Source organism: Macaca mulatta, chromosome 4, assembly GCF_049350105.2.
Source record: "Macaca mulatta isolate MMU2019108-1 chromosome 4, T2T-MMU8v2.0, whole genome shotgun sequence".
Taxonomy (NCBI): Eukaryota; Metazoa; Chordata; class Mammalia; order Primates; family Cercopithecidae; genus Macaca; species Macaca mulatta.
The window spans coordinates 62,224,062-62,368,240 of NC_133409.1; positions in this window are offsets into that span (position 1 = coordinate 62,224,062).

Below are 144,179 nucleotides of genomic sequence, written 5' to 3' on the forward strand. Positions count from 1 at the left end.
GCTATGGTGAAAAGGAAATATCCTCTGATGAAATCTGGAAAGAAGCTTTCTGAGAAACTGCTTAGTGTCCTGTTAATTCATCTCACAGAGTTACATCTGTATTTCGTGGATCTCTTTGCTAGCCTTATTTCTGTGGAATCTGAGAACAGATATTTCGGATCCCTTTGAAGACTATAGGGCCGAAGGAAATATCCTCCGATAACAAAGAGAAAGAAGCTTTCTGAGAAACTTCTTTGTGTTCTGTGAAATCAACTCACAGAGTTTCAGCTTTCCCCTCAGGAAGCCTTTCGCTAAGACAGTTCTCGTGGAATTGGCAAAGTGATATTTGGAAGCCCATAGAGGGCTATGGTGAAAAAGGAAATATCCTCAGATGAAATCTGGAAAGAAGCTTTCTGAGAAACTGCTTAGTGTTCTGTTAATTCATCTCACAGAGTTACATCTGTATTTCGTGGATCTCTTTGCTAGCCTTATTTCTGTGGAATCTGAGAACAGATATTTCGGATCCCTTTGAAGACTATGGGGCCAAAGGAAATATCCTCCGATAACAAAGAGAAAGAAGCTTTCTGAGAAACTTCTGGTGTTATGTGAAATCATCTCACAGAGTTACAGCATTCCTCTCAAGAAGCCTTTCGCTAAGACAGTTGTTGTGGAATTGCCAAAGTGATATTTGGAAGCCCATAGAGGGCTATGTTGAAAAAGGAAATATCCTCTGATGAAATCTGGAAAGAAGTTCTCTGAGAAACTGCTTAGTGTTCGGTTAATTCATCTCACAGAGTTACATCTGTATTTCTTGGATCTCTTTGCTAGCCTTATTTCTGTGGAAACTGAGAACAGATATTTCAGATCCCTTTGAAAACAATAGGGCCAAAGGAAATATCCTCCGATAACAAAGAGAAAGAAGCTTTCTGAGAAACTTCTTTGTGTTCTGTGAAATCATCTCACAGAGTTTCAGCTTTCCCCTCAGGAAGCCTTTCGATAAGACAGTTCTTGTGGAATTGGCAAAGTGATATTTAGAAGCCCATAGAGGGCTATGGTGAAAAAGGAAATATCCTCAGATGAAATCTGGAAAGAAGCTTTCTGAGAAACTGCTTAGTGTTCTGTTAATTCATGTCACAGAGTTACATCTGTATTTCGTGGATCTCTTTGCTAGCCTTATTTCTGTGGAATCTGAGAACCGATATTTCGGATTCCTTTGAAGACTACAGGGCCAAAGGAAATATCCTCCGATAACAAAGAGAAAGAAGCTTTCTGAGAAACTTCTTTGTGTTCTGTGAAATCATCTCACAGAGTTACAGCTTTCCCCTCAGGAAGCCTTTCGCTAAGACAGTTCTTGTGGAATTGGCAAAGTGATATTTGGAATCCCATAGAGGGCTATGGTGAAAAAGGAAATATCCTCAGAAGAAATCTGGAAAGAAGCTTTTCAGAAACTGCTCTGTGATGTGTGACTTCCACTCACAGAGTTACATCTGTATTTCGTGGATCTCTTTGCCAGCCTTATTTCTGTGGAAACTGAGAACAGATATTTCGGATCCCTTTGAAGACTATAGGGCCAAAGGAAATATCCTCCGATAACAAAGACAAAGAACCTTTCTGAGAAACTTCTTTGTGTTCTGTGAAATCATCTCACAGAGTTACAGCTTTTGCCTCAAGAACCCCTTCGCTAAGACAGTTCTTGTCGAATTAGCAAAGTGATATTTGGAAGCCCTTAGAGGGCTATGGTGAAAAAGGAAATATCCTCAGATGCAATCTGGAAAGAAGCTTTCTGAGAAACTTCTTAGTGTTCTGTTAATTCATCTCACAGAGTTACATCTGTATTTTGTGGATCTCTTTGCTAGCCTTATTTCTGTGGAATCTGTGAACAGATATTTCGGATCCCTTTGGAGACTATAGGGCCAAAAGAAATATCCTCCGATAACAAAGAGAAAGAAGCTTTCTGAGAAACTTCTTTGTGTTCTGTGAAATCATCTCACAGAGTTACAGCTTTCCCTTCAAGAAGCCTTTCGCTAAGGCAGTTCTTGTGGAATTGGCAAAGTGATATTTGGAAGCCCATAGAGGGCTAGGTTGAAAAAGGAAATATCCTCAGATGAAATCTGGAAAGAAGCTTTTTGAGAAACTGCCTAGTGTTCTGTTAATTCATCTCACGGAGTTACATCTGTATTTCGTGGATCTCTTTGCTAGCCTTATTTCTGTGGAATCTGAGAACAGATATTTCGGTTCCCTTTGGAGACTATAGGGCCAAAGGAAATATCCTCCGATAACAAAGAGAAAGAAGCTTTCTGAGAAACTTCCTTGTGTTCTGTGAAATCATCTCACAGAGTTACAGATTTGCCCTCAAGAAGCCTTTCGCTAAGACAGTTCTTGTGGAATTGGCAAAGTGATATTCGGAAGCCCTTAGAGGGCTATGGTGAAAAAGGAAATATCCTCAGATGAAATCTGGAAAGAAGCTTTCTGAGAAACTGCCTAGTGTTCTGTTAATTCATCTCACAGAGTTACATCTGTATTTCCTGGATCTCTTTGCTAGCCGTATTTCTGTGGAGTCTGAGAACAGATATTTCGGATCCCTTTGGAGACTAGAGGGCCAAAGGAAATATCCTCCGATAACAAAGAGAAAGAAGCTTTCTGAGAAACCTCCTTGGGTCTGTGAAATCATCTCACAGAGTTACAGCTTTCCCCTCAAGAAGCCTTTCGCTAAGACAGTTCTTGTGGAATTGGCAAGTGATATTTGGAAGGCCTTAGAGGGCTATGGTGAAAAAGGAAATATCCTCAGATGAAATATGGAAAGAAGCTTTCTGAGAAACTGCTTAGTGTTCTGTTAATTCATCTCACAGAGTTACATCTGTATTTCGTGGATCTCTTTGCTAGCCTTATTTCTGTGGAATCTGAGAACAGATATTTCGGATCCCTTTGGAGACTAGAGGGCAAAAGGAAATATCCTCCGATAACAAAGAGAAAGAAGCTTTCTGAGAAACTTCCTTGTGTTCTGTGAAATCATCTCACAGAGTTACAGATTTGCCCTCAAGAAGCCTTTCGCTAAGGCAGATCTTGTGGAATTGGCAAAATGATATTAGGAAGCCCTTAGAGGGCTATGGTGAAAAAGGAAATATCCTCAGATGAAATCTGGAAAGAAGCTTTCTGAGAAACTGCTTAGTGTTCTGTTAATTCATCTCACAGAGTTACATCTGTATTTCCTGGATCTCTTTGCTAGCCGTATTTCTGTGGAATCTGAGAACAGATATTTCGGATCCCTTTGGAGACTATAGGTCCAAAGGAAATATCCTCCGATAACAAAGAGAAAGAAGCTTTCTGAGAAACTTCTTTGTGTTCCGTGAAATCATCTCACAGAGTTACAGCTTTCCCCTCAAGAAGACTTTCGCTAAGACAGTTCTTGTGGAATTGGCAAAGTGATATTTTGAAGCCCGTAAAGGGCAATGGTGAAAAAGGAAATATCCTCAGATGAAATCTGGAAAGAAGCTTTCTGAGAAACTGCTTAGTGTTCTGTTAATTCATCTCACAGAGTTACATCTGTATTTCGTGGATCTCTTTGCTAGCCGTATTTCTGTGGAATCTGAGAACAGATATTTCGGATCCCTTTGGAGACTATAGAGCCAAAGGAAATATCCTCCGATAACAAAGAGAAAGAAGCTTTCTGAGAAACTTCTTTGTTTTCTGTGAAATCATCTCACAGAGTAACAGATTTCCCCTAAAGAAGCCTTTCGCTGAGACAGTACTTGTAAAATTGGCAAAGTAATATTGGGAAGCCCATAGAGGGCTATGGTGAAAAAGAAAATATCCTCAGATGAAATCTGGAAAGAAGCTTTCTGAGAAACTGCTTAGTGTTCTGTTAATTCATCGCACAGAGTTACATCTGTATTTCGTGGATCTCTTTGCTAGCCTTATTTCTGTGGAATCTGACAATAGATATTTCGGATCCCTTTGGAGACTAGAGGGCCAAAGGAAATATCCTCCGATAACAAAGAGAAAGAAGCTTTCTGAGAAACCTCCTTGTGTTCTGTGAAATCATCTCACAGAGTTACAGCTTTCCCCTCAAGAAGCCTTTCGCTAAGACAGTTCTTGTGGAATTGGCAAAGTGATATTCGGAAGCCCTTAGAGGGCTATGGTGAAAAAGGAAATATCCTCAGATGAAATCTGGAAAGAAGCTTTCTGAGAAACTGCTTAGTGTTCTGTTAATTCATCTCACAGAGTTACAGCTGTATTTCGTGGATCTCTTTGCTAGCCTTATTTCTGTGGAATCTGAGAACAGATATTTTGGATCCCTTTGAAGACAATAGGGCCAAAGGAAATATCCTCCGATAACAAAGAGAAAGAAGCTTTCTGAGAAACTTCTTTGTGTTCTGTGAAATCATCTCACAGAGTTACAGCTTTCCCCTCAGGAAGCCTTTCGATAAGAGAGTTCTTTTGGAAATGGCAAAGTGATATTTAGAAGCCCATAGAGAGCTATGGTGAAAAAGCAAGTATCCTCAGTTGAAATCTGGAAAGAAGCTTTCTGAGAAACTCCTTAGTGTTCTGTTAGTTCATCTCACAGAGTTACATCTGTATTTCGTGGATCTCTTTGCTAGCCTTATTTCTGTGGAATCTGAGAACATTTATTTCGGATCCCTTTAAAGACCAAAGGCCCAAGGAAATATCCTCCGATAACAAAGAGAAAGAAGCTTTCTGAGAAACTTCTTTGTGTTCTGTGAAATCATCTCACAGAGTTACAGCTTTCCCCTCAGGAAGCCTTTCGCTACGACAGTTCTTGTGGAATTGGTAAAGTGATATTTGGAAGCCCATAGAGGGCTATGTGAAAAAGGAAATATCCTCAGTTGAACTCTGGAAAGAAGATTTCTGAGAAACTGCTCTGTGATGTGTGACTTCCACTCACAGAGTTACATCTGTATTTCGTGGATCTCTTTGCTAGCCTTATTTCTGTGGAATCTGAGAGCAGATATTTCGGATCCCTTTGAAGACTATAGGGCCAAAGGAAATATCCTCCGATAACAAAGACAAAGAAGCTTTCTGAGAAACTTCTTTGTGTTTTGTGAAATCATCTCACAGAGTTACAGCTTTCCCCTCAAGGAGCCTTTCGCTAAGACAGTTCTTGTGGAATTGGCAAAGTGATATTTGGAAGCCCATAGAGGGCTATGGTGAAAAAGGAAATATCCTCAGATGAAATCTGGAAAGAAGCTTTCTGAGAAACTGCTTAGTGTTCTGTTAATTCATCTCACAGAGTTACATCTGTATTTCGTGGATCTCTTTGCTAGCCTTATTTCTGTGGAATCTGAGAACAGATATTTCGGATCCCTTTGAAGACTATAGGGCCAAAGGAAATATCCTCCGATAACAAAGAGAAAGAAGCTTTCTGAGAAACTTCTTTGTGTTCTGTGAAATCATCTCACAGAGTTACAGCTTTACCGTCAAGAAGCCTTTCGCTAAGACACTTCTTTTGGAATTGGCAAAGTGATATTTGGAAGCCCATAGAGGGCTATGATGAAAAAGGAAATATCCACAGATGAAATCTGGAAAGAAGCTTTCTGAGAAACTGCTTAGTGTTCTGTTAATTCATCTCACAGAGTTACATCTGTATTTCGTGGATCTCTTTGCTAGCCTTATTTCTGGGGAATCTGAGAACAGATATTTCGGATCCCTTTGAAGACTATAGGGCCAAAGGAAATATCCTCCGATAAAAAAGAGAAAGAAGCTTTCAGAGAAACTTCTGGTGTTATGTGAAATCACCTCACAGAGTTACAGCTTTCCCCTCAAGAAGCCTTTCGCTAAGACAGTTCTTGTGGAATTGGCAAAGTGATATTTGGAAGCCCTTACAGGGCTATGGTTAAAAATGAAATATCCTTAGATGAAATCTGGAAAGAAGCTTTCTGAGAAACTGCTCTGTGATGTGTGACTTCCACTCACAGAGTTACATCTGTATTTCGTGGATCTCTTTGCTAGCCTTATTTCTGTGCAATCTGAGAACAGATATTTCGGATCCCTTTGAAGACTATGGGGCCATAGGAAATATCCTCCATTAACAAAGAGAAAGAAGCTTTCTGAGAAACTTCTTTGTGTTCTGTGAAATCATCTCACAGAGTTACAGCTTTCCCCTCAAGAAGCCTTTCGCTAAGACAGTTCTTGTGCAATTGGCAAAGTGATATTTGGAAGCCCATAGAGGGCTATGGTGAAAAAGGAAATATCCTCAGAAGAAATCTGGAAAGAAGCTTTCTCAGAAACTGCTCTGTGATGGGTGACTTCCACTCACAGAGTTACATCTGTATTTCGTGGATCTCATTGCCAGCCTTATTTCTGTGGAATCTGAGAACAGATATTTCGGATCCCTTTGAAGACTATAGGGCCAAAGGAAATATCCTCCGATAACAAAGACAAAGAACCTTTCTGAGAAACTTCTTTGTGTTCTGTGAAATCATCTCACAGCGTTACAGCTGTCCCCTCAAGTACCCTTTCGCTAAGACAGTTCTTGTGGAATTGGCAAAGTGATATTTGGAAGCCAATAAAGGGCTATGGTGAAAAAGGAAATATCCTCAGATGAAATCTGGAAGGAAGCTTTCTGAGAAACTGCTTAGTGTTCTGGTAATTCATCTCACAGAGTTACATCTGTATTTCGTGGATCTCTTTGCTAGCCTTATTTCTGTGGAATCTGAGAACAGATATTTCGGATCCCTTTGAAGACTATAGGGCCAAAGGAAATATCCTCCGATAACAAAGAGAAAGAAGCTTTCTGAGAAACTTCTTTGTGTTCTGTGAAATCCTCTCAATGAGTTACAGCTTTCCCCTCAAGAAGCCTTTCGCTAAGACAGTTCTTGTGGAATTGGCAAAGTGATATTTGGAAGCCCTTAGAGGGCTATGGTGAAAAGGAAATATCCTCTGATGAAATCTGGAAAGAAGCTTTCTGAGAAACTGCTTAGTGTCCTGTTAATTCATCTCACAGAGTTACATCTGTATTTCGTGGATCTCTTTGCTAGCCTTATTTCTGTGGAATCTGAGAACAGATATTTCGGATCCCTTTGAAGACTATGGGGCCAAAGGAAATATCCTCCGATAACAAAGAGAAAGAAGCTTTCTGAGAAACTTCTGGTGTTATGTGAAATCATCTCACAGAGTTACAGCATTCCTCTCAAGAAGCCTTTCGCTAAGACAGTTGTTGTGGAATTGCCAAAGTGATATTTGGAAGCCCATAGAGGGCTATGGTGAAAAAGGAAATATCCTCTGATGAAATCTGGAAAGAAGTTCTCTGAGAAACTGCTTAGTGTTCGGTTAATTCATCTCACAGAGTTACATCTGTATTTCTTGGATCTCTTTGCTAGCCTTATTTCTGTGGAAACTGAGAACAGATATTTCAGATCCCTTTGAAAACAATAGGGCCAAAGGAAATATCCTCCGATAACAAAGAGAAAGAAGCTTTCTGAGAAACTTCTTTGTGTTCTGTGAAATCATCTCACAGAGTTTCAGCTTTCCCCTCAGGAAGCCTTTCGATAAGACAGTTCTTGTGGAATTGGCAAAGTGATATTTAGAAGCCCATAGAGGGCTATGGTGAAAAAGGAAATATCCTCAGATGAAATCTGGAAAGAAGCTTTCTGAGAAACTGCTTAGTGTTCTGTTAATTCATGTCACAGAGTTACATCTGTATTTCGTGGATCTCTTTGCTAGCCTTATTTCTGTGGAATCTGAGAACCGATATTTCGGATTCCTTTGAAGACTACAGGGCCAAAGGAAATATCCTCCGATAACAAAGAGAAAGAAGCTTTCTGAGAAACTTCTTTGTGTTCTGTGAAATCATCTCACAGAGTTACAGCTTTCCCCTCAGGAAGCCTTTCGCTAAGACAGTTCTTGTGGAATTGGCAAAGTGATATTTGGAATCCCTTAGAGGGCTATGGTGTAAAAGGAAATATCCTCAGAAGAAATCTGGAAAGAAGCTTTTCAGAAACTGCTCTGTGATGTGTGACTTCCACTCACAGAGTTACATCTGTATTTCGTGGATCTCTTTGCCAGCCTTATTTCTGTGGAAACTGAGAACAGATATTTCGGATCCCTTTGAAGACTATAGGGCCAAAGGAAATATCCTCCGATAACAAAGACAAAGAACCTTTCTGAGAAACTTCTTTGTGTTCTGTGAAATCATGTCACAGAGTTACAGCTTTTGCCTCAAGAACCCCTTCGCTAAGACAGTTCTTGTCGAATTAGCAAAGTGATATTTGGAAGCCCATAGAGGGCTATGGTGAAAAAGGAAATATCCTCAGATGCAATCTGGAAAGAAGCTTTCTGAGAAACTTCTTAGTGTTCTGTTAATTCATCTCACAGAGTTACATCTGAATTTTGTGGATCTCTTTGCTAGCCGTATTTCTGTGGAATCTGTGAACAGATATTTCGGATCCCTTTGGAGACTATAGGGCCAAAAGAAATATCCTCCGATAACAAAGAGAAAGAAGCTTTCTGAGAAACTTCTTTGTGTTCTGTGAAATCATCTCACAGAGTTACAGCTTTCCCTTCAAGAAGCCTTTCGCTAAGGCAGTTCTTGTGGAATTGGCAAAGTGATATTTGGAAGCCCATAGAGGGCTAGGTTGAAAAAGGAAATATCCTCAGATGAAATCTGGAAAGAAGCTTTTTGAGAAACTGCCTAGTGTTCTGTTAATTCATCTCACAGAGTTACATCTGTATTTCGTGGATCTCTTTGCTAGCCTTATTTCTGTGGAATCTGAGAACAGATATTTCGGTTCCCTTTGGAGACTATAGGGCCAAAGGAAATATCCTCCGATAACAAAGAGAAAGAAGCTTTCTGAGAAACTTCCTTGTGTTCTGTGAAATCATCTCACAGAGTTACAGATTTGCCCTCAAGAAGCCTTTCGCTAAGACAGTTCTTGTGGAATTGGCAAAGTGATATTTGGAAGCCCTTAGAGGGCTATGGTGAAAAAGGAAATATCCTCACATGAAATCTGGAAAGAAGCTTTCTGAGAAACTGCCTAGTGTTCTGTTAATTCATCTCACAGAGTTACATCTGTATTTCCTGGATCTCTTTGCTAGCCGTATTTCTGTGGAGTCTGAGAACAGATATTTCGGATCCCTTTGGAGACTAGAGGGCCAAAGGAAATATCCTCCGATAACAAAGAGAAAGAAGCTTTCTGAGAAACCTCCTTGGGTCTGTGAAATCATCTCACAGAGTTACAGCTTTCCCCTCAAGAAGCCTTTCGCTAAGACAGTTCTTGTGGAATTGGCAAGTGATATTTGGAAGGCCTTAGAGGGCTATGGTGAAAAAGGAAATATCCTCAGATGAAATATGGAAAGAAGCTTTCTGAGAAACTGCTTAGTGTTCTGTTAATTCACCTCACAGAGTTACATCTGTATTTCGTGGATCTCTTTGCTAGCCTTATTTCTGTGGAATCTGAGAACAGATATTTCGGATCCCTTTGGAGACTAGAGGGCAAAAGGAAATATCCTCCGATAACAGAGAGAAAGAAGCTTTCTGAGAAACTTCCTTGTGTTCTGTGAAATCATCTCACAGAGTTACAGATTTGCCCTCAAGAAGCCTTTCGCTAAGGCAGATCTTGTGGAATTGGCAAAATGATATTAGGAAGCCCTTAGAGGGCTATGGTGAAAAAGGAAATATCCTCAGATGAAATCTGGAAAGAAGCTTTCTGAGAAACTGCTTAGTGTTCTGTTAATTCATCTCACAGAGTTACATCTGTATTTCCTGGATCTCTTTGCTAGCCGTATTTCTGTGGAATCTGAGAACAGATATTTCGGATCCCTTTGGAGACTATAGGTCCAAAGGAAATATCCTCCGATAACAAAGAGAAAGAAGCTTTCTGAGAAACTTCTTTGTGTTCCGTGAAATCATCTCACAGAGTTACAGCTTTCCCCTCAAGAAGACTTTCGCTAAGACAGTTCTTGTGGAATTGGCAAAGTGATATTTTGAAGCCCGTAAAGGGCAATGGTGAAAAAGGAAATATCCTCAGATGAAATCTGGAAAGAAGCTTTCTGAGAAACTGCTTAGTGTTCTGTTAATTCATCTCACAGAGTTACATCTGTATTTCGTGGATCTCTTTGCTAGCCGTATTTCTGTGGAATCTGAGAACAGATATTTCGGATCCCTTTGGAGACTATAGAGCCAAAGGAAATATCCTCCGATAACAAAGAGAAAGAAGCTTTCTGAGAATCTTCTTTGTTTTCTGTGAAATCATCTCACAGAGTAACAGATTTCCCCTAAAGAAGCCTTTCGCTGAGACAGTACTTGTAAAATTGGCAAAGTAATATTGGGAAGCCCATAGAGGGCTATGGTGAAAAAGAAAATATCCTCAGATGAAATCTGGAAAGAAGCTTTCTGAGAAACTGCTTAGTGTTCTGTTAATTCATCGCACAGAGTTACATCTGTATTTCGTGGATCTCTTTGCTAGCCTTATTTCTGTGGAATCTGAGAATAGATATTTCGGATCCCTTTGGAGACTAGAGGGCCAAAGGAAATATCCTCCGATAACAAAGAGAAAGAAGCTTTCTGAGAAACCTCCTTGTGTTCTGTGAAATCATCTCACAGAGTTACAGCTTTCCCCTCAAGAAGACTTTCGCTAAGACACTTCTTGTGGAATTGGCAAAGTGATATTTTGAAGCCCGTAAAGGGCAATGGTGAAAAAGGAAATATCCTCAGATGAAATCTGGAAAGAAGCTTTCTGAGAAACTGCTTCGTGTTCTGTTAATTCATCTCACAGAGTTACATCTGTATTTCGTGGATCTTTTTGCTAGCCTTATTTCTGTGGAAACTGAGAACCGATATTTCGGATCCCTTTGGAGACTATAGGGCCAAAGGAAATATCCTCCGATGACAAAGAGAAAGAAGCTTTCTGAAAAACTTCTTTGTGTTCTGTGAAATCATCTCACAGAGTTAAAGCTATCCCCTCAAGAAGCCTTTCGCTAAGAGAGTTCTTGTGGAATTGCAAAGTGATATTTGGAAGCCCTTAGAGGGTTATGGTGAAAAAGGAAATATCCTCAGATGAAATCTGGAAAGAAGCTTTCTGAGAAACTGCCTAGTGTTCTGTTAATTCATCTCACAGAGTTACATCTGTATTTCGTGGATCTCTTTGCTAGCCTTATTTCTGTGGAATCTGAGAACAGATATTTCGGATCCCTTTGGAGACTATAGGGCCAAAGGAAATATCCTCCGATAACAAAGAGAAAGAAGCTTTCTGAGAAACTTCTTTGTGTTCTGTGAAATCATCTCACAGAGTTACAGCTTTCCCCTCAAGAAGCCTTTCGCTAAGACAGTTCTTGTGGAGTTGGCAAACTGTACTTGGAAGCCCATAGAGGGCTTTGGTGAAAAAGGAAATATCCTCAGATGAAATCTGGAAAGAAGCTTTCTGAGAAACTGCTTAGTGTTCTGTTAATTCATCTCACAGAGTTACATCTGTATTTCGTGGATCTTTTTGCTAGCCTTATTTCTGGGGAAACTGAGAACCGATATTTCGGATCCCTTTTTAGACTATAGGGCCAAAGGAAATATCCTCCGATGACAAAGAGAAAGAAGCTTTCTGAAAAACTTCTTTGTGTTCTGTGAAATCATCTCACAGAGTTAAAGATATCCCCTCAAGAAGCCTTTCGCTAAGAGAGTTCTTGTGGAATTGCAAAGTGATATTTGGAAGCCCTTAGAGGGTTATGGTGAAAAAGGAAATATCCTCAGATGAAATCTGGAAAGAAGCTTTCTGAGAAACTGCTTAGTGTTCTGTTAATTCATCTCACAGATTTACATCTGTATTTCGTGGATCTGTTTGCTAGCCGTATTTCTGTGGAATCTGAGAACAGATATTTCGGATCCTTTGGAGACTATAGGGCCAAAGGAAATATCCTCCGATAACAAAGAAAATGAAGCTTTCTGAGAAATTTCTATGTGTTCTGTGAAATCATTTCACAGAGTTACAGCTTTCCCCCCAAGAAGCCTTTCGCTAAGACAGTTCTTGTGGAATTGGCAAAGTGATATTTGGAAGCCCATAGAGGGCTATGGTGAAAAAGGAAATATCCTCAGATGAAATCTGGAAAGAAGCTTTCTGAGAAACAGCTTAGTGTTCTGTTAATTCATCTCACAGAGTTACATCTGTATTTCGTGGATCTCTTTGCTAGCCTTATTTCTGTGGAATCTGAGAACAGATATTTCGAATCCTTTTCTAGACTATAGGGCCAAAGGAAATATCCTCCGATAACAAAGAGAAAGAAGCTTTCTGAGAAACTTCTTTGTGTTCTGTGAAATCATCCTACAGAGTTACAGCTTTCCCTTCAAGAAGCCTTTCGCTAAGACAGTTCTTGTGGAATTGGCAAAGTGATATTTGGAAGCCCATAGAGGGCTATGGTGATAAAGGAAATACCCTCAGATGAAATCTGGAAAGAAGCTTTCTGAGAAACTGCTTAGTGTTCTGTTAATTCATCTCACAGAGTTACATCTGTATTTCGTGGATCTCTTTGCTAGCCTTATTTCTGTGGAATCTGAGAACACATATTTCGGTTCCCTTTGGAGACTATAGGGCCAAAGGAAATATCCTCCGATAACAAAGAGAAAGAAGCTTTCTGAGAACCTTCTTTGTGTTCTGTGAAATCATCTCACAGAGTTACAGCTTTCCCCTCAAGAAGCCTTTCGCTAAGAGAGTTCTTGTTGAATTGCCAAAGTGATATTTTGAAGCCCATAGAGGGCTATGGTGAAAAAGGAAATATCCTCAGATGAAATCCGGAAAGAAGCTTTCTGAGAAACTGCTTGGTGTTCTGTTAATTCATCTCACAGAGTTACAACTGTATTTCCTGGATATCTTTGCTAGCCTTATTTCTGTGGAATCTGAGAAGAGATATTTCGGTTCCCTTTGGAGACTATTGGGCCAAAGGAAATATACTCCGATAACAAAGAGAAAGAATCTTTCTGAGAAATTTCTATGTGTTCTGTGAAATCATCTCACAGAGTTACAGCTTTCCCCTCAAGAAGCCTTTGGCTAAGACCGTTCTTGTGATATTGGCAAAGTGATATTTGGAAGCCCATAGAGGGCTATGGTGAAAAAGAAAATATCCTAAGGTGAAATCTGGAAAGAAGCTTTCTGAGAAACTGCTTAGTGTTCTGTTAAGTCATCTCACAGAGTTACATCTGTATTTCGTGGATCTCTTTGTTAGCCTTATTTCTGTGGAATCTGAGAACAGATATTTCGGATCCTTTGGAGACTATAGGGCCAAAGGAAATATCTTCCGATAACAAAGAGAATGAAGCTTTCTGAGAAATTTCTATGTGTTCTGTGAAATCATTTCACAGAGTTACAGCTTTCCCCTCAAGAAGCCTTTCGCTACGACAGTTCTTGTGGAATTGGCAAAGTGATATTTGGAAGCCCTTAGAGGGCTATGGTGAAAAAGGAAATATCCTCAGATGAAATCTGGAAAGAAGCTTTCTGAGAAACTGCTTAGTGTTCTGTTAATTCATCTCACAGAGTTACATCTGTATTTCGTGGATCTCTTTGCTAGCCTTATTTCTGTGGAATCTGAGAACAGATATTTCGGTTCCCTTTGGAGACTATAGGGCCAAAGGAAATATCCTCCGATAACAAAGAGAAAGAAGCTTTCTGAGAAACTTCTTTGTGTTCTGTGAAATCATCTCACAGAGTTACAGCTTTCCCCTCAAGAAGCCTTTCGCTAAGACAGTTCTTGTGGAGTTGGCAAACTGTACTTGGAAGCCCATAGAGGGCTTTGGTGAAAATGGAAATATCCTCAGATGAAATCTGGAAAGAAGCTTTCTGAGAAACTGCTTAGTGTTCTGTTAATTCATTTCACAGAGTTACATCTGTATTTCGTGGATCTTTTTGCTAGCCTTATTTCTGTGGAAACTGAGAAACGATATTTCGGATCCCTTTGGAGACTATAGGGCCAAAGGAAATATCCTCCGATGACAAAGAGAAAGAAGCTTTCTGAAAAACTTCTTAGTGTTCTGTGAAATCATCTCACAGAGTTAAAGCTATCCCCTCAAGAAGCCTTTCGCTAAGAGAGTTCTTGTGGAATTGCAAAGTGATATTTGGAAGCCCTTAGAGGGTTATGGTGAAAAAGGAAATATCCTCAGATGAAATCTGGAAAGAAGCTTTCTGAGAAACTGCTTAGTGTTCTGTTAATTCATCTCACAGAGGTACATCTGTATTTCGTGGATCTGTTTGCTACCGTATTTCTGTGGAATCTGAGAACAGATATTTCGGATCCCGTTGGAGACTATAGGGCCAAAGGAAATATCCTCCGATAACAAAGAGAATGAAGCTTTCTGAGAAACTTCTATGTGTTCTGTGAAATCATCTCACAGAGTTACAGCTTTCCCCTCAAGAAGCCTTTCGCTAAGACAGTTCTTGTGGAATTGTCAAAGTGATATTTGGAAGCCCATAGAGAGCTATGGTGAAAAAGAAAATATCCTCAGATGAAATCTGGAAAGAAGCTTTCTGAGAAACTGCTTAGTGTTCTGTTAATTCATCTCACAGAGTTACATCTGTATTTCGTGGATCTCTTTGCTAGCCGTATTTCTGTGGAATCTGAGAACAGATATTTCGGATCCCTTTGGAGACTATAGGGCCAAAGGAAATATCCTCCGATAACAAAGAGAAAGAAGCTTTCTGAGAAACTTCTTTGTTTTCTGTGAAATCATCTCACAGAGTAACAGATTTCCCCTAAAGAAGCCTTTCGCCTAGACAGTACTTGTGGAATTGGCAAAGTAATATTGGGAAGCCCATAGAGGGCTAAGGTGAAAAAGAAAATATCCTCAGATGAAATCTGGAAAGAAGCTTTCTGAGAAACTGCTTAGTGTTCTGTTAAGTCATCTCACAGAGTTACATCTGTATTTCGTGGATCTCTTTGCTAGCCTTATTTCTGTGGAATCTGAGAATAGATATTTCGGATCCCTTTGGAGACTAGAGGGCCAAAGGAAATATCCTCCGATAACAAAGAGAAAGAAGCTTTCTGAGAAACCTCCTTGTGTTCTGTGAAATCATCTCACAGAGTTACAGCTTTCCCCTCAAGAAGCCTTTCGCTAAGACAGTTCTTGTGGAATTGGAAAAGTGATATTTGGAAGCCCTTAGAGGGCTACGGTGAAAAAGGAAATATCCTCAGATGAAATATGGAAAGAAGCTTTCTGAGAAACTGCTTAGTGTTCTGTTAATTCATCTCACTGAGTTACATCTGTATTTCGTGGATCTCTTTGCTAGCCTTATTTCTGTGAAATCTGAGAACAGATATTTTTTGGTTCCATTTGGAGACTATAGGGCCAAAGGAAATATCCTCCGATAACAAAGAGAAAGAAGCTTTCTGAGAAACTTCTTTGTGTTCTGTTAAATCATCTCACAGAGTTACAGCTTTCCCCTCAAGAAGACTTTCGCTAACACAGTTCTTGTGGAATTGGCAAAGTGATATTTTGAAGCCCGTAAAGGGCAATGGTGAAAAAGGAAATATACTCAGATGAAATCTGGAAAGAAGCTTTCTGAGAAACTGCTTAGTGTTCTGTTAATTCATCTCACAGAGTTACATCTGTATTTCGTGGATCTCCTTCCTAGCCTTATTTCTGTGGAATCTGAGAACAGATATTTCGGATCCCTTTGGAGACTATAGGGCCAAAGGAAATATCCTCCGATAAGAAAGAGAAAGAAGCTTTCTGAGAAACTTCCTTGTGTTCTGTGAAATCATCTCACAGAGTTACAGCTTTCCCCTCAAGAAGCCTTTCGCTAAGACAGTTCTTGTGGAATTGGCAAAGTGATATTTGGAAGCCCTTAGAGGTCTACGGTGAAAAAGGAAATATCCTCAGATGAAATCTGGAAAGAAGCTTTCTGAGAAACTGCTTAGTGTTCTCTTAATTCATCTCGCAGAGTTACATCTGTATTTCGTGGATCTGTTTGCTAGCCGTATTTCTGTGGAATCTGAGAACAGATATTTCGGATCCCTTTGGAGACTATAGGGCCAAAGGAAATATCCTCCGATAACAAAGAGAAAGAAGCTTTCTGAGAAACTTCTTTGTTTTCTGTGAAATCATCTCACAGAGTAACAGATTGCCCCTCAAGAAGCCTTTCGCTGAGACAGTACTTGTGGAATTGGCAAAGTAATATTTGGAAGCCCATAGAGGGCTATGGTGAAAAAGGAAATATCCTCAGATGAAATCTGGAAAGAAGCTTTCTGAGAAACTGCTTAGTGTTCTGTTAATTCATCTCACAGAGTTACATGTGTATTTCGTGGATCTCTTTGCTAGCCTTATTTCTGTGGAATCTGAGAACAGATATTTCAGATCCCTTTGGAGACTAGAGGGCCAAAGGAAATATCCTCCGATAACAAAGAGAAAGAAGCTTTCTGAGAAACCTCCTTGTGTTCTGTGAAATCATCTCACAGAGTTACAGCTTTCCCCTCAAGAAGCCTTTCGCTAAGACAGTTCTTGTGGAATTGGTAAAGTGATATTTGGAAGCCCTTAGAGGGCTATGGTGAAAAAGGAAATATCCTCAGATGAAATCCTGAAAGAAGCTTTCTGAGAAACTGCTTAGTGTTCTGTTAATTCATCTCACAGAGTTGCATCTGTATTTCGTGGATCTCTTTGCTAGCCTTATTTCTCTGGAATCTGAGAACAGATATTTCGGATCCCTTTGGAGACTATAGGGCCAAAGGAAATATCCTCCGATAACAAAGAGAAAGAAGCTTTCTGAGAAACTTCTTTGTGTTCTGTGAAATCATCTCACAGAGTTACAGCTTTCCCCTCAAGAAGCCTTTCGCTAAGACAGTTCTTGTGGAGTTGGCAAACTGTACTTGGAAGACCATAGAGGGCTTTGGTGAAAATGGAAATATCCTCAGATGAAATCTGGAAAGAAGCTTTCTGAGAAACTGCTTAGTGTTCTGTTAATTCATTTCACAGAGTTACATCTGTATTTCGTGGATCTTTTTGCTAGCCTTATTTCTGTGGAAACTGAGAACCGATATTTCGGATCCCTTTGGAGACTATAGGGCCAAAGGAAATATCCTCCGATGACAAAGAGAAAGAAGCTTTCTGAAAAACTTCTTAGTGTTCTGTGAAATCATCTCACAGAGTTAAAGCTATCCCCTCAAGAAGCCTTTCGCTAAGAGAGTTCTTGTGGAATTGCAAAGTGATATTTGGAAGCCCTTAGAGGGTTATGGTGAAAAAGGAAATATCCTCAGATGAAATCTGGAAAGAAGCTTTCTGAGAAACTGCTTAGTGTTCTGTTAATTCATCTCACAGAGGTACATCTGTATTTCGTGGATCTGTTTGCTAGCCGTATTTCTGTGGAATCTGAGAACAGATATTTCGGATCCCGTTGTAGACTATAGGGCCAAAGGAAATATCCTCCGATAACAAAGAGAATGAAGCTTTCTGAGAAATTTCTATGTGTTCTGTGAAATCATCTCACAGAGTTACAGCTTTCCCCTCAAGAAGCCTTTCGCTAAGACAGTTCTTGTGGAATTGGCAAAGTGATATTTGGAAGCCCATAGAGAGCTATGGTGAAAAAGAAAATATCCTCAGATGAAATCTGGAAAGAAGCTTTCTGAGAAACTGCTTAGTGTTCTGTTAATTCATCTCACAGAGTTACATCTGTATTTCGTGGATCTCTTTGCTAGCCGTATTTCTGTGGAATCTGAGAACAGATATTTCGGATCCCTTTGGAGACTATAGGGACAAAGGAAATATCCTCCGATAACAAAGAGAAAGAAGCTTTCTGAGAAACTTCTTTGTTTTCTGTGAAATCATCTCACAGAGTAACAGATTTCCCCTAAAGAAGCCTTTCGCCTAGACAGTACTTGTGGAATTGGCAAAGTAATATTGGGAAGCCCATAGAGGGCTATGGTGAAAAAGAAAATATCCTCAGATGAAATCTGGAAAGAAGCTTTCTGAGAAACTGCTTAGTGTTCTGTTAATTCATCGCACAGAGTTACATCTGTATTTCGTGGATCTCTTTGCTAGCCTTATTTCTGTGGAATCTGAGAATAGATATTTCGGATCCCTTTGGAGACTAGAGGGCCAAAGGAAATATCCTCCGATAACAAAGAGAAAGAAGCTTTCTGAGAAACCTCCTTGTGTTCTGTGAAATCATCTCACAGAGTTACAGCTTTCCCCTCAAGAAGCCTTTCGCTAAGACAGTTCTTGTGGAATTGGAAAAGTGATATTTGGAAGCCCTTAGAGGGCTACGGTGAAAAAGGAAACATCCTCAGATGAAATATGGAAAGAAGCTTTCTGAGAAACTGCTTAGTGTTCTGTTAATTCATCTCACTGAGTTACATCTGTATTTCGTGGATCTCTTTGCTAGCCTTATTTCTGTGAAATCTGAGAACAGATATTTTTTGGTTCCATTTGGAGACTATAGGGCCAAAGGAAATATCCTCCGATAACAAAGAGAAAGAAGCTTTCTGAGAAACTTCTTTGTGTTCTGTTAAATCATCTCACAGAGTTACAGCTTTCCCCTCAAGAAGACTTTCGCTAACACAGTTCTTGTGGAATTGGCAAAGTGATATTTTGAAGCCCGTAAAGGGCAATGGTGAAAAAGGAAATATACTCAGATGAAATCTGGAAAGAAGCTTTCTGAGAAACTGCTTAGTGTTGTGTTAATTCATCTCACAGAGTTACATCTGTATTTCGTGGATCTCCTTCCTAGCCTTATTTCTGTGGAATCTGAGAACAGATATTTCGGATCCCTTTGGAGACTATAGGGCCAAAGGAAATATCCTCCGATAAGAAAGAGAAAGAAGCTTTCTGAGAAACTTCCTTGTGTTCTGTGAAATCATCTCACAGAGTTACAGCTTTCCCCTCAAGAAGCCTTTCTCTAAGACAGTTCTTGTGGAATTGGCAAAGTGATATTTGGAAGCCCTTAGAGGTCTATGGTGAAAAAGGAAATATCCTCAGATGAAATCTGGAAAGAAGCTTTCTGAGAAACTGCTTAGTGTTCTCTTAATTCATCTCACAGAGTTACATCTGTATTTCGTGGATCTGTTTGCTAGCCGTATTTCTGTGGAATCTGAGAACAGATGCCTGGATCCGTTTGAAGACTATAGGGCCAAAGGAAATATCCTCCGATAACAAAGAGAAATAAGCTTTCTGAGAAACTTCTTTGTGTTCTGTGAAATCATCTCACAGAGTTACAGCTTTCCCCTAAAGAAGCCTTTCGCTAAGACAGTTCTTGTGGAGTTGGCAAACTGTACTTGGAAGCCCATAGAGGGCTTTGGTGAAAAAGGAAATATCCTCAGATGAAATCTGGAAAGAAGCTCTCTGAGAAACTGCTTAGTGTTCTGTTAATTCATCTCACAGAGTTACATCTGTATTTCGTGGATCTTTAGGCTAGCCTTATTTCTGTGGAAACTGAGAACCGATATTTCAGATCCCTTTGGAGACTATAGGGCCAAAGGAAATATCCTCCGGTGACAAAGAGAAAGAAGCTTTCTGAAAAACTTCTTTGTGTTCTGTGAAATCATCTCACAGAGTTAAAGCTATCCCCTCAAGAAGCCTTTCGCTAAGAGAGTTCTTGTGGAATTGCAAAGTGATATTTGGAAGCCCTTAGAGGGTTATGGTGAAAAAGGAAATATCCTCAGATGAAATCTGGAAAGAAGCTTTCTGAGAAACTGCTTAGTGTTCTGTTAATTCATCTCACAGTTTTACATCCGTATTTCGTGGATCTGTTTGCTAGCCGTATTTCTGTGGAATCTGAGAACAGATATTTCGGATCCCTTTGGAGACTATAGGGCCAAAGGAAATATCCTCCGATAACAAAGAGAATGAAGCTTTCTGAGAAATTTCTATGTGTTCTGTGAAATCATTTCACAGAGTTACAGCCTTCCCCTCAAGAAGCCTTTCGCTAAGACAGTTCTTGTGGAATTGGCAAAGTGATATTTGGAAGCAAATAGAGGGCTATGGCGAAAAAGAAAATATCCTCAGATGAAATCTGGAAAGAAGCTTTCTGAGAAACTGCTTAGTGTTCTGTTAATTCATCTCACAGAGTTACATCTGTATTTCGTGGATCTCTTTGCTAGCCTTATTTCTGTGGAATCTGAGAACAGATACCCCGGATCCGTTTGGAGACTATAGGGCCAAAGGAAATATCCTCCGATAACAAAGAGAAAGAAGCTTTCTGAGAAACTTCTTTGGGTTCTGTGAAATCATCTCACAGAGTTACAGCTTTCCCCTCAAGAAGCCTTTCGCTAAGACAGTTCTTGTGGAATTGGCAAAGTGATATTTGGAAGCCCGTAGAGGGCTATGGTGAAAAAGGAAATATCCTCAGATGAAATCTGGAAAGAAGCTTTCTGAGAAACTGCTTAGTGTTCTGTTAAGTCATCTCAGAGAGTTACATCTGTATTTCGTGGATCTCTTTGCTAGCCTTATTTCTGTGGAATCTCAGAACAGATGACTCGGATCCGTTTGGAGACTATAGGGCCAAAGGAAATATCCTCCGATGACAAAGAGAAAGAAGCTTTCTGAGAAACTTCTTTGTGTTCTGTGAAATCATCTCACAGAGTTACAGCTTTCCCCTCAAGAAGCCTTTCGCTAAGACAGTTCTAGTGGAATTGGCAAACTGTACTTGGAAGCCCATAGAGGCCTTTGGTGAAAATGGAAATATCCTCAGATGAAATCTGGAAAGAAGCTTTCTGAGAAACTGCTTAGTGTTCTATTATTTCATCTCACAGAGTTACAACTGTATTTCGTGGATCTTTTTGCTAGCCTTATTTCTGTGGAAACTGAGAACCGATATTTCGGATCCCTTTGGAGACTATAGGGCCAAAGGAAATATCCTCCGATGACAAAGAGAAAGAAGCTTTCTGAAAAAATTCTTTGTGTTCTGTGAAATCATCTCACAGAGTTAAAGCTATCCCCTCAAGAAGCCTTTCGCTACCAGAGTTCTTGTGGAATTGACAAAGTGATATTTGGAAGCCCTTAGAGGGTTATGGTGAAAAAGGAAATATCCACAGATGAAATCTGGAAAGAAGCTTTCTGAGAAACTGCTTAGTGTTCTGTTAATTCATCTCACAGAGTTACATCTGTATTTCGTGGATCTCTTTGCTAGCCTTATTTCTGTGGAATCTGAGAACAGATATTTCGGATCCCCTTGGAGACTATAGGGCCAAAGGAAATATCCTCCGATAACAAAGAGAAAGAAGCTTTCTGAGAAACTTCTTGGTGTTCTGTGAAATCATCTCACACAGTTACAGCTTTCCCTTCAAGAAGCCTTTCGCTGAGACAGTTCTTGTGGAATTGGCAAAGTGATATTTGGAAGCCCCGAGAGGGCTATGGTGAAAAAGGAAATATCGTCAGATGAAATCTGGAAAGAAGCTTTCTGAGAAACTGCTTAGTGTTCTGTTAATTCATCTCACAGAGTTACATCTGTATTTCGTGGATCTCTTTGCTAGCCTTATTTCTGTGGAATCTGAGAACAGATATTTCGGTTCCCTTTGGAGACTATAGGGCCAAAGGAAATATCCTCCGATAACAAAGAGAAAGAAGCTTTGTGAGAAATTTCTTTGTGTTCTGTGAAATCATCTCACAGAGTTAAAGCTTTCCCCTCAAGAAGCCTTTCGCTAAGACAGTTCTTGTGGAATTGGCAAAGTGATATTTGGAAGCCCTTAGAGGGCTATGGTGAAAAAGGAAATATCCTCAGATGAAATCTGGAAAGAAGCTTTCTGAGAAACTGCTTAGTGTTCTGTTAATTCATCTCACAGAGTTACATCTGTATTTCGTGGATCTTTTTGCTAGCCTTATTTCTGTGGAAACAGAGAACCGATATTTCAGATCCCTTTGGAGACTAAAGGGCCAAAGGAAATATCCTCCGATGACAAAGAGAAAGAAGCCTTCTGAAAAACTTCTTTGTGTTCTGTGAAATCTTCTCACAGAGTTACAGCTATCCCCTCAAGAAGCCTTTCTCTAAAGGAGTTCTTGTGGAATTGGCAAAGTGATATTTGGAAGCCCTTAGAGGGTTATGGTGAAAAAGGAAATATCCTCAGATGAAATCTGGAAAGAAGCTTTCTGAGAAACTTCTTAGTGTTCTGTTAATTCACCTCACAGAGTTACATCTGTATTTCGTTGATCTCTTTGCTAGCCTTATTTCTGTGGAATCTGAGAACAGATATTTCCGATCCCTTTTGAGACTAGGGGGCCAAAGGAAATATCCTCCGATAACAAAGAGAAAGAGGCTTTCTGAGAAACTTCCTAGTGTTCTGTGAAATCATCTCACAGAGTTACAGCTTTCCGCTCAAGAAGCCTTTCGCTAACACAGTTCTTGTGGAATTGGCAAAGTGATATTTGGAAGCCCTTAGAGGGCTATGGTGAAAAAGGAAATATCCTCAGATGAAATCTGGAAAGAAGCTTTCTGAGAAACTGCTTAGTGTTCTGTTAATTCATCTCACAGAGTTACATCTGTATTTCGTGGATCTGTTTGCTAGCCGTATTTCTGTGGAATCTGAGAACAGATATTTCGGATCCCTTTGGAGACTATAGGGCCAAAGGAAATATCCTCCGATAACAAAGAGAAAGAAGCTTTCTGAGAAACTTCTTTGTTTTCTGTGAAATCATCTCACAGAGTAACAGATTTCCCCTAAAGAAGCCTTTCCCTGAGACAGTACTTGTGGAATTGGCAAAGTAATATTTGGAAGCCCTTAGAGGGCTATGGTGAAAAAGGAAATATCCTCAGATGAAATCTGGAAAGAAGCTTTCTGAGAAACTGCTTAGTGTTCTGTTAATTCATCTCACAGAGTTACATCTGTATTTCGTGTATCTCTTTGCTAGCCTTATTTCTGTGGAATCTGAGAACAGATATTTCGGATCCCTTTGGAGACTAGAGGGCCAAAGGAAATATCCTCCGATAACAAAGAGAAAGAAGCTTTCTGAGAAACTTCCTTGTGTTCTGTGAAATCATCTCACAGAGTTACAGCTTTCCCCTCAAGAAGACTTTCGCTAAGACAGTTCTTGTGGAATTGGCAAAGTGATATTTGGAAGCCCTTAGAGGGCTATGGTGAAAAAGGAAATATCCTCAGATGAAATCTGGAAAGAAGCTTTCTGAGAAACTGCTTAGTGTTCTGTTAATTCATCTCACAGAGTTACAACTGTATTTCGTGTATCTGTTTGCTCGCCGTATTTCTGTGGAATCTGAGAACAGATATTTCGGATCCCTTATGAGACTATAGGGCCAAAGGAAATATCCTCCGATAACAAAGAGAAAGAAGCTTTCTGAGAAACTTCTTTGTGTTCTGTGAAATCATCTCACAGAGTTACAGATTTCCCCTAAAGAAGCCTTTCGCTGAGACAGTACTTGTGGAATTTGCAAAGAAATATTTGGAAGCCCATAGAGGGCTATGGTGAAAAGGGAAATATCCTCAGATGAAAGCTGGAAAGAAGCTTTCTGAGACACTGCTTAGTGTTCTGTTAATTCATCTCACAGAGTTACATCTGTATTTCGTGGATCTCTTTGCTATCCTTATTTCTGTGGAATCTGAGAACAGATATTTCGGATCCTTTTGGAGACTATAGGGCCAAAGGAAATATCCTCCGATAACAAAGAGAAAGAAGCTTTCTGAGAAACTTCTTTGTGTTATATGAAATCATCTCACAGAGTTACAGCTTTCCCGTCAAGAAGCCTTTCGCTAAGACAGTTCTTGTGGAATTGGCAAAGTGATATTTGGAAGCCCATGGAGGGCTATGGAGAAAAAGGAAATACCCTCAGAGGAAATCTGGAAAGAAGCTTTCTGAGAAACTGCTTAGTGTTCTGTTAATTCATCTCACAGAGTTACATCTGTATTTCGTGGATCTCTTTGCTAGCCTTATTTCAGTGGAATCTGAGAACAGATATTTCGGTTCCCTTTGGAGACTATAGGGCCAAAGGAAATATCCTAAAAATAACAAAGAGAAAGAAGCTTTCTGAGAAATTTCTTTGTGTTCTGTGAAATCACGTCACAGAGTTACAGCTTTCCCCTCAAGAAGCCTTTCGCTAAGACAGTTCTTCTGGAATTCAAAGTGATATTTGGATGCCCATAGAGGGCTATGGTGGAAAAGGAAATATCCTCAGATGAAATCTGGAAAGAAGCTTTTTGAGAAACTGCTTAGTGTTCTGTTAATTCATCTCACAGAGTTACATCTGTATTTCGTGGATCTCTTTGCTAGCCTTATTTCTGTGGAATCTGAGAACAAATATTTCGGTTCCCTTTGGAGACTATAGGGCCAAAGGAAGTATCCTCCGATAACAAAGAGAAAGAAGGTTTCTGAGAACCTTCTTTGTGTTCTGTGAAATCATCTCACAGAGTTACAGCTTTCCCCTCAAGAAGCCTTTCGCTAAGAGAGTTCTTGTTGAATTGGCAAAGTGATATTTGGAAGCCCATAGAGGGCTATGGTGAAAAAGAAAATATCCTCAGATGAAATCTGGAAAGAAGCTTTCTGAGAAACTGCTTAGTGTTCTGTTAATTCATCTCACAGAGTTACAACTGTATTTCCTGGATCTCTTTGCTAGCCTTATTTCTGTGGAATGTGAGAACAGATATTTCGGTTCCCTTTGGAGACTATAGGGCCAAAGGAAATATACTCCGATAACAAAGAGAAAGAAGCTTTCTGAGAAATTTCTATGTGTTCTGTGAAATCATCTCACAGAGTTACAGCTTTACCCTCAAGAAGCCTTTGGCTAAGACAGTTCTTGTGGAATTGGCAAAGTGATATTTGGAAGCCCATAGAGGGCTATGGTGAAAAAGAAAATATCCTCAGATGAAATCTGGAAAGAAGCTTTCTGAGAAACTGCTTAGTGTTCTGTTAAGTCATCTCACAGAGTTACATCTGTATTTCGTGGATCTCTTTGCTAGCCTTATTTCTGTGGAATCTGAGAACACATGCCTGGATCCGTTTGAAGACTATAGGGCCAAAGGAAATATCCTCCGATAACAAAGAGAAAGAAGCTTTCTGAGAAACTTCTTTGTGTTCTGTGAAATCATCTCACAGAGTTACAGCTTTCCCCTCAAGAAGCCTTTCGCTAAGACAGTTCTTGTGGAGTTGGCAAACTGTACTTGGAAGCCCATAGCGGGCTTTGGTGAAAAAGGAAATATCCTCAGATGAAATCTGGAAAGAAGCTTTCTGAGAAACTGCTTAGTGTTCTGTTAATTCATCTCACAGAGTTACATCTGTATTTCGTGGATCTTTAGGCTAGCCTTATTTCTGTGGAAACTGAGAACCGATATTTCGGATCCCTTTGGAGACTATAGGGCCAAAGGAAATATCCTCCGATGCCAAAGAGAAAGAAGCTTTCTGAAAAACTTCTTTGTGTTCTGTGAAATCATCTCACAGAGTTAAAGCTATCCCCTCAAGAAGCCTTTCGCTAAGAGAGTTCTTGTGGAATTGCAAAGTGATATTTGGAAGCCCTTAGAGGGTTATGGTCAAAAAGGAAATATCCTCAGATGAAATCTGGAAAGAAGCTTTCTGAGAAACTGCTTAGTGTTCTGTTAATTCATCTCACAGAGTTACATCTGTATTTCGTGGATCTGTTTGCTAGCCTTATTTCTGTGGAATCTGAGAACAGATATTTCGGATCCCTTTGGAGACTATAGGGACAAAGGAAATATCCTCCGATAACAAAGAGAATGAAGCTTTCTGAGAAATTTCTATGTGTTCTGTGAAATCATCTCACAGAGTTACAGCTTTCCCCTCAAGAAGCCTTTCGCTAAGACAGTTCTTGTGGAATTGGCAAAGTGATATTTGGAAGCCCATAGAGGGCTATGGTGAAAAAGAAAATATCCGCAGATGAAATCTGGGAAGAAGCTTTCTGAGAAACTGCTTAGTGTTCTGTTAAGTCATCTCACAGAGTTACATCTGTATTTCGTGGATCTCTTTGCTGTCCTTATTTCTGTGGAATCTGAGAACAGATACCCCGGAACCGTTTGGAGACTATAGGGCCAAAGGAAATATCCTCCGATAACAAAGAGAAAGAAGCTTTCTGAGAAACTTCTTTGTGTTCTGGGAAATCATCTCACAGAGTTACAGCTTTCCCCTCAAGAAGCCTTTCGCTAAGACAGTTCTTGTGGAATTGGGAAACTGATACTTGGAAGCCCATAGAGGGCTTTGGTGAAAAAGGAAATATCCTCAGATGAAATCTGGAAAGAAACTTTCTGAGAAACTGCTTAGTGTTCTGTTAATTCATCTCACAGAGTTACATCTGTATTTCGTGGATCTCTTTGCTAGCCTTATTTCTGTGGAATCTGAGAACAGATATTTCGGATCCCTTTGCAGACTATAGGGCCAAAGGAAATATCCTCCGATAACAAAGAGAAAGAAGTTTTCTGAGAAACTTCTAAGTGTTCTGTGAAATCATCTCACAGAGTTACAGCTTTCCCTACAAGAAGCCTTTCGCTAAGACAGTTCTTGTGGAATTGGCAAACTGATACTTGGAAGCCCATAGAGGGCTTTGGTGAAAAAGGAAATATCCTCAGATGAAATCTGGAAAGAAGCTTTGTGAGAAACTGCTTAGTGTTCTGTTAATTCATCTCACAGAGTTACATCTGTATTTCGTGGATCTCTTTGCTAGCCTTATTTCTGTAGAAACTGAGAACAGATATTTCGGATCCCTTTGGAGACTGTAGGGCAAAGGAAATATCCTACGATGACAAAGAGAAAGAAGCTTTCTGAGAAACTTCTTTGTGTTCTGTGAAATGATCTCACAGAGTTACAGCTTTCCCCTCAAGAAGACTTTCGCTATGAGAGTTCTTGTGGAATTGGCAAAGTGATATTTGGAAGCCCATAGAGGGCTATGGAGAAAAAGGAAATATCCTCAGATGAAATCTGGAAAGAAGCTTTCTGAGAAACTGCTTAGTGTTCTGTTAATTCACCTCACAGAGTTACATCTGTATTTCGTGGATCTCTTTGCTAGCCTTATTTCTGTGGAATCTGAGAACAGATACCCCGGATCCGTTTGGAGACTATAGGGCCAAAGGAAATATCCTCCGATAACAAAGAGAAAGAAGCTTTCTGAGAAACTTCTTTGGGTTCTGTGAAATCATCTCACAGAGTTACAGCTTTCCCCTCAAGAAGCCTTTCGCTAAGACAGTTCTTGTGGAATTGGCAAACTGATACTTGGAAGCCCATAGAGGGCTTTGGTGAAAAAGGAAATATCCTCAGATGAAATCTGGAAAGAAGCTTTCTGAGAAACTGCTTAGTGTTCTGTTAATTCATCTCACAGAGTTACATCTGTATTTCGTGGATCTTTTTGCTAGCCTTATTTGTGTGGAAACTGAGAACAGATATTTCGGATCCCTTTGGAGACTATAGGGCCAAAGGAAATATCCTCCAGTGACAAAGAGAAAGAAGCTTTCTGAAAAACTTCTTTGAGTTCTGTGAAATCATCTCACAGAGTTACAGCTTTCCCCGCAAGAAGCCTTTCGCTAAGACAGTTCTTGTGGAATTGGCAAAGTAATATTTGGAAGCCCTTAGAGGGCTATGGTGAAAAAGGAAATATCCTCAGATGAAATCTGGAAAGAAGCTTTCTGAGAAACTGCTTAGTGTTCTGTTAATTCATCTCACAGAGTTACATCTGTATTTCGTGTATCTCTTTGCTAGCCTTATTTCTGTGGAATCTGAGAACAGATATTTCGGATCCCTTTGGAGACTAGAGGGCCAAAGGAAATATCCTCCGATAACAAAGAGAAAGAAGCTTTCTGAGAAACTTCCTTGTGTTCTGTGAAATCATCTCACAGAGTTACAGCTTTCCCCTCAAGAAGACTTTCGCTAAGACAGTTCTTGTGGAATTGGCAAAGTGATATTTGGAAGCCCTTAGAGGGCTATGGTGAAAAAGGAAATATCCTCAGATGAAATCTGGAAAGAAGCTTTCTGAGAAACTGCTTAGTGTTCTGTTAATTCATCTCACAGAGTTACAACTGTATTTCGTGTATCTGTTTGCTCGCCGTATTTCTGTGGAATCTGAGAACAGATATTTCGGATCCCTTATGAGACTATAGGGCCAAAGGAAATATCCTCCGATAACAAAGAGAAAGAAGCTTTCTGAGAAACTTCTTTGTGTTCTGTGAAATCATCTCACAGAGTTACAGATTTCCCCTAAAGAAGCCTTTCGCTGAGACAGTACTTGTGGAATTTGCAAAGAAATATTTGGAAGCCCATAGAGGGCTATGGTGAAAAGGGAAATATCCTCAGATGAAAGCTGGAAAGAAGCTTTCTGAGACACTGCTTAGTGTTCTGTTAATTCATCTCACAGAGTTACATCTGTATTTCGTGGATCTCTTTGCTATCCTTATTTCTGTGGAATCTGAGAACAGATATTTCGGATCCTTTTGGAGACTATAGGGCCAAAGGAAATATCCTCCGATAACAAAGAGAAAGAAGCTTTCTGAGAAACTTCTTTGTGTTATATGAAATCATCTCACAGAGTTACAGCTTTCCCGTCAAGAAGCCTTTCGCTAAGACAGTTCTTGTGGAATTGGCAAAGTGATATTTGGAAGCCCATGGAGGGCTATGGAGAAAAAGGAAATACCCTCAGAGGAAATCTGGAAAGAAGCTTTCTGAGAAACTGCTTAGTGTTCTGTTAATTCATCTCACAGAGTTACATCTGTATTTCGTGGATCTCTTTGCTAGCCTTATTTCAGTGGAATCTGAGAACAGATATTTCGGTTCCCTTTGGAGACTATAGGGCCAAAGGAAATATCCTAAAAATAACAAAGAGAAAGAAGCTTTCTGAGAAATTTCTTTGTGTTCTGTGAAATCACGTCACAGAGTTACAGCTTTCCCCTCAAGAAGCCTTTCGCTAAGACAGTTCTTCTGGAATTCAAAGTGATATTTGGATGCCCATAGAGGGCTATGGTGGAAAAGGAAATATCCTCAGATGAAATCTGGAAAGAAGCTTTTTGAGAAACTGCTTAGTGTTCTGTTAATTCATCTCACAGAGTTACATCTGTATTTCGTGGATCTCTTTGCTAGCCTTATTTCTGTGGAATCTGAGAACAAATATTTCGGTTCCCTTTGGAGACTATAGGGCCAAAGGAAGTATCCTCCGATAACAAAGAGAAAGAAGGTTTCTGAGAACCTTCTTTGTGTTCTGTGAAATCATCTCACAGAGTTACAGCTTTCCCCTCAAGAAGCCTTTCGCTAAGAGAGTTCTTGTTGAATTGGCAAAGTGATATTTGGAAGCCCATAGAGGGCTATGGTGAAAAAGAAAATATCCTCAGATGAAATCTGGAAAGAAGCTTTCTGAGAAACTGCTTAGTGTTCTGTTAATTCATCTCACAGAGTTACAACTGTATTTCCTGGATCTCTTTGCTAGCCTTATTTCTGTGGAATGTGAGAACAGATATTTCGGTTCCCTTTGGAGACTATAGGGCCAAAGGAAATATACTCCGATAACAAAGAGAAAGAAGCTTTCTGAGAAATTTCTATGTGTTCTGTGAAATCATCTCACAGAGTTACAGCTTTACCCTCAAGAAGCCTTTGGCTAAGACAGTTCTTGTGGAATTGGCAAAGTGATATTTGGAAGCCCATAGAGGGCTATGGTGAAAAAGAAAATATCCTCAGATGAAATCTGGAAAGAAGCTTTCTGAGAAACTGCTTAGTGTTCTGTTAAGTCATCTCACAGAGTTACATCTGTATTTCGTGGATCTCTTTGCTAGCCTTATTTCTGTGGAATCTGAGAACACATGCCTGGATCCGTTTGAAGACTATAGGGCCAAAGGAAATATCCTCCGATAACAAAGAGAAAGAAGCTTTCTGAGAAACTTCTTTGTGTTCTGTGAAATCATCTCACAGAGTTACAGCTTTCCCCTCAAGAAGCCTTTCGCTAAGACAGTTCTTGTGGAGTTGGCAAACTGTACTTGGAAGCCCATAGCGGGCTTTGGTGAAAAAGGAAATATCCTCAGATGAAATCTGGAAAGAAGCTTTCTGAGAAACTGCTTAGTGTTCTGTTAATTCATCTCACAGAGTTACATCTGTATTTCGTGGATCTTTAGGCTAGCCTTATTTCTGTGGAAACTGAGAACCGATATTTCGGATCCCTTTGGAGACTATAGGGCCAAAGGAAATATCCTCCGATGCCAAAGAGAAAGAAGCTTTCTGAAAAACTTCTTTGTGTTCTGTGAAATCATCTCACAGAGTTAAAGCTATCCCCTCAAGAAGCCTTTCGCTAAGAGAGTTCTTGTGGAATTGCAAAGTGATATTTGGAAGCCCTTAGAGGGTTATGGTCAAAAAGGAAATATCCTCAGATGAAATCTGGAAAGAAGCTTTCTGAGAAACTGCTTAGTGTTCTGTTAATTCATCTCACAGAGTTACATCTGTATTTCGTGGATCTGTTTGCTAGCCTTATTTCTGTGGAATCTGAGAACAGATATTTCGGATCCCTTTGGAGACTATAGGGACAAAGGAAATATCCTCCGATAACAAAGAGAATGAAGCTTTCTGAGAAATTTCTATGTGTTCTGTGAAATCATCTCACAGAGTTACAGCTTTCCCCTCAAGAAGCCTTTCGCTAAGACAGTTCTTGTGGAATTGGCAAAGTGATATTTGGAAGCCCATAGAGGGCTATGGTGAAAAAGAAAATATCCGCAGATGAAATCTGGGAAGAAGCTTTCTGAGAAACTGCTTAGTGTTCTGTTAAGTCATCTCACAGAGTTACATCTGTATTTCGTGGATCTCTTTGCTGTCCTTATTTCTGTGGAATCTGAGAACAGATACCCCGGAACCGTTTGGAGACTATAGGGCCAAAGGAAATATCCTCCGATAACAAAGAGAAAGAAGCTTTCTGAGAAACTTCTTTGTGTTCTGGGAAATCATCTCACAGAGTTACAGCTTTCCCCTCAAGAAGCCTTTCGCTAAGACAGTTCTTGTGGAATTGGGAAACTGATACTTGGAAGCCCATAGAGGGCTTTGGTGAAAAAGGAAATATCCTCAGATGAAATCTGGAAAGAAACTTTCTGAGAAACTGCTTAGTGTTCTGTTAATTCATCTCACAGAGTTACATCTGTATTTCGTGGATCTCTTTGCTAGCCTTATTTCTGTGGAATCTGAGAACAGATATTTCGGATCCCTTTGCAGACTATAGGGCCAAAGGAAATATCCTCCGATAACAAAGAGAAAGAAGTTTTCTGAGAAACTTCTAAGTGTTCTGTGAAATCATCTCACAGAGTTACAGCTTTCCCTACAAGAAGCCTTTCGCTAAGACAGTTCTTGTGGAATTGGCAAACTGATACTTGGAAGCCCATAGAGGGCTTTGGTGAAAAAGGAAATATCCTCAGATGAAATCTGGAAAGAAGCTTTGTGAGAAACTGCTTAGTGTTCTGTTAATTCATCTCACAGAGTTACATCTGTATTTCGTGGATCTCTTTGCTAGCCTTATTTCTGTAGAAACTGAGAACAGATATTTCGGATCCCTTTGGAGACTGTAGGGCAAAGGAAATATCCTACGATGACAAAGAGAAAGAAGCTTTCTGAGAAACTTCTTTGTGTTCTGTGAAATGATCTCACAGAGTTACAGCTTTCCCCTCAAGAAGACTTTCGCTATGAGAGTTCTTGTGGAATTGGCAAAGTGATATTTGGAAGCCCATAGAGGGCTATGGAGAAAAAGGAAATATCCTCAGATGAAATCTGGAAAGAAGCTTTCTGAGAAACTGCTTAGTGTTCTGTTAATTCACCTCACAGAGTTACATCTGTATTTCGTGGATCTCTTTGCTAGCCTTATTTCTGTGGAATCTGAGAACAGATACCCCGGATCCGTTTGGAGACTATAGGGCCAAAGGAAATATCCTCCGATAACAAAGAGAAAGAAGCTTTCTGAGAAACTTCTTTGGGTTCTGTGAAATCATCTCACAGAGTTACAGCTTTCCCCTCAAGAAGCCTTTCGCTAAGACAGTTCTTGTGGAATTGGCAAACTGATACTTGGAAGCCCATAGAGGGCTTTGGTGAAAAAGGAAATATCCTCAGATGAAATCTGGAAAGAAGCTTTCTGAGAAACTGCTTAGTGTTCTGTTAATTCATCTCACAGAGTTACATCTGTATTTCGTGGATCTTTTTGCTAGCCTTATTTGTGTGGAAACTGAGAACAGATATTTCGGATCCCTTTGGAGACTATAGGGCCAAAGGAAATATCCTCCAGTGACAAAGAGAAAGAAGCTTTCTGAAAAACTTCTTTGAGTTCTGTGAAATCATCTCACAGAGTTACAGCTTTCCCCGCAAGAAGCCTTTCGCTAAGACAGTTCTTGTGGAATTGGCAAAGTGATATTTGGAAGTCCTTAGAGGGCTATGGTGAAAAAGGAAATATCCTCAGATGAAATCTGGAAAGAAGCTTTCTGAGAAACTGCTTAGTGTTCTGTTAATTCATCTCACAGAGTTACCACTGTATTTCCTGGATCTCTTTGCTAGCCTTATTTCTGTGGAATCTGAGGACAGATATTTCCGTTCCCTTTGGAGACTATAGGGCCGAAGGAAATATCCTCCGATAACAAAGAGAAAGAAGCTTTCTGAGAAATTTCTATGTGTTCTGTGAAATCATCTCACAGAGTTACAGCTTTCCCCTCAAGAAGCCTTTGGCTAAGACAGTTCTTGTGGAATTGGCAAAGTGATATTTGGAAGCCCATAGAGGGCTATGGTGAAAAAGAAAATATCCTCAGATGAAATCTGGAAAGAAGCTTTCTGAGAAACTGCTTAGTGTTCTGTTAAGTCATCTCAGAGAGTTACATCTGTATTTCGTGGATCTCTTTGCTAGCCTTATTTCTGTGGAATCTCAGAAAAGATGACTCGGATCTGTTTGGAGACTATAGGGCCAAAGGAAATATCCTCCGATGACAAAGAGAAAGAAGCTTTCTGAGAAACTTCTTTGTGTTCTGTGAAATCATCTCACAGAGTTACAGCTTTCCCCTCAAGAAGCCTTTCGCTAAGACAGTTCTTGTGGAATTGGCAAACTGTACTTGGAAGCCCATAGAGGCCTTCGGTGAAAATGGAAATATCCTCAGATGAAATCTGAAAAGAAGCTTTCTGAGAAACTGCTTAGTGTTCTATTATTTCATCTCACAGAGTTACAACTGTATTTCGTGGATCTTTTTGCTAGCCTTATTTCTGTGGAAACTGAGAACCGATATTTCGGATCCCTTTCTAGACTATAGGGCCAAAGGAAATATCCTCCGATGACAAAGAGAAAGAAGCTTTCTGAAAAAATTCTTTGTGTTCTGTGAAATCATCTCACAGAGTTAAAGCTATCCCCTCAAGAAGCCTTTCGCTACCAGAGTTCTTGTGGAATTGGCAAAGTGATATTTGGAAGCCCTTAGAGGGTTATGGTGAAAAAGGAAATATCCACAGATGAAATCTGGAAAGAAGCTTTCTGAGAAACTGCTTAGTGTTCTGTTAATTCATCTCACAGAGTTACATCTGTATTTCGTGGATCTGTTTGCTAGCCTTATTTCTGTGGAATCTGAGAACAGATATTTCGGATCCCCTTGGAGACTATAGGGCCAAAGGAAATATCCTCCGATAACAAAGAGAAAGAAGCTTTCTGAGAAACTTCTTGGTGTTCTGTGAAATCATCTCACACAGTTACAGCTATCCCTTCAAGAAGCCTTTCGCTGAGACAGTTCTTGTGGAATTGGCAAAGTGATATTTGGAAGCCCCGAAGGGGTATGGTGAAAAAGGAAATATCGTCAGATGAAATCTGGAAAGAAGCTTTCTGAGAAACTGCTTAGTGTTCTGTTAATTCATCTCACAGAGTTACATCTGTATTTCGTGGATCTCTTTGCTAGCCTTATTTCTGTGGAATCTGAGAACAGATATTTCGGTTCCCTTTGGAGACTATAGGGCCAAAGGAAATATCCTCCGATAACAAAGAGAAAGAAGCTTTCTGAGAAATTTCTTTGTGTTCTGTGAAATCATCTCACAGAGTTAAAGCTTTCCCCTCAAGAAGCCTTTCTCTAAGACAGTTCTTGTGGAATTGGCAAAGTGATATTTGGAAGCCCTTAGAGGGCTATGGTGAAAAAGGAAATATCCTCAGATGAAATCTGGAAAGAAGCTTTCTGAGAAACTGCTTAGTGTTCTGTTAATTCATCTCACAGACTTACATCTGTATTTCGTGGATCTTTTTGCTAGCCTTATTTCTGTGGAAACAGAGAACCGATATTTCGGATCCCTTTGGAGACTAATGGGCCAAAGGAAATATCCTCCGATGACAAAGAGAAAGAAGCCTTCTGAAAAAATTCTTTGTGTTCTGTGAAATCTTCTCACAGAGTTACAGCTATCCCCTCAAGAAGCCTTTCGCTAAAGGAGTTCTTGTGGAATTGGCAAAGTTATATTTGGAAGCCCTTAGAGGGTTATGGTGAAAAAGGAAATATCCTCAGATGAAATCTGGAAAGAAGCTTTCTGAGAAACTTCTTAGTGTTCTGTTAATTCACCTCACAGAGTTACATCTGTATTTCGTTGATCTCTTTGCTAGCCTTATTTCTGTGGAATCTGAGAACAGATATTTCCGATCCCTTTGGAGACTAGAGGGCCAAAGGAAATATCCTCCGATAACAAAGAGAAAGAGGCTTTCTGAGAAACTTCCTTGTGTTCTGTGAAATCATCTCACAGAGTTACAGCTTTCCGCTCAAGAAGCCTTTCGCTAACACAGTTCTTGTGGAATTGGCAAAGTGATATTTGGAAGCCCTTAGAGGGCTATGGTGAAAAAGGAAATATCCTCAGATGAAATCTGGAAAGAAGCTTTCTGAGAAACTGCTTAGTGTTCTGTTAATTCATCTCACAGAGTTACATCTGTATTTCGTGGATCTGTTTGCTAGCCGTATTTCTGTGGAATCTGAGAACAGATATTTCGGATCCCTTTGGAGACTCTAGGGCCAAAGGAAATATCCTCCGATAACAAAGAGAAAGAAGCTTTCTGAGAAACTTCTTTGTTTTCTGTGAAATCATCTCACAGAGTAACAGATTTCCCCTAAAGAAGCCTTTCGCTGAGACAGTACTTGTGGACTTGGCAAAGTAATATTTGGAAGCCCTTAGAGGGCTATGGTGAAAAAGGAAATATCCTCAGATGAAATCTGGAAAGAAGCTTTCTGAGAAACTGCTTAGTGTTCTGTTAATTCATCTCACAGAGTTACATCTGTATTTCGTGTATCTCTTTGCTAGCCTTATTTCTGTGGAATCTGAGAACAGATATTTCGGATCCCTTTGGAGACTAGAGGGCCAAAGGAAATATCCTCCGATAACAAAGAGAAAGAAGCTTTCTGAGAAACTTCCTTGTGTTCTGTGAAATCATCTCACAGAGTTACAGCTTTCCCCTCAAGAAGATTTTCGCTAAGACAGTTCTTGTGGAATTGGCAAAGTGATATTTGGAAGCCCTTAGAGGGCTATGGTGAAAAAGGAAATATCCTCAGATGAAATCTGGAAAGAAGCTTTCTGAGAAACTGCTTAGTGTTCTGTTAATTCATCTCACAGAGTTACAACTGTATTTCGTGTATCTGTTTGCTCGCCGTATTTCTGTGGAATCTGAGAACAGATATTTCGGATCCCTTATGAGACTATAGGGCCAAAGGAAATATCCTCCGATAACAAAGAGAAAGAAGCTTTCTGAGAAACTTCTTTGTGTTCTGTGAAATCATCTCACAGAGTTACAGATTTCCCCTAAAGAAGCCTTTCGCTGAGACAGTACTTGTGGAATTTGCAAAGAAATATTTGGAAGCCCATAGAGGGCTATGGTGAAAAGGGAAATATCCTCAGATGAAAGCTGGAAAGAAGCTTTCTGAGACACTGCTTAGTGTTCTGTTAATTCATCTCACAGAGTTACATCTGTATTTCGTGGATCTCTTTGCTAGCCTTATTTCTGTGGAATCTGAGAACAGATATTTCGGATCCTTTTGGAGACTATAGGGCCAAAGTAAATATCCTCCGATAACAAAGAGAAAGAAGCTTTCTGAGAAACTTCTTTGTGTTATATGAAATCATCTCACAGAGTTACAGCTTTCCCGTCAAGAAGCCTTTCGCTAAGACAGTTCTTGTGGAATTGGCAAAGTGATATTTGGAAGCCCATAGAGGGCTATGGAGAAAAAGGAAATACCCTCAGAGGAAATCTGGAAAGAAGCTTTCTGAGAAACTGCTTAGTGTTCTGTTAATTCATCTCACAGAGTTACATCTGTATTTCGTGGATCTCTTTGCTAGCCTTATTTCTGTGGAATCTGACAACAGATATTTCGGATCCCTTTGGAGACTGTAGGGAGAAAGGAAATATCCTCCGATAACAAAGAGAAAGAAGCTTTCTGAGAAAGCTCTTTCTGTTCTGTGAAATCATCTCACAGAGTTACAGCTTTCCCCTCAAGAAGCCTTTCGCTAAGACAGTTCTTGTGGAATTGGCAAAGTGATATTTGGAAGCCCAGAGAGGGCTATGTTGAAAAAGGAAATATCCTCAGATGAAATCTGGAAAGAAGCTTTCTGAGAAACTGCTTAGTGTTCTGTTAATTCATCTCACAGAGTTGAATCTGTATATCGTGGATCTCTTTGCTAGCCTTATTTGCCTGGAATCTGAGAACAGATATTTCTGATCCCTTTGGAGACTATAGGGCCAAAGGAAATATCCTCCGATAACAAAGAGAAAGAAGCTTTCTGAGAAACCTCTTTGTGTTCTGTGAAATCATCTCACAGAGTTACAGCTTTCCCTTCAAGAAGCCTTTCGCTAAGACAGTTTTTGTGGAATTGGCAAACTGATACTTGGAAGCCCATAGAGGGCTGTGGTGAAAAAGGAAATATCCTCAGATGAAATCTGGATAGAAGCTTTCTGAGAAACTGCTTAGTGTTTTGTTAATTCATCTCACAGAGTTACATCTGTATTTCGTGGATCTCTTTGCTAGCCTTATTTCTGTGGAATCTGAGAACAAATATTTCGGTTCCCTTTGGAGACTATAGGGCCAAAGGAAGTATCCTCCGATAACAAAGAGAAAGAAGGTTTCTGAGAACCTTCTTTGTGTTCTGTGAAATCATCTCACAGAGTTACAGCTTTCCCCTCAAGAAGCCTTTCGCTAAGAGAGTTCTTGTTGAATTGGCAAAGTGATATTTGGAAGCCCATAGAGGGCTATGGTGAAAAAGAAAATATCCTCAGATGAAATCTGGAAAGAAGCTTTCTGAGAAACTGCTTAGTGTTCTGTTAATTCATCTCACAGAGTTACAACTGTATTTCCTGGATCTCTTTGCTAGCCTTATTTCTGTGGAATGTGAGAACAGATATTTCGGTTCCCTTTGGAGACTATAGGGCCAAAGGAAATATACTCCGATAACAAAGAGAAAGAAGCTTTCTGAGAAATTTCTATGTGTTCTGTGAAATCGTCTCACAGAGTTACAGCTTTCCCCTCAAGAAGCCTTCGGCTAAGACAGTTCTTGTGGAATTGGCAAAGTGATATTTGGAAGCCCATAGAGGGCTATGGTGAAAAAGAAAATATCCTCAGATGAAATCTGGAAAGAAGCTTTCTGAGAAACTGCTTAGTGTTCTGTTAAGTCATCTCACAGAGTTACATCTGTATTTCGTGGATCTCTTTGCTAGCCTTATTTCTGTGGAATCTGAGAACACATGCCTGGATCCGTTTGAAGACTATAGGGCCAAAGGAAATATCCTCCGATAACAAAGAGAAAGAAGCTTTCTGAGAAACCTCTTTGTGTTCTGTGAAATCATCTCACAGAGTTACAGCTTTCCCTTCAAGAAGCCTTTCGCTAAGACAGTTTTTGTGGAATTGGCAAACTGATACTTGGAAGCCCATAGAGGGCTGTGATGAAAAAGGAAATATCCTCAGATGAAATCTGGATAGAAGCTTTCTGAGAAACTGCTTAGTGTTTTGTTAATTCATCTCACAGAGTTACATCTGTATTTCGTGGATCTCTTTGCTAGCCTTATTTCTGTGGAATCTGAGAACAAATATTTCGGTTCCCTTTGGAGACTATAGGGCCAAAGGAAGTATCCTGCGATAACAAAGAGAAAGAAGGTTTCTGAGAACCTTCTTTGTGTTCTGTGAAATCATCTCACAGAGTTACAGCTTTCCCCTCAAGAAGCCTTTCGCTAAGAGAGTTCTTGTTGAATTGGCAAAGTGATATTTGGAAGCCCATAGAGGGCTATGGTGAAAAAGAAAATATCCTCAGATGAAATCTGGAAAGAAGCTTTCTGAGAAACTGCTTAGTGTTCTGTTAATTCATCTCACAGAGTTACAACTGTATTTCCTGGATCTCTTTGCTAGCCTTATTTCTGTGGAATGTGAGAACAGATATTTCGGTTCCCTTTGGAGACTATAGGGCCAAAGGAAATATACTCCGATAACAAAGAGAAAGAAGCTTTCTGAGAAATTTCTATGTGTTCTGTGAAATCATCTCACAGAGTTACAGCTTTCCCCTCAAGAAGCCTTTGGCTAAGACAGTTCTTGTGGAATTGGGAAACTGATACTTGGAAGCCCATAGAGGGCTTTGGTGAAAAAGGAAATATCCTCAGATGAAATCTGGAAAGAAACTTTCTGAGAAACTGCTTAGTGTTCTGTTAATTCATCTCACAGAGTTACATCTGTATTTCGTGGATCTCTTTGGTAGCCTTATTTCTGTGGAATCTGAGAACAGATATTTCGGATCCCTTTGGAGACTATAGGGCCAAAGGAAATATCCTCCGATAACAAAGAGAAAGAAGTTTTCTGAGAAACTTCTAAGTGTTCTGTGAAATCATCTCACAGAGTTACAGCTTTCCCTACAAGAAGCCTTTCGCTAAGACAGTTCTTGTGGAATTGGCAAACTGATACTTGGAAGCCCATAGAGGGCTTTGGTGAAAAAGGAAATATCCTCAGATGAAATCTGGAAAGAAGCTTTGTGAGAAACTGCTTAGTGTTCTGTTAATTCATCTCACAGAGTTACATCTGTATTTCGTGGATCTCTTTGCTAGCCTTATTTCTGTAGAAACTGAGAACAGATATTTCGGATCCCTTTGGAGACTGTAGGGCAAAGGAAATATCCTACGATGACAAAGAGAAAGAAGCTTTCTGAGAAACTTCTTTGTGTTCTGTGAAATGATCTCACAGAGTTACAGCTTTCCCCTCAAGAAGACTTTCGCTATGAGACTTCTTGTGGAATTGGCAAAGTGATATTTGGAAGCCCATAGAGGGCTATGGAGAAAAAGGAAATATCCTCAGATGAAATCTGGAAAGAAGCTTTCTGAGAAACTGCTTAGTGTTCTGTTAATTCACCTCACAGAGTTACATCTGTATTTCGTGGATATCTTTGCTAGCCTTATTTCTGTGGAATCTGAGAACAGATATTTCGGATCCCTTTGGAGACTATAGGGCCAAAGGAAATATCCTCCGATAACAAAGAGAAAGAAGCTTTCTGAGAAACTTCTTTGTGTTCTGTGAAATCATCTCACAGAGTTACAGCTATCCCCTCAAGAAGCCTTTCGCTGAGACAGTTCTTGTGGAATTGGCAAAGTGATATTTGGAAGCCCTTAGAGGGCTATGGTGAAAAAGGAAATATCCTCAGATGAAATCTGGAAAGAAGCTTTCTGAGAAACTGCTTAGTGTTCTGTTAATTCATCTCACAGAGTTACATCTGTATTTCGTGGATCTCTTTGCTAGTCTTATTTCTGTGGAATCTGAGAACAGATATTTCGGATCCCTTTGGAGACTATAGGGCCAAAGGAAATATCCTCCGATAACAAAGAGAAAGAAGCTTTCTGAGAAACTTCCTTGTGTTCTGTGAAATCATCTCACAGAGTTACAGCTTTCCCCTCAAGAAGCCTTTCGCTAAGACAGTTCTTGTGGAATTGGCAAAGTGATATTTGAAAGCCTTTAGAGGGCTATGGTGAAAAAGGAAATATCCTCAGATGAAATCTGGAAAGAAGCCTTCTGAGAAACTGCTTAGTGTTCTGTTAATTCATCTCACAGAGTTACATCTGTATTTCGTGGATCTGTTTGCTAGCCGTATTTCTGTGGAATCTGAGAACAGATATTTCGGATCCCTTTGGAGACTATAGGGCCAAAGATAATATCCTCCGATTACAAACAGAAAGAAGCTTTCTGAGAAACTTCTTTGGGTTCTGTGAAATCATCTCACAGAGTTAAAGCTTTCCCCTCAAGAAGTCTTTCGCTAAGACAGTTCTTGTGGAATTGGCAAAGTGATATTTGGAAGCCCAGAGAGGGCTATGGTGAAAAAGGAAATATCCTCAGATGAAATCTGGAAAGAAGCTTTCTGAGAAACTGCTTAGTGTTCTGTTAATTCATCTCAAAGAGTTACATCTGTATTTCGTGGGTCTCTTTGCTAGCCTTATTTCTGTGGAATCTGAGAACAGATATTTCGGTTCAATTTGGAGACTATTGGGCCAAAGGAAATATCCTCCGATAACAAAGAGAAAGAAGTTTTCTGAGAAACTTCTTTGTGTTCTGTGAAATCATCTCACAGAGTTACAGCTTTCCCCTCAGGAAGACTTTCGCTAAGACAGTTCTTGTGGAATTGGCAAAGTGATATTTTGAAGCCCGTAAAGGGCAGTGGTGAAAAAGGAAATATCCTCAGATGAAATCTGGAAAGAAGCTTTCTGAGAAACTGCTTAGTGTTCTGTTAATACATCTCATAGAGTTACATCTGTATTTCGTGGATCTCTTTGCTACCTTTATTTCTGTGGATTCTGACAACAGGTATTTCGGATCCCTTTGGAGACTATAGGGCCAAAGGAAATATCCTCCGATAACAAAGAGAAAGAAGCTTTCTGAGAAACTTCTTTGTGTTCTGTGAAATCATCTCACAGAGTTACAGCTTTCCCCTGAAGAAGCCTTTCGCTAAGACAGTTCTTCTAGAATTGGCAAAGTGATATTTGGAAGCCCGTAGAGGGCTATGGTGAAAAAGGAAATATCCTCAGATGAAATCTGGAAAGAAGCTTTCTGAGAAACTGCTTTGTGTTCTGTTAATTCATCTCACAGAGTTACATCTGTATTTCGTGGATCTCTTTGGTAGCCTTATTTCTGTGGAATCTGAGAACAGATATTTCGGATCCCTTTGGAGACTATAGGGCCAAACGAAATATCCTCCGATAACAAAGAGAATGAAGCTTTCTGAGAAATTTCTATATGTTCTGTGAAATCATCTCACAGAGTTACAGCTTTCCCCTCAAGAAGCCTTTCGCTAAGACAGTTCTTGTGGAATTGGCAAAGTGATATTTGGAAGCCCATAGAGGGCTATGGTGAAAAAGAAAATATCCTCAGATGAAATCTGGAAAGAAGCTTTCTGCGAAACTGCTTAATGTTCTGTTAATTCATCTCACAGAGTTACATCTGTATTTCGTGGATGTCTTTGCTAGCCTTATTTCTGTGGAATCTGAGAACAGATACCCCGGATCCGTTTGGAGACTATAGGGCCAAAGGAAATATCCTCCGATAACAAAGAGAAAGAAGCTTTCTGAGAAACTTCTTTGTGTTCTGGGAAATCATCTCACAGAGTTACAGCTTTCCCCTCAAGAAGCCTTTCGCTAACACAGTTCTTGTGGAATTGGTAAACTGATACTTGGAAGCCCATAGAGGACTTTGGTGAAAAAGGAAATATCCTCAGATGAAATCTGGAAAGAAACTTTCTGAGAAACTGCTTAGTGTTCTGTTAATTCATCTCACAGAGTTACATCTGTATTTCGTGGATCTCTTTGCTAGCCTTATTTCTGTGGAATCTGAGAACAGATATTTCGGATCCCTTTGGAGACTATAGGGCCAAAGGAAATATCCTCCGATAACAAAGAGAAAGAAGTTTTCTGAGGAACTTCTAAGTGTTCTGTGAAATCATCTCACAGAGTTACAGCTTTCCCTACAAGAAGCCTTTCGCTAAGACAGTTCTTGTGGAATTGGCAAACTGATACTTGGAAGCCCATAGAGGGCTTTGGTGAAAAAGGAAATATCCTCAGATGAAATCTGGAAAGAAGCTTTGTGAGAAACTGCTTAGTGTTCTGTTAATTCATCTCACAGAGTTACATCTGTATTTCGTGGATCTCTTTGCTAGCCTTATTTCTGTAGAAACTGAGAACAGATATTTCGGATCCCTTTGGAGACTGTAGGGCAAAGGAAATATCCTACGATGACAAAAAGAAAGAAGCTTTCTGAGAAACTTCTTTGTGTTCTGTGAAATGATCTCACAGAGTTACAGCTTTCCCCTCAAGAAGACTTTCGCTATGAGAGTTCTTGTGGAATTGGCAAAGTGATATTTGGAAGCCCATAGAGGGCTATGGAGAAAAAGGAAATATCCTCAGATGAAATCTGGAAAGAAGCTTTCTGAGAAACTGCTTAGTGTTCTGTTAATTCACCTCACAGAGTTACATCTGTATTTCGAGGATATCTTTGCTAGCCTTATTTCTGTGGAATCTGAGAACAGATATTTCGGATCCCTTTGGAGACTACAGGGCCAAAGGAAATATCCTCCGATAACAAAGAGAAAGAAGCTTTCTGAGAAACTTCTTTGTGTTCTGTGAAATCATCTCACAGAGTTACAGCTATCCCCTCAAGAAGCCTTTCGCTGAGACAGTTCTTGTGCAATTGGCAAAGTGATATTTGGAAGCCCTTAGAGGGCTATGGTGAAAAAGGAAATATCCTCAGATGAAATCTGGAAAGAAGCTTTCTGAGAAACTGCTTAGTGTTCTGTTAATTCATCTCACAGAGTTACATCTGTATTTCGTGGATCTCTTTGCTAGCCTTATTTCTGTGGAATCTGAGAACAGATATTTCGGATCCCTTTGGAGACTATAGGGCCAAAGGAAATATCCTCCGATAACAAAGAGAAAGAAGCTTTCTGAGAAACTTCTTTGGGTTCTGTGAAATCATCTCACAGAGTTACAGCTTTCCCCTCAAGAAGCCGTTCGCTAAGACAGTTCTTGTGGAATTTGCAAAGTGATATTTTGAAGCCCGTAAAGGGCAATGGTGAAAAAGGAAATATCCTCGGATGAAATCTGGAAAGAAGCTTTCTGAGAAACTGCTTAGTGTTCTGTTAATTCATCTCACAGAGGTACATCTGTATTTCGTGGATCTGTTTGCTAGCCGTATTTCTGTGGAATCTGAGAACAGATATTTCGGATCCCTTTGGAGACTATAGGGCCAAAGGAAATATCCTCCGATAACAAACAGAAAGAAGCTTTCTGAGAAACTTCTTTGGGTTCTGTGAAATCATCTCACAGAGTTAAAGCTTTCCCCTCAAGAAGTCTTTCGCTAAGACAGTTCTTGTGGAATTGGCAAAGTGATATTTGGAAGCCCATAGAGGGCTATGGTGAAAAAGGAAATATCCTCAGATGAAATCTGGAAAGAAGCTTTCTGAGAAACTGCTTAGTGTTCTGTTAATTCATCTCAAAGAGTTACATCTGTATTTCGTGGATCTCTTTGCTAGCCTTATTTCTGTGGAACCTGAGAACAGATATTTCGGTTCAATTTGGAGACTATTGGGCCAAAGGAAATATCCTCCGATAACAAAGAGAAAGAAGCTTTCTGAGAAACTTCTTTGTGTTCTGTGAAATCATCTCACAGAGTTACAGCTTTCCCCTCAGGAAGACTTTCGCTAAGACAGATCTTGTGGAATTGGCAAAGTGATATTTTGAAGCCCGTAAAGGGCAGTGGTGAAAAAGGAAATATCCTCAGATGAAATCTGGAAAGAAGCTTTCTGAGAAACTGCTTAGTGTTCTGTTAATACATCTCATAGAGTTACATCTGTATTTCGTGGATCTCTTTGCTACCTTTATTTCTGTGGAATCTGACAACAGGTATTTCGGATCCCTTTGGAGACTATAGGGCCAAAGGAAATATCCCCCGATAACAAAGAGAAAGAAGCTTTCTGAGAAACTTCTTTGTGTTCTGTGAAATCATCTCACAGAGTTACAGCTTTCCCCTCAAGAAGCCTTTCGCTAAGCCAGTTCTTCTAGAATTGGCAAAGTGATATTTGGAAGCCCGTAGAGGGCTATGGTGAAAAAGGAAATATCCTCAGATGAAATCTGGAAAGAAGCTTTCTGAGAAACTGCTTTGTGTTCTGTTAATTCATCTCACAGAGTTACATCTGTATTTCGTGGATCTCTTTGGTAGCCTTATTTCTGTGGAATCTGAGAACAGATATTTCGGATCCCTTTGGAGACTATAGGGCCAAACGAAATATCCTCCGATAACAAAGAGAAAGAAGCTTTCTGGGAAAATTCTTTGTGTTCTGTGAAATCATCTCACAGAGTTACAGCTTTCCCCTCAAGAAGCCTTTCGCTAAGACAGTTCTTCTGGAATTGCAAATTGATATTTGGAAGCCCATAGAGGGCTGTGGTGAAAAAGGAAATATCCTCAGTAGAAATCTGGAAAGAAGCTTTCTGAGAAACTGCTTAGTGTTCTGTTAATTCATCTCACAGAGTTATATCTGTATTTCGTGGATTTTTTTGCTAGCCTTATTTCTGTGGAATCTGAGAACAGATATTTCGGATCACTTTGGAGACTATAGGGCCAAAGGAAATATCCTCCGATAACAAAGAGAAAGAAGCTTTCTGAGAAACTTCCTTGAGTTCTGTGAAATCATCTCACAGAGTTACAGATCTCCCCTCAAGAAGCCTTTCGCTAAGATAGTTAATGTGGAATTGGCAAAGTGATATTTGGAAGCCCATGGCGGGCTACGGTGAAAAAGGAAATATCCTCTGATGAAATCTGGAAAGAAGCTTTCTTAGAAACTGCTTTGTGTTCTGTTAATTCATCTCACCGATTTACATCTGTATTTCGTGGATCTCTTTGCTAGCCTTCTTTCTGTGGAATCTGAGAACAGATATTTCGGATCCCTTTGGAGACTATAGGGCCAAAGTGAATATCCTCCGATAACAAAGAGAAAGAAGCTTTCTGAGAAATTTCTTTGTGTTCTGTGAAATCATCTCACAGAGTTAAAGCTTTCCCCTCGAGAAGCCTTTCGCTAAGTCAGTTCTGGTGGATTTGGCAAAGTGAAACTTGGAAGCCCATAGAGGGCTATGGTGAAAAAGGAAATATCCTCAGATGAAATCTGGAAAGAAGCTTTCTGAGAAACTGCTTAGTGTTCTGTTAATTCATCTCACAGAGTTACATCTGTATTTCGTGGATTTCTTTGCTAAATTTATTTCTGTGGAATCTGAGAACAGATATTTCGGATGCCTTTGGAGACTGTAGGGCCAAGGAAATATCCTCTGATAACAAAGAGAAAGAAGCTTTCTGAGAAACTTCTTTGTGTTCTGTGAAATCATCTCACAGAGTTGCAGATTTCCCCTCAAGAAGCCTTTCGCTAAGATAGTTCCTGTCGAATTGGCAAGGTGATATTTGGAAGCCCATATAGGTCTATGGTGAAAAAGGAAATATCCTTAGATGAAATCTGGAAAGAAGCTTTCTGAGAAAATGCTTAGTGTTCTGTTCATTCATCTCTCAGAGTTACATCTATATTTCGTGGATCTCTTTGGTAGCCCATTTTTGTGGAATCTGAGAACAGATATTTCGGATCCCTTTGGAAAATATAGGGCCAAACGAAATATCCTCCGATATGAAAGAGAAAGAAGCTTTCTGAGAAACTTCTTTGTGTTCTCTGAAATCATCTCACAGAGTAACAGATTTCCCCTAAAGAAGACTTTCGCTGAGACAGTACTTGTGGAATTGGCAAAGTAATATTGAAAGCCCATAGAGGGCTATGGTGAAAAAGGAAATATCCTCAGATGAAATCTGGAAAGAAGCTTTCTGAGAAACTGCTTAGTGTTCTGTTAATTCATCTCACAGAGTTACATCTGTATTTCGTTGATCTCTTTTCTAGCCTTATTTCTGTGTTCTGAGAACAGATATTTCGGATCCATTTGGAGACTATAGGGCCAAACGAAATATCCTCCGATAACAAAGAGAAAGAAGCTTTCTGAGAAACTTCTTTGTGTTCTGTGAAATCATCTCACAGAGTTACAGCTTTCCCCTCAAGAAGCCTTTCGCTAAGACAGTTCTTGTGGAATTGGCAAACTGATACTTGGTAGCACATAGAGAGCTTTGGTGATAAAGGACATATCCTCCGATGAAATCTGGAAAAAATCTTTCTGAGAAACTGCTTAGTGTTCTGTTAATTCATCTCACAGAGTTACATCTGTATTTCGTGGATCCCTTTGCTAGCCTTATTTCTGTGGAATCTGAGAACAGATATTTAGGATCCATTTGGAGACTATAGGGCCAAAGTAAATATCCTCCGATAACAAAGAGAAAGAAGCTTTCTGAGAAACTCCTTTGTGTTCTGTCAAATCATCTCACAGAGTTACAGCTTTTCCCTCAAGAAGCCTTTCGCTAAGACAGTTCTTGTGGAATTGGCAAAGTGATATTTGGAAGCCCATAGAGGGCTATGGTGAAAAAGGAAATATCCTCAGATGAAATCTGGAAAGAAGCTTTCTGAAAAACTGCTTAGTGTTCTGTTAATTCATCTCACAGAGTTACATCTGTATTTCGTGGATCTCTTTGCTCGCCTTATTTCTCTGTAATCTGAGAACAGATATTTCGGATCCCTTTGGAGACTATAGGGCCAAAGGAAATGTCCTCCGATAACAAAGAGAAAGAAGCTTTCTGAGAAACTTCTTTGTGTTCTGTGAAATCATCTCACAGAGTTACAGCTTACCCCTCAAGAAGTCTTTCGCTAAGACAGTACTTGTGGAATTGGCAAAGTGATATTTGGAAGCCCAAAGAGGGCTAGGGTGAAAAAGGAAATATCCTCAGAAGAAATCCGGAAAGAAGCTTTCTGAGAAACTGCTTAGTGTTCTGTTAATTCATCTCACAGAGTTACATCTGTATTTCGTGGATCTCTTTGCTAGCCTTATTTCTGTGGAATCTGAGAACAGATATTTAGGATCCATTTGGAGACTTTAGGGCCAAAGTAAATATCCTCCGATAACAAAGAGAAAGAAGCTTTCTGAGAAACTCCTTTGTGTTCTGTGAAATCATCTCACAGAGTTACAGCTTACCACTCAAGAAGTCTTTCACTAAGACAGTTCTTGTGGAATTGGTAAAGTGATATATGGAAGCCCATAGAGGGCTATGGTGAAAAAGGAAATATCCTCAGATGAAATCTGGAAAGAAGCTTTCTGAGAAACTGCTTAGTGTTCTGTTAATTCATCTCACAGAGTTACATCTGTATTTCGTGGATCTCTTTGCTAGCCTTATTTCTCTGGAATCTGAGAACAGATATTTCGGATCCCTTAGGAGACTATAGGGCCAAAGGAAATATCCTCCGATAACCAAGAGAAAGAAGCTTTCTGAGAAACTTCTTTGTGTTCTGTGAAATCATCTTACAGAGTTACTACTTTCCCGTCAAGAAGCCTTTCGCTAAGACAGTTCTTGTGGAATTGGCAAAGTGATATTTGGAAGCCCATAGAGGGCTATGGTGAAAAGGGAAATATCCCCAGATGAGAATGGAAAGCAGCTTTCTGAGAAACTGCTTAGTGTTCTGATAATTCATCTCACAGAGTTACAACTGTTTTTCGAGGAAACTCTTTGCTAGCCTTATTTCTGTGGAATCTGAGAACAGATATTTCGGATCCCTTTGAAGACTATAGGGCCAAAGGAAATATCCTCAGATAACAAAGAGAAAGAAGCTTTGCAAAACTTCTTTGTGTTCTGTGAAATCATCTCACAGAGTTACAGCTTTCCCCTCAAGAAGCCTTTCGCTAAGACAGTTCTTGTGGAATTGGCAAAGTGATATTTTGAAGCCCATAGAGGTCTATGGTGAAAAAGGAAATATCCTCAGATGAAATCTGGAAAGAAGCTTTCTGAGAAACTGCTTAGTGTTCTGTTAATTCATCTCACAGAGTTACATCTGTATTTCCAGGATCTCCTTGCTAGCCTTATTTCTGTGGAATCTGAGAACAGATATTTAGGATCCCTTGAAGACTGTAGAGCCAAAGGAAATATCCTCCGATAACAAAGAGAAAGAAGCTTTCTGAGAAACTTCTTTGTGTTCTGTGAAATCATCTCACAGAGTTACAGCTTTCCCCTCAAGAAGCCTTTCGCTAAGACAGTTCTTGTGGAATTGGCAAAGTGATATTTGGAAGCCCATAGATGGCTATGGTGAAAAAGGAAATATCCTCAGATGAAATCTGGAAAGAAGCTTTCTGAGAAACTGCTCTGTGATGTGTGACTTCCCCTCACAGAGTTACATCTTTATTTCGTGGATCTCTTTGCTAGCCTTATTTCTGTGGAATCTGAGAACAGATATTTCGGATCCCTTTGAAGACTACAGGGCCAAAGGAAATATCCTTTGATAACAAAGAGAAAGAAGCTTTCTGAGAAACTTCTTTGTGTTCTGTGAAGTCATCTCACAGAGTTACAGCTTTCCCCTCAAGAAGACTTTCGCTAAGACAATTCTTGTGGAATTGGCAAAGTGATATTTGGAAGCCCATAGAGGGCTATGGTGAAAAAGGAAATATCCTCAGATGAAATCTGGAAAGAAGCTTTGTGAGAAACTGCTTAGTGTTCTGTTAATTCATCTCACAGAGTTACGTCTGTATTTCGTGGATCTCTTTGCTAGCCTTATTTCTGTGGAATCCGAGAACAGATATTTCGGATGCCCTTGGAGACTATAGGGCCAAAGTAATTATCCACCGATAACAAAGAGAAAGAAGCTTTCTGAGAAACTTCTTTGTGTTTTGTGTAATCATCTCACAGAGTTACAGCTTTTCCCTCAAGAAGCCTTTCGCAAAGACAGTTCTTGTGGAATTGGCAAAGTGATATTTGGAAGCCCATGGAGGGCTATGGTGAAAAAGGAAATATCGTCAGATGAAATCTGGAAAGAAGCTTTCTGAGAAACTGCTTAGTGTTCTGTTAATTCATCTCACAGAGTTACATCTGTATTTCGTGGATCTCTTTGCTTGCCTTATTTCTGTGGAATCCGAGAACAGATATTTCGAATCCCCTTGGAGACTATAGGGCCAAAGTAATTATCCACCGATAACAAAGAGAAAGAAGCTTTCTGAGAAACTTCTTTGTGTTTTGTGTAATCATCTCACAGAGTTACAGCTTTTCCCTCAAGAAGCCTTACGCAAAGACAGTTCTTGTGGAATGGCAAAGTGATATTTGGAAGCCCATGGAGGGCTATGGTGAAAAAGGAAATATCGTCAGATGAAATCTGGAAAGAAGTTTTCTGAGAAACTGCTCTGTGATGTGTGACTTCCACTCACAGAGTTACATCTGTATTTCGTGGATCTCTTTGCTAGCCTTATTTCTGTGGAATCTGAGAACAGATATTTCCAATCCCTTTGAAGACTATAGGGCCAAAGGAAATATCCTCCGATAACAAAGAGAAAGAAGCTTTCTGAGAAACTTCTTTGTGTTCTGTGAAATCATCTCACAGAGTTACTGCATTCCCGTCAAGAAGCCTTTCGCTAAGACAGTTCTTGTGGAATTGGCAAAGTGATATTTGGAAGCCCATAGAGGGCTATGGTTAAAAGGGAAATATCCTCAGATGAAAATGGAAAGAAGCTTTCTGAGAAACTGCTTAGTGTTCTGTTAATTCATCTCACAGAGTTACATCTGTATTTCGAGGATCTCTTTGCTAGCCTTATTTCTGTGAAATCTGAGAACAGATATTTCGGATCCCTTTGAAGACTATAGGGCCAAAGGTATATCCTCAGATAACAAAGAGAAAGAAGCTTTGCAAAACTTCTTTGTGTTCTGTGAAATCATCTCACAGAGTTACAGCTTTCCCCTCAAGAAGCCTTTCACTAAGACAGTTCTTGTGGAATTGGCAAAGTGATATTTGGAAGCCCATAGAGGTCTATGGTGAAAAAGGAAATATCCTCAGATGAAATCTGCAAAGAAGCTTTCTGAGAAACTGCTTAGTGTTCTGTTAATTCATTTCACAGAGTTACATCTGTATTTCCAGGATCTCTTTGCTAGCCTTATTTCTGTGGAATCTGAGAACAGGTATTTAGGATCCCTTTGAAGACTGTAGAGCCAAAGGAAATATCCTCCGATAACAAAGAGAAAGAAGCTTTCTGAGAAACTTCTTTGTGTTCTGTGAAATCATCTCACAGAGTTACAGCTTTCCCGTCAAGAAGCCTTTCGCTAAGACAGTTCTTGTGGAATTGGCAAAGTGATATTTGGAAGCCCATAGAGGCCTATGGTGAAAAAGGAAATATCCTCAGATGAAATCTGGAAAGAAGCTTTCTGAGAAACTGCTTAGTGTTCTGTTAATGCATCTCACAGAGTTACATCAGTATTTCGAGGATTTCTTTGCTAGCCTTATTACTGTGGAATCTGAGAACACATATTTCGGATCCCTTTCAAGACTATAGGGCCAAAGGAAGTATCCTCCGATAACAAAGAGAAAGAAGCATTCTGAGAAACTTTTTTTCGTTCTGTGAAATCATCTCACAGAGTTACAGCTTTCCCCTCAAGAAGCCTTTCGCTAAGAGAGTTCTTGTGGAATTGGCAAAGTGATATTTGGAAGCCCATAGAGGGCTATGGTGAAAAAGGAAATATCCTCAGATGAAATCTGGAAAGAAGCTTTCTGAGAAACTGCTCTGTGATGTGTGACTTCCAATCACAGAGTTACATCTGTATTTCGTGGATCTCTTTGCTAGCCTTATTTCTGTGGAATCTGAGAACAGATATTTCGGATCCCTTTGAAGACTATAGGGCCAAAGGAAATATCCTCCGATAACAAAGAGAAAGAAGCATTCTGAGAAACTTTTTTGTGTTCTGTGAAATCATCTCACAGAGTTACAGCTTTCCCCTCAAGAAGCCTTTCGCTAAGACAGTTCTTGTGGAATTGGCAAAGTGATATTTGGAAGCCCATAGAGGGCTATGGTGAAAAAGGAAATATCCTCAGATGAAATCTGGAAAGAAGCTTTCTGAGAAACTGCTTAGTTTTCTGTTAATTCATCTCACAGAGTTATATCTGTATTTCGTGGATCTCTTTGCTAGCCTTATTTCTGTGGAATCTGAGAACAGATATTTTGGATCCCTTTGAAGACTATAGGGCCAAAGGAAATATCCTCCGATAACAAAGAGAAAGAAGCTTTCTGAGAAACTTCTTTGTGTTCTGTGAAATAATCTCACAGATTTACAGCTTTCCCCTCAAGAAGCCTTTCGCTAAGACAGTTCTGGAGGAATTGGCAAAGTGATATTTGGAAGCCCATAGAGGGCTATGGTGAAAAAGTAAATATCCTCAGATGAAACCTGGAAAGAAGCTTTCTGAGAAACTGCTTAGTGTTCTGTTAATTCCACTCACAGAGTTACATCTGTATTTCGTGGATCTCTTTGCTAGCCTTATTTCTGTGGAATCTGAGAACAGGTATTTCAGATCCTTTTGAAGACTCTGGGGCCAAAGGAAATATCCTCCGATAACAAAGAGGAAGAAGCTTTCTTAGAAACTTCTTTGTGTTCTGTGAAATCATCTCACAGAGTTACAGCTTTCCCCCCAAGAAGCCTTTCGCTAAGACAGTTCTTGTGGAATTGGCAAAGTGATATTTGGAAGCCCATAGAGCTATGCTGAAAAAGGAAATATCCTCAGATGAAATCTGGAAAGAAGCTTTCTGAGAAACTGCTTATTGTTCTGTAAATTCACCTCACAGAGTTACATCTGCATTTCGTGGATCTCTTTGCTAGCGTTGTTTCTGTGGAATCTGAGAACAGATATTTCGGATCCCTTTGAAGACTACAGGGCCAAAGGAAATATCCTCCGATAACAAAGAGAAAGAAGTTTTCTGAGAAACTTCTTTGTGTTCTGTGAAATCGTCTCACAGAGTTACAGCTTTCCACTCAAGAACACTTTCGCTAAGAGAGTTCTTGTGGAATTGGCAAAGTGATATTTGGAAGCCCATAGAGGGCTATGGTGAAAAAGGAAATATCCTCAGATGAAATCTGGAAAGAAGCTCTCTGAGAAACTGCTTAGTGTTCTGTTAATTCATCTCACAGAGTTATTTCTGTATTTCGTGGATCTCCTTGCTAGCCTTATTTCTGTGGAATCTGAGAACAGATATTTCGGATTCCTTTGAAGACTATACGGCCAAAGGAAATATCCTCCGATAACAAAGAGAAAGAAGCTTTCTGAGAAAGTTCTTTGTGTTCTGTGAAATCATCTCACAGACTTACAGCTTTCCGCTCAAGAACACTTTCGCTAAGACAGTTCTGGTGGAATTGGCAAAGTGATATTTGGAAGTCCATAGACTGCTATGGTCTAAAAGGAAATATCCTCAGATGAAATCAGGAAACAAGCTTTCTGAGAAACTGCTCTGTGATGTGTGACTTCAACTTACAGAGTTACATCTGTATTTCGTGGATCTCTTTGCAAGCCTTATTTCTGTGGAATCTGAGAATAGATATTTCGGATCCCTTTGGAGACTAGAGGACCAAAGGAAATATCCTCCGATAACAAAGAGAAAGAAACTTTCTGAGAAACTTCTTTGTGTTCTGTGAAATCATCTCACAGAGATACAGCTTTCCCCTCAAGAAGCCTTTCGCTAAGACAGTTCTTGTGGAATTGGCAAAGTGATATTTGGAAGCCCATAGAGGGTTATGGTGAAAGAGGAAATATCCTCAGATGAAATCTGGAAAGAAGCTTTCTGAGAAACTACTCTGTGATGTGTCACTTCCACTCACAGAGTTACATCTGTATTTCGTGGATCTCTTTGCTAGCCTGATTTCTGTGGAATCTGAGAACCGATATTTCGGATCCCTTTGAGGACTATACGGCCAAAGGAAATATCCTCCGATAACAAAGAGAAAGAAGCTTTCTGAGAAAGTTCTTTGTGTTCTGTGAAATCATCTCACAGAGTTACAGCTTTCCCCTCAAGAAGCCTTTCGCTAAGACAGTTCTTGTGGAATTGGCAAAGTGATATTTGGAAGCCCATAGATGGCTATGGTGAAAAAGGAAATATCCTCAGATGAAATCTGGAAAGAAGCTTTCTGAGAAACTGCTCTGTGATGTGTGACTTCCACTCACAGAGTTACATCCGTATTTCGTAGATCTCTTTGCTAGCCTTATTTCTGTGGAATCTGAGAACAGATATTTCGGATCACTTTAAAGACTATAGGGCCAAAGGAAATATCCTCCGATAACAAAGAAAAAGAAACTTTCTGAGAAACTTCTTTGTGTTCTGTGAAATCATCTCACAGAGATACAGCTTTCCCCTCAAGAAGCCTTTCGCTAAGACAGTTCTTGTGGAATTGGCAAAGTGATATTTGGAAGCCCATAGAGGACTATGGTGAAAAAGGAAATATCCTCAGATGAAATCTGGAAAGAAGCTTTCTGAGAAACTGCTTAGTGTTCTGTTAATTCATCTCACGGAGTTACATCTGTATTTCGAGGATATCTTGGCTCGCCTTATTTCTGTGGAATCTGAGAACAGATATTTCGGATCCCTTTGAAGGCTATAGGGCCAAAGGAAATATCCTCCGATAACAAAGAGAAAGAAGCTTTCTGAGAAAGTTCTTTGTGTTCTGTGAAATAATCTCACAAAGTTACAGCTTTCCCCTCAAGAAGCCTTTCGCTAAGACAGTTCTTGTGGAATTGGCAAAGTGATATTTGGAAGCCCATAGAGGGCTATGGTGAAAAAGTAAATATCCTCAGATGAAATCTGGAAAGAAGCTCTCTGAGAAACTGCTTAGTGTTCTGTTAATTCATCTCACAGAGTTACATCTGTACTTCGTGGATCTCTTTGCTAGCCTTATTTCTGTGGAATCTGAGAACAGATATTTCGGATAACTTTGAAGACTATAGGGCCAAAGGAAATATCCTCCGATAACAAAGAGAAAGAAGCTTTCTGAGAAACTTCTTTGTGTTCTGTGAAATCATCTCACAGAGTTACAGCTTTCCCCTCAAGAAGCCTTTCGCTAAGACAGTTCTTGTGGAATTGGCAAAGTGATATTTGGAAGACCCTCTAGGGCTATGGTGAAAAAGGAAATATCCTCAGATGAAATCTGGAAAGAAGCTTTCTGAGAAACTGCTTAGTGTTCTGTTAATTCATCTCACAGAGTTACATCTGTATTTCGTGGATCTCTTTGCTAGCCTTTTTCTGTGGAATCTGAGAACAGGTATTTCGGATCCCTTGGAAGACTATAGGGCCAAAGGAAATATCCTCCGTTAACAAAGAGAAAGAAGCTTTCTGAGAAACTTCTTTGTGTTCTGTGAAATCATCTCACAGAGTTACAGCTTTCCCCTCAAGAAGGCTTTTGCTAAGACAGTTCTTGTGGAATTGGCAAACTGATATTTGGAAGCCCATAGAGCTATGCTGAAAAAGGAAATATCCTCAGATGAAATCTGGAAAGAAGCTTTCTGAGAAACTGCTTATTGTTCTGTTAATTCACCTCACAGAGTTACATCTGTATTTCGTGGATCTCTTTGCTAGCGTTGTTTCTGTGGAATCTGAGAACAGATATTTCGGATTCCTTAGAAGACTATATGGCCAAAGGAAATATCCTCCGATAACAAAGAGAAAGAAGCTTTCTGAGAAAGTTCTTTGTGTTCTGTGAAATCATCTCACAGAGTTACAGCTTTCCCCTCAAGAAGCCTTTCGCTAAGACAGTTCTTGTGGAATTGGCAAAGTGATATTTGGAAGCCCATAGATGGTATGGTGAAAAAGGAAATATCCTCAGATGATATCTGGAAAGAAGCTTTCTGAGAAACTGCTCTGTGATGTGTGACTTCCACTCACAGAGTTACATCCGTATTTCGTGGATCTCTTTGCTAGCCTTATTTCTGTGGAAGCTGAGAACAGATATTTCGGATCACTTTAAAGAATATAGGGCCAAAGGAAATATCCTCCGATAACAAAGAGAAAGAAACTTTCTGAGAAACTTCTTTGTGTTCTGTGAAATCATCTCACAGAGATACAGCTTTCCCCTCAAGAAGCCTTTCGCTAAGACAGTTCTTGTGGAATTGGCAAAGTGATATTTGGAAGCCCATAGAGGACTAGGGTGAAAAACGAAATATCCTCAGATGAAATCTGGAAAGAAGCTTTCTGAGAAACTGCTTAGTGTTCTGTTAATTCATCTCACAGAGTTACATCTGTATTTCGAGGATATCTTGGCTCGCCTTATTTCTGTGGAATCTGAGAACAGATATTTCGGATCCCTTTGAAGGCTATAGGGCCAAAGGAAATATCATCCGATAACAAAGAGAAAGAAGCTTTCTGAGAAAGTTCTTTGTGTTCTGTGAAATCATCTCACAGAGTTACAGCTTTCCCCTCAAGAAGCCTTTCGCTAAGACAGTTCTTGTGGAATTGGCAAAGTGATATTTGGAAGCCCATAGAGGGCTATGGTGAAAAAGGAAATATCCTCAGATGAAATCTGGAAAGAAGCTTTCTGAGAAACTGCTTAGTGTTCTGTTAATTCATCTCACAGAGTTACATCTGTATTTCGTGGATCTCTTTGCTAGCCTTTTTCTGTGGAATCTGAGAACAGGTATTTCGGATCCCTTTGAAGACTATAGGGCCAAAGGAAATATCCTCTGATAACAAAGAGAAAGAAGCTTTCTGAGAAACTTCTTTGTGTTCTGTGAAATCATCTCACAGAGTTACAGCTTTCCCCTCAAGAAGGCTTTCGCTAAGACAGTTCTTGTGGAATTGGCAAACTGATATTTGGAAGCCCATAGAGCTATGCTGAAAAAGGAAATATCCTCAGATGAAATCTGGAAAGAAGCTTTCTGAGAAACTGCTTATTGTTCTGTTAATTCACCTCAGAGAGTTACATCTGTATTTCGTGGATCTCCTTGCTAGCCTTATTTCTGTGGAATCTGAGAACAGATATTTCGGATTCCTTAGAAGACTATAGGGCCAAAGGAAATATCCTCCGATAACAAAGAGAAAGAAGTGATCTGAGAAACTTCTTTGTGTTCTGTGAAATCATCTCACAGACTTACAGCTTTCCGCTCAAGAACACTTTCGCTAAGACAGTTCTTGTGGAATTGGCAAAGGGATATTTGGAAGTCCATAGACTGCTATGGTCTAAAAGGAAATATCCTCAGATGAAATCAGGAAACAAGCTTTCTGAGAAACTGCTCTGTGATGTGTGACTTCCACTCACAGAGTTGCATCTGTATTTCGTGGATCTCTTTGCTAGCCTTATTTCTGTGGAATCTGAGAACAGATATTTCGGATCCCTTTGAAGACTATACGGCCAAAGGAAATATCCTCCGATAACAAAGAGAAAGAAGCTTTCTGAGAAAGTTCTTTGTGTTCTGTGAAATCATCTCACAGAGTTACAGCTTTCCCCTCAAGAAGACTTTCGCTAAGACAGTTCTTGTGGAATTGGCAAAGTGATATTTGGAAGCCCATAGAGGGTTACGGTGAAAGAGGAAATATCCTCAGATGAAATCTGGAAAGAAGCTTTCTGAGAAACTGCTCTGTGATGTGTCACTTCCACTCACAGAGTTACGTCTGTATTTCGTGGATCTCTTTGCTAGCCTTATTTCTGTGGAATCTGAGAACAGATATTTCGGATGCCTTTGAAGACTATACGGCCAAAGGAAATATCCTCCGATAAGAAAGAGAAAGAAGCTTTCTGAGAAAGTTCTTTGTGTTCTGTGAAATCATCTCACAGAGTTACAGCTTTCCCCTCAAGAAGCCTTTCGCTAAGACAGTTCTTGTGGAATTGGCAAAGTGATATTTGGAAGCCCACAGATGGCTATGGTGAAAAAGGAAATATCCTCAGATGATATCTGGAAAGAAGGTTTCTGAGAAACTGCTCTGTGATGTGTGACTTCCACTCACAGAGTTACATCCGTATTTCGTGGATCTCTTTGCTAGCCTTATTTCTGTGGAATCTGAGAACAGATATTTCGGATCACTTTAAAGACTATAGGGCCAATGGAAATATCCTCCGATAACAAAGAGAAAGAAACTTTCTGAGAAACTTCTTTGTGTTCTGTGAAATCATCTCACAGAGATACACCTATCCCCTCAAGAAGCCTTTCGCTAAGACAGTTCTTGTGGAATTGGCAAAGTGATATTTGGAAGCCCATAGAGGACTATGGTGAAAAAGGAAATATTCTCAGATGAAATCTGGAAAGAAGCTTTCTGAGAAACTGCTTAGTGTTCTGTTAATTCATCTCACAGAGTTACATCTGTATTTCGAGGATCTCTTTGCTCGCCTTATTTCTGTGGAATCTGAGAACAGATATTTCGGATCCCTTTGAAGGCTATAGGGCCAAAGGAAATATCCTCCGATAACAAAGAGAAAGAAGCTTTCTGAGAAAGTTCTTTGTGTTCTGTGAAATAATCTCACAGATTTACAGCTTTCCCCTCAAGAAGCCTTTCGCTAAGACAGTTCTTGTGGAATTGGCAAAGTGATATTTGGAAGCCCATAGAGGGCTATGGTGAAAAAGGAAATATCCTCAGATGAAATCTGTAAAGAAGCTTTCTGAGAAACTGCTTAGTGTTCTGTTAACTCATCTCAAAGAGTTACATCTGTATTTCGTGGATCTCTTTGCTAGCCTTATTTCTGTGGAATCTGAGAACAGATATTTCGGATCCCTTTGAAGACTATAGGGCCAAAGGAAATATCCTCCGATAACAAAGAGAAAGAAGCTTTCTGAGAAACTTCTTTGTGTTCTGTGAAATCATCTCACAGAGTTACAGCTTTCCCCTCAAGAAGCCTTTCGCTAAGACAGTTCTTGTGGAATTGGCAAAGTGATATTTGGAAGCCCATAGAGGGCAATGGTGAAAAAGGAAATATCCTCAGATGAAATCTGGAAAGAAGCTTTCTGAGAAACTGCTTAGGGTTCTGTTAATTCATCTAACAGAGTTACATCTGTATTTCGTGGATCTCTTTTCTAGCCTTTTTCTGTGGAATCTGAGAACAGGTATTTCGGATCCCTTTGAAGACTATAGGGCCAAAGGAAATATCCTCCGATAACAAAGAGAAGGAAGCTTTCTGAGAAACTTCTTTGTGTTCTGTGAAATCATCTCACAGAGTTACAGCTTTACCCTCAAGAAGGCTTTCGCTAAGACAGTTCTTGTGGAATTGGCAAACTGATATTTGGAAGCCCATAGAGCTATGCTGAAAAAGGAAATATCCTCAGAAGAAATCTGGAAAGAAGCTTTCTGAGAAACTGCTTATTGTTCTGTTAATTCACCTCACAGAGTTACATCTGTATTTCGTGGATCTCTTTGCTAGCGTTGTTTCTGTGGAATCTGAGAACAGATATTTCGGATTCCTTAGAAGACTACAGGGCCAAAGGAAATATCCTCCGATAACAAAGAGAAAGAAGTGATCTGAGAAACTTCTTTGTGTTCTGTGAAATCATCTCACAGACTTACAGCTTTCCGCTCAAGAACACTTTCGCTAAGACAGTTCTTGTGGAATTGGCAAAGGGATATTTGAAAGTCCATAGACTGCTATGGTCTAAAAGGAAATATCCTCAGATGAAATCAGGAAACAAGCTTTCTGAGAAACTGCTCTGTGATGTGTGACTTCCACTCACAGAGTTACATCTGTATTCCGTGGATCTCTTTGCTAGCCTTATTTCTCTGGAATCTGAGAACAGATATTTCGGATCCCTTTGAAGACTATACGGCCAAAGGAAATATCCTCCGATAACAAAGAGAAAGAAGCTTTCTGAGAAAGTTCTTTGTGTTCTGTGAAATCATCTCACAGAGTTACAGCTTTCCACTCAAGAAGACTTTCGCTAAGACAGTTCTTGTGGAATTGGCAAAGTGATATTTGGAAGCCCCTAGAGGGTTATGGTGAAAGAGGAAATATCCTCAGATGAAATCTGGAAAGAAGCTTTCTGAGAAACTGCTCTGTGATGTGTCACTTCCACTCACAGAGTTACATCTGTATTTCGTGGATCTCTTTGCTAGCCTTATTTCTGTGGAATCTGAGAACAGATATTTTGGATCCCTTTGAAGACTATACGGCCAAAGGAAATATCCTCCGATAACAAAGAGAAAGAAGCTTTCTGAGAAAGTTCTTTGTGTTCTGTGAAATCATCTCACAGAGTTACAGCTTTCCCCTCAAGAAGCCTTTCGCTAAGACAGTTCTTGTGGAATTGGCAAAGTGATATTTGGAAGCCCATAGATGGTATGGTGAAAAAGGAAATATCCTCAGATGATATCTGGAAAGAAGCTTTCTGAGAAACTGCTCTGTGATGTGTGACTTCCACTCACAGAGTTACATCCGTATTTCGTGGATCTCTTTGCTAGCCTTATTTCTGTGGAAGCTGAGAACAGATATTTCGGATCACTTTAAAGAATATAGGGCCAAAGGAAATATCCTCCGATAACAAAGAGAAAGAAACTTTCTGAGAAAATTCTTTGTGTTCTGTGAAATCATCTCACAGAGATACAGCTTTCCCCTCAAGAAGCCTTTCGCTAAGACAGTTCTTGTGGAATTGGCAAAGTGATATTTGGAAGCCCATAGAGGACTAGGGTGAAAAACGAAATATCCTCAGATGAAATCTGGAAAGAATCTTTCTGAGAAACTGCTTACTGTTCTGTTAATTCATCTCACAGAGTTACATCTGTATTTCGAGGATATCTTGGCTCGCCTTATTTCTGTGGAATCTGAGAACAGATATTTCGGATCACTTTGAAGGCTATAGGGCCAAAGGAAATATCATCCGATAACAAAGAGAAAGAAGCTTTCTGAGAAAGTTCTTTGTGTTCTGTGAAATCATCTCACAGAGTTACAGCTTTCCCCTCAAGAATCCTTTCGCTAAGACAGTTCTTGTGGAATTGGCAAAGTGATATTTGGAAGCCCATAGAGGGCTATGGTGAAAAAGGAAATATCCTCAGATGAAATCTGGAAAGAAGCTTTCTGAGAAACTGCTTAGTGTTCTGTTAATTCATCTCACAGAGTTACATCTGTATTTCGTGGATCTCTTTGCTAGCCTTTTTCTGTGGAATCTGAGAACAGGTATTTCGGATCCCTTTGAAGACTATAGGGCCAAAGGAAATATCCTCTGATAACAAAGAGAAAGAAGCTTTCTGAGAAACTTCTTTGTGTTCTGTGAAATCATCTCACAGAGTTACAGCTTTCCCCTCAAGAAGGCTTTCGCTAAGACAGTTCTTGTGGAATTGGCAAACTGATATTTGGAAGCCCATAGAGCTATGCTGAAAAAGGAAATATCCTCAGATGAAATCTGGAAAGAAGCTTTCTGAGACACTGCTTATTGTTCTGTTAATTCACCTCCGAGAGTTACATCTGTATTTCGTGGATCTCCTTGCTAGCCTTATTTCTGTGGAATCTGAGAACAGATATTTCGGATTCCTTAGAAGACTATAGGGCCAAAGGAAATATCCTCCGATAACAAAGAGAAAGAAGTGATCTGAGAAACTTCTTTGTGTTCTGTGAAATCATCTCACAGACTTACAGCTTTCCGCTCAAGAACACTTTCGCTAAGACAGTTCTTGTGGAATTGGCAAAGGGATATTTGGAAGTCCATAGACTGCTATGGTCTAAAAGGAAATATCCTCAGATGAAATCAGGAAACAAGCTTTCTGAGAAACTGCTCTGTGATGTGTGACTTCCACTCACAGAGTTGCATCTGTATTTCGTGGATCTCTTTGCTAGCCTTATTTCTGTGGAATCTGAGAACAGATATTTCGGATCCCTTTGAAGACTATACGGCCAAAGGAAATATCCTCCGATAACAAAGAGAAAGAAGCTTTCTGAGAAAGTTCTTTGTGTTCTGTGAAATCATCTCACAGAGTTACAGCTTTCCCCTCAAGAAGACTTTCGCTAAGACAGTTCTTGTGGAATTGGCAAAGTGATATTTGGAAGCCCATAGAGGGATATGGTGAAAGAGGAAATATCCTCAGATGAAATCTGGAAAGAAGCTTTCTGAGAAACTGCTCTGTGATGTGTCACTTCCACTCACAGAGTTACGTCTGTATTTCGTGGATCTCTTTGCTAGCCTTATTTCTGTGGAATCTGAGAACAGATATTTCGGATCCCTTTGAAGACTATACGGCCAAAGGAAATATCCTCCGATAAGAAAGAGAAAGAAGCTTTCTGAGAAAGTTCTTTGTGTTCTGTGAAATCATCTCACAGAGTTACAGCTTTCCCCTCAAGAAGCCTTTCGCTAAGACAGTTCTTGTGGAATTGGCAAAGTGATATTTGGAAGCCCACAGATGGCTATGGTGAAAAAGGAAATATCCTCAGATGATATCTGGAAAGAAGGTTTCTGAGAAACTGCTCTGTGATGTGTGACTTCCACTCACAGAGTTACATCCGTATTTCGTGGATCTCTTTGCTAGCCTTATTTCTGTGGAATCTGAGAACAGATATTTCGCATCACTTTAAAGACTATAGGGCCAATGGAAATATCCTCCGATAACAAAGAGAAAGAAACTTTCTGAGAAACTTCTTTGTGTTCTGTGAAATCATCTCACAGAGATACACCTCTCCCCTCAAGAAGCCTTTCGCTAAGAAAGTTCTTGTGGAATTGGCAAAGTGATATTTGGAAGCCCATAGAGGACTATGGTGAAAAAGGAAATATTCTCAGATGAAATCTGGAAAGAAGCTTTCTGAGAAACTGCTTAGTGTTCTGTTAATTCATCTCACAGAGTTACATCTGTATTTCGAGGATCTCTTTGCTCGCCTTATTTCTGTGGAATCTGAGAACAGATATTTCGGATCCCTTTGAAGGCTATAGGGCCAAAGGAAATATCCTCCGATAACAAAGAGAAAGAAGCTTTCTGAGAAAGTTCTTTGTGTTCTGTGAAATAATCTCACAGATTTACAGCTTTCCCCTCAAGAAGCCTTTCGCTAAGACAGTTCTTGTGGAATTGGCAAAGTGATATTTGGAAGCCCATAGAGGGCTATGGTGAAAAAGGAAATATCCTCAGATGAAATCTGTAAAGAAGCTTTCTGAGAAACTGCTTAGTGTTCTGTTAATTCATCACAAAGAGTTACATCTGTATTTCGTGGATCTCTTTGCTAGCCTTATTTCTGTGGAATCTGAGAACAGATATTTCGGATCCCTTTGAAGACTATAGGGCCAAAGGAAATATCCTCCGATAACAAAGAGAAAGAAGCTTTCTGAGAAACTTCTTTGTGTTCTGTGAAATCATCTCACAGAGTTACAGCTTTCCCCTCAAGAAGCCTTTCGCTAAGACAGTTCTTGTGGAATTGGCAAAGTGATATTTGGAAGCCCATAGAGGGCAATGGTGAAAAAGGAAATATCCTCAGATGAAATCTGGAAAGAAGCTTTCTGAGAAACTGCTTAGGGTTCTGTTAATTCATCTAACAGAGTTACATCTGTATTTCGTGGATCTCTTTGCTAGCCTTTTTCTGTGGAATCTGAGAACAGGTATTTCGGATCCCTTTGAAGACTATAGGGCCAAAGGAAATATCCTCCGATAACAAAGAGAAAGAAGCTTTCTGAGAAACTTCTTTGTGTTCTGTGAAATCATCTCACAGAGTTACAGCTTTCCCCTCAAGAAGGCTTTCGCTAAGACAGTTCTTGTGGAATTGGCAAACTGATATTTGGAAGCCCATAGAGCTATGCTGAAAAAGGAAATATCCTCAGATGAAATCTGGAAAGAAGCTTTCTGAGAAACTGCTTATTGTTCTGTTAATTCACCTCACAGAGTTACATCTGTATTTCGTGGATCTCTTTGCTAGCGTTGTTTCTGTGGAATCTGAGAACAGATATTTCGGATTCCTTAGAAGACTACAGGGCCAAAGGAAATATCCTCCGATAACAAAGAGAAAGAAGTGATCTGAGAAACTTCTTTGTGTTCTGTGAAATCATCTCACAGACTTACAGCTTTCCGCTCAAGAACACTTTCGCTAAGACAGTTCTTGTGGAATTGGCAAAGGGATATTTGAAAGTCCATAGACTGCTATGGTCTAAAAGGAAATATCCTCAGATGAAATCAGGAAACAAGCTTTCTGAGAAACTGCTCTGTGATGTGTGACTTCCACTCACAGAGTTACATCTGTATTTCGTGGATCTCTTTGCTAGCCTTATTTCTCTGGAATCTGAGAACAGATATTTCGGATCCCTTTGAAGACTATACGGCCAAAGGAAATATCCTCCGATAACAAAGAGAAAGATGCTTTCTGAGAAAGTTCTTTGTGTTCTGTGAAATCATCTCACAGAGTTACAGCTTTCCACTCAAGAAGACTTTCGCTAAGACAGTTCTTGTGGAATTGGCAAAGTGATATTTGGAAGCCCCTAGAGGGTTATGGTGAAAGAGGAAATATCCTCAGATGAAATCTGGAAAGAAGCTTTCTGAGAAACTGCTCTGTGATGTGTCACTTCCACTCACAGAGTTACATCTGTATTTCGTGGATCTCTTTGCTAGCCTTATTTCTGTGGAATCTGAGAACAGATATTTCGGATCCCTTTGAAGACTATACGGCCAAAGGAAATATCCTCCGATAACAAAGAGAAAGAAGCTTTCTGAGAAACTTCTTTGTGTTCTGTGAAATCATCTTACAGAGTTACAGCTTCCCCCTCAAGAAGCCGTTCGCTAAGACAGTTCTTGTGGAATTGGCAAAGTGATATTTGGAAGCCCATAGAGGGCTATGGTGAAAAAGGAAATATCCTCAGATGAAATCTGGAAAGAAGCTTTCTGAGAAACTGCTCTGTGATGTGTGACTTCCACTCACAGAGTTACATCTGTATTTCGTGGATATCTTTGCTAGCCTTATTTCTGTGGAATCTGAGAACAGATATTTCGGATCCCTTTGAAGACTATAGGGCCAAAGGAAATATCCTCCGATAACAAAGAGAAAGAAGCTTCCTGAGAAACTTCTTTGTGTTGTGTGAAATCATCTCACAGTGTTACAGCTTTCCCCTCAAGAAACCTTTCGCTAAGACAGTTCTTGTGGAATTGGCAAAGTGATATTTGGAAGCCCTTAGAGGGCTATGGTGAAAAAGGAAATATCCTCAGATGAAATCCGGAGAGAAGTTTTCTGAGAAACTACTCTGTGATGTGTGACTTCCACTCACAGAGTTACATCTGTATTTCGTGGATCTCTTTGCTAGCCTTATTTCTGTGGAATCTGAGAACAGATATTTCGGATCCCTTTGAAGACTATAGGGCCAAAGGAAATATCCTCCGATAACAAAGAGAAAGAAGCTTTCTGAGAAACTTCTTTGTGTTCTGTGAAATCATCTCACAGAGTTACAGCTGTCCCCTCAAAAAGCCTTTCGCTAAGACAGGTCTTGTGGAATTGGCAAAGTGATATTTGGAAGCCCATAGAGGACTACGGTGAAAAAGGAAATATCCTCAGATGAAATCTGGAAAGAAGCTTTCTGAGAAACTGCTCTGTGATGTGTGACTTCCACTCACAGAGTTACAACTGTATTTCGTGGATCTCTTTGCTAGCCTTATTTCTGTGGAATCTGAGAACAGATATTTCGCATCCCTTTGAAGACTATAGGGCCAAAGGAAATATCCTCCGATAACAAAGAGAAAGAAGCTTTCTGAGAAACTTCTTTGTGTTCTGTGAAATCCTCTCACAGAGTTACAGCTTTTCCCTCAAGAAGCATTTCGCTAAGACAGTTCTTGTGGAATTGGCAAAGTGATATTTGGAAGCCCATAGAGGGCTATGGTGAAAAAGGAAATATCCTCAGATGAATTCTGGAAAGAAGTTTTCTGAGAAACTGCTTAGTGTTCTGTTAATTCATCTCACAGAGTTACATCTGTATTTCGTGGATCTCTTTGCTAGCCTTATTTCTGTGGAATCTGAGAACAGATATTTCGGATCCCTTTGAAGACTATAGGGCCAAAGGAAATATCCTCCGATAACAAAGAGAAAGAAGCTTTCTGAGAAACTTCTTTGTGTTCTGTGAAATCATCTCACAGAGTTACAGCTTTCCCCTCAAGAAGCATTTCGCTAAGACAGTTCTTGTGGAATTGGCAAAATGATATTTGGAAGCCCATAGAGGGCTATGGTGAAAAAGGAAATATCCTCAGATGAAATCTGGAAAGAAGCTTTCTGAGAAACTGCTCTGTGATGTGTGACTTCCACTCACAGAGTTACTTCTGTATTTCGTGGATCTCTTTGCTAGCCTTATTTCTGTGGAATCTGAGAACAGATATTTCGGATCCCTTTGAAGACTATAGGGCCAAAGGAAGTATCCTCCGATAACAAAGAGAAAGAAGCGTTCTGAGAAACTCTTTGAGTTCTGTGAAATCATCTCACAGAGTTACAGCTTTCCCCTCAAGAAGCCTTTCCCTAAGACAGTTCTTGTGGAATTGGCAAAGTGAGATTTGGAAGCCCATAGAGGGCTATGGTGAAGAAGGAAATATCCTCAGATGAAATCTGGAAAGAATCTTTCTGAGAAACTGCTTAGTGTTCTGTTAATTCATCTCACAGAGTTACATCTGTATTTCGTGGATCTCTTTGCTAGCCTTATTTCTGTGGAATCTGAGAACAGATATTTCGGATCCCTTTGAAGACTATAGGGCCAAAGGAAATATCCTCCGATAACAAAGAGAAAGAAGCTTTCTGAGAAACTTCTTTGTGTTCTGTGAAATCATCTCACAGAGTTAGAGCTTTCCCCTCAAGAAGCCTTTCACTAAGACAGTTCTTGTTGAATTGGCAAAGTGATATTTGGAAGCCCATAGAGGGCTATGGTGAAAAAGGAAATATCCTCAAAAGAAATCTGGAAAGAAGCTTTCTGAGAAACTGCTTTGTGATGTCTGACTTCCACTCACAGAGTTACATCTGTATTTCGTGGATCTCTTTGCTAGCCTTATTTCTGTGGAATCTGAGAACAGATATTTCGGATCCCTTGAAGACTATAGGGCCAAAGGAAGTATCCTCCGATAACAAAGAGAAAGAAGCGTTCTGAGAAACTCCTTTGACTTCTGTGAAATCATCTCACAGAGTTACAGCTTTCCCCTCAAGAACCCTTTCGCTAAGACAGTTCTTGTGGAATTGGCAAAGTGATATTTGGAAGCCCTTAGAGAGCTATGTTGAAAAGGGAAATATCCTCAGATGAAATCTGGAAAGAAGCTTTCTGAGAAACTGCTTAGTGTTCTGTTAATTCATCTCAAAGAGTTACATCTGTATTTCGTGGATCTCTGTGCTAGCGTTATTTCTGTGGAATCTGAGAACAGATATTTCGGATCCCTTTGAAGACTATAGGGCCAAAGGAAATATCCTCCGATAACAAAGAGAAAGAAGCTTTCTGAGAAACTTCTTTGTTTTCTGTGAAATCATCTCACAGAGTTACAGCTTTCCCCTCAGGAAGCCTTTCGCTAAGACAGTGCTTGTGGATTTGGCAAAGTGATATTTGGAAGCCCATAGAGGGCTATGGTGAAAAAGGAAATATCCTCAGATGAAATCTGGAAAGAAGCTTTCTGAGAAACTGCTTAGTGTTCTGGTAATTCATCTCACAGAGTTACATCTGTATTTCGTGGATCTCTTTGCTAGCCTTATTTCTGTGGAATCTGAGAACAGATATTTCGGATCCCTTTGAAGACTATAGGGCCAAAGGAAATATCCTCTGATAACAAAGAGAAAGAAGCTTTCTGAGAAACTTCTTTGTGTTCTGTGAAATCATCTCACAGAGTTACAGCTTTCCCCTCAAGAAGCCTTTCGCTAAGACAGTTCTTGTGGAATTGGCAAAGTGATATTTAGAAGCCCATAGAGGGCTATGGTGAAAAAGGAAATATCCTCCGATGAAATCTGGAAAGAAGCTTTCTGAGAAACTGATTAGTTTTCTGTTAATTCATCTCACAGAGTTACATCTGTATTTCGGGATCTCTTTGCTAGCCTTATTTCTGTGGAATCTGAGAACAGATATTTCGGATTCCTTTGAAGACTATAGGGCCAAAGGAAATATCCTCCGATAACAAAGAGAAAGAAGCTTTCTGAGAAACTTCTTTGTGTTCTGTGAAATCATCTCACAGAGTTACAGCTTTCCCTCAAGAAGCCTTTCGCTAAGACAGTTATTGTGGAATTGGCAAAGTGATATTTGGAAGCCCATAGAGGGCTAAGGTGAAAAAGGAAATATCCTCAGATGAAATCTGGAAAGAAGCTTTCTGAGAAACTGCTTAGTGTTCTGTTAATTCATCTCACAGAGTTACATTTGTATTTCGTGTATCTCTTTGCTAGCCTTATTTCTGTGGAATCTGAGAACAGATATTTCGGATCCCTTTGAAGACTATAGGGCCAAAGGAAATATCCTCCGATAACAAAGAGAAAGAAGCTTTCTGAGAAACTTCTTTGTGTTCTGTGAAATCCTCTCACAGAGTTACAGCTTTTCCCTCAAGAAGCCTTTCGCTAAGACAGTTCTTGTGGAATTGGCAAAGAGATATTTGGAAGCCCATAGAGGGCTATGGTGAAAAAGGAAATATCCTCAGATGAAATCTGGAAACAAGCTTTCTGTGAAACTGCTTAGTGTTCTGTTAATTCATCTCACAGAGTTACATCTCTATTTCGTGGATCTCTTTGCTAGCCTTATTTCTGTGGAATCTGAGAACAAATATTTCGGATCCCTTTGAAGACTATAGGGCCAAAGGAAATATCCTCCGATAACAAAGAGAAAGAAGCTTTCTGAGAAACTTCTTTGTGTTATGTGAAATCATCTCACAGAGTTACAGCTTTCCCCTCAAGAAACCTTTCGCTGAGACAGTTCTTGTGGAATTGGCAAAGTGATACTTGAAAGCCCATTGAGGGCTATGGTGAAAAAGGTAATATCCTCAGATGAAATCTGGAAGGAAGCTTTCTGAGAAACTGCTTAGTGTTCTGTGAATTCATCTCACAGAGTTACATCTGTATTTCGTGGATCTCTTTGCTAGCCTTATTTCTGTGGAATCCGAGAACAGATATTTCGGATCCCTTTGAAGACTATAGGGCCAAAGGATATATCCTCCGACAACAAAGAGAAAGAAGCTTTCTGAGAAACTTCTTTGTGTTCTGTGAAATCATCTCACAGAGTTACAGCTTTCCCGTCAAGAAGCCTTTCGCTAAGACACTTCTTGTGGAATCGGCAAAGTGATATTTGGAAGCACATACAGGGCTATGGTGAAAAAGGAAATATCCTCAGATGAAATCTGGAAAGAAGCTTTCTGAGAAACTGATTAGTTTTCTGTTAATTCATCTCACAGAGTTACATCTGTATTTCGGGATCTCTTTGCTAGCCTTATGTCTGTGGAATCTGAGAACAGGTATTTCGGATCCCTTTGAAGACTATAGGGCCAAAGGAAATATCCTCCGATAACAAAGAGAAAGAAGCTTTCTGAGAAACTTCTTTGTGTTCTGTGAAATCATCTCACAGATTTACACCTTTCCCCTCAAGAAGTCGTTCGCTAAGACCGTTCTTGTGGAATTGGCAAAGTGATATTTGGAAGCCCATAGAGGGCTATCGTGAAAAAGGAAATATCCTCAGATGAAATCTGGAAAGAAGCTTTCTGAGAAACTGCTTAGTGTTCTGTTAATTCACCTCAGAGTTACATCTTTATTTCGTGGATATCTTTGCTAGCCTTATTTCTGTGGAATCTGAGAACAGATATTTCGGATCCCTTTAAAGACTATAGGGCCAAAGGAAATATCCTCCGATAACAAAGAGAAAGAAGCTTTCTGAGAAACTTCTTTGTGTTCTGTGAAATCATCTCACAGAGTTACAGCTTTCCCCTCAAGAAGCCTTTCGCTAAGACAGTTCTTGTGGAATTGGCAAAGTGATATTTGGAAGCCCATAGAGGGCTATGGTGAAAAAGGAAATATCCTCCGATGTAATCTGGAAAGAAGCTTTCTGAGAAACTGATTAGTGTTCTGTTAATTCATCTCACTGAGTTACATCTGTATTTCGTGGATCTCTTTGCTAGCCTTATATCTGTGGAATCTGAGAACAGATATTTCGGATCCCTTTGAAGACTGTAGGGCCAAAGGAAATATCCTCAGATAAAAAAGAGAAAGAAGCTTTCTGAGAAACTTCTTTGTGTTCTGTGAAATCATCTCACAAACTTACAGCTGTCCCCTCAAGAAGCCTTTCCGTAAGACAGTTCTTGTGGAATTGGCAAAGTGATATTTGGAAGCCCATAGAGGGCTATGGTGAAAAAGGAATTATCCTCAGATGAAATCTGGAAAGAAGCTTTCTGAGAAACTGCTTAGTGTTCTGTTAATTCATCTCACAGAGTTACATCTGTATTTCGTGGATCTCTTTGCCAGCCTTAATTCTGTGGAATCTGAGAACAGATATTTCGGATCCCTTTGAAGACTATAGGGCCAAAGGAAATTACTCCGATAACAAAGAGAAAGAAGCTTTCTGAGAAACTTCTTTGTGTTCTGTGAAATCATCTCACAGTGTTACAGCTGTCCCCTCAAGAAGCCTTTCGCTAAGACAGTTCATGTGGAATTGGCAAAGAGATATTTGGAAGCCCATAGAGGGCTATGGTGAAAAAGGAAATATCCTCAGATGAAATCTGGAAAGAAGCTTTCTGAGAAACTGATTAGTTTTCTGTTAATTCATCTCACAGAGTTACATCTGTATTTCGGGATCTCTTTGCCAGCCTTATTTCTGTGGAATCTGAGAACTGATATTTCGGATCCCTTTTAAGACTATAGGGCCAAAGGAAATATCCTCCGATAACAAAGAGAAAGAAGCTTTCTGAGAAACTTCTTTGTGTTCTGTGAAATCATCTCACTGAGTTACAGCTTTCCCTCAAGAAGCCTTTCGCTAAGACAGTTATTTTGGAATTGGCAAAGTGATATTTGGAAGCCCATAGAGGGCTATGGTGAAAAAGGAAATATCCTCAGATGAAATCTGGAAAGAAGCTTTCTGAGAAACTGCTTAGTGTTCTGTTAATTCACCTCACAGAGTTACATCTGTATTTCGTGGATCTCTTTGCTAGCCTTATTTCTGTGGAATCTGAGAACAGATATTTCGGATCCCTTTGAAGACTATAGGGCCAAAGGAAACATCCTCTGATAACAAAGAGAAAGAAGCTTTCTGAGAAACTTCTTTGTGTTCTGTGAAATCATCTCACAGAGTTACAGCTTTCCCCTCAGGAAGCCTTTCGCTAAGACAGTTCTTGTGGAATTGGCAAAGAGATATTTGGAAGCCCTTAGAGGGCTATGGTGAAAAAGGAATTATCCTCAGATGATATCTGGGAAGAAGCTTTCTGAGAAACTGATTAGTTTTCTGTTAATTCATCTCACAGAGTTACATCTGTATTTCGGGATCTCTTTGCTAGCCTTATTTCTGTGGAATCTGAGAACAGATATTTCGGATCCCTTTTAAGACTATAGGGCCAAAGGAAATATCCTCCGATAACAAAGAGAAAGAAGCTTTCTGAGAAACTTCTTTGTGTTCTGTGAAATCATCTCACAGAGTTACAGCTTTCCCCTCAAGAAGCCTTTCGCTAAGACAGGTCTTGTGGAATTGGCAAAGTGATATTTGGAAGCCCATAGAGGGCTATGGTGAAAAAGGAAATATCCTCAGATGAAATCTGGAAAGAAGCTTTCTGAGAAACTGCTTAGTGTTCTGTTCATTCATCTCACACAGTTAAATCTGTGTTTCGTGGATCTCTTTGCTAGCCTTATATCTGTGGAATCTGAGAACAGATATTTCGGATCCCTTTGAAGACTGTAGGGCCAAAGGAAATATCCTCCGATAACAAAGAGAAAGAAGCTTTCTGAGAAACTTCTTTGTGTTCTGTGAAATCATCTCACAAACTTACAGCTGTCCCCTCAAGAAGCCTTTCCGTAAGACAGTTGTTGTGGAATTGGCAAAGTGATATTTGGAAGCACATACAGGGCTATGGTGAAAAAGGAATTATCCTCTGATGAAATCTGGAAAGAAGCTTTCTGAGAAACTGCTTAGTGTTCTGTTAATTCATCTCACAGAGTTACATCTGTATTTCGTGGATCTCTTTGCTAGCCTTAATTCTGTGGAATCTGAGAATAGATATTTCGGATCCCTTTGAAGACTATAGGGCCAAAGGAAATTACTCCGATAACAAAGAGAAAGTAGCTTTCTGAGAAACTTCTTTGTGTTCTGTAAAATCATCTCACAGATTTACAGCTTTTCCCTCAAGAAGCCTTTCGCTAAGACAGTTCTTGTGGAATTGGCAAAGAGATATTTGGAAGCCCATAGAGGGCTAAGGTGAAAAAGGAAATATCCTCAGATGAAATCTGGAAAGAAGCTTTCTGAGAAACTGCTTAGTGTTCTGTTAATTCATCTCACAGAGTTACATCTCTGTTTCGTGGATCTCCTTGCTAGTCTTATTTCTGTGGAAACTGAGAACAGATATTTCGGATCCCTTTGAAGACTATAGGGCCAAAGGAAATATCCTCCGATAACAAAGAGAAAGAAGCTTTCTGAGAAACTTCTTTGTGCTCTGTGAAAACATCTCACAAACTTACAGCTGTCCCCTCAAGAAGCCTTTCCGTAAGACAGTTCTTGTGGAATTGGCAAAGTGATATTTGGAAGCCCATAGAGGGCTATGGTGAAAAAGGAATTATCCTCAGATGAAATCTGGAAAGAAGCTTTCTGAGAAACTGCTTAGTGTTCTGTTAATTCACCTCACCGAGTTACATCTGTATTTCGTGGATCGCTTTGCTAGCCTTAATTCCGTGGAATCTGAGAACAGATATTTCGGATCCCTTTGAAGACTATAGGGCCAAAGGAAATATCCTCCGATAACAAAGAGAAAGAAGCTTTCTGAGAAACTTCTTAGTGTTCTGTGAAATCATCTCACAAACTTACAGCTGTCCCCTCAAGAAGCCTTTCCGTAAGACAGTTCTTGTGGAATTGGCAAAGTGATATTTGGAAGCCCATACAGGGCTATGGTGAAAAAGGAAATATCCTCAGATGAAATCTGGAAAGAAGCTTTCTGAGAAACTGCTTAGTGTTGTGTTAATTCACCTCATAGTTACATCTTTATTTCGTGGATCTCTTTGCTAGCCTTATTTCTGTGGAATCTTAGAACAGATATTTCGGATCCCTTTGAAGACTATAGGGCCAAGGGAAATATCCTCCGATAACAAAGAGAAAGAAGCTTTCTGAGAAACTTCTTTGTGTTCTGTGAAATCATCTCACAGAGTTGAAGCTTTCCCCTCAAGAAGCCTTTCGCTAAGACAGTTCTTGTGGAATTGGGAAAGATATATTTGCAAGCCCATAGAGGGCTACGGTGAAAAAGGAAATATCCTCAGATGAAATCTGGAAAGAAGCTTTCTGAGAAACTACATAGTGTTCTGTTAATTCATCTCACAGAGTTACATCTGTATTTCGTGGATCTCTTTGCTAGCCTTAATTCTGTGGAATCTGAGAACAGATATTTCGGATCCCTTTGAAGACTATAGGGCCAAAGGAAATTACTCCGATAACAAAGAGAAAGAAACTCTCTGAGAAACTTCTTTGTGTTCTGTTAAATCATCTCACAGAGTTACAGCTTTTCAATCAAGAAGCCTTTCGCCAAGACAGTTCTTGTGGAATTGGCAAAGAGATATTTGGAAGCCCATAGAGGGCTATGGTGAAAAAGGAAATATCCTCAGATGAAATCTGGAAAGAACCTGTCTGAGAAACTGATTAGTGTTCTGTTAATTCATCTCACAGAGTTACATCTCTATTTCGTGGATCTCTTTGCTAGCCTTATTTCTGTGGAATCTGAGAACAGATATTTCCGATCCCTTTGAAGACTATAGGGCCAAAGGAAATATCCTCCGATAACAAAGAGAAAGAATCTTTCTGAGAAACTTCTTTGTGTTATGTGAAATCCTCTCACAGAGTTACAGCTTTCCCCTCAAGAAGCCTTTCGCTAAGAGAGTTCTTGTGGAATTGGCAAAGTGATATTTGGAAGCCCATAGAGGGCTATGGTGAAAAAGGAAATATCCTCAGATGAAATCTGGAAAGAAGCTTTCTGAGAAACTGCTTAGTGTTCTGTTAATTCATCTCACAGAGTTACATCTGTATTTCGTGGATCTCTTTGCTACCCTTATTTCTGTGGAATCTGAGAACAGATATTTCGGATCCCTTTTAAGACTATAGGGCCAAAGGAAATATCCTCCGATAACAAAGAGAAAGAAGCTTTCTGAGAAACTTCTTTGTGTTCTGTGAAATCATCTCACAGAGTTACAGCTTTCCATTCAAGAAGCCTTTCGCTAAGACAGTTCTTGTGGAATTGGCAAAGTGATATTTGGAAGCCCATAGAGGGCTATGGTGTAAAAGGAAATATCCTCCAATGAAATCTGGAAAGAAGCTTTCTGAGAAACTGCTTAGTGTTCTGTTAATTCATCTCACAGAGTTACATCTGTATTTCGTGGATCACTTTGCTAGCCTTATATCTGTGGAATCTGAGAACAGATATTTCGGATCCCTTTGAAGACTGTAGGGCCAAAGGAAATATCCTCCGATAACAAAGAGAAAGAAGCTTTCTGAGAAACTTCTTTGTGTTCTGTGAAATCATCTCACAAACTTACAGCTGTCCCCTCAAGAAGCCATTCCGTAAGACAGTTCTTGTGGAATAGGCAAAGTGATATTTGGAAGCCCATACAGGGCTATGGTGAAAAAGGAATTATCCTCAGATGAAATCTGGAAAGAGACTTTCTGAGAAACTGCTTAGTGTTCTGTTAATTCATCTCACAGAGTTACATCCGTATTTCGTGGATCTCTTTGCTAGCCTTATTTCTGTGGAATCTGAGAACAGATATTTCGGATCCCCTTGAAGACTATACGGCCAAAGGAAATTACTCCGATAACAAAGAGAAAGAAGCTTTCTGAGAAACTTCTTTGTGTTCTGTGAAATCATCTCACAGAGTTACAGCTTTTCCCTCAAGAAGCCTTTCGCTAAGACAGTTCTTGTGGAATTGGCAAAGAGATATTTGGAAGCCATAAAGGGCTATGGTGAAAAAGGAAATATCCTCAGATGAAATCTGGAAAGAAGCTTTCTGAGAAACTGCTTAGTGTTTTGTTAATTCATCTCACTGAGTTACATGTCTATTTCGTGGATCTCTTTGCTAGCCTTATTTGTGTGGAATCTGAGAACAGATATTTCGGATCCCTTTGAAGACTATAGGGCCAAAGGAAATATCCTCCGATAACAAAGAGAAAGAAGCTTTCTGAGAAACTTCTTTGTGTTCTGTGAAATCATCTCACAGAGTTACAGCTTTCCCCTCAAGAAGCCTTTCGCTAAGACAGTTCTTGAGGAATTGGCAAAGTGATATTTGGAAGCCCATAGAGGGCTATGGTGAAAAAGGAAATATCCTCAGATGAAATCTGGAAAGAAGCTTTCTGAGAAACTGCTTAGTGTTCTGTTAATTCATCTCACAGAGTTACATCTGTATTTCGTGGATCTCTTTGCTAGCCTTATTTCTGTGTAATCTGAGAACAGATATTTCGGATCCCTTTGAAGACTATAGGGCCATAGGAAATATCCTCCGATAACAAAGAGAAAGAAGCTTTCTGAGAAACTTCTTTGTGTTCTGTGAAATCATCTCACAGAGTTACAGCTTTCCCTTCAAGAAGCCTTTCGCTAAGACAGATCTTGTGGAATTGGCAAAGTGATATTTGGAAGCCCTTAGAGGGCTATGGTGAAAAAGGAAATATCCTCAGATGAAATCTGGAAAGAAGCTTTCTGAGAAACAGCTTATTGTTCTGTTAATTCCACTCACAGAGTTACATCTGTATTTCGTGGATCTCTTTGCTAGCCTTATTTCTGTGGAATCTGAGAACAGATATTTCGGATCCCTTTGAAGACTATAGGGCCAAAGGAAATATCCTCCGATAACAAAGAGAAAGAAGCATTCTGAGAAACTTCTGGTGTTATGTGAAATCATCTCACAGAGTTATAGCATTCCCCTCAAGAAGCCTTTTGCTAAGACAGTTCTTGTGGAATTGGCAAAGTGATATATGGAAGCCCAAAGAGGGCTATTGTGAAAAAGGAAATATCCTCTCATGAAACCTGGAAAGAAGGTTACGAAGACACTGCTTAGCGTTCTGTTAATTCATCTCACAGAGTTACATCTGTATTTCGTGGATCTCTTTGCTAGCCTTATTTGTGTGGAATCTGAGAACAGATATTTCGGATCTCTTTGAAGACTATAGGGCCAAAGGAAATATCCTCCGATAACAAAGAGAAAGAAGCTTTCTGAGAAACTTCTTTGTGTTATGTGAATTCCTCTCACAGAGTTACAGCTTTCCCCTCAAGAAGCCTTTCGCTAAGACAGTTCTTGTGGAATTGGCAAAGTGATATTTGGAAGCCCATAGAGGGCTATGGTGAAAAAGGAAATATCCTCAGATGAAATCTGGAAAGAAGCTTTCTGAGAAACTGCTTAGTGTTCTGTTAATTCATCTCACAGAGTTACATCTTTATTTCGTGGATCTCTTTGCTAGCCTTATTTCTGTGGAATCTGAGGACAGATATTTCGGATCCCTTTGAATACAATAGGGCCAAAGGAAATATCCTCTGATAACAAAGAGAAAGAAGCTTTCTGAGAAACTTCTTTGTGTTCTGTGAAATCTTCTCACAGAGTTACAACTTTCCCCTCAGGAGGCCTTCGATAACACAGTTCTTGTGGAATTGGCTAAGTGATATTTAGAAGCCCATAGAGGGCTATGGTGAAAAAGGAATTATCCTCAGATGAAATCTGGAAAGAGACTTTCTGAGAAACTGCTTAGTGTTCTGTTAATTCATCTCACAGAGTTACATCCGTATTTCGTGGATCTCTTTGCTAGCCTTATTTCTGTGGAATCTGAGAACAGATATTTCGGATCCCCTTGAAGACTATACGGCCAAAGGAAATTACTCCGATAACAAAGAGAAAGAAGCTTTCTGAGAAACTTCTTTGTGTTCTGTGAAATCATCTCACAGAGTTACAGCTTTTCCCTCAAGAAGCCTTTCGCTAAGACAGTTCTTGTGGAATTGGCAAAGAGATATTTGGAAGCCATAAAGGGCTATGGTGAAAAAGGAAATATCCTCAGATGAAATCTGGAAAGAAGCTTTCTGAGAAACTGCTTAGTGTTTTGTTAATTCATCTCACTGAGTTACATGTCTATTTCGTGGATCTCTTTGCTAGCCTTATTTGTGTGGAATCTGAGAACAGATATTTCGGATCCCTTTGAAGACTATAGGGCCAAAGGAAATATCCTCCGATAACAAAGAGAAAGAAGCTTTCTGAGAAACTTCTTTGTGTTCTGTGAAATCATCTCACAGAGTTACAGCTTTCCCCTCAAGAAGCCTTTCGCTAAGACAGTTCTTGTGGAATTGGCAAAGTGATATTTGGAAGCCCATAGAGGGCTATGGTGAAAAAGGAAATATCCTCAGATGAAATCTGGAAAGAAGCTTTCTGAGAAACTTCTTAGTGTTCTGTTAATTCATCTCACAGAGTTACATCTGTATTTCGTGGATCTCTTTGCTAGCCTTATTTCTGTGTAATCTGAGAACAGATATTTCGGATCCCTTTGAAGACTATAGGGCCATAGGAAATATCCTCCGATAACAAAGAGAAAGAAGCTTTCTGAGAAACTTCTTTGTGTTCTGTGAAATCATCTCACAGAGTTACAGCTTTCCCTTCAAGAAGCCTTTCGCTAAGACAGTTCTTGTGGAATTGGCAAAGTGATATTTGGAAGCCCATAGAGGGCTATGGTGAAAAAGGAAATATCCTCAGATGAAATCTGGAAAGAAGCTTTCTGAGAAACAGCTTATTGTTCTGTTAATTCCACTCACAGAGTTACATCTGTATTTCGTGGATCTCTTTGCTAGCCTTATTTCTGTGGAATCTGAGAACAGATATTTCGGATCCCTTTGAAGACTATAGGGCCAAAGGAAATATCCTCCGATAACAAAGAGAAAGAAGCTTTCTGAGAAACTTCTGGTGTTATGTGAAATCATCTCACAGAGTTATAGCATTCCCCTCAAGAAGCCTTTCGCTAAGACAGTTCTTGTGGAATTGGCAAAGTGATATATGGAAGCCCAAAGAGGGCTATTGTGAAAAAGGAAATATCCTCTCATGAAACCTGGAAAGAAGGTTACGAAGACACTGCTTAGCGTTCTGTTAATTCATCTCACAGAGTTACATCTGTATTTCGTGGATCTCTTTGCTAGCCTTATTTGTGTGGAATCTGAGAACAGATATTTCGGATCCCTTTGAAGACTATAGGGCCAAAGGAAATATCCTCCGATAACAAAGAGAAAGAAGCTTTCTGAGAAACTTCTTTGTGTTATGTGAATTCCTCTCACAGAGTTACAGCTTTCCCCTCAAGAAGCCTTTCGCTAAGACAGTTCTTGTGGAATTGGCAAAGTGATATTTGGAAGCCCATAGAGGGCTATGGTGAAAAAGGAAATATCCTCAGATGAAATCTGGAAAGAAGCTTTCTGAGAAACTGCTTAGTGTTCTGTTAATTCATCTCACAGAGTTACATCTTTATTTCGTGGATCTCTTTGCTAGCCTTATTTCTGTGGAATCTGAGGACAGATATTTCGGATCCCTTTGAATACAATAGGGCCAAAGGAAATATCCTCTGATAACAAAGAGAAAGAAGCTTTCTGAGAAACTTCTTTGTGTTCTGTGAAATCTTCTCACAGAGTTACAACTTTCCCTCAGGAGGCCTTCGATAACACAGTTCTTGTGGAATTGGCTAAGTGATATTTAGAAGCCCATAGAGGGCTATGGTGAAAAAGGAATTATCCTCAGATGAAATCTGGAAAGAGACTTTCTGAGAAACTGCTTAGTGTTCTGTTAATTCATCTCACAGAGTTACATCCGTATTTCGTGGATCTCTTTGCTAGCCTTATTTCTGTGGAATCTGAGAACAGATATTTCGGATCCCCTTGAAGACTATACGGCCAAAGGAAATTACTCCGATAACAAAGAGAAAGAAGCTTTCTGAGAAACTTCTTTGTGTTCTGTGAAATCATCACACAGAGTTACAGCTTTTCCCTCAAGAAGCCTTTCGCTAAGACAGTTCTTGTGGAATTGGCAAAGAGATATTTGGAAGCCATAAAGGGCTATGGTGAAAAAGGAAATATCCTCAGATGAAATCTGGAAAGAAGCTTTCTGAGAAACTGCTTAGTGTTTTGTTAATTCATCTCACTGAGTTACATGTCTATTTCGTGGATCTCTTTGCTAGCCTTATTTGTGTGGAATCTGAGAACAGATATTTCGGATCCCTTTGAAGACTATAGGGCCAAAGGAAATATCCTCCGATAACAAAGAGAAAGAAGCTTTCTGAGAAACTTCTTTGTGTTCTGTGAAATCATCTCACAGAGTTACAGCTTTCCCCTCAAGAAGCCTTTCGCTAAGACAGTTCTTGTGGAATTGGCAAAGTGATATTTGGAAGCCCATAGAGGGCTATGGTGAAAAAGGAAATATCCTCAGATGAAATCTGGAAAGAAGCTTTCTGAGAAACTGCTTAGTGTTCTGTTAATTCATCTCACAGAGTTACATCTGTATTTCGTGGATCTCTTTGCTAGCCTTATTTCTGTGTAATCTGAGAACAGATATTTCGGATCCCTTTGAAGACTATAGGGCCATAGGAAATATCCTCCGATAACAAAGAGAAAGAAGCTTTCTGAGAAACTTCTTTGTGTTCTGTGAAATCATCTCACAGAGTTACAGCTTTCCCTTCAAGAAGCCTTTCGCTAAGACAGTTCTTGTGGAATTGGCAAAGTGATATTTGGAAGCCCATAGAGGGCTATGGTGAAAAAGGAAATATCCTCAGATGAAATCTGGAAAGAAGCTTTCTGAGAAACTGCTTAGTGTTTTGTTAATTCATCTCACTGAGTTACATGTCTATTTCGTGGATCTCTTTGCTAGCCTTATTTGTGTGGAATCTGAGAACAGATATTTCGGATCCCTTTGAAGACTATAGGGCCAAAGGAAATATCCTCCGATAACAAAGAGAAAGAAGCTTTCTGAGAAACTTCTTTGTGTTCTGTGAAATCATCTCACAGAGTTACAGCTTTCCCCTCAAGAAGCCTTTCGCTAAGACAGTTCTTGTGGAATTGGCAAAGTGATATTTGGAAGCCCATAGAGGGCTATGGTGAAAAAGGAAATATCCTCAGATGAAATCTGGAAAGAAGCTTTCTGAGAAACTGCTTAGTGTTCTGTTAATTCATCTCACAGAGTTACATCTGTATTTCGTGGATCTCTTTGCTAGCCTTATTTCTGTGTAATCTGAGAACAGATATTTCGGATCCCTTTGAAGACTATAGGGCCATAGGAAATATCCTCCGATAACAAAGAGAAAGAAGCTTTCTGAGAAACTTCTTTGTGTTCTGTGAAATCATCTCACAGAGTTACAGCTTTCCCTTCAAGAAGCCTTTCGCTAAGACAGTTCTTGTGGAATTGGCAAAGTGATATTTGGAAGCCCATAGAGGGCTATGGTGAAAAAGGAAATATCCTCAGATGAAATCTGGAAAGAAGCTTTCTGAGAAACAGCTTATTGTTCTGTTAATTCCACTCACAGAGTTACATCTGTATTTCGTGGATCTCTTTGCTAGCCTTATTTCTGTGGAATCTGAGAACAGATATTTCGGATCCCTTTGAAGACTATAGGGCCAAAGGAAATATCCTCCGATAACAAAGAGAAAGAAGCTTTCTGAGAAACTTCTGGTGTTATGTGAAATCATCTCACAGAGTTATAGCATTCCCCTCAAGAAGCCTTTCGCTAAGACAGTTCTTGTGGAATTGGCAAAGTGATATATGGAAGCCCAAAGAGGGCTATTGTGAAAAAGGAAATATCCTCTCATGAAACCTGGAAAGAAGGTTACGAAGACACTGCTTAGCGTTCTGTTAATTCATCTCACAGAGTTACATCTGTATTTCGTGGATCTCTTTGCTAGCCTTATTTGTGTGGAATCTGAGAACAGATATTTCGGATCCCTTTGAAGACTATAGGGCCAAAGGAAATATCCTCCGATAACAAAGAGAAAGAAGCTTTCTGAGAAACTTCTTTGTGTTATGTGAATTCCTCTCACAGAGTTACAGCTTTCCCCTCAAGAAGCCTTTCGCTAAGACAGTTCTTGTGGAATTGGCAAAGTGATATTTGGAAGCCCATAGAGGGCTATGGTGAAAAAGGAAATATCCTCAGATGAAATCTGGAAAGAAGCTTTCTGAGAAACTGCTTAGTGTTCTGTTAATTCATCTCACAGAGTTACATCTTTATTTCGTGGATCTCTTTGCTAGCCTTATTTCTGTGGAATCTGAGGACAGATATTTCGGATCCCTTTGAATACAATAGGGCCAAAGGAAATATCCTCTGATAACAAAGAGAAAGAAGCTTTCTGAGAAACTTCTTTGTGTTCTGTGAAATCTTCTCACAGAGTTACAACTTTCCCCTCAGGAGGCCTTCGATAACACAGTTCTTGTGGAATTGGCTAAGTGATATTTAGAAGCCCATAGAGGGCTACGGTGAAAAAGGAAATATCCTCAGATGAAATCTGGAAAGAAGCTTTCTGAGAAACTGCTTAGTGGTCTGTTAATTCATCTCACAGAGTTACATCTGTATTTCGTGGATCTCTTTGCTAGCCTTATTGCTGTGGAATCTGAGAACAGATATTTCGGATCCCTTTGAAGACTATAGGGCCAAAGGAAATATCCTCCGATAACAAAGAGAAAGAAGCTTTCTGAGAAACTTCTGGTGTTATGTGAAATCATCTCACAGAGTTACAGCATTCCCCTCAACAAGCCTTTCGCTAAGACAGTTCTTGTGGAATTGGCAAAGTGATATTTGGAAGCCCATAGAGGGCTATGGTGAAAAAGGAAATATCCTCTGATGAAATCTGGAAAGAAGTTTTCTGAGAAACTGCTTAGTGTTCTGTTAATTCATCTCACAGAGTTACATCTGTATTTCGTGGATCTCTTTGCTAGCCTTATTTCTGTGGAATCTGAGAACAGATACTTCGGATCCCTTTGAAGACTATAGGGCCAAAGGAAATATCCTCCGATAACAAAGAGAAAGAAGCTTTCTGAGAAACTTCTTTGTGTTCTGTGAAATCATCTCACAGAGTTACAGCTTTCCCCTCAAGAAGCCTTTCGCTAAGACAGGTCTTGTGGAATTGGCAAAGTGATATTTGGAAGCCCATAGAGGGCTATGGTGAAAAAGGAAATATCCTCAGATGAAATCTGGAAAGAAGCTTTCTGAGAAACTGCTTAGTGTTCTGTTCATTCATCTCACACAGTTAAATCTGTGTTTCGTGGATCTCTTTGCTAGCCTTATATCTGTGGAATCTGAGAACAGATATTTCGGATCCCTTTGAAGACTGTAGGGCCAAAGGAAATATCCTCCGATAACAAAGAGAAAGAAGCTTTCTGAGAAACTTCTTAGTGTTCTGTGAAATCAACTCACAAACTTACAGCTGTCCCCTCAAGAAGCCTTTCCGTAAGACAGTTCTTGTGGAATTGGCAAAGTGATATTTGGAAGCCCTTACAGGGCTATGGTGAAAAAGGAAATATCCTCAGATGAAATCTGGAAAGAAGCTTTCTGAGAAACTGCTTAGTGTTGTGTTAATTCACCTCATAGTTACATCTTTATTTCGTGGATCTCTTTGCTAGCCTTATTTCTGTGGAATCTTAGAACAGATATTTCGGATCCCTTTGAAGACTATAGGGCCAAAGGAAATATCCTCCGATAACAAAGAGAAAGAAGCTTTCTGAGAAACTTCTTTGTGTTCTGTGAAATCATCTCACAGAGTTAAAGCTTTCCCCTCAAGAAGCCTTTCGCTAAGACAGTTCTTGTGGAATTGGGAAAGAGATATTTGCAAGCCCATAGAGGGCTATGGTGAAAAAGAAATATCCTCAGATGAAATCTGGAAAGAAGCTTTCTGAGAAACTACTTAGTGTTCTGTTAATTCATCTCACAGAGTTACATCTGTATTTCGTGGATCTCTTTGCTAGCCTTAATTCTGTGCAATCTGAGAACAGATATTTCGGATCCCTTTGAAGACTCTAGGGCCAAAGGAAATTACTCCGATAACAAAGAGAAAGAAACTCTCTGAGAAACTTCTTTGTGTTCTGTTAAATCATCTCACAGAGTTACAGCTTTTCAATCAAGAAGCCTTTCGCCAAGACAGTTCTTGTGGAATTGGCAAAGAGATATTTGGAAGCCCATAGAGGGCTATGGTGAAAAAGGAAATATCCTCAGATGAAATCTGGAAAGAACCTGTCTGAGAAACTGATTAGTGTTCTGTTAATTCATCTCACAGAGTTACATCTCTATTTCGTGGATCTCTTTGCTAGCCTTATTTCTGTGGAATCTGAGAACCGATATTTCCGATCCCTTTGAAGACTATAGGGCCAAAGGAAATATCCTCCGATAACAAAGAGAAAGAATCTTTCTGAGAAACTTCTTTGTGTTATGTGAAATCCTCTCACAGAGTTACAGCTTTCCCCTCAAGAAGCCTTTCGCTAAGAGAGTACTTGTGGAATTGGCAAAGTGATATTTGGAAGCCCATAGAGGGCTATGGTGAAAAAGGAAATATCCTCAGATGAAATCTGGAAAGAAGCTTTCTGAGAAACTGCTTAGTGTTCTGTTAATTCATCTCACAGAGTTACATCTGTATTTCGTGGATCTCTTTGCTACCCTTATTTCTGTGGAATCTGAGAACAGATATTTCGGATCCCTCAGAAGACTATAGGGCCAAAGGAAATATCCTCCGATAACAAAGAGAAAGAAGCTTTCTGAGAAACTTCTTTGTGTTCTGTGAAATCATCTCACAGAGTTACAGCTTTCCCTTCAAGAAGCCTTTCGCTAAGACAGTTCTTGTGGAATTGGCAAAGTGATATTTGGAAGCCCATAGAGGGCTATGGTGAAAAAGGAAATATCCTCCGATGAAATCTGGAAAGAAGCTTTCTGAGAAACTGCTTAGTGTTCTGTTAATTCATCTCACAGAGTTACATCTGTATTTCGTGGATCACTTTGCTAGACTTATATCTGTGGAATCTGAGAACAGATATTTCGGTTCCCTTTGAAGACTGTAGGGCCAAAGGAAATATCCTCCGATAACAAAGAGAAAGAAGCTTTCTGAGAAACTTCTTTGTGTTCTGTGAAATCTTCTCACAGAGTTACAACTTTCCCTCAGGAGGCCTTCGATAACACAGTTCTTGTGGAATTGGCTAAGTGATATTTAGAAGCCCATAGAGGGCTATGGTGAAAAAGGAATTATCCTCAGATGAAATCTGGAAAGAGACTTTCTGAGAAACTGCTTAGTGTTCTGTTAATTCATCTCACAGAGTTACATCCGTATTTCGTGGATCTCTTTGCTAGCCTTATTTCTGTGGAATCTGAGAACAGATATTTCGGATCCCCTTGAAGACTATACGGCCAAAGGAAATTACTCCGATAACAAAGAGAAAGAAGCTTTCTGAGAAACTTCTTTGTGTTCTGTGAAATCATCTCACAGAGTTACAGCTTTTCCCTCAAGAAGCCTTTCGCTAAGACAGTTCTTGTGGAATTGGCAAAGAGATATTTGGAAGCCATAAAGGGCTATGGTGAAAAAGGAAATATCCTCAGATGAAATCTGGAAAGAAGCTTTCTGAGAAACTGCTTAGTGTTTTGTTAATTCATCTCACTGAGTTACATGTCTATTTCGTGGATCTCTTTGCTAGCCTTATTTGTGTGGAATCTGAGAACAGATATTTCGGATCCCTTTGAAGACTATAGGGCCAAAGGAAATATCCTCCGATAACAAAGAGAAAGAAGCTTTCTGAGAAACTTCTTTGTGTTCTGTGAAATCATCTCACAGAGTTACAGCTTTCCCCTCAAGAAGCCTTTCGCTAAGACAGTTCTTGTGGAATTGGCAAAGTGATATTTGGAAGCCCATAGAGGGCTATGGTGAAAAAGGAAATATCCTCAGATGAAATCTGGAAAGAAGCTTTCTGAGAAACTGCTTAGTGTTCTGTTAATTCATCTCACAGAGTTACATCTGTATTTCGTGGATCTCTTTGCTAGCCTTATTTCTGTGTAATCTGAGAACAGATATTTCGGATCCCTTTGAAGACTATAGGGCCATAGGAAATATCCTCCGATAACAAAGAGAAAGAAGCTTTCTGAGAAACTTCTTTGTGTTCTGTGAAATCATCTCACAGAGTTACAGCTTTCCCTTCAAGAAGCCTTTCGCTAAGACAGTTCTTGTGGAATTGGCAAAGTGATATTTGGAAGCCCATAGAGGGCTATGGTGAAAAAGGAAATATCCTCAGATGAAATCTGGAAAGAAGCTTTCTGAGAAACTGCTTAGTGTTTTGTTAATTCATCTCACTGAGTTACATGTCTATTTCGTGGATCTCTTTGCTAGCCTTATTTGTGTGGAATCTGAGAACAGATATTTCGGATCCCTTTGAAGACTATAGGGCCAAAGGAAATATCCTCCGATAACAAAGAGAAAGAAGCTTTCTGAGAAACTTCTTTGTGTTCTGTGAAATCATCTCACACAGTTACAGCTTTCCCCTCAAGAAGCCTTTCGCTAAGACAGTTCTTGTGGAATTGGCAAAGTGATATTTGGAAGCCCATAGAGGGCTATGGTGAAAAAGGAAATATCCTCAGATGAAATCTGGAAAGAAGCTTTCTGAGAAACTGCTTAGTGTTCTGTTAATTCATCTCACAGAGTTACATCTGTATTTCGTGGATCTCTTTGCTAGCCTTATTTCTGTGTAATCTGAGAACAGATATTTCGGATCCCTTTGAAGACTATAGGGCCATAGGAAATATCCTCCGATAACAAAGAGAAAGAAGCTTTCTGAGAAACTTCTTTGTGTTCTGTGAAATCATCTCACAGAGTTACAGCTTTCCCTTCAAGAAGCCTTTCGCTAAGACAGTTCTTGTGGAATTGGCAAAGTGATATTTGGAAGCCCATAGAGGGCTATGGTGAAAAAGGAAATATCCTCAGATGAAATCTGGAAAGAAGCTTTCTGAGAAACAGCTTATTGTTCTGTTAATTCCACTCACAGAGTTACATCTGTATTTCGTGGATCTCTTTGCTAGCCTTATTTCTGTGGAATCTGAGAACAGATATTTCGGATCCCTTTGAAGACTATAGGGCCAAAGGAAATATCCTCCGATAACAAAGAGAAAGAAGCTTTCTGAGAAACTTCTGGTGTTATGTGAAATCATCTCACAGAGTTATAGCATTCCCCTCAAGAAGCCTTTCGCTAAGACAGTTCTTGTGGAATTGGCAAAGTGATATATGGAAGCCCAAAGAGGGCTATTGTGAAAAAGGAAATATCCTCTCATGAAACCTGGAAAGAAGGTTACGAAGACACTGCTTAGCGTTCTGTTAATTCATCTCACAGAGTTACATCTGTATTTCGTGGATCTCTTTGCTAGCCTTATTTGTGTGGAATCTGAGAACAGATATTTCGGATCCCTTTGAAGACTATAGGGCCAAAGGAAATATCCTCCGATAACAAAGAGAAAGAAGCTTTCTGAGAAACTTCTTTGTGTTATGTGAATTCCTCTCACAGAGTTACAGCTTTCCCCTCAAGAAGCCTTTCGCTAAGACAGTTCTTGTGGAATTGGCAAAGTGATATTTGGAAGCCCATAGAGGGCTATGGTGAAAAAGGAAATATCCTCAGATGAAATCTGGAAAGAAGCTTTCTGAGAAACTGCTTAGTGTTCTGTTAATTCATCTCACAGAGTTACATCTTTATTTCGTGGATCTCTTTGCTAGCCTTATTTCTGTGGAATCTGAGGACAGATATTTCGGATCCCTTTGAATACAATAGGGCCAAAGGAAATATCCTCTGATAACAAAGAGAAAGAAGCTTTCTGAGAAACTTCTTTGTGTTCTGTGAAATCTTCTCACAGAGTTACAACTTTCCCCTCAGGAGGCCTTCGATAACACAGTTCTTGTGGAATTGGCTAAGTGATATTTAGAAGCCCATAGAGGGCTACGGTGAAAAAGGAAATATCCTCAGATGAAATCTGGAAAGAAGCTTTCTGAGAAACTGCTTAGTGGTCTGTTAATTCATCTCACAGAGTTACATCTGTATTTCGTGGATCTCTTTGCTAGCCTTATTGCTGTGGAATCTGAGAACAGATATTTCGGATCCCTTTGAAGACTATAGGGCCAAAGGAAATATCCTCCGATAACAAAGAGAAAGAAGCTTTCTGAGAAACTTCTGGTGTTATGTGAAATCATCTCACAGAGTTACAGCATTCCCCTCAACAAGCCTTTCGCTAAGACAGTTCTTGTGGAATTGGCAAAGTGATATTTGGAAGCCCATAGAGGGCTATGGTGAAAAAGGAAATATCCTCTGATGAAATCTGGAAAGAAGTTTTCTGAGAAACTGCTTAGTGTTCTGTTAATTCATCTCACAGAGTTACATCTGTATTTCGTGGATCTCTTTGCTAGCCTTATTTCTGTGGAATCTGAGAACAGATACTTCGGATCCCTTTGAAGACTATAGGGCCAAAGGAAATATCCTCCGATAACAAAGAGAAAGAAGCTTTCTGAGAAACTTCTTTGTGTTCTGTGAAATCATCTCACAGAGTTACAGCTTTCCCCTCAAGAAGCCTTTCGCTAAGACAGGTCTTGTGGAATTGGCAAAGTGATATTTGGAAGCCCATAGAGGGCTATGGTGAAAAAGGAAATATCCTCAGATGAAATCTGGAAAGAAGCTTTCTGAGAAACTGCTTAGTGTTCTGTTCATTCATCTCACACAGTTAAATCTGTGTTTCGTGGATCTCTTTGCTAGCCTTATATCTGTGGAATCTGAGAACAGATATTTCGGATCCCTTTGAAGACTGTAGGGCCAAAGGAAATATCCTCCGATAACAAAGAGAAAGAAGCTTTCTGAGAAACTTCTTAGTGTTCTGTGAAATCAACTCACAAACTTACAGCTGTCCCCTCAAGAAGCCTTTCCGTAAGACAGTTCTTGTGGAATTGGCAAAGTGATATTTGGAAGCCCTTACAGGGCTATGGTGAAAAAGGAAATATCCTCAGATGAAATCTGGAAAGAAGCTTTCTGAGAAACTGCTTAGTGTTGTGTTAATTCACCTCATAGTTACATCTTTATTTCGTGGATCTCTTTGCTAGCCTTATTTCTGTGGAATCTTAGAACAGATATTTCGGATCCCTTTGAAGACTATAGGGCCAAAGGAAATATCCTCCGATAACAAAGAGAAAGAAGCTTTCTGAGAAACTTCTTTGTGTTCTGTGAAATCATCTCACAGAGTTAAAGCTTTCCCCTCAAGAAGCCTTTCGCTAAGACAGTTCTTGTGGAATTGGGAAAGAGATATTTGCAAGCCCATAGAGGGCTATGGTGAAAAAGAAATATCCTCAGATGAAATCTGGAAAGAAGCTTTCTGAGAAACTACTTAGTGTTCTGTTAATTCATCTCACAGAGTTACATCTGTATTTCGTGGATCTCTTTGCTAGCCTTAATTCTGTGCAATCTGAGAACAGATATTTCGGATCCCTTTGAAGACTCTAGGGCCAAAGGAAATTACTCCGATAACAAAGAGAAAGAAACTCTCTGAGAAACTTCTTTGTGTTCTGTTAAATCATCTCACAGAGTTACAGCTTTTCAATCAAGAAGCCTTTCGCCAAGACAGTTCTTGTGGAATTGGCAAAGAGATATTTGGAAGCCCATAGAGGGCTATGGTGAAAAAGGAAATATCCTCAGATGAAATCTGGAAAGAACCTGTCTGAGAAACTGATTAGTGTTCTGTTAATTCATCTCACAGAGTTACATCTCTATTTCGTGGATCTCTTTGCTAGCCTTATTTCTGTGGAATCTGAGAACAGATATTTCCGATCCCTTTGAAGACTATAGGGCCAAAGGAAATATCCTCCGATAACAAAGAGAAAGAATCTTTCTGAGAAACTTCTTTGTGTTATGTGAAATCCTCTCACAGAGTTACAGCTTTCCCCTCAAGAAGCCTTTCGCTAAGAGAGTACTTGTGGAATTGGCAAAGTGATATTTGGAAGCCCATAGAGGGCTATGGTGAAAAAGGAAATATCCTCAGATGAAATCTGGAAAGAAGCTTTCTGAGAAACTGCTTAGTGTTCTGTTAATTCATCTCACAGAGTTACATCTGTATTTCGTGGATCTCTTTGCTACCCTTATTTCTGTGGAATCTGAGAACAGATATTTCGGATCCCTCAGAAGACTATAGGGCCAAAGGAAATATCCTCCGATAACAAAGAGAAAGAAGCTTTCTGAGAAACTTCTTTGTGTTCTGTGAAATCATCTCACAGAGTTACAGCTTTCCCTTCAAGAAGCCTTTCGCTAAGACAGTTCTTGTGGAATTGGCAAAGTGATATTTGGAAGCCCATAGAGGGCTATGGTGAAAAAGGAAATATCCTCCGATGAAATCTGGAAAGAAGCTTTCTGAGAAACTGCTTAGTGTTCTGTTAATTCATCTCACAGAGTTACATCTGTATTTCGTGGATCACTTTGCTAGACTTATATCTGTGGAATCTGAGAACAGATATTTCGGTTCCCTTTGAAGACTGTAGGGCCAAAGGAAATATCCTCCGATAACAAAGAGAAAGAAGCTTTCTGGGAAACTTCTTTGTGTTCTGTGAAATCATCTCACAAACTTACAGCTGTCCCCTCAAGAAGCCATTCCGTAAGACAGTTCTTGTGGAATAGGCAAAGTGATATTTGGAAGCCCATACAGGGCTATGGTGAAAAAGGAATTATCCTCAGATGAAATCTGGAAAGAGACTTTCTGAGAAACTGCTTAGTGTTCTGTTAATTCATCTCACAGAGTTACATCCGTATTTCGTGGATCTCTTTGCTAGCCTTATTTCTGTGGAATCTGAGAACAGATATTTCGGATCCCCTTGAAGACTATACGGCCAAAGGAAATTACTCCGATAACAAAGAGAAAGAAGCTTTCTGAGAAACTTCTTTGTGTTTTGTGAAATCGTCTCACAGAGTTACAGCTTTTCCCTCAAGAAGCCTTTCGCTAAGACAGTTCTTGTGGAATTGGCAAAGAGATATTTGGAAGCCCATAAAGGGCTATGGTGAAAAAGGAAATATCCTCAGATGAAATCTGGAAAGAAGCTTTCTGAGAAACTGCTTAGTGTTTTGTTAATTCATCTCACAGAGTTACATGTCTATTTCGTGGATCTCTTTGCTAGCCTTATTTGTGTGGAATCTGAGAACAGATATTTCGGATCCCTTTGAAGACTATAGGGCCAAAGGAAATATCCTCCGATAACAAAGAGAAAGAAGCTTTCTGAGAAACTTCTTTGTGTTCTGTGAAATCATCTCACAGAGTTACAGCTTTCCCCTCAAGAAGCCTTTCGCTAAGACAGTTCTTGTGGAATTGGCAAAGTGATATTTGGAAGCCCATAGAGGGCTATGGTGAAAAAGGAAATATCCTCAGATGAAATCTGGAAAGAAGCTTTCTGAGAAACTGCTTAGTGTTCTGTTAATTCATCTCACAGAGTTACATCTGTATTTCGTGGATCTCTTTGCTAGCCTTATTTCTGTGGAATCTGAGAACAGATGTTTCGGATCCCTTTGAAGACTATAGGGCCATAGGAAATATCCTCCGATAACAAAGAGAAAGAAGCTTTCTGAGAAACTTCTTTGTGTTCTGTGAAATCATCTCACAGAGTTACAGCTTTCCCTTCAAGAAGCCTTTCGCTAAGACAGTTCTTGTGGAATTGGCAAAGTGATATTTGGAAGCCCATAGAGGGCTATGGTGAAAAAGGAAATATCCTCAGATGAAATCTGGAAAGAAGCTTTCTGAGAAACAGCTTATTGTTCTGTTAATTCCACTCACAGAGTTACATCTGTATTTCGTGGATCTCTTTGCTAGCCTTATTTCTGTGGAATCTGAGAACAGATATTTCGGATCCCTTTGAAGACTATAGGGCCAAAGGAAATATCCTCCGATAACAAAGAGAAAGAAGCTTTCTGAGAAACTTCTGGTGTTATGTGAAATCATCTCACAGAGTTATAGCATTCCCCTCAAGAAGCCTTTCGCTAAGACAGTTCTTGTGGAATTGGCAAAGTGATATATGGAAGCCCAAAGAGGGCTATTGTGAAAAAGGAAATATCCTCTCATGAAACCTGGAAAGAAGTTTACGAAGAAACTGCTTAGCGTTCTGTTAATTCATCTCACAGAGTTACATCTGCATTTCGTGGATCTCTTTGCTAGCCTTATTTCTGTGGAATCTGAGAACAGATATTTCGGATCCCTGTGAAGACTATAGGGCCAAAGGAAATATCCTCCGATAACAAAGAGAAAGAAGCTTTCTGAGAAACTTCTTTGTGTTCTGTGAAATCATCTCACAGAGTTACAGCTTTCCCCTCAAGAAGCCTTTCGCTAAGACAGTTCTTGTGGAATTGGCAAAGTGATATTTAGAAGCCCATAGAGGGCTATGGTGAAAAAGGAAATATCCTCCGATGAAATCTGGAAAGAAGCTTTCTGAGAAACTGATTAGTTTTCTGTTAATTCATCTCACAGAGTTACATCTGTATTTCGGGATCTCTTTGCCAGCCTTATTTCTATGGAATCTGAGAACAGATATTTCGGATCCCTTTTAAGACTATAGGGCCAAAGGAAATATCCTCCGATAACAAAGAGAAAGAAGCTTTCTGAGAAACTTCTTTGTGTTCTGTGAAAGCATCTCACTGAGTTACAGCTTTCCCTCAAGAAGCCTTTCGCTAAGACAGTTATTGTGGAATTGGCAAAGTGATATTTGGAAGCCCATAGAGGGCTATGGTGAAAAAGGAAATATCCTCACATGAAATCTGGAAAGAAGCTTTCTGAGAAACTGCTTAGTGTTCTGTTAATTCATCTCACAGAGTTACATCTGTATTTCGTGGATCTCTTTGCTAGCCTTATTTCTGTGGAATCTGAGAACAGATATTTCGGATCCCTTTGAAGACTATAGGGCCAAAGGAAATATCCTCTGATAACAAAGAGAAAGAAGCTTTCTGAGAAACTTCTTTGTGTTCTGTGAAATCATCTCACAGAGTTACAGCTTTCCCCTCAGGAAGCCTTTCGCTAAGACAGTTCTTGTGGAATTGGCAAAGTGATATTTGGAAGCCCTTAGAGGGCTATGGTGAAAAAGGAATTATCCTCAGATGATATCTGGAAAGAAGCTTTCTGAGAAACTGCTTAGTGTTCTCTTAATTCATCTCACAGAGTTACATCTGTATTTCGTGGATCTCTTTGCTAGCCTTATTTCTGTGGAATCTGAGAACAGATATTTCGGATCCCTTTGAAGACTATAGGGCCAAAGGAAATTACTCCGATAACAAAGAGAAAGTAGCTTTCTGAGAAACTTCTTTGTGTTCTGTAAAATCATCTCACAGATTTACAGCTTTTCCCTCAAGAAGCCTTTCGCTAAGACAGTTCTTGTGGAATTGGCAAAGAGATATTTGGAAGCCCATAGAGGGCTATGGTGAAAAAGGAAATATCCTCAGATGAAATCTGGAAAGAAGCTTTCTGAGAAACTGCTTAGTGTTCTGTTAATTCATCTCACAGAGTTACATCTCTGTTTCGTGGATCTCCTTGCTAGTCTTATTTCTGTGGAAACTGAGAACAGATATTTCGGATCCCTTTGAAGACTATAGGGCCAAAGGAAATATCCTCCAATAACAAAGAGAAAGAAGCTTTCTGAGAAACTTCTTTGTGCTCTGTGAAAAAATCTCACAAACTTACAGCTGTCCCCTCAAGAAGCCTTTCCGTAAGACAGTTCTTGTGGAATTGGCAAAGTGATATTTGGAAGCCCATAGAGGGCTATGGTGAAAAAGGAATTATCCTCAGATGAAATCTGGAAAGAAGCTTTCTGAGAAACTGCTTAGTGTTCTGTTAATTCACCTCACCGAGTTACATCTGTATTTCGTGGATCGCTTTGCTAGCCTTAATTCCGTGGAATCTGAGAACAGATATTTCGGATCCCTTTGAAGACTATAGGGCCAAAGGAAATATCCTCCGATAACAAAGAGAAAGAAGCTTTCTGAGAAACTTCTTAGTGTTCTGTGAAATCATCTCACAAACTTACAGCTGTCCCCTCAAGAAGCCTTTCGGTAAGACACTTCTTGTGGAATTGGCAAAGTGATATTTGGAAGCCAATACAGGGCTATGGTGAAAAAGGAAATATCCTCAGATGAAATCTGGAAAGAAGCTTTCTGAGAAACTGCTTAGTGTTGTGTTAATTCACTTCATAGTTACATCTTTATTTCGTGGATCTCTTTGCTAGCCTTATTTCTGTGGAATCTTAGAACAGATATTTCGGATCCCTTTGAAGACTATAGGGCCAAAGGAAATATCCTCCGATAACAAAGAGAAAGAAGCTTTCTGAGAAACTTCTTTGTGTTCTGTGAAATCATCTCACAGAGTTGAAGCTTTCCCCTCAAGAAGCCTTTCGCTAAGACAGTTCTTGTGGAATTGGGAAAGAGATATTTGCAAGCCCATAGAGGGCTATGGTGAAAAAGGAAATATCCTCAGATGAAATCTGGAAAGAAGCTTTCTGAGAAACTACTTAGTGTTCTGTTAATTCATCTCACAGAGTTACATCTGTATTTCGTGGATCTCTTTGCTAGGCTTAATTCTGTGGAATCTGAGAACAGATATTTCGGATCCCTTTGAAGACTATAGGGCCAAAGGAAATTACTCCGATAACAAAGAGAAAGAAACTCTCTGAGAAACTTCTTTGTGTTCTGTTAAATCATCTCACAGAGTTACAGCTTTTCAATCAAAAAGCCTTTCGCCAAGACAGTTCTTGTGGAATTGGCAAAGAGATATTTGGAAGCCCATAGAGGGCTATGGTGAAAAAGGAAATATCCTCAGATGAAATCTGGAAAGAACCTGTCTGAGAAACTGCTTAGTGTTCTGTTAATTCATCTCACAGAGTTACATCTCTATTTCGTGGATCTCTTTGCTAGCCTTATTTCTGTGGAATCTGAGAACAGATATTTCGGATCCCTTTGAAGACTATAGGGCCAAAGGAAATATCCTCCGATAACAAAGAGAAAGAATCTTTCTGAGAAACTTCTTTGTGTTATGTGAAATCCTCTCACAGAGTTACAGCTTTCCCCTCAAGAAGCCTTTCGCTAAGAGAGTTCTTGTGGAATTGGCAAAGTGATATTTGGAAGCCCATAGAGGGCTATGGTGAAAAAGGAAATATCCTCAGATGAAATCTGGAAAGAAGCTTTCTGAGAAACTGCTTAGTGTTCTGTTAATTCATCTCACAGAGTTACATCTGCATTTCGTGGATCTCTTTGCTACCCTTATTTCTGTGTAATCTGAGAACAGATATTTCGGATCCCTCAGAAGACTATAGGGCCAAAGGAAATATCCTCCGATAACAAAGAGAAAGAAGCTTTCTGAGAAACTTCTTTGTGTTCTTTGAAATCATCTCACAGAGTTACAGCTTTCCCTTCAAGAAGCCTTTCGCTAAGACAGTTCTTGTGGAATTGGCAAAGTGATATTTGGAAGCCCATAGAGGGCTATGGTGAAAAAGGAAATATCCTCCGATGAAATCTGGAAAGAAGCTTTCTGAGAAACTGCTTAGTGTTCTGTTAATTCATCTCACAGAGTTACATCTGTATTTCGTGGATCACTTTGCTAGCCTTATATCTGTGGAATCTGAGAACAGATATTTCGGATCCCTTTGAAGACTGTAGGGCCAAAGAAAATATCCTCCGATAACAAAGAGAAAGAAGCTTTCTGAGAAATTTCTTTGTGTTCTGTGAAATCATCTCACAAACTTACAGCTGTCCCCTCAAGAAGCCATTCCGTAAGACAGTTCTTGTGGAATAGGCAAAGTGATATTTGGAAGCCCATACAGGGCTATGGTGAAAAAGGAATTATCCTCAGATGAAATCTGGAAAGAGACTTTCTGAGAAACTGCTTAGTGTTCTGTTAATTCATCTCACAGAGTTACATCCGTATTTCGTGGATCTCTTTGCTAGCCTTATTTCTGTGGAATCTGAGAACAGATATTTCGGATCCCCTTGAAGACTATACGGCCAAAGGAAATTACTCCGATAACAAACAGAAAGAAGCTTTCTGAGAAACTTCTTTGTGTTCTGTGAAATCATCTCACAGAGTCACAGCTTTTCCCTCAAGAAGCCTTTCGCTAAGACAGTTCTTGTGGAATTGGCAAAGAGATATTTGGAAGCCCATAAAGGGCTATGGTGAAAAAGGAAATATCCTCAGATGAAATCTGGAAAGAAGCTTTCTGAGAAACTGCTTAGTGTTTTGTTAATTCATCTCACAGAGTTACATGTCTATTTCGTGGATCTCTTTGCTAGCCTTATTTGTGTGGAATCTGAGAACAGATATTTCGGATCCCTTTGAAGACTATAGGGCCAAAGGAAATATCCTCCGATAACAAAGAGAAAGAAGCTTTCTGAGAAACTTCTTTGTGTTCTGTGAAATCATCTCACAGAGTTACAGCTTTCCCCTCAAGAAGCCTTTCGCTAAGGCAGTTCTTGTGGAATTGGCAAAGTGATATTTGGAAGCCCATAGAGGGCTATGGTGAAAAAGGAAATATCCTCAGATGAAATCTGGAAAGAAGCTTTCTGAGAAACTGCTTAGTGTTCTGTTAATTCATCTCACAGAGTTACATCTGTATTTCGTGGATCTCTTTGCTAGCCTTATTTCTGTGGAATCTGAGAACAGATATTTCGGATCCCTTTGAAGACTATAGGGCCATAGGAAATATCCTCCGATAACAAAGAGAAAGAAGCTTTCTGAGAAACTTCTTTGTGTTCTGTGAAATCATCTCACAGAGTTACAGCTTTCCCTTCAAGAAGCCTTTCGCTAAGACAGTTTTTGTGGAATTGGCAAAGTGATATTTGGAAGCCCATAGAGGGCTATGGTGAAAAAGGAAATATCCTCAGATGAAATCTGGAAAGAAGCTTTCTGAGAAACAGCTTAGTGTTCTGTTAATTCCACTCACAGAGTTACATCTGTATTTCGTGGATCTCTTTGCTAGCCTTATTTCTGTGGAATCTGAGAACAGATATTTCGGATCCCTTTGAAGACTATAGGGCCAAAGGAAATATCCTCCGATAACAAAGAGAAAGAAGCTTTCTGAGAAACTTCTGGTGTTATGTGAAATCATCTCACAGAGTTATAGCATTCCCCTCAAGAAGCCTTTCGCTAAGACAGTTCTTGTGGAATTGGCAAAGTGATATATGGAAGCCCAAAGAGGGCTATTGTGAAAAAGGAAATATCCTCTCATGAAACCTGGAAAGAAGTTTACGAAGAAACTGCTTAGCGTTCTGTTAATTCATCTCACAGAGTTACATCTGTATTTCGTGGATCTCTTTGCTAGCCTTATTTCTGTGGAATCTGAGAACAGATATTTCGGATCCCTTTGAAGATTATAGGGCCAAAGGAAATATCCTCCGATAACAAAGAGAAAGAAGCTTTCTGAGAAACTTCTTTGTGTTATGTGAATTCCTCTCACAGAGTTACAGCTTTCCCCTCAAGAAGCCTTTCGCTAAGACAGTTCTTGTGGAATTGGCAAAGTGATATTTGGAAGCCCATAGAGGGCTATGGTGAAAAAGGAAATATCCTCAGATGAAATCTGGAAAGAAGCTTTCTGAGAAACTGCTTAGTGTTCTGTTAATTCATCTCACAGAGTTACATCTTTATTTCGTGGATCTCTTTGCTAGCCTTATTTCTGTGGAATCTGAGGACAGATATTTCGGATCCCTTTGAATACAATAGGGCCAAAGGAAATATCCTCTGATAACAAAGAGAAAGAAGCTTTGTGAGAAACTTCTTTGTCTTCTGTGAAATCTTCTCACAGAGTTACAACTTTCCCCTCAGGAAGCCCTTCGATAACACAGTTCTTGTGGAATTGGCACAGTGATATTTAGAAGCCCATAGAGGGCTATGGTGAAAAAGGAAATATCCTCAGATGAAATCTGGAAAGAAGCTTTCTGAGAAACTGCTTAGTGGTCTGTTAATTCATCTCACAGAGTTACATCTGTATTTCGTGGATCTCTTTGCTAGCCTTATTGTTGTGGAATCTGAGAACAGATATTTCGGATCCCTTTGAAGACTATAGGGCCAAAGGAAATATCCTCCGATAACAAAGAGAAAGAAGCTTTCTGAGAAACTTCTGGTGTTATGTGAAATCATCTCACAGAGTTACAGCATTCCCCTCAACAAGCCTTTCGCTAAGACAGTTCTTGTGGAATTGGCAAAGTGATATTTGGAAGCCCATAGAGGGCTATGGTGAAAAAGGAAATATCCTCTGATGAAATCTGGAAAGAAGTTTTCTGAGAAACTGCTTAGTGTTCTGTTAATTCATCTCACAGAGTTACATCTGTATTGCGTGGATCTCTTTGCTAGCCTTATTTCTGTGGAATCTGAGAACAGATATTTCGGATCCCTTTGAAGACTATAGGGCCAAAGGAAATATCCTCCGATAACAAAGAGAAAGAAGCTTTCTGAGAAACTTCTTTGTGTTCTGTGAAATCATCTCACAGACTTACAGCTTTCCCCTCAGGAAGCCTTTCGCTAAGACAGTTCTTGTGCAATTGGCAAAGTGATATTTGGAAGCCCATAGAGGGCTATGGTGAAAAGGAAATATCCTCAGATGAAATCTGGAAAGAAGCTTTCTGAGAAACTCCTTATTGTTCTGTTAATTCATCTCACAGAGTTACATCTGTATTTCGTGGATCTCTTTGCTAGCCTTATTTCTGTGGAATCTGAGAACAGATATTTCGGATCCCTTTGAAGACTATAGGGCCAAAGGAAATATCCTCCGATAACAAAGAAAAAGAAGGTTTCTGAGAAACTTCTTTGTGTTCTGTGAAATCATCTCACAGAGTTACAACTTTCCCCTCAAGAAGCCTTTCGCTAAGACAGTTCTTGTGGAATTGGCAAAGTGATATTTGGAAGCCCATAGAGGGCTATGATGAAAAAGGAAATATCCACAGATGAAATCTGGAAAGAAGCTTTCTGAGAAACTGCTTAGTGTTCTGTTAATTCATCTCACAGAGTTACATCTGTATTTCGTGGATCTCTTTGCTAGCCTTATATTTGGGAATCTGAGAACAGATATTTCGGATCCCTTTGAAGACTATAGGGCCAAAGGAAATATCCTCCGATAACAAACAGAAAGAAGCTTTCTGAGAAACTTCTTTGTGTTCTGTGAAATCATCTCACAAAATTACAGCTGTCCCCTCAAGAAGCCTTTCCGTAAGACAGTTCTTGTGGAATTGGCGAAGTGATATTTGGAAGCCCATAGAGGGCTATGGTGAAAAAGGAATTATCCTCAGATGAAATATGGAAAGAAGCTTTCTGAGAAACTGCTCTGTGATGTGTGACTTGCACTCACAGAGTTACATCTGTATTTCGTGGATCTCTTTGCTAGCCTTATTTCTGTGTAATCTGAGAACAGATATTTCGGATCCCTTTGAAGACTATAGGGCCAAAGGAAATATCCTCCGATAACAAAGAGAAAGAAGCTTTCTGAGAAACTTCTGGTGTTATGTGAAATCATCTCACAGAGTTATAGCATTCCCCTCAAGAAGCCTTTCGCTAAGACAGTTCTTGTGGAATTGGCAAAGTGATATATGGAAGCCCAAAGAGGGCTATTGTGAAAAAGGAAATATCCTCTCATGAAACCTGGAAAGAAGGTTACGAAGACACTGCTTAGCGTTCTGTTAATTCATCTCACAGAGTTACATCTGTATTTCGTGGATCTCTTTGCTAGCCTTATTTCTGTGGAATCTGAGAACAGATATTTCGGATCCCTTTGAAGACTATAGGGCCAAAGGAAATATCCTCCGATAACAAAGAGAAAGAAGCTTTCTGAGAAACTTCTTTGTGTTATGTGAATTCCTCTCACAGAGTTACAGCTTTCCCCTCAAGAAGCCTTTCGCTAAGACAGTTCTTGTGGAATTGGCAAAGTGATATTTGGAAGCCCATAGAGGGCTATGGTGAAAAAGGAAATATCCTCAGATGAAATCTGGAAAGAAGCTTTCTGAGAAACTGCTTAGTGTTCTGTTAATTCATCTCACAGAGTTACATCTTTATTTCGTGGATCTCTTTGCTAGCCTTATTTCTGTGGAATCTGAGGACAGATATTTCGGATCCCTTTGAATACGATAGGGCCAAAGGAAATATCCTCTGATAACAAAGAGAAAGAAGCTTTCTGAGAAACTTCTTTGTGTTCTGTGAAATCTTCTCACAGAGTTACAACTTTCCCCTCAGGAGGCCTTCGATAACACAGTTCTTGTGGAATTGGCAAAGTGATATTTAGAAGCCCATAGAGGGCTATGGTGAAAAAGGAAATATCCTCAGATGAAATCTGGAAAGAAGCTTTCTGAGAAACTGCTTAGTGGTCTGTTAATTCATCTCACAGAGTTACATCTGTATTTCGTGGATCTCTTTGCTAGCCTTATTGCTGTGGAATCTGAGAACAGATATTTCGGATCCCTTTGAAGACTATAGGGCCAAAGGAAATATCCTCCGATAACAAAGAGAAAGAAGCTTTCTGAGAAACTTCTGGTGTTATGTGAAATCATCTCACAGAGTTACAGCATTCCCCTCAACAAGCCTTTCGCTAAGACAGTTCTTGTGGAATTGGCAAAGTGATATTTGGAAGCCCATAGAGGGCTATGGTGAAAAAGGAAATATCCTCTGATGAAATCTGGAAAGAAGTTTTCTGAGAAACTGCTTAGTGTTCTGTTAATTCATCTCACAGAGTTACATCTGTATTTCGTGGATCTCTTTGCTAGCCTTATTTCTGTGGAATCTGAGAACAGATATTTCGGATCCCTTTGAAGACTATAGGGCCAAAGGAAATATCCTCCGATAACAAAGAGAAAGAAGCTTTCTGAGAAACTTCTTTGTGTTCTGTGAAATCATCTCACAGAGTTACAGCTTTCCCCTCAAGAAGCCTTTCGCTAAGACAGGTATTGTGGAATTGGCAAAGTGATATTTGGAAGCCCATAGAGGGCTATGGTGAAAAAGGAAATATCCTCAGATGAAATCTGGAAAGAAGCTTTCTGAGAAACTGCTTAGTGTTCTGTTCATTCATCTCACACAGTTAAATCTGTGTTTCGTGGATCTCTTTGCTAGCCTTATATCTGTGGAATCTGAGAACAGATATTTCGGATCCCTTTTAAGACTATAGGGCCAAAGGAAATATCCTCCGATAACAAAGAGAAAGAAGCTTTCTGAGAAACTTCTTAGTGTTCTGTGAAATCATCTCACAAACTTACAGCTGTCCCCTCAAGAAGCCTTTCCGTAAGACAGTTCTTGTGGAATTGGCAAAGTGATATTTGGAAGCCCATACAGGGCTATGGTGAAAAAGGAAATATCCTCAGATGAAATCTGGAAAGAAGCTTTCTGAGAAACTGCTTAGTGTTGTGTTAATTCACCTCATAGTTACATCTTTATTTCGTGGATCTCTTTGCTAGCCTTATTTCTGTGGAATCTTAGAACAGATATTTCGGATCCCTTTGAAGACTATAGGGCCAAAGGAAATATCCTCCGATAACAAAGAGAAAGAAGCTTTCTGAGAAACTTCTTTGTGTTCTGTGAAATCATCTCACAGAGTTAAAGCTTTCCCCTCAAGAAGCCTTTCGCTAAGACAGTTCTTGTGGAATTGGGAAAGAGATATATGCAAGCCCATAGAGGGCTATGGTGAAAAAGAAATATCCTCAGATGAAATCTGGAAAGAAGCTTTCTGAGAAACTACTTAGTGTTCTGTTAATTCATCTCACAGAGTTACATCTGTATTTCGTGTATCTCTTTGCTAGCCTTAATTCTGTGGAATCTGAGAACAGATATTTCGGATCCCTTTGAAGACTATAGGGCCAAAGGAAATATCCTCCGATAACAAAGAGAAAGAAGCTTTCTGAGAAACTTCTTTGTGTTCTGTGAAATCATCTCACAGAGTTACAGCTTTCCCCTCAAGAAGCCTTTCGCTAAGACAGTTCTTGTGGAATTGGCAAAGTGATATTTAGAAGCCCATAGAGGGCTATGGTGAAAAAGGAAATATCCTCCGATGAAATCTGGAAAGAAGCTTTCTGAGAAACTGATTAGTTTTCTGTTAATTCATCTCACAGAGTTACATCTGTATTTCGGGATCTCTTTGCCAGCCTTATTTCTGTGGAATCTGAGAACAGATATTTCGGATCCCTTTTAAGACTATAGGGCCAAAGGAAATATCCTCCGATAACAAAGAGAAAGAAGCTTTCTGAGAAACTTCTTTGTGTTCTGTGAAATCATCTCACTGAGTTACAGCTTTCCCTCAAGAAGCCTTTCGCTAAGACAGTTATTTTGGAATTGGCAAAGTGATATTTGGAAGCCCATAGAGGGCTATGGTGAAAAAGGAAATATCCTCAGATGAAATCTGGAAAGAAGCTTTCTGAGAAACTGCTTAGTGTTCTGTTAATTCATCTCACAGAGTTACATCTGTATTTCGTGGATCTCTTTGCTAGCCTTATTTCTGTGGAATCTGAGAACAGATATTTCGGATCCCTTTGAAGACTATAGGGCCAAAGGAAATATCCTCTGATAACAAAGAGAAAGAAGCTTTCTGAGAAACTTCTTTGTGTTCTGTGAAATCATCTCACAGAGTTACAGCTTTCCCCTCAGGAAGCCTTTCGCTAAGACAGTTCTTGTGGAATTGGCAAAGTGATATTTGGAAGCCCTTAGAGGGCTATGGTGAAAAAGGAATTATCCTCAGATGATATCTGGAAAGAAGCTTTCTGAGAAACTGATTAGTTTTCTGTTAATTCATCTCACAGAGTTACATCTGTATTTCAGGAGCTCTTTGCTAGCCTTATTTCTGTGGAATCTGAGAACAGATATTTCGGATCCCTTTTAAGACTATAGGGCCAAAGGAAATATCCTCCAATAACAAAGAGAAAGAAGCTTTCTGAGAAACTTCTTTGTGTTATGTGAAATCCTCTCACAGAGTTACAGCTTTCCCCTCAAGAAGCCTTTCGCTAAGACAGTTCTTGTGGAATTGGCAAAGTGATATTTGGAAGCCCATAGAGGGCTATGGTGAAAAAGGAAATATCCTCAGATGAAATCTGGAAAGAAGCTTTCTGAGAAACTGCTTAGTGTTCTGTTAATTCACCTCACCGAGTTACACCTGTATTTCGTGGATCGCTTTGCTAGCCTTAATTCCGTGGAATCTGAGAACAGATATTTCGGATCCCTTTGAAGACTATAGGGCCAAAGGAAATATCCTCCGATAACAAAGAGAAAGAAGCTTTCTGAGAAACTTCTTAGTGTTCTGTGAAATCATCTCACAAACTTACAGCTGTCCCCTCAAGAAGCCTTTCCGTAAGACAGTTCTTGTGGAATTGGCAAAGTCATATTTGGAAGCCAATACAGGGCTATGGTGAAAAAGGAAATATCCTCAGATGAAATCTGGAAAGAAGCTTTCTGAGAAACTGCTTAGTGTTGTGTTAATTCACTTCATAGTTACATCTTTATTTCGTGGATCTCTTTGCTAGCCTTATTTCTGTGGAATCTTAGAACAGATATTTCGGATCCCTTTGAAGACTATAGGGCCAAAGGAAATATCCTCCGATAACAAAGAGAAAGAAGCTTTCTGAGAAACTTCTTTGTGTTCTGTGAAATCATCTCACAGAGTTGAAGCTTTCCCCTCAAGAAGCCTTTCGCTAAGACAGTTCTTGTGGAATTGGGAAAGAGATATTTGCAAGCCCATAGAGGGCTATGGTGAAAAAGGAAATATCCTCAGATGAAATCTGGAAAGAAGCTTTCTGAGAAACTACTTAGTGTTCTGTTAATTCATCTCACAGAGTTACATCTGTATTTCGTGGATCTCTTTGCTAGCCTTAATTCTGTGGAATCTGAGAACAGATATTTCGGATCCCTTTGAAGACTATAGGGCCAAAGGAAATTACTCCGATAACAAAGAGAAAGAAACACTCTGAGAAACTTCTTTGTGTTCTGTTAAATCATCTCACAGAGTTACAGCTTTTCAATCAAAAAGCCTTTCGCCAAGACAGTTCTTGTGGAATTGGCAAAGAGATATTTGGAAGCCCATAGAGGGCTATGGTGAAAAAGGAAATATCCTCAGATGAAATCTGGAAAGAACCTGTCTGAGAAACTGCTTAGTGTTCTGTTAATTCATCTCACAGATTTACATCTCTATTTCGTGGATCTCTTTGCTAGCCTTATTTCTGTGGAATCTGAGAACAGATATTTCGGATCCCTTTGAAGACTATAGGGCCAAAGTAAATATCCTCCGATAACAAAGAGAAAGAATCTTTCTGAGAAACTTCTTTGTGTTATGTGAAATCCTCTCACAGAGTTACAGCTTTCCCCTCAAGAAGCCTTTCGCTAAGAGAGTTCTTGTGGAATTGGCAAAGTGATATTTGGAAGCCCATAGAGGGCTATGGTGAAAAAGGAAATATCCTCAGATGAAATCTGGAAAGAAGCTTTCTGAGAAACTGCTTAGTGTTCTGTTAATTCATCTCACAGAGTTACATCTTTATTTCGTGGATCTCTTTGCTAGCCTTATTTCTGTGGAATCTGAGGACAGATATTTCGGATCCCTTTGAATACAATAGGGCCAAAGGAAATATCCTCTGATAACAAAGAGAAAGAAGCTTTCTGAGAAACTTCTTTGTGTTCTGTGAAATCTTTTCACAGAGTTACAACTTTCCCCTCAGGAAGCCCTTCGATAACACAGTTCTTGTGGAATTGGCAAAGTGATATTTAGAAGCCCATAGAGGGCTATGGTGAAAAAGGAAATATCCTCAGATGAAATCTGGAAAGAAGCTTTCTGAGAAACTGCTTAGTGGTCTGTTAATTCATCTCACAGAGTTACATCTGTATTTCGTGGATCTCTTTGCTAGCCTTATTGTTGTGGAATCTGAGAACAGATATTTCGGATCCCTTTGAAGACTATAGGGCCAAAGGAAATATCCTCCGATAACAAAGAGAAAGAAGCTTTCTGAGAAACTTCTGGTGTTATGTGAAATCATCTCACAGAGTTACAGCATTCCCCTCAACAAGACTTTCGCTAAGACAGTTCTTGTGGAATTGGCAAAGTGATATTTGGAAGCCCATAGAGGGCTATGGTGAAAAAGGAAATATCCTCTGATGAAATCTGGAAAGAAGTTTTCTGAGAAACTGCTTAGTGTTCTGTTAATTCATCTCACAGAGTTACATCTGTATTTCGTGGATCTCTTTGCTAGCCTTATTTCTGTGGAATCTGAGAACAGATATTTCGGATCCCTTTGAAGACTATAGGGCCAAAGGAAATATCCTCCGATAACAAAGAGAAAGAAGCTTTCTGAGAAACTTCTTTGTGTTCTGTGAAATCATCTCACAGACTTACAGCTTTCCCCTCAGGAAGCCTTTCGCTAAGACAGTTCTTGCGCAATTGGCAAAGTGATATTTGGAAGCCCATAGAGGGCTATGGTGAAAAGGAAATATCCTCAGATGAAATCTGGAAAGAAGCTTTCTGAGAAACTCCTTATTGTTCTGTTAATTCATCTCACAGAGTTACATCTGTATTTCGTGGATCTCTTTGCTAGCCTTATTTCTGTGGAATCTGAGAACAGATATTTCGGATCCCTTTGAAGACTACAGGGCCAAAGGAAATATCCTCCGATAACAAAGAAAAAGAAGGTTTCTGAGAAACTTCTTTGTGTTCTGTGAAATCATCTCACAGAGTTACAACTTTCCCCTCAAGAAGCCTTTCGCTAAGACAGTTCTTGTGGAATTGGCAAAGTGATATTTGGAAGCCCATAGAGGGCTATGATGAAAAAGGAAATATCCACAGATGAAATCTGGAAAGAAGCTTTCTGAGAAACTGCTTAGTGTTCTGTTAATTCATCTCACAGAGTTACATCTGTATTTCGTGGATCTCTTTGCTAGCCTTATATTTGGGAATCTGAGAACAGATATTTCGGATCCCTTTGAAGACTATAGGGCCAAAGGAAATATCCTCCGATAACAAACAGAAAGAAGCTTTCTGAGAAACTTCTTTGTGTTCTGTGAAATCATCTCACAAAATTACAGCTGTCCCCTCAAGAAGCCTTTCCGTAAGACAGTTCTTGTGGAATTGGCAAAGTGATATTTGGAAGCCCATAGAGGGCTATGGTGAAAAAGGAATTATCCTCAGATGAAATATGGAAAGAAGCTTTCTGAGAAACTGCTCTGTGATGTGTGACTTGCACTCACAGAGTTACATCTGTATTTCGTGGATCTCTTTGCTAGCCTTATTTCTGTGGAATCTGAGAACAGATATTTCGGATCCCTTTGAAGACTATAAGGCCAAAGGAAATATCCTCCGATAACAAAGAGAAAGAAGCTTTCTGAGAAACTTCTTTGTGTTGTGTGAAATCGTCTCACAGTGTTACAGCTTTCCCCTCAAGAAACCTTTCGCTAAGACAGTTCTTGTGGAATTGGCAAAGTGATATTTGGAAGCCTTTAGTGGGCTATGGTGAAAAAGGAAATATCCTCAGATGAAATCTGGAGAGAAGCTTTCTGAGAAACTGCTCTGTGATGTGTGACTTCCACTCACAGAGTTACATCTGTATTTCGTGGATCTCTTTGCTAGCCTTATTTCTGTGGAATCTGAGAACAGATATTTCGGATCCCTTTGAAGACTATAGGGCCAAAGGAAGTATTCTCCGATAACAAAGAGAAACAAGCGTTCTGAGAAACTTCTTTGAGTTCTGTGAAATCATCTCACAGAGTTACAGCTTTCCCCTCAAGAAGCCTTTCACTAAGACAGTTCTTGTGGAATTGGCAAAGTGATATTTGGAAGCCCATAGAGGGCTATGGTGAAAAAGGAAATATCCTCAGATGAAATCCGGAGAGAAGTTTTCTGAGAAACTGCTCTGTGATGTGTGACCTCCACTCACAGAGTTACATCTGTATTTCGTGGATCTCTTTGCTAGCCCTATTTCTGTGGAATCTGAGAACAGATATTTCGGATCCCTTTGAAGACTATAGGGCCAAAGGGAATATCCTCCGATAACAAAGAGAAAGAAGCTTTCTGAGAAACTTCTTTGTGTTCTGTGAAATCATCCCACAGAGTTACAGCTTTTCCCTCAAGAAGCCTTTCGCTAAGACAGTTCTTGTGGAATTGGCAAAGTGATATTTGGAAGCCCATAGAGGGCTACGGTGAAAAAGGAAATATCCTCAGATGAAATCTGGAAAGAAGCTTTCTGAGAAACTGCTTAGTGTTCTGTTAATTCATCTCACAGAGTTACATCTGTATTTCGTGGATCTCTTTGCTAGCCTTATTTCTGTGGAATCTGAGAACAGATATTTCGGATCCCTTTGAAGACTATAGGGCCAAAGGAAATATCCTCCGATAACAAAGAGAAAGAAGCTTTCTGAGAAACTTGTTTGTGTTGTGTGAAATAATCTCACAGAGTTACAGCTTTCCCCTCAAGAAGCATTTCGATAAGACAGTACTTGTGAAATTGGCAATATGATATTTGGAAGCCCATAGAGGGCTATGGTGAAAAAGGAAATATCCTCAGATGAAATCTGGAAAGAAGCTTTCTGAGAAACTGCTCTGTGATGTGTGACTTCCACTCACAGAGTTACTTCTGTATTTCGTGGATCTCTTTGCTAGCCTTATTTCTGTGGAATCTGAGAACAGATATTTCGGATCCCTTTGAAGACTATAGGGCCAAAGGAAGTATCCTCCGATAACAAAGAGAAAGAAGCGTTCGGAGAAACTTCTTTGAGTTCTGTGAAATCATCTCACAGAGTTACAGCTTTCCCCTCAAGAAGCCTTTCGCTAAGACAGTTCTTGTGGAATTGGCAAAGTGATATTTGGAAGCCCATAGAGGGCTATGGTGAAGAAGGAAATATCCTCAGATGAAATCTGGAAAGAAGCTTTCTGAGAAACTGCTTAGTGTTCTGTTAATTCATCTCACAGAGTTACATCTGTATTTCGTGGATCTCTTTGCTAGCCTTATTTCTGTGGAATCTGAGAACAGATATTTCGGATCCCTTTGAAGACTATAGGGCCAAAGGAAATATCCTCCGATAACAAAGAGAAAGAAGCTTTCTGAGAAACTTCTTTGTGTTATGTGAATTCCTCTCACAGAGTTACAGCTTTCCCCTCAAGAAGCCTTTCGCTAAGACAGTTCTTGTGGAATTGGCAAAGTGATATTTGGAAGCCCATAGAGGGCTATGGTGAAAAAGGAAATATCCTCAGATGAAATCTGGAAAGAAGCTTTCTGAGAAACTGCTTAGTGTTCTGTTAATTCATCTCACAGAGTTACATCTGTATTTCGTGGATCTCTTTGCAAGCCTTATTTTTGTGGAATCTGAGAACAGATATTTCGGATCCCTTTGAAGACTATAGGGCCAAGGGAAATATCCTCCGATAACAAAGAGGAAGAAGCTTTCTGAGAGACTTCTTTTTGTTCTGTGAAATCATCTCACAGAGTTACAGCTGTCCCCTCAAAAAGCCTTTCGCTAAGACAGGTCTTGTGGAATTGGCAAAGTGATATTTGGAAGCCCATAAAGGACTACGGTGAAAAAGGAAATATCCTCAGATGAAATCTGGAAAGAAGCTTTCTGAGAAACCGCTCTGTGATGTGTGACTTCCACTCAGAGAGTTACAACTGTATTTCGTGGATCTCTTTGCTAGCCTTATTTCTGTGGAATCTGAGAACAGATATTTCGGATCCCTTTGAAGACTACAGGGCCAAAGGAAATATCCTCCGATAACAAAGAAAAAGAAGGTTTCTGAGAAACTTCTTTGTGTTCTGTGAAATCATCTCACAGAGTTACAACTTTCCCCTCAAGAAGCCTTTCGCTAAGACAGTTCTTGTGGAATTGGCAAAGTGATATTTGGAAGCCCATAGAGGGCTATGATGAAAAAGGAAATATCCACAGATGAAATCTGGAAAGAAGCTTTCTGAGAAACTGCTTAGTGTTCTGTTAATTCATCTCACAGAGTTACATCTGTATTTCGTGGATCTCTTTGCTAGCCTTATATTTGGGAATCTGAGAACAGATATTTCGGATCCCTTTGAAGACTATAGGGCCAAAGGAAATATCCTCCGATAACAAACAGAAAGAAGCTTTCTGAGAAACTTCTTTGTGTTCTGTGAAATCATCTCACAAAATTACAGCTGTCCCCTCAAGAAGCCTTTCCGTAAGACAGTTCTTGTGGAATTGGCAAAGTGATATTTGGAAGCCCATAGAGGGCTATGGTGAAAAAGGAATTATCCTCAGATGAAATATGGAAAGAAGCTTTCTGAGAAACTGCTCTGTGATGTGTGACTTGCACTCACAGAGTTACATCTGTATTTCGTGGATCTCTTTGCTAGCCTTATTTCTGTGGAATCTGAGAACAGATATTTCGGATCCCTTTGAAGACTATAAGGCCAAAGGAAATATCCTCCGATAACAAAGAGAAAGAAGCTTTCTGAGAAACTTCTTTGTGTTGTGTGAAATCGTCTCACAGTGTTACAGCTTTCCCCTCAAGAAACCTTTCGCTAAGACAGTTCTTGTGGAATTGGCAAAGTGATATTTGGAAGCCCTTAGTGGGCTATGGTGAAAAAGGAAATATCCTCAGATGAAATCTGGAGAGAAGCTTTCTGAGAAACTGCTCTGTGATGTGTGACTTCCACTCACAGAGTTACATCTGTATTTCGTGGATCTCTTTGCTAGCCTTATTTCTGTGGAATCTGAGAACAGATATTTCGGATCCCTTTGAAGACTATAGGGCCAAAGGAAGTATTCTCCGATAACAAAGAGAAACAAGCGTTCTGAGAAACTTCTTTGAGTTCTGTGAAATCATCTCACAGAGTTACAGCTTTCCCCTCAAGAAGCCTTTCACTAAGACAGTTCTTGTGGAATTGGCAAAGTGATATTTGGAAGCCCATAGAGGGCTATGGTGAAAAAGGAAATATCCTCAGATGAAATCCGGAGAGAAGTTTTCTGAGAAACTGCTCTGTGATGTGTGACCTCCACTCACAGAGTTACATCTGTATTTCGTGGATCTCTTTGCTAGCCTTATTTCTGTGGAATCTGAGAACAGATATTTCGGATCCCTTTGAAGACTATAGGGCCAAAGGGAATATCCTCCGATAACAAAGAGAAAGAAGCTTTCTGAGAAACTTCTTTGTGTTCTGTGAAATCATCCCACAGAGTTACAGCTTTTCCCTCAAGAAGCCTTTCGCTAAGACAGTTCTTGTGGAATTGGCAAAGTGATATTTGGAAGCCCATAGAGGGCTACGGTGAAAAAGGAAATATCCTCAGATGAAATCTGGAAAGAAGCTTTCTGAGAAACTGCTTAGTGTTCTGTTAATTCATCTCACAGAGTTACATCTGTATTTCGTGGATCTCTTTGCTAGCCTTATTTCTGTGGAATCTGAGAACAGATATTTCGGATCCCTTTGAAGACTATAGGGCCAAAGGAAATATCCTCCGATAACAAAGAGAAAGAAGCTTTCTGAGAAACTTGTTTGTGTTGTGTGAAATAATCTCACAGAGTTACAGCTTTCCCCTCAAGAAGCATTTCGATAAGACAGTTCTTGTGAAATTGGCAATATGATATTTGGAAGCCCATAGAGGGCTATGGTGAAAAAGGAAATATCCTCAGATGAAATCTGGAAAGAAGCTTTCTGAGAAACTGCTCTGTGATGTGTGACTTCCACTCACAGAGTTACTTCTGTATTTCGTGGATCTCTTTGCTAGCCTTATTTCTGTGGAATCTGAGAACAGATATTTCGGATCCCTTTGAAGACTATAGGGCCAAAGGAAGTATCCTCCGATAACAAAGAGAAAGAAGCGTTCGGAGAAACTTCTTTGAGTTCTGTGAAATCATCTCACAGAGTTACAGCTTTCCCCTCAAGAAGCCTTTCGCTAAGACAGTTCTTGTGGAATTGGCAAAGTGATATTTGGAAGCCCATAGAGGGCTATGGTGAAGAGGGAAATATCCTCAGATGAAATCTGGAAAGAAGCTTTCTGAGAAACTGCTTAGTGTTCTGTTAATTCATCTCACAGAGTTACATCTGTATTTCGTGGATCTCTTTGCTAGCCTTATTTCTGTGGAATCTGAGAACAGATATTTCGGATCCCTTTGAAGACTATAGGGCCAAAGGAAATATCCTCCGATAACAAAGAGAAAGAAGCTTTCTGAGAAACTTCTTTGTGTTATGTGAATTCCTCTCACAGAGTTACAGCTTTCCCCTCAAGAAGCCTTTCGCTAAGACAGTTCTTGTGGAATTGGCAAAGTGATATTTGGAAGCCCATAGAGGGCTATGGTGAAAAAGGAAATATCCTCAGATGAAATCTGGAAAGAAGCTTTCTGAGAAACTGCTTAGTGTTCTGTTAATTCATCTCACAGAGTTACATCTGTATTTCGTGGATCTCTTTGGTAGCCTTATTTCTGTGGAATCTGAGAACAGATATTTCGGATCCCTTTGAAGACTATAGGGCCAAGGGAAATATCCTCCGATAACAAAGAGAAAGAAGCTTTCTGAGAAATTTCTTTGTGTTCTGTGAAATCATTTCACAGAGTTACAGCTCTCCCCTAAAGAAGCCTTTCGCTAATACAGTTCTTGTTTAATTGGCAAAATGATATTTCGAAGCCCATAGAGGACTATGGTGAAAAAGGAAATATCCTCAGATGAAATCTGGAAAGAAGATTTCTGAGAAACTGCCCTGTGATGTGTGACTTCCACTCACAGAGTTACAACTGTATTTCGTGTATCACTTTGCTAGCCTTATTTCTGTGGAATCTGAGAACAGATATTTCGGATCCCTTTGAAGACTATAGGGCCAAAGGAAATATCCTCCGATAACAAAGAGAAAGAAGCTTTCTGAGAAACTTCTTTGTGTTCTCTGGAATAATCTCACCGAGTTACAGCTTTCCCTTCAAGAAGCATTTCGCTAAGACAGTTCTTGTGGAATTGGCAAAATGATATTTGGAAGCCCATAGAGGGCTATGGTGAAAAAGGAAATATACTCAGATGAAATCTGGAAAGAAGCTTTCTGAGAAACTGCTCTGTGATGTGTGACTTCCACTCACAGAGTTACTTCTGTATTTCGTGGATCTCTTTGCTAGCCTTATTTCTGTGGAATCTGAGAACAGATATTTCGTATCCCTTGAAGACTATAGGGCCAAAGGAAGTATCCTCCGATAACAAAGAGAAAGAAGCGTTCTGAGAAACTCTTTGAGTTCTGTGAAATCATCTCACAGAGTTACAGCTTTCCCCTCAAGAAGCCTTTCGCTAAGACAGTTCTTGTGGAATTGGCAAAGTGATATTTGGAAGCCCATAGAGGGATATGGTGAAAAAGGAATTATCCTCAGATGAAATCTGGAAAGAAGCTTTCTGAGAAACTGCTTAGTGTTCTGTTAATTCACCTCACCGAGTTACATCTGTATTTCGTGGATCGCTTTGCTAGCCTTAATTCCGTGGAATCTGAGAACAGATATTTCGGATCCCTTTGAAGACTATAGGGCCAATGGAAATATCCTCCGATAACAAAGAGAAAGAAGCTTTCTGAGAAACTTCTTTGTGTTCTGTGAAATCATCTCACAGAGTTACAGGTTTCCCCTCAAGAAGCCTTTCCCTAAGACAGTTCTTGTGGAATTGGCAAAGTGATATTTGGAAGCCCATAGAGGGCTATGGTGAAAAAGGAAATATCCTCAGATAAAATCTGGAAAGAAGCTTTCTTAGAAACTGCTTAGTGTTCTGTTAATTCATCTCACAGAGTTACATTTGTATTTCGTGGATGTCTTTGCTAGCCTTATTTCTGTGGAATCTGAGAACAGATATTTCGGATCCCTTTGAAGACTATAGGGCGAAAGGAAATATCCTCCGATAACAAAGAGAAAGAAGCTTTCTGAGAAACTTCTTTGTGTTCTGTGAAACCATCTCACAGAGTTACAGCTTTCCCCTCAAGAAGCCTTTCGCTAAGACAGTTCTTGTGGAATTGGCAAAGTGATATTTGGAAGCCCATACAGGGCTATGGTGAAAAAGGAAATATCCTCAGATGAAATCTGGAAAGAAGCTTTCTGAGAAACTGCTCTGTGATGTGTGACTTCCACTCACAGAGTTACATCTGTATTTCGTGGATCTCTTTGCTAGCCTTATTTCTGTGGAATCTGAGAACAGATATTTCGGATCCCTTTGAAGACTATAGGGCCAAAGGAAATATCCTCCGATAACAAAGAGAAAGAAGCTTTCTGAGAAACTTCTTTGTGTTGTGTGAAATCATCTCACAGTGTTACAGCTTTCCCCTCAAGAAACCTTTCGCTAAGACAGTTCTTGTGGAATTGGCAAAGTGATATTTGGAAGCCCTTAGAGGGCTATGGTGAAAAAGGAAATATCCTCAGATGAAATCCGGAGAGAAGTTTTCTGAGAAACTGCTCTGTGATGTGTGACTTCCACTCACAGAGTTACATCTGTATTTCGTGGATCTCTTTCCTAGCCTTATTTCTGTGGAATCTGAGAACAGATATTTCGGATCCCTTTGAAGACTATAGGGCCAAAGGAAGTATCCTCCGATAACAAAGAGAAAGAAGCTTTCTGAGAAACTTCTTTGAGTTCTGTGAAATCATCTCACAGAGTTACAGCTTTCCCCTCAAGAAGCCTTTCACTAAGACAGTTCTTGTGGAATTGGCAAAGTGATATTTGGAAGCCCATAGAGGGCTACGGTGAAAAAGGAAATATCCTCAGATGAAATCTGGAAAGAAGCTTCCTGAGAAACTGCTTAGTGTTCTGTTAATTCATCTCACAGAGTTACATCTGTATTTCGTGGACCTATTTGCTAGCCTTATTTCTGTGGAATCTGAGAACAGATATTTCGGATCCCTTTGAAGACTATAGGGCCAAAGGAAATATCCTCCGATAACAAAGAGAAAGAAGCTTTCTGAGAAACTTCTTTGTGTTCTGTGAAATCATCTCACAGAGTTACAGCTGTCCCCTCAAAAAGCCTTTCGCTAAGACAGGTCTTGTGGAATTGGCAAAGTGATATTTGGAAGCCCATAGAGGACTACGGTGAAAAAGGAAATATCCTCAGATGAAATCTGGAAAGAAGCTTTCTGAGAAACTGCTCTGTGATGTGTGACTTCCACTCACAGAGTTAAAACTGTATTTCGTGGATCTCTTTGCTAGCCTTATTTCTGTGGAATCTGAGAACAGATATTTCGCATCCCTTTGAAGACTATAGGGCCAAAGGAAATATCCTCCGATAACAAAGAGAAAGAAGCTTTCTGAGAAACTTCTTTGTGTTCTGTGAAATCATCTCACAGAGTTACAGCTTTTCCCTCAAGAAGCATTTCGCTAAAACAGTTCTTGTGGAATTGGCAAAGTGATATTTGGAAGCCCATAGAGGGCTATGGTGAAAAAGGAAATATCCTCAGATGAAATCTGGAAAGAAGTTTTCTGAGAAACTGCTTAGTGTTCTGTTAATTCATCTCACAGAGTTACATCTGTATTTCGTGGATCTCTTTGCTAGACTTATTTCTGTGGAATCTGAGAACAGATATTTCGGATCCCTTTGAAGACTATAGGGCCAAAGGAAATATCCTCCGATAACAAAGAGAAAGAAGCTTTCTGAGAAACTTCTTTGTGTTCTGTGAAATCATCTCACAGAGTTTCAGCTTTCCCCTCAAGCAGCATTTAGCTAAGACAGTTCTTGTGGAATTGGCAAAATGATATTTGGAAGCCCATAGAGGGCTATGGTGAAAAAGGAAATATACTCAGATGAAATCTGGAAAGAAGCTTTCTGAGAAACTGCTCTGTGATGTGTGACTTCCACTCACAGAGTTACTTCTGTATTTCGTGGATCTCTTTGCTAGCCTTATTTCTGTGGAATCTGAGAACAGATATTTCGTATCCCTTGAAGACTATAGGGCCAAAGGAAGTATCCTCCGATAACAAAGAGAAAGAAGCGTTCTGAGAAACTCTTTGAGTTCTGTGAAATCATCTCACAGAGTTACAGCTTTCCCCTCAAGAAGCCTTTCGCTAAGACAGTTCTTGTGGAATTGGCAAAGTGATATTTGGAAGCCCATAGAGGGCTATGGTGAAGAAGGAAATATCCTCAGATGAAATCTGGAAAGAAGCTTTCTGAGAAACTGCTTAGTGTTCTGTTAATTCATCTCACAGAGTTACATCTGTATTTCGTGGATCTCTTTGCTAGCCTTATTTCTGTGGAATCTGAGAACAGATATTTCGGATCCCTTTGAAGACTATAGGGCCAAAGGAAATATCCTCCGATAGCAAAGAGAAAGAAGCTTTCTGAGAAACTTCTTTGTGTTCTGTGAAATCATCTCACAGAGTTACAGCTTTCCCCTCAAGAAGCCTTTCACTAAGACAGTTCTTGTTGAATTGGCAAAGTGATATTTGGAAGCCCATAGAGGGCTATTGTGAAAAAGGAAATATCCTCAGAAGAAATCTGGAAAGAAGCTTTCTGAGAAACTGCTCTGTGATGTCTGACTTCCACTTACAGAGTTACATCTGTATTTCGTGGATCTCTTTGCTAGCCTTATATCTGTGGAATCTGAGAACAGATATTACGGATCCCTTTGAAGACTATAGGGCCAAAGGAAATATCCTCCGATAACAAAGAGAAAGAAGCTTTCTGAGAAACTTCTTTGTGTTCTGTGAAATCATCTCACAAACTTACAGCTGTCCCCTCAAGAAGCCTTTCCGTAAGACAGTTCTTGTGGATTTGGCAAAGTGATATTTGGAAGCCCATAGAGGGCTATGGTGAAAAAGGAAATATCCTCAGATGAAATCTGGAAAGAAGCTTTCTGAGAAACTGCTTAGTGTTCTGTTAATTCACCTCATAGTTACATCTTTATTTCGTGGATCTCTTTGCTAGCCTTATTTCTGTGGAATCTGAGAACAGATATTTCGGATCCCTTTGAAGACTATAAGGCCAAAGGAAATATCCTCCGATAACAAAGAGAAAGAAGCTTTCTGAGAAACTTCTTTGTGTTCTGTGAAATCATCTCACAGAGTTACAGCTTTCCCCTCAAGAAGCCTTTCGCTAAGACAGTTCTTGTGGAATTGGCAAAGTGATATTTGGAAGCCCATAGAGGGCTATGTTGTAAAAGGAAATATCCTCCGATGAAATCTGGAAAGAAGCTTTCTGAGAAACTGCTTAGTGTTCTGTTAATTCATCTCACAGAGTTACATCTGTATTTCGTGGATCTCTTTGCTAGCCTTATATCTGTGGAATCTGAGAACAGATATTTCGGATCCCTTTGAAGACCGTAGGGCCAAAGGAAATATCCTCCGATAACAAAGAGAAAGAAGCTTTCTGAGAAACTTCTTTGTGCTCTGTGAAAACATCTCACAAACTTACAGCTGTCCCCTCAAAAAGCCTTTCCGTAAGACAGTTCTTGTGGAATTGGCAAAGTGATATTTGGAAGCCCATAGAGGGATATGGTGAAAAAGGAATTATCCTCAGATGAAATCTGGAAAGAAGCTTTCTGAGAAACTGCTTAGTGTTCTGTTAATTCACCTCACCGAGTTACATCTGTATTTCGTGGATCGCTTTGCTAGCCTTAATTCCGTGGAATCTGAGAACAGATATTTCGGATCCCTTTGAAGACTATAGGGCCAATGGAAATATCCTCCGATAACAAAGAGAAAGAAGCTTTCTGAGAAACTTCTTTGTGTTCTGTGAAATCATCTCACAGAGTTACAGCTTTTCCCTCAAGAAGCGTTTCGCTAAGACAGTTCTTGTGGAATTGGCAAAGAGATATTTGGAAGACCATAGAGGGCTATGGTGAAAAAGGAAATATCCTCAGATGAAATCTGGAAAGAAGATTTCTGAGAAACTGCCCTGTGATGTGTGACTTCCACTCACAGAGTTACAACTATATTTCGTGGATCACTTTGCTAGCCTTATTTCTGTGGAATCTGAGAACAGATATTTCGGATCCCTTTGAAGACTATAGGGCCAAAGGAAATATCCTCCGATAACAAAGAGAAAGAAGCCTTCTGAGAAACTTCTTTGTGTTCTCTGAAATAATCTCACCGAGTTACAGCTTTCCCTTCAAGAAGCATTTCGCTAAGACAGTTCTTGTGGAATTGGCAAAATGATATTTGGAAGCCCATAGAGGGCTATGGTGAAAAAGGAAATATCCTCAGATGAAATCTGGAAAGAAGCTTTCTGAGAAACTGCTCTGTGATGTGTGACTTCCACTCACAGAGTTACTTCTGTATTTCGTGGATCTCTTTGCTAGCCTTATTTCTGTGGAATCTGAGAACAGATATTTCGGATCACTTTGAAGACTATAGGGCCAAAGGAAATATACTCCGATTACAAAGAGAAAGAGGCTTTCTGAGAAACTTCTTTGTGTTCTGTGAAATCATCTCACAGAGTTACAGCTTTCCCCTCAAGACGCCTTTGGCTAAGACAGTTCTTGTGGAATTGGTAAAGTGATATTTGGAAGCCCATAGAGGGCTATGGTGAAAAAGGAAATATCCACAGATGAAATCTGGAAAGAAGCTTTCTGAGAAACTGCTTAGTGTTCCGTTAATTCATCTCACAGAGTTACATCTGTATTTCGTAGATCTCTTTGCTAGCCTTACTTCTGTGGAATCTGAAAACAGATATTTCAGATCCCTTTGAAGACTGTAGGGCCAAAGGAAATATCCTCCGATAACAAAGAGCAACAAGCATTCTGAGAAACTTCTTTGTGTTCTGTGAAATCATCTCACAGAGTTACAGCTTTCCCCTCAAGAAGCCTTTCGCTAAGACAGTTCTTGTGGAATTGGCAAAGTGATATTTGGAAGCCCATAGAGGGCTATGGTGAAAGAGGAAATATCCTCAGATGAAATCTGGAAAGGAGCTTTCTAAGAAACTGCTTAGTGTGCTGTTAATGCATCTCACAGAGTTACATCTGTATTTCTTGGATCTCTTTGCTAGCCTTAATTCTGTGGAATCTGAGAACAGATATTTCGGATCCCTATGGAGACTATAGGGCCAAAGGAAATATCCTCCGATAACAAAGAGAAAGAAGCTTTCTGAGAAACTTCTTTGTGTTCTGTGAAATCATCTCACAGAGTTACAGCTTTCCCCTCAAGAAGCCTTTCGCTAAGACATTTCTTGTGGAATTGGCAAAGTGATATTTGGAAACCCATAGAGGTCTATGGTGAAAAAGGTAATATCCTCAAATGAAATCTGGAAAGAAGGTTTCTGAGAAACTGCTTAGTGTTCTGTTAAATCATCTCACAGAGTTACATCTGTATTTTGTGGATCTCTTTGCCAGCTTTATTTCTGTGGAATCTGAGAACAGATATTTCGGATCCCTTTGGAGAATATAGGGCCAAAGGAAATATCCTCCGATAACAAAGAGAAAGAAGCTTTCTGAGAAACTTCTTTGTGTTCTGTGAAATCATCTCACAGAGTTACAGCTTTCCCCTCAAGAAGCCTTTCGCTAAGACAGTTTCTGTGGAATTGGCAAAGTGATATTTGGAAACCCATAGAGGGCTATGGTGAAAAAGGAAATATCCTCAGATGAAATCTGGAAAGAAGCTTTCTGAGAAACTGCTTAGTGTTCTCTTAATTCATCTCACAGAGTTACATCTGTATTTCGTGGATCTCTTTGCTAGCTTTATTTCTGTGGAATCTGAGAATAGATATTTCGGATCCCTTTGGAGACTGTAGGGCCAAAGGAAATATCCTCCGATAACAAAGAGCAAGAAGCTTTCTGAGAAACTTCTTTGTGTTCTGTGAAATCATCTCACAGAGTTACAGCTTTCCCCTCAAGAAGCCTTTCGCTAAGACAGTTCTTGTGGAATTGGCAAAGTGATATTTGGAAGCTCATAGAGGGCTATGGTGAAAAAGGAAATATCCTCAGATGAAATCTGGAAAGGAGCTTTCTGAGAAACTGCTTAGTGTTCTGTTAATTCATCTCACAGAGTTACATGTGTATTTCGTGGGTCTCTTTGCTAGCGTTATTTCTGTGGAATCTGAGAACAGATATTTCGGATCCCTTTGAAGACTATAGGGCCAAAGGAAATATCCTCCGATAACAAAGAGAAAGAAGCTTTCTGAGAAACTTCTTTGTGTTCTGTGAAATCATCTCACAGAGTTACAGCTTTCCCCTCAAGAAGCCTTTCGCTAAGACAGTTCTTGTGGAATTGGCAAAGTGATATTTGGAAGCCCATAGAGGGCTATGGTGAAAAAGGAAATATCCTCAAATGAAATCTGGAAAGAAGGTTTCTGAGAAACTGCTTAGTGTTCTGTTAAATCTTCTCACAGAGTTACATCTGTATTTCGTGTATCTCTTTGCTAGCTTTATTTCTGTTTAATCTGAGAACAGATATTTCGGATCCCTTTGGAGACTACAGGGCCAAAGGAAATATCCTCCGATAACAAAGAGAAAGAAGCTTTCTGAGAAACTTCTTTGTGTTCTGTGAAATCATCTCACAGAGTTACAGCTTTCCCCTCAAGAAGCCTTTCGCTAAGATAGTATCTGTGGAATTGGCAAAGTGATATTTGGAAGCCCATAGAGGGCTACGGTGAAAAAGGAAATATCCTCAGATGAAATCTGGAAAGAAGCTTTCTGAGAAACTGCTCTGTGATGTGTGACTTCCACTCACAGAGTTAAAACTGTATTTCGTGGATCTCTTTGCTAGCCTTATTTCTGTGGAATCTGAGAACAGATATTTCGCATCCCTTTGAAGACTATAGGGCCAAAGGAAATATCCTCCGATAACAAAGAGAAAGAAGCTTTCTGAGAAACTTCTTTGTGTTCTGTGAAATCATCTCACAGAGTTACAGCTTTTCCCTCAAGAAGCATTTCGCTAAGACAGTTCTTGTGGAATTGGCAAAGTGATATTTGGAAGCCCATAGAGGGCTATGGTGAAAAAGGAAATATACTCAGATGAAATCTGGAAAGAAGCTTACTGAGAAACTGCTCTGTGATGTGTGACTTCCACTCACAGAGTTACTTCTGTATTTCGTGGATCTCTTTGCTAGCCTTATTTCTGTGGAATCTGAGAACAGATATTTCGTATCCCTTTGAAGACTATAGGGCCAAAGGAAGTATCCTCCGATAACAAAGAGAAAGAAGCGTTCTGAGAAACTCTTTGAGTTCTGTGAAATCATCTCACAGAGTTACAGCTTTCCCCTCAAGAAGCCTTTCGCTAAGACAGTTCTTGTGGAATTGGCAAAGTGATATTTGGAAGCCCATAGAGGGCTATGGTGAAGAAGGAAATATCCTCAGATGAAATCTGGAAAGAAGCTTTCTGAGAAACTGATAGTGTTCTGTTAATTCATCTCACAGAGTTACATCTGTATTTCGTGGATCTCTTTGCTAGCCTTATTTCTGTGGAATCTGAGAACAGATATTTCGGATCCCTTTGAAGACTATAGGGCCAAAGGAAATATCCTCCGATAACAAAGAGAAAGAAGCTTTCTGAGAAACTTCTTTGTGTTCTGTGAAATCATCTCACAGAGTTACAGCTTTCCCCTCAAGAAGCCTTTCACTAAGACAGTTCTTGTTGAATTGGCAAAGTGATATTTGGAAGCCCGTAGAGGGCTATTGTGAAAAAGGAAATATCCTCAGAAGAAATCTGGAAAGAAGCTTTCTGAGAAACTGCTCTGTGATGTCTGACTTCCACTCACAGAGTTACATCTGTATTTCGTGGATCTCTTTGCTAGCCTTATATCTGTGGAATCTGAGAACAGATATTACGGATCCCTTTGAAGACTATAGGGCCAAAGGAAATATCCTCCGATAACAAAGAGAAAGAAGCTTTCTGAGAAACTTCTTTGTGTTCTGTGAAATCATCTCACAAACTTACAGCTGTCCCCTCAAGAAGCCTTTCCGTAAGACAGTTCTTGTGGATTTGGCAAAGTGATATTTGGAAGCCCATAGAGGGCTATGGTGAAAAAGGAAATATCCTCAGATGAAATCTGGAAAGAAGCTTTCTGAGAAACTGCTTAGTGTTCTGTTAATTCACCTCATAGTTACATCTTTATTTCGTGGATCTCTTTGCTAGCCTTATTTCTGTGGAATCTGAGAACAGATATTTCGGATCCCTTTGAAGACTATAGGGCCAAAGGAAATATCCTCCGATAACAAAGAGAAAGAAGCTTTCTGAGAAACTTCTTTGTGTTCTGTGAAATCATCTCACAGAGTTACAGCTTTCCCCTCAAGAAGCCTTTCGCTAAGACAGTTCTTGTGGAATTGGCAAAGTGATATTTGGAAGCCCATAGAGGGCTATGTTGTAAAAGGAAATTTCCTCCCATGAAATCTGGAAAGAAGCTTTCTGAGAAACTGCTCAGTGTTCTGTTAATTCATCTCACAGAGTTACATCTGTATTTCGTGGATCTCTTTGCTAGCCTTATATCTGTGGAATCTGAGAACAGATATTTCGGATCCCTTTGAAGACCGTAGGGCCAAAGGAAATATCCTCCGATAACAAAGAGAAAGAAGCTTTCTGAGAAACTTCTTTGTGCTCTGTGAAAACATCTCACAAACTTACAGCTGTCCCCTCAAGAAGCCTTTCCGTAAGACAGTTCTTGTGGAATTGGCAAAGTGATATTTGGAAGCCCATAGAGGGCTATGGTGAAAAAGGAATTATCCTCAGATGAAATCTGGAAAGAAGATTTCTGAGAAACTGCCCTGTGATGTGTGACTTCCACTCACAGAGTTACAACTGTATTTCGTGGATCACTTTGCTAGCCTTATTTCTGTGGAATCTGAGAACAGATATTTCGGATCCCTTTGAAGACTATAGGGCCAAAGGAAATATCCTCCGATAACAAAGAGAAAGAAGCTTTCTGAGAAACTTCTTTGTGTTCTCTGAAATAATCTCACCGAGTTACAGCTTTCCCTTCAAGAAGCATTTCGCTAAGACAGTTCTTGTGGAATTGGCAAAATGATATTTGGAAGCCCATAGAGGGCTATGGTGAAAAAGGAAATATCCTCAGATGAAATCTGGAAAGAAGCTTTCTGAGAAACTGCTCTGTGATGTGTGACTTCCACTCACAGAGTTACTTCTGTATTTCGTGGATCTCTTTGCTAGCCTTATTTCTGTGGAATCTGAGAACAGATATTTCGGATCCCTTTGAAGACTATAGGGCCAAAGGAAATATCCTCCGATAACAAAGAGAAAGAAGCTTTCTGAGAAACTTCTTTGTGTTCTGTGAAATCATCTCACAGAGTTACAGCTTTCCCCTCAAGAAGCCTTTCGCTAAGACAGTTCTTGTGGAATTGGCAAAGTGATATTTGGAAGCCCATAGAGGGCTATGGTGAAAAAGGAAATATCCTCAGATGAAATCTGGAAAGAAGCTTTCTGAGAAACTGCTTAGTGTTCCGTTAATTCATCTCACAGAGTTACATCTGTATTTCGTAGATCTCTTTGCTAGCCTTACTTCTGTGGAATCTGAGAACAGATATTTCAGATCCCTTTGAAGACTGTAGGGCCAAAGGAAATATCCTCCGATAACAAAGAGCAACAAGCATTCTGAGAAACTTCTTTGTGTTCTGTGAAATCATCTCACAGAGTTACAGCTTTCCCCTCAAGAAGCCTTTCGCTAAGACAGTTCTTGTGGAATTGGCAAAGTGATATTTGGAAGCCCATAGAGGGCTATGGTGAAAGAGGAAATATCCTCAGATGAAATCTGGAAAGGAGCTTTCTAAGAAACTGCTTAGTGTGCTGTTAATGCATCTCACAGAGTTACATCTGTATTTCTTGGATCTCTTTGCTAGCCTTAATTCTGTGGAATCTGAGAACAGATATTTCGGATCCCTATGGAGACTATAGGGCCAAAGGAAATATCCTCCGATAACAAAGAGAAAGAAGCTTTCTGAGAAACTTCTTTGTGTTCTGTGAAATCATCTCACAGAGTTACAGCTTTCCCCTCAAGAAGCCTTTCGCTAAGACATTTCTTGTGGAATTGGCAAAGTGATATTTGGAAGCCCATAGAGGGCTATGGTGAAAAAGGAAATATCCTCAAATGAAATCTGGAAAGAAGGTTTCTGAGAAACTGCTTAGTGTTCTGTTAAATCATCTCACAGAGTTACATCTGTATTTTGTGGATCTCTTTGCCAGCTTTATTTCTGTGGAATCTGAGAACAGATATTTCGGATCCCTTTGGAGACTATAGGGCCAAAGGAAATATCCTCCGATAACAAAGAGAAAGAAGCTTTCTGAGAAACTTCTTTGTGTTCTGTGAAATCATCTCACAGAGTTACAGCTTTCCCCTCAAGAAGCCTTTCGCTAAGACAGTTTCTGTGGAATTGGCAAAGTGATATTTGGAAACCCATAGAGGGCTATGGTGAAAAAGGAAATATCCTCAGATGAAATCTGGAAAGAAGCTTTCTGAGAAACTGCTTAGTGTTCTCTTAATTCATCTCACAGAGTTACATCTGTATTTCGTGGATCTCTTTGCTAGCTTTATTTCTGTGGAATCTGAGAATAGATATTTCGGATCCCTTTGGAGACTGTAGGGCCAAAGGAAATATCCTCCGATAACAAAGAGCAAGAAGCTTTCTGAGAAACTTCTTTGTGTTCTGTGAAATCATCTCACAGAGTTACAGCTTTCCCCTCAAGAAGCCTTTCGCTAAGACAGTTCTTGTGGAATTGGCAAAGTGATATTTGGAAGCCCATAGAGGGCTATGGTGAAAAAGGAAATATCCTCAGATGAAATCTGGAAAGGAGCTTTCTGAGAAACTGCTTAGTGTTCTGTTAATTCATCTCACAGAGTTACATGTGTATTTCGTGGGTCTCTTTGCTAGCGTTATTTCTGTGGAATCTGAGAACAGATATTTCGGATCCCTTTGAAGACTAAAGGGCCAAAGGAAATATCCTCCGATAACAAAGAGAAAGAAGCTTTCTGAGAAACTTCTTTGTGTTCTGTGAAATCATCTCACAGAGTTACAGCTTTCCCCTCAAGAAGCCTTTCGCTAAGACAGTTCTTGTGGAATTGGCAAAGTGATATTTGGAAGCCCATAGAGGGCTATGGTGAAAAAGGAAATATCCTCAAATGAAATCTGGAAAGAAGGTTTCTGAGAAACTGCTTAGTGTTCTGTTAAATCTTCTCACAGAGTTACATCTGTATTTCGTGGATCTCTTTGCTAGCTTTATTTCTGTGGAATCTGAGAACAGATATTTCGGATCCCTTTGGAGACTACAGGGCCAAAGGAAATATCCTCCGATAACAAAGAGAAAGAAGCTTTCTGAGAAACTTCTTTGTGTTCTGTGAAATCATCTCACAGAGTTACAGCTTTCCCCTCAAGAAGCCTTTCGCTAAGATAGTTTCTGTGGAATTGGCAAAGTGATATTTGGAAGCCCATAGAGGGCTACGGTGAAAAAGGAAATATCCTCAGATGAAATCTGGAAAGAAGCTTTCTGAGAAACTGCTTAGTGTTCTGTTAATTCATCTCACAGAGTTACATCTGTATTTCGTGGATCTCTTTGCTAGCTTTATTTCTGTGGAATCTGAGAATAGATATTTCGGATCCCTTTGGAGACTGTATGGCCAAAGGAAATATCCTCCGATAACAAAGAGCAAGAAGCTTTCTGAGAAACTTCTTTGTGTTCTGTGAAATCATCTCACAGTGTTACAGCTTTCCCCTCAAGAAGCCTTTCGCTAAGACAGTTCTTGTGGAATGGGCAAAGTGATATTTGGAAGCCCATAGAGGGCTATGGTGAAAAAGGAAATATCCTCAGATGAAATCTGGAAAGGAGCTTTCTGAGAAACTGCTTAGTGTTCTGTTAATTCATCTCACAGAGTTACATGTGTATTTCGTGGGTCTCTTTGCTAGCGTTATTTCTGTGGAATCTGAGAACAGATATTTCGGATCCCTTTGAAGACTATAGGGCCAAAGGAAATATCCTCCGATAACAAAGAGAAAGAAGCTTTCTGAGAAACTTCTTTGTGTTCTGTGAAATCATCTCACAGAGTTACAGGTTTCCCCTCAAGAAGCCTTTCCCTAAGACAGTTCTTGTGGAATTGGCAAAGTGATATTTGGAAGCCCATAGAGGGCTATGGTGAAAAAGGAATTATCCTCAGATGAAATCTGGAAAGAAGCTTTCTGAGAAACTGCTTAGTGTTCTGTTAATTCATCTCACAGAGTTACATCTGTATTTCGTGGATCTCTTTGCTAGCCTTAATTCTGTGGAATCTGAGAACAGATATTTCGGATCCCTTTGAAGACTATAGGGCCAAAGGAAATTACTCCGATAACAAAGAGAAAGAAGCTTTCTGAGAAACTTCTTTGTGTTCTGTGAAATCATCTCACAGAGTTACAGCTGTCCCCTCAAGAAGCCTTTCGCTAAGACAGTTAATGTGGAATTGGCAAAGAGATATTTTTAAGCCCATAGAGGGCTATGGTGAAAAAGGAAATATCCTCAGATGAAATCTGGAAAGAAGCTTTCTTAGAAACTGCTTAGTGTTCTGTTAATTCATCTCACAGAGTTACATTTGTATTTCGTGGATCTCTTTGCTAGCCTTATTTCTGTGGAATCTGAGAACAGATATTTCGGATCCCTTTGAAGACTATAGGGCGAAAGGAAATATCCTCCGATAACAAAGAGAAAGAAGCTTTCTGAGAAACTTCTTTGTGTTCTGTGAAATCATCTCACAGAGTTACAGCTTTCCCCTCAAGAAGCCTTTCGCTAAGACAGTTCTTGTGCAATTGGCAAAGTGATATTTGGAAGCCCATAGAGGGCTATGGTGAAAAAGGAAATATCCTCAGATGAAATCTGGAAAGAAGCTTTCTGAGAAACTACTCTGTGATGTGTGACTTCCACTCACAGAGTTACATCTGTATTTCGTGGATCTCTTTGCTAGCCTTATTTCTGTGGAATCTGAGAACAGATATTTCGGATCCCTTTGAAGACTATAGGGCCAAAGGAAATATCCTCCGATAACAAAGAGAAAGAAGCTTTCTGAGAAACTTCTTTGTGTTCTCTGAAATAATCTCACCGAGTTACAGCTTTCCCTTCAAGAAGCATTTCGCTAAGACAGTTCTTGTGGAATTGGCAAAATGATATTTGGAAGCCCATAGAGGGCTATGGTGAAAAAGGAAATATCCTCAGATGAAATCTGGAAAGAAGCTTTCTGAGAAACTGCTCTGTGATGTGTGACTTCCACTCACAGAGTTACTTCTGTATTTCGTGGATCTCTTTGCTAGCCTTATTTCTGTGGAATCTGAGAACAGATATTTCGGATCCCTTTGAAGACTATAGGGCCAAAGGAAATATACTCCGATTACAAAGAGAAAGAGGCTTTCTGAGAAACTTCTTTGTATTCTGTGAAATCATCTCACAGAGTTACAGCTTTCCCCTCAAGAAGCCTTTGGCTAAGACAGTTCTTGTGGAATTGGTAAAGTGATATTTGGAAGCCCATAGAGGGCTATGGTGAAAAAGGAAATATCCACAGATGAAATCTGGAAAAAATCTTTCTGAGAAACTGCTTAGTGTTCTGTTAATTCATCTCACAGAGTTACATCTCTATTTCGTGGATCTCTTGGCTAGCCTTATTTCTGTGGAATCTGAGAACAGATATTTCGGATCCCTTTGAAGACTATAGGGCCAAAGGAAATATCCTCCGATAACAAAGAGAAAGAAGCTTTCTGAGAAACTTCTTTGTGTTCTGTGAAATCATCTCACAGAGTTACAGCTTTCCCCTCAAGAAGCCTTTCGCTAAGACAGTTCTTGTGGAATTGGCAAAGTGATATTTGGAAGCCCATAGAGGGCTATGGTGAAAAAGGAAATATCCTCAGATGAAATCTGGAAAGAAGCTTTCTGAGAAACTGCTTAGTGTTCCGTTAATTCATCTCACAGAGTTACATCTGTATTTCGTAGATCTCTTTGCTAGCCTTACTTCTGTGGAATCTGAGAACAGATATTTCAGATCCCTTTGAAGACTGTAGGGCCAAAGGAAATATCCTCCGATAACAAAGAGCAACAAGCATTCTGAGAAACTTCTTTGTGTTCTGTGAAATCATCTCACAGAGTTACAGCTTTCCCCTCAAGAAGCCTTTCGCTAAGACAGTTCTTGTGGAATTGGCAAAGTGATATTTGGAAGCCCATAGAGGGCTATGGTGAAAGAGGAAATATCCTCAGATGAAATCTGGAAAGGAGCTTTCTAGGAAACTGCTTAGTGTGCTGTTAATGCATCTCACAGAGTTACATCTGTATTTCTTGGATCTCTTTGCTAGCCTTAATTCTGTGGAATCTGAGAACAGATATTTCGGATCCCTATGGAGACTATAGGGCCAAAGGAAATATCCTCCGATAACAAAGAGAAAGAAGCTTTCTGAGAAACTTCTTTGTGTTCTGTGAAATCATCTCACAGAGTTACAGCTTTCCCCTCAAGAAGCCTTTCGCTAAGACATTTCTTGTGGAATTGGCAAAGTGATATTTGGAAGCCCATAGAGGGCTATGGTGAAAAAGGAAATATCCTCAAATGAAATCTGGAAAGAAGGTTTCTGAGAAACTGCTTAGTGTTCTGTTAAATCATCTCACAGAGTTACATCTGTATTTTGTGGATCTCTTTGCCAGCTTTATTTCTGTGGAATCTGAGAACAGATATTTCGGATCCCTTTGGAGACTATAGGGCCAAAGGAAATATCCTCCGATAACAAAGAGAAAGAAGCTTTCTGAGAAACTTCTTTGTGTTCTGTGAAATCATCTCACAGAGTTACAGCTTTCCCCTCAAGAAGCCTTTCGCTAAGACAGTTTCTGTGGAATTGGCAAAGTGATATTTGGAAACCCATAGAGGGCTATGGTGAAAAAGGAAATATCCTCAGATGAAATCTGGAAAGAAGCTTTCTGAGAAACTGCTTAGTGTTCTCTTAATTCATCTCACAGAGTTACATCTGTATTTCGTGGATCTCTTTGCTAGCTTTATTTCTGTGGAATCTGAGAATAGATATTTCGGATCCCTTTGGAGACTGTAGGGCCAAAGGAAATATCCTCCGATAACAAAGAGCAAGAAGCTTTCTGAGAAACTTCTTTGTGTTCTGTGAAATCATCTCACAGAGTTACAGCTTTCCCCTCAAGAAGCCTTTCGCTAAGACAGTTCTTCTGCAATTGGCAAAGTGATATTTGGAAGCCCATAGAGGGCTATGGTGAAAAAGGAAATATCCTCAGATGAAATCTGGAAAGGAGCTTTCTGAGAAACTGCTTAGTGTTCTGTTAATTCATCTCACAGAGTTACATGTGTATTTCGTGGGTCTCTTTCCTAGCGTTATTTCTGTGGAATCTGAGAACAGATATTTCGGATCCCTTTGAAGACTATAGGGCCAAAGGAAATATCCTCCGATAACAAAGAGAAAGAAGCTTTCTGAGAAACTTCTTTGTGTTCTGTGAAATCATCTCACAGAGTTACAGCTTTCCCCTCAAGAAGCCTTTCGCTAAGACAGTTCTTGTGGAATTGGCAAAGTGATATTTGGAAGCCCATAGAGGGCTATGGTGAAAAAGGAAATATCCTCAAATGAAATCTGGAAAGAAGGTTTCTGAGAAACTGCTTAGTGTTCTGTTAAATCTTCTCACAGAGTTACATCTGTATTTCGTGGATCTCTTTGCTAGCTTTATTTCTGTGGAATCTGAGAACAGATATTTCGGATCCCTTTGGAGACTACAGGGCCAAAGGAAATATCCTCCGATAACAAAGAGAAAGAAGCTTTCTGAGAAACTTCTTTGCGTTCTGTGAAATCATCTCACAGAGTTACAGGTTTCCCCTCAGGAAGCCTTTCCCTAAGACAGTTCTTGTGGAATTGGCAAAGTGATAATTGGAAGCCCATAGAGGGCTATGGTGAAAAAGGAATTATCCTCAGATGAAATCTGGAAAGAAGCTTTCTGAGAAACTGCTTAGTGTTCTGTTAATTCATCTCACAGAGTTACATCTGTATTTCGTGGATCTCTTTGCTAGCCTTTATTCTGTGGAATCTGAGAACAGATATTTCGGATCCCTTTGAAGACTATAGGGCCAAAGGAAATTACTCCGATAACAAAGAGAAAGAAGCTTTCTGAGAAACTTCTTTGTGTTCTGTGAAATCATCTCACAGAGTTACAGCTGTCCCCTCAAGAAGCCTTTCGCTAAGACAGTTAATGTGGAATTGGCAAAGAGATATTTGGAAGCCCATAGAGGGCTATGGTGAAAAAGGAAATATCCTCAGATGAAATCTGGAAAGAAGCTTTCTTAGAAACTGCTTAGTGTTCTGTTAATTCATCTCACAGAGTTACATTTGTATTTCGTGGATCTCTTTGCTAGCCTTATTTCTGTGGAATCTGAGAACAGATATTTCGGATCCCTTTGAAGACTATAGGGCGAAAGGAAATATCCTCCGATAACAAAGAGAAAGAAGCTTTCTGAGAAACTTCTTTGTGTTCTGTGAAATCATCTCACAGAGTTACAGCTTTCCCCTCAAGAAGCCTTTCGCTAAGACAGTTCTTGTGGAATTGGCAAAGTGATATTTGGAAGCCCATAGAGGGCTATGGTGAAAAAGGAAATATCCTCAAATGAAATCTGGAAAGAAGGTTTCTGAGAAACTGCTTAGTGTTCTGTTAAATCTTCTCACAGAGTTACATCTGTATTTCGTGTATCTCTTTGCTAGCTTTATTTCTGTTTAATCTGAGAACAGATATTTCGGATCCCTTTGGAGACTACAGGGCCAAAGGAAATATCCTCCGATAACAAAGAGAAAGAAGCTTTCTGAGAAACTTCTTTGTGTTCTGTGAAATCATCTCACAGAGTTACAGCTTTCCCCTCAAGAAGCCTTTCGCTAAGATAGTATCTGTGGAATTGGCAAAGTGATATTTGGAAGCCCATAGAGGGCTACGGTGAAAAAGGAAATATCCTCAGATGAAATCTGGAAAGAAGCTTTCTGAGAAACTGCTCTGTGATGTGTGACTTCCACTCACAGAGTTAAAACTGTATTTCGTGGATCTCTTTGCTAGCCTTATTTCTGTGGAATCTGAGAACAGATATTTCGCATCCCTTTGAAGACTATAGGGCCAAAGGAAATATCCTCCGATAACAAAGAGAAAGAAGCTTTCTGAGAAACTTCTTTGTGTTCTGTGAAATCATCTCACAGAGTTACAGCTTTTCCCTCAAGAAGCATTTCGCTAAGACAGTTCTTGTGGAATTGGCAAAGTGATATTTGGAAGCCCATAGAGGGCTATGGTGAAAAAGGAAATATACTCAGATGAAATCTGGAAAGAAGCTTACTGAGAAACTGCTCTGTGATGTGTGACTTCCACTCACAGAGTTACTTCTGTATTTCGTGGATCTCTTTGCTAGCCTTATTTCTGTGGAATCTGAGAACAGATATTTCGTATCCCTTTGAAGACTATAGGGCCAAAGGAAGTATCCTCCGATAACAAAGAGAAAGAAGCGTTCTGAGAAACTCTTTGAGTTCTGTGAAATCATCTCACAGAGTTACAGCTTTCCCCTCAAGAAGCCTTTCGCTAAGACAGTTCTTGTGGAATTGGCAAAGTGATATTTGGAAGCCCATAGAGGGCTATGGTGAAGAAGGAAATATCCTCAGATGAAATCTGGAAAGAAGCTTTCTGAGAAACTGATAGTGTTCTGTTAATTCATCTCACAGAGTTACATCTGTATTTCGTGGATCTCTTTGCTAGCCTTATTTCTGTGGAATCTGAGAACAGATATTTCGGATCCCTTTGAAGACTATAGGGCCAAAGGAAATATCCTCCGATAACAAAGAGAAAGAAGCTTTCTGAGAAACTTCTTTGTGTTCTGTGAAATCATCTCACAGAGTTACAGCTTTCCCCTCAAGAAGCCTTTCACTAAGACAGTTCTTGTTGAATTGGCAAAGTGATATTTGGAAGCCCGTAGAGGGCTATTGTGAAAAAGGAAATATCCTCAGAAGAAATCTGGAAAGAAGCTTTCTGAGAAACTGCTCTGTGATGTCTGACTTCCACTCACAGAGTTACATCTGTATTTCGTGGATCTCTTTGCTAGCCTTATATCTGTGGAATCTGAGAACAGATATTACGGATCCCTTTGAAGACTATAGGGCCAAAGGAAATATCCTCCGATAACAAAGAGAAAGAAGCTTTCTGAGAAACTTCTTTGTGTTCTGTGAAATCATCTCACAAACTTACAGCTGTCCCCTCAAGAAGCCTTTCCGTAAGACAGTTCTTGTGGATTTGGCAAAGTGATATTTGGAAGCCCATAGAGGGCTATGGTGAAAAAGGAAATATCCTCAGATGAAATCTGGAAAGAAGCTTTCTGAGAAACTGCTTAGTGTTCTGTTAATTCACCTCATAGTTACATCTTTATTTCGTGGATCTCTTTGCTAGCCTTATTTCTGTGGAATCTGAGAACAGATATTTCGGATCCCTTTGAAGACTATAGGGCCAAAGGAAATATCCTCCGATAACAAAGAGAAAGAAGCTTTCTGAGAAACTTCTTTGTGTTCTGTGAAATCATCTCACAGAGTTACAGCTTTCCCCTCAAGAAGCCTTTCGCTAAGACAGTTCTTGTGGAATTGGCAAAGTGATATTTGGAAGCCCATAGAGGGCTATGTTGTAAAAGGAAATTTCCTCCCATGAAATCTGGAAAGAAGCTTTCTGAGAAACTGCTCAGTGTTCTGTTAATTCATCTCACAGAGTTACATCTGTATTTCGTGGATCTCTTTGCTAGCCTTATATCTGAGGAATCTGAGAACAGATATTTCGGATCCCTTTGAAGACCGTAGGGCCAAAGGAAATATCCTCCGATAACAAAGAGAAAGAAGCTTTCTGAGAAACTTCTTTGTGCTCTGTGAAAACATCTCACAAACTTACAGCTGTCCCCTCAAGAAGCCTTTCCGTAAGACAGTTCTTGTGGAATTGGCAAAGTGATATTTGGAAGCCCATAGAGGGCTATGGTGAAAAAGGAATTATCCTCAGATGAAATCTGGAAAGAAGATTTCTGAGAAACTGCCCTGTGATGTGTGACTTCCACTCACAGAGTTACAACTGTATTTCGTGGATCACTTTGCTAGCCTTATTTCTGTGGAATCTGAGAACAGATATTTCGGATCCCTTTGAAGACTATAGGGCCAAAGGAAATATCCTCCGATAACAAAGAGAAAGAAGCTTTCTGAGAAACTTCTTTGTGTTCTCTGAAATAATCTCACCGAGTTACAGCTTTCCCTTCAAGAAGCATTTCGCTAAGACAGTTCTTGTGGAATTGGCAAAATGATATTTGGAAGCCCATAGAGGGCTATGGTGAAAAAGGAAATATCCTCAGATGAAATCTGGAAAGAAGCTTTCTGAGAAACTGCTCTGTGATGTGTGACTTCCACTCACAGAGTTACTTCTGTATTTCGTGGATCTCTTTGCTAGCCTTATTTCTGTGGAATCTGAGAACAGATATTTCGGATCCCTTTGAAGACTATAGGGCCAAAGGAAATATACTCCGATTACAAAGAGAAAGAGGCTTTCTGAGAAACTTCTTTGTATTCTGTGAAATCATCTCACAGAGTTACAGCTTTCCCCTCAAGAAGCCTTTGGCTAAGACAGTTCTTGTGGAATTGGTAAAGTGATATTTGGAAGCCCATAGAGGGCTATAGTGAAAAAGGAAATATCCACAGATGAAATCTGGAAAAAATCTTTCTGAGAAACTGCTTAGTGTTCTGTTAATTCATCTCACAGAGTTACATCTCTATTTCGTGGATCTCTTGGCTAGCCTTATTTCTGTGGAATCTGAGAACAGATATTTCGGATCCCTTTGAAGACTATAGGGCCAAAGGAAATATCCTCCGATAACAAAGAGAAAGAAGCTTTCTGAGAAACTTCTTTGTGTTCTGTGAAATCATCTCACAGAGTTACAGCTTTCCCCTCAAGAAGCCTTTCGCTAAGACAGTTCTTGTGGAATTGGCAAAGTGATATTTGGAAGCCCATAGAGGGCTATGGTGAAAAAGGAAATATCCTCAGATGAAATCTGGAAAGAAGCTTTCTGAGAAACTGCTTAGTGTTCCGTTAATTCATCTCACAGAGTTACATCTGTATTTCGTAGATCTCTTTGCTAGCCTTACTTCTGTGGAATCTGAGAACAGATATTTCAGATCCCTTTGAAGACTGTAGGGCCAAAGGAAATATCCTCCGATAACAAAGAGCAACAAGCATTCTGAGAAACTTCTTTGTGTTCTGTGAAATCATCTCACAGAGTTACAGCTTTCCCCTCAAGAAGCCTTTCGCTAAGACAGTTCTTGTGGAATTGGCAAAGTGATATTTGGAAGCCCATAGAGGGCTATGGTGAAAGAGGAAATATCCTCAGATGAAATCTGGAAAGGAGCTTTCTAAGAAACTGCTTAGTGTGCTGTTAATGCATCTCACAGAGTTACATCTGTATTTCTTGGATCTCTTTGCTAGCCTTAATTCTGTGGAATCTGAGAACAGATATTTCGGATCCCTATGGAGACTATAGGGCCAAAGGAAATATCCTCCGATAACAAAGAGAAAGAAGCTTTCTGAGAAACTTCTTTGTGTTCTGTGAAATCATCTCACAGAGTTACAGCTTTCCCCTCAAGAAGCCTTTCGCTAAGACATTTCTTGTGGAATTGGCAAAGTGATATTTGGAAGCCCATAGAGGGCTATGGTGAAAAAGGAAATATCCTCAAATGAAATCTGGAAAGAAGGTTTCTGAGAAACTGCTTAGTGTTCTGTTAAATCATCTCACAGAGTTACATCTGTATTTTATGGATCTCTTTGCCAGCTTTATTTCTGTGGAATCTGAGAACAGATATTTCGGATCCCTTTGGAGACTATAGGGCCAAAGGAAATATCCTCCGATAACAAAGAGAAAGAAGCTTTCTGAGAAACTTCTTTGTGTTCTGTGAAATCATCTCACAGAGTTACAGCTTTTCCCTCAAGAAGCCTTTCGCTAAGACAGTTTCTGTGGAATTGGCAAAGTGATATTTGGAAACCCATAGAGGGCTATGGTGAAAAAGGAAATATCCTCAGATGAAATCTGGAAAGAAGCTTTCTGAGAAACTGCTTAGTGTTCTCTTAATTCATCTCACAGAGTTACATCTGTATTTCGTGGATCTCTTTGCTAGCTTTATTTCTGTGGAATCTGAGAATAGATATTTAGGATCCCTTTGGAGACTGTAGGGCCAAAGGAAATATCCTCCGATAACAAAGAGCAAGAAGCTTTCTGAGAAACTTCTTTGTGTTCTGTGAAATCATCTCACAGAGTTACAGCTTTCCCCTCAAGAAGCCTTTCGCTAAGACAGTTCTTGTGGAATTGGCAAAGTGATATTTGGAAGCCCATAGAGGGCTATGGTGAAAAAGGAAATATCCTCAGATGAAATCTGGAAAGGAGCTTTCTGAGAAACTGCTTAGTGTTCTGTTAATTCATCTCACAGAGTTACATGTGTATTTCGTGGGTCTCTTTGCTAGCGTTATTTCTGTGGAATCTGAGAACAGATATTTCGGATCCCTTTGAAGACTAAAGGGCCAAAGGAAATATCCTCCGATAACAAAGAGAAAGAAGCTTTCTGAGAAACTTCTTTGTGTTCTGTGAAATCATCTCACAGAGTTACAGCTTTCCCCTCAAGAAGCCTTTCGCTAAGACAGTTCTTGTGGAATTGGCAAAGTGATATTTGGAAGCCCATAGAGGGCTATGGTGAAAAAGGAAATATCCTCAAATGAAATCTGGAAAGAAGGTTTCTGAGAAACTGCTTAGTGTTCTGTTAAATCTTCTCACAGAGTTACATCTGTATTTCGTGGATCTCTTTGCTAGCTTTATTTCTGTGGAATCTGAGAACAGATATTTCGGATCCCTTTGGAGACTACAGGGCCAAAGGAAATATCCTCCGATAACAAAGAGAAAGAAGCTTTCTGAGAAACTTCTTTGTGTTCTGTGAAATCATCTCACAGAGTTACAGCTTTCCCCTCAAGAAGCCTTTCGCTAAGATAGTTTCTGTGGAATTGGCAAAGTGATATTTGGAAGCCCATAGAGGGCTACGGTGAAAAAGGAAATATCCTCAGATGAAATCTGGAAAGAAGCTTTCTGAGAAACTGCTTAGTGTTCTGTTAATTCATCTCACAGAGTTACATCTGTATTTCGTGGATCTCTTTGCTAGCTTTATTTCTGTGGAATCTGAGAATAGATATTTCGGATCCCTTTGGAGACTGTATGGCCAAAGGAAATATCCTCCGATAACAAAGAGCAAGAAGCTTTCTGAGAAACTTCTTTGTGTTCTGTGAAATCATCTCACAGTGTTACAGCTTTCCCCTCAAGAAGCCTTTCGCTAAGACAGTTCTTGTGGAATGGGCAAAGTGATATTTGGAAGCCCATAGAGGGCTATGGTGAAAAAGGAAATATCCTCAGATGAAATCTGGAAAGGAGCTTTCTGAGAAACTGCTTAGTGTTCTGTTAATTCATCTCACAGAGTTACATGTGTATTTCGTGGGTCTCTTTGCTAGCGTTATTTCTGTGGAATCTGAGAACAGATATTTCGGATCCCTTTGAAGACTATAGGGCCAAAGGAAATATCCTCCGATAACAAAGAGAAAGAAGCTTTCTGAGAAACTTCTTTGTGTTCTGTGAAATCATCTCACAGAGTTACAGGTTTCCCCTCAAGAAGCCTTTCCCTAAGACAGTTCTTGTGGAATTGGCAAAGTGATATTTGGAAGCCCATAGAGGGCTATGGTGAAAAAGGAATTATCCTCAGATGAAATCTGGAAAGAAGCTTTCTGAGAAACTGCTTAGTGTTCTGTTAATTCATCTCACAGAGTTACATCTGTATTTCGTGGATCTCTTTGCTAGCCTTAATTCTGTGGAATCTGAGAACAGATATTTCGGATCCCTTTGAAGACTATAGGGCCAAAGGAAATTACTCCGATAACAAAGAGAAAGAAGCTTTCTGAGAAACTTCTTTGTGTTCTGTGAAATCATCTCACAGAGTTACAGCTGTCCCCTCAAGAAGCCTTTCGCTAAGACAGTTAATGTGGAATTGGCAAAGAGATATTTGGAAGCCCATAGAGGGCTATGGTGAAAAAGGAAATATCCTCAGATGAAATCTGGAAAGAAGCTTTCTTAGAAACTGCTTAGTGTTCTGTTAATTCATCTCACAGAGTTACATTTGTATTTCGTGGATCTCTTTGCTAGCCTTATTTCTGTGGAATCTGAGAACAGATATTTCGGATCCCTTTGAAGACTATAGGGCGAAAGGAAATATCCTCCGATAACAAAGAGAAAGAAGCTTTCTGAGAAACTTCTTTGTGTTCTGTGAAATCATCTCACAGAGTTACAGCTTTCCCCTCAAGAAGCCTTTCGCTAAGACAGTTCTTGTGCAATTGGCAAAGTGATATTTGGAAGCCCATAGAGGGCTATGGTGAAAAAGGAAATATCCTCAGATGAAATCTGGAAAGAAGCTTTCTGAGAAACTACTCTGTGATGTGTGACTTCCACTCACAGAGTTACATCTGTATTTCGTGGATCTCTTTGCTAGCCTTATTTCTGTGGAATCTGAGAACAGATATTTCGGATCCCTTTGAAGACTATAGGGCCAAAGGAAATATCCTCCGATAACAAAGAGAAAGAAGCTTTCTGAGAAACTTCTTTGTGTTCTCTGAAATAATCTCACCGAGTTACAGCTTTCCCTTCAAGAAGCATTTCGCTAAGACAGTTCTTGTGGAATTGGCAAAATGATATTTGGAAGCCCATAGAGGGCTATGGTGAAAAAGGAAATATCCTCAGATGAAATCTGGAAAGAAGCTTTCTTAGAAACTGCTTAGTGTTCTGTTAATTCATCTCACAGAGTTACATTTGTATTTCGTGGATCTCTTTGCTAGCCTTATTTCTGTGGAATCTGAGAACAGATATTTCGGATCCCTTTGAAGACTATAGGGCGAAAGGAAATATCCTCCGATAACAAAGAGAAAGAAGCTTTCTGAGAAACTTCTTTGTGTTCTGTGAAATCATCTCACAGAGTTACAGCTTTCCCCTCAAGAAGCCTTTCGCTAAGACAGTTCTTGTGGAATTGGCAAAGTGATATTTGGAAGCCCATAGAGGGCTATGGTGAAAAAGGAAATATCCTCAGATAAAATCTGGAAAGAAGCTTTCTGAGAAACTGCTCTGTGATGTGTGACTTCCACTCACAGAGTTACATCTGTATTTCGTGGATCTCTTTGCTAGCCTTATTTCTGTGGAATCTGAGAACAGATATTTCGGATCCCTTTGAAGACTATAGGGCCAAAGGAAATATCCTCCGATAACAAAGAGAAAGAAGTTTTCTGAGAAACTTCTTTGTGTTGTGTGAAATCATCTCACAGTGTTACAGCTTTCCCCTTAAGAAACCTTTCGCTAAGACAGTTCTTGTGGAATTGGCAAAGTGATATTTGGAAGCCCTTAGAGGGCTATGGTGAAAAAGGAAATATCCTCAGATGAAATCCGGAGAGAAGTTTTCTGAGAAACTGCTCTGTGATGTGTGACTTCCACTCACAGAGTTACATCTGTATTTCGTGGATCTCTTTGCTAGCCTTATTTCTGTGGAATCTGAGAACAGATATTTCGGATCCCTTTGAAGACTATAGGGCCAAAGGAAATATCCTCCGATAACAAAGAGAAAGAAGCTTTCTGAGAAACTTCTTTGTGTTCTGTGAAATCATCTCACAAACTTACAGCTGCCCCCTCAAGAAGCCTTTCCGTAAGACAGTTCTTGTGGAATTGGCAAAGTGATATTTGGAAGCCCATACAGGGCTATGGTGAAAAAGGAAATATCCTCAGATGAAATCTGGAAAGAAGCTTTCTGAGAAACTGCTTAGTGTTCTGTTAATTCACCTCATAGTTACATCTTTCTTTCGTGGATCTCTTTGCTAGCCTTATTTCTGTGGAATCTTAGAACAGATATTTCGGATCCCTTTGAAGACTATAGGGCCAAAGGAAATATCCTCCGATAACAAAGAGAAAGAAGCTTTCTGAGAAACTTCTTTGTGTTCTGTGAAATCATCTCACAGAGTTGAAGCTTTCCCCTCAAGAAGCCTTTCGCTAAGACAGTTCTTGTGGAATTGGGAAAGAGATATTTGCAAGCCCATAGAGGGCTATGGTGAAAAAGGAAATATCCTCAGATGAAATCTGGAAAGAAGCTTTCTGAGAAACTACTTAGTGTTCTGTTAATTCATCTCACAGAGTTACATCTGTATTTCCTGGATCTCTTTGCTAGCCTTAATTCTGTGGAATCTGAGAACAGATATTTCGGATCCCTTTGAAGACTATAGGGCCAAAGGAAATTACTCCGATAACAAAGAGAAAGAAACTGTCTGAGACACTTCTTTGTGTTCTGTTAAATCATCTCACAGAGTTACAGCTTTTCAATCAAGAAGCCTTTCGCCAAGACAGTTCTTGTGGAATTGGCAAAGAGATATTTGGAAGCCCATAGAGGGCTTTGGTGAAAAAGGAAATATCCTCAGATGAAATCTGGAAAGAACCTGTCTGAGAAACTGCTTAGTGTTCTGTTAATTCATCTCACAGAGTTACATCTCTATTTCGTGGATCTCTTTGCTAGCCTTATTTCTGTGGAATCTCAGAACAGATATTTCGGATCCCTTTGAAGACTATAGGGCCAAAGGAAATATCCTCCGATAACAAAGGTAAAGAAGCTTTCTGAGAAACTTCTTTGTGTTATGTGAAATCCTCTCACAGAGTTACAGCTTTCCCCTCAAGAAGCCTTTCGCTAAGAGAGTTCTTGTGGAATTGGCAAAGTGATATTTGGAAGCCCATAGAGGGCTATGGTGAAAAAGGAAATATCCTCAGATGAAATCTGGAAAGAAGCTTTCTGAGAAACTTCTTAGTGTTCTGTTAATTCATCTCACAGAGGTACATCTGTATTTCGTGGATCTCTTTGCTAGCCTTATTTCTGTGGAATCTGAGAACAGATATTTCGGATCCCTCAGAAGACTATAGGGCCAAAGGAAATATCCTCCGATAACAAAGAGAAAGAAGCTTTCTGAGAAACTTCTTTGTGTTCTGTGAAATCATCTCACAAACTTACAGCTGTCCCCTCAAGAAGCCTTTCCGTAAGACAGTTCTTGTGGAATTGGCAAAGTGATATTTGGAAGCCCATAGAGGGCTATGGTGAAAAAGGAAATATCCTCAGATGAAGTCTGGAAAGAAGCTTTCTGAGAAACTGCTTAGTGTTCTGTTAATTCATCTCACAGAGTTACATCTGTATTTCGTGGATCTCTTTGCTAGCCTTATTTCTGTGGAATCTGAGAACAGATATTTCGGATCCCTCAGAAGACTATAGGGCCAAAGGAAATATCCTCCGATAACAAAGAGAAAGAAGCTTTCTGAGAAACTTCTTTGTGTTCTGTGAAATCATCTCACAGAGTTACAGCTTTCCCCTCAAGAAGCCTTTCGCTAAGACAGTTCTTGTGGAATTGGCAAAGTGATATTTGGAAGCCCATAGAGGGCTATGGTGAAAAAGGAAATATCCTCCGATGAAATCTGGAAAGAAGCTTTCTGAGAAACTGCTTAGTGTTCTGTTAATTCATCTCACAGAGTTACATCTGTATTTCGTGGATCACTTTGCTAGCCTTATATCTGTGGAATCTGAGAACAGATATTTCGGATCCCTTTGAAGACTGTAGGGCCAAAGGAAATATCCTCCGATAACTAAGAGAAAGAAGCTTACTGAGAAACTTCTTTGTGTTCTGTGAAATCATCTCACAAACTTACAGCTGTCCCCTCAAGAAGGCATTCCGTAAGACAGTTCTTGTAGAATAGGCAAAGTGATATTTGGAAGCCCATGCAGGGCTATGGTGAAAAAGGAATTATCCTCAGATGAAATCTGGAAAGAGACTTTCTGAGAAACTGCTTAGTGTTCTGTTAATTCATCTCACAGAGTTACATCCGTATTTCGTGGATCTCTTTGCTAGCCTTAATTCTGTGGAATCTGAGAACAGATATTTCGGATCCCCTTGAAGACTATAGGGGCAAAGGAAATTACTCCGATAACAAAGAGAAAGAAGCTTTCTGAGAAACTTCTTTGTGTTCTGTGAAATCATCTCACAGAGTTACAGCTTTTCCCTCAAGAAGCCTTTCGCTAAGACAGTTCTTGTGGAATTGGCAAAGAGATATTTGGAAGCCCATAAAGGGCTATGGTGAAAAAGGAAATATCCTCAGATGAAATCTGGAAAGAAGCTTTCTGAGAAACTGCTTAGTGTTTTGTTAATTCATCTCACAGAGTTACATGTCTATTTCGTGGATCTCTTTGCTAGCCTTATTTCTGTGGAATCTGAGAACAGATATTTCGGATCCCTTTGAAGACTAAAGGGCCAAAGGAAATATCCTCCGATAACAAAGAGAAAGAAGCTTTCTGAGAAACTTCTTTGTGTTCTGTGAAATCATCTCACAGACTTACAGCTTTCCTCTCAAGAAGCCTTTCGCTAAGACAGTTCTTGTGGAATTGGCAAAGTGATATTTGGAAGCCCATAGAGGGCTATGGTGAAAAAGGAAATATCCTCAGATGAAATCTGGAAAGAAGGTTTCTGAGAAACTGCTTAGTGTTCTGTTAATTCATCTCACAGAGTTACATCTGTATTTCGTGGATCTCTTTGCTAGCCTTATTTCTGTGGAATCTGAGAACATTTATTTCGGATCCCTTTGAAGACTATAGGGCCATAGGAAATATCCTCCGATAACAAACAGAAAGAAGCTTTCTGAGAAACTTCTTTGTGTTCTGTGAAATCATCTCACAGAGTTACAGCTTTCCCTTCAAGAAGCCTTTCGCTAAGACAGTTCTTGTGGAATTGGCAAAGTGATATTTGGAAGCCCATAGAGGGCTATGGTGAAAAAGGAAATATCCTCAGATGAAATCTGGAAAGAAGCTTTCTGAGAAACAGCTTAGTGTTCTGTTAATTCATCTCACAGAGTTACATCTGTATTTCGTGGATCTCTTTGCTAGCCTTATTTCTGTGGAATCTGAGAACAGATATTTCGGATCCCTTTGAAGACTATAGGGCCAAAGGAAATATCCTCCGATAACAAAGAGAAAGAAGCTTTCTGAGAAACTTCTTTGTGTTCTGTGAAATCATCTCACAAACTTACAGCTGTCCCCTCAAGAAGCCTTTCCGTAAGACAGTTCTTGTGGAATTGGCAAAGTGATATTTGGAAGCCCATACAGGGCTATGGTGAAAAAGGAAATATCCTCAGATGAAATCTGGAAAGAAGCTTTCTGAGAAACTGCTTAGTGTTCTGTTAATTCACCTCATAGTTACATCTTTATTTCGTGGATCTCTTTGCTAGCCTTATTTCTGTGAAATCTTAGAACAGATATTTCGGATCCCTTTGAAGACTATAGGGCCAAAGGAAATATCCTCCGATAACAAAGAGAAAGAAGCTTTCTGAGAAACTTCTTTGTGTTCTGTGAAATCATCTCACAGAGTTGAAGCTTTCCCCTCAAGAAGCCTTTCGCTAAGACAGTTCTTGTGGAATTGGGAAAGAGATATTTGCAAGCCCATAGAGGGCTATGGTGAAAAAGGAAATATCCTCAGATGAAATCTGGAAAGAAGCTTTCTGAGAAACTACTTAGTGTTCTGTTAATTCATCTCACAGAGTTACATCTGTATTTCGTGGATCTCTTTGCTAGCCTTAATTCTGTGGAATCTGAGAACTGATATTTCGGATCCCTTTGAAGACTATAGGGCCAAAGGAAATTACTCCGATAACAAAGAGAAAGAAACTCTCTGAGAAACTTCTTTGTGTTCTGTTAAATCATCTCACAGAGTTACAGCTTTTCAATCAAGAAGCCTTTCGCCAAGACAGTTCTTGTGGAATTGGCGAAGAGATATTTGGAAGCCCATAGAGGGCTATGGTGAAAAAGGAAATATCCTCAGATGAAATCTGGAAAGAACCTGTCTGAGAAACTGCTTAGTGTTCTGTTAATTCATCTCACAGAGTTACATCTCTATTTCGTGGATCTCTTTGCTAGCCTTATTTCTGTGGAATCTCAGAACAGATATTTCGGATCCCTTTGAAGACTATAGGGCCAAAGGAAATATCCTCCGATAACAAAGAGAAAGAAGCTTTCTGAGAAACTTCTTTGTGTTATGTGAAATCCTCTCACAGAGTTACAGCTTTCCCCTCAAGAAGCCTTTCGCTAAGACAGTTCTTGTGGAATTGGCAAAGTGATATTTGGAAGCCCATAGAGGGCTATGGTGAAAAAGGAAATATCCTCAGATGAAATCTGGAAAGAAGCTTTCTGAGAAACTGCTTAGTGTTCTGTTAATTCATCTCACAGAGTTACATCTGTATTTCGTGGATCTCTTTGCTAGCCTTATTTCTGTGGAATCTGAGAACAGATATTTCGGATCCCTCAGAAGACTATAGGGCCAAAGGAAATATCCTCCGATAACAAAGAGAAAGAAGCTTTCTGAGAAACTTCTTTGTGTTCTGTGAAATCATCTCACAGAGTTACAGCTTTCCCCTCAAGAAGCCTTTCGCTAAGACAGTTCTTGTGGAATTGGCAAAGTGATATTTGGAAGCCCATAGAGGGCTATGGTGAAAAAGGAAATATCCTCCGATGAAATCTGGAAAGAAGCTTTCTGAGAAACTGCTTAGTGTTCTGTTAATTCATCTCACAGAGTTACATCTGTATTTCGTGGATCACTTTGCTAGCCTTATATCTGTGGAATCTGAGAACAGATATTTCGGATCCCTTTGAAGACTGTAGGGCCAAAGGAAATATCCTCCGATAACAAAGAGAAAGAAGCTTTCTGAGAAACTTCTTTGTGTTCTGTGAAATCATCTCACAAACTTGCAGCTGTCCCCTCAAGAAGCCATTCCGTAAGACAGTTCTTGTGGAATAGGCAAAGTGATATTTGGAAGCCCATACAGGGCTATGGTGAAAAAGGAATTATCCTCAGATGAAATCTGGAAAGAGACTTTCTGAGAAACTGCTTAGTGTTCTGTTAATTCACCTCACAGAGTTACATCCGTATTTCGTGGATCTCTTTGCTAGCCTTAATTCTGTGGAATCTGAGAACAGATATTTCGGATCCCCTTGAAGACTATAGGGGCAAAGGAAATTACTCCGATAACAAAGAGAAAGAAGCTTTCTGAGAAACTTCTTTGTGTTCTGTGAAATGATCTCACAGAGTTACAGCTTTTCCCTCAAGAAGCCTTTCGCTAAGACAGTTCTTGTGGAATTGGCAAAGAGATATTTGGAAGCCCATAAAGGGCTATGGTGAAAAAGGAAATATCCTCAGATGAAATCTGGAAAGAAGCTTTGTGAGAAACTGCTTAGTGTTTTGTTAATTCATCTCACAGAGTTACATGTCTATTTCGTGGATCTCTTTGCTAGCCTTATTTGTGTGGAATCTGAGAACAGATATTTCGGATCCCTTTGAAGACTATAGGGCCAAAGGAAATATCCTCCAATAACAAAGAGAAAGAAGCTTTCTGAGAAACTTCTTTGTGTTCTGTGAAATCATCTCACAGACTTACAGCTTTCCCCTCAAGAAGCCTTTCGCTAAGACAGTTCTTGTGGAATTGGCAAAGTGATATTTGGAAGCCCTTAGAGGGCTATGGTGAAAAAGGAAATATCCTCAGATGAAATCTGGAAAGAAGCTTTCTGAGAAACTGCTTAGTGTTCTGTTAATTCATCTCACAGAGTTACATCTGTATTTCGTGGATCTCTTTGCTAGCCTTATTTCTGTGGAATCTGAGAACAGATATTTCGGATCCCTTTGAAGACTATAGGGCCATAGGAAATATCCTCCGATAACCAAGAGAAAGAAGCTTTCTGAGAAACTTCTTTGTGTTCTGTGAAATCATCTCACAGAGTTACAGCTTTCCCTTCAAGAAGCCTTTCGCTAAGACAGTTCTTGTGGAATTCGCAAAGTGATATTTGGAAGCCCATAGAGGGCTATGGTGAAAAAGGAAATATCCTCAGATGAAATCTGGAAAGAAGCTTTCTGAGAAACAGCTTAGTGTTCTGTTAATTCATCTCACAGAGTTACATCTGTATTTCGTGGATCTCTTTGCTAGCCTTATTTCTGTGGAATCTGAGAACAGATATTTCGGATCCCTTTGAAGACTATAGGGCCAAAGGAAATATCCTCCGATAACAAAGAGAAAGAAGCTTTCTGAGAAACTTCTGGTGTTATCTGAAATCATCTCACAGAGTTATAGCATTCCCCTCAAGAAGCCTTTCGCTAAGACAGTTCTTGTGGAATTGGCAAAGTGATATATGGAAGCCCAAAGAGGGCTATTGTGAAAAAGGAAATATCCTCTGATGAAACCTGGAAAGAAGTTTACGAAGAAACTGCTTAGCGTTCTGTTAATTCATCTCACAGAGTTACATCTGTATTTCGTGGATCTGTTTGCTAGCCTTATTTCTGTGGAATCTGAGAACAGATATTTCGGATCCCTTTGAAGACAATAGGGCCAAAGGAAATATCCTCCAATAACAAGTAGAAAGAAGCTTTCTGAGAAACTTCTTTGTGTTCTGTGAAATCATCTCACAGAGTTCAAACTTTCCCCTCAGGAAGCCTTTCGATAACTCAGTTCTTGTGGAATTGGCAAAGTGATATTTGGAAGCCCATAGAGGCCTGTGTTGAAAAAGGAAATATCCTCAGATGAAATCTGGAAAGAAGCTTTCTGAGAAACTGCTCTGTGATGCTTGACTTCCACTCATAGAGTTACATCTGTATTTCGTGGATCTCTTTCCTAGCCTTATTTCTGTGGAATCTGAGAACAGATATTTCGGATCCCTTTGAAGACTATAGGGCCGAAGGAATTATCCTCCGATAACAAAGAGAAAGAAGCTTTCTGAGAAACTTCTTTGTGTTCTGTGAAATCATCTCACAAAGTTTCACCTTTCCCCTCAGGAAGCCTTTCGATAAGACAGTTCTTGTGGAATTGGCAAAGTGATATTTAGAACCCCATAGAGGGCTATGGCGAAAAAGGAAGTATCCTCAGATGAAATCTGGAAAGAAGCTTTCTGAGAAACTGCTTAGTGTTCTGTTAATTCATCTCACAGAGTTACATCTGTATTTCGTGGATCTCTTTGCTAGCCTTATTTCTGTGGAATCTGAGAACAGATATTTCGGATCCCTTTGAAGACTATAGGGCCAAAGGAAATATCCTCCGATAACAAAGAGAAAGAAGCTTTCTGAGAAACTTCTTTGTGTTCTGTGAAATCATCTCACAGAGTTACAGCTTTCCCCTCAGGAAGCCTTTTGCTAAGACAGTTCTTGTGGAATTGGCAAAGTGATATTTGGAAGCCCATAGAGGGCTATGGTGAAAAAGGAAATATCCTCAGAAGAAATCTGGAAAGAAGCTTTCTCAGAAACTGCTCTGTGATGTGTGACTTCCACTCACAGAGTTACATCTGTATTTCGTGGATCTCATTGCCAGCCTTATTTCTGTGGAATCTGAGAACAGATATTTCGGATCCCTTTGAAGACTATAGGGCCAAAGGAAATATCCTCCGATAACAAAGACAAAGAACCTTTCTGAGAAACTTCTTTGTGTTCTGTGAAATCATCTCACAGCGTTACAGCTGTCCCCTCAAGTACCCTTTCGCTAAGACAGTTCTTGTGGAATTGGCAAAGTGATATTTGGAAGCCCATATAGGGCTATGGTGAAAAAGGAAATATCCTCAGATGAAATCTGGAAGGAAGCTTTCTGAGAAACTGCTTAGTGTTCTGGTAATTCATCTCACAGAGTTACATCTGTATTTCGTGGATCTCTTTGCTAGCCTTATTTCTGTGGAATCTGAGAACAGATATTTCGGATCCCTTTGAAGACTATAGGGCCAAAGGAAATATCCTCCGATAACAAAGAGAAAGAAGCTTTCTGAGAACCTTCTTTGTGTTCTGTGAAATCCTCTCAATGAGTTACAGCTTTCCCCTCAAGAAGCCTTTCGCTAAGACAGTTCTTGTGGAATTGGCAAAGTGATATTTGGAAGCCCTTAGAGGGCTATGGTGTAAAGGAAATATCCTCTGATGAAATCTGGAAAGAAGCTTTCTGAGAAACTGCTTAGTGTCCTGTTAATTCATCTCACAGAGTTACATCTGTATTTCGTGGATCTCTTTGCTAGCCTTATTTCTGTGGAATCTGAGAACAGATATTTCGGATCCCTTTGAAGACTATAGGGCCGAAGGAAATATCCTCCGATAAGAAAGAGAAAGAAGCTTTCTGAGAAACTTCTTTGTGTTCTGTGAAATTAACTCACAGAGTTTCAGCTTTCCCCTCAGGAAGCCTTTCGCTAAGACAGTTCTCGTGGAATTGGCAAAGTGATATTTGGAAGCCCATAGAGGGCTATGGTGAAAAAGGAAATATCCTCAGATGAAATCTGGAAAGAAGCTTTCTGAGAAACTGCTTAGTGTTCTGTTAATTCATCTCACAGAGTTACATCTGTATTTCGTGGATCTCTTTGCTAGCCTTATTTCTGTGGAATCTGAGAACAGATATTTCGGATCCCTTTGAAGACTATGGGGCCAAAGGAAATATCCTCCGATAACAAAGAGAAAGAAGCTTTCTGAGAAACTTCTGGTGTTATGTGAAATCATCTCACAGAGTTACAGCATTCCTCTCAAGAAGCCTTTCG